Raw genomic sequence first — 144179 nt, forward strand, 5'->3', positions numbered from 1 at the left:
ACACTTGAAGTGGCTTACAGCAGACCACGCTTCCTGCAGGCAGCTCGCCACGGAAGGCGAGCTGAGCGACGGAGACGGCAAGATCGTTTCCTTAGTTGAACGAGGAGGTGCAGGCTTCTGCTACTCTACTGCGAACTTCGGACGACGTTGAAGAGCTCCGCCGCCCCGGCGGCCACGGTCTCCAGGGCGTCTCCACCACCACATAGTACAGTGGTGTTTCGCAGCCACGACAGGCATCACGCCCGCGCATCCGACGCGAGCCCCGCTGTAGCGAAAATGGCCTCTCATGCCATATTTCAATATAATGTTTTGGCGATTGATGACACACACAACACTTGGACTAATATATGTGTTAAGATGATCATTATCAGGCTTATAGGTCCAAGGGATGAAAAGATACAAAACCCCGAAGAAATCAGGTCGAAAGGACCAAGACAGAGGTAATTTGCACTCACCGGTTAAACCGGCGTGAGGCAAATTACACTCACCGGTGCAATGGGCTCAGAGAAGACTCAGTTAGCAGAATGCACCGGATGAATCGACAATGAAGATATTGAATACGTCGGTGCAATGGCAGAAGAAGACCAAGGAAAATGCATACATCGGTTGAACCGATGATGCACCAGTCAATTACGTCGGTGTAGTTGTCCAGAGAGTTGGTTTTCCAGTTGATCAGAGGACAACTACGTTCACCGGTTGAACCGACGCTACATCGGTTAATTGCCCGTACAAGTAACGGCTAGTATTTCAGTCGGGCAGATTACATTCACCGGTTGAACCGACGATGACGATTGGGGGAGTGTCGGATTAACCGGCGTTAGGTACTTTTCAGGCAGCTTTTCTCCAACGGCTATATTTGCTTGTACTGCCTATATATACCCCCATGGCTGGTTGTCACACATGGTTGGAAGCCTCAAGAGTAGAAGAAAGTGCTGCCCAAGTAAAGATCCATCACCAACCATCCTAGAAGTGCTTAGTGCTATATCTAGCTTGTGAGAAGCTTTGAGAGAGTCCTTTGTGCAGTTGTATAGGTTTAGTTCTGGAGAGAGCAAGCCTAAGAGAAGTCTTAGCCAAGGCTAAGCAAGTGTACTCGTCGTGTGACCCTCCGACTTGGTGTGGAGAGGCAACGACACTTTGTGCGGGGAAGGAGACCCCTCTTGGTGAGAAGCTACGATAGTGAAGACGGTGCCGTTGGTGACGCTTCGAGAGAGACGGTGGCGGTGGCCTTGTTTTAGTGACTTGGCGTCACTTAGCCTTTGCTTGCCGGAAGCCTTGGTGGTGAACGCAAGACGGTGATCAAGCAAAGAGACTCGGCATCATACTTGTTCTTGTTGGACAAGTGACCGTGGACGTAGGGAGGGACTTGGTGTCATAACCAAACCACGTTAAATCGTGTGTCTTGGTGTCTTCACGGAAGTTTGCATATTTTCTCCCTTACCTCTTTACTTACCGTATTACGTTTCCGCATTTACTCTATCTTGCGTGCCTTCTCTTTCCTATTTAGTTTGATTAGGATTGGCTATATGTTGCAAGTCTTTTGGGGGTAAGTAGAGAGTAGAATAGATAAATCTTAGTCATAACTAGCATGTGTAGTACATGTTAGGTTTATATTATGCAAGTAGTTTGAGCCCTAGGTTAGAAAGCGAATTAGCGACCCTATTCATCCCTCCCCCTCTAGGGTCGGACACCCCGGTGATCCTTACAATTGGTATCAGAGCGAGGTCTCACACCGCTTACGAGGATTAGCCAATTCCATTGGTAAATTTGTGAGAAAGCTCGTAGGAGACCCGTCGACTTCACCGTCGAGTGAGTATCATGTCCGGGGAAGAGATGAGTACCGATAGGGCTCCATTTTTCGATGGCACGGGTTTTCCTCGATGAAAAGTGCTTATGCAAGCACATCTCCAAACCCGTGGGCTTAATGTTTGATGTGTCACCGAATTAGGCAAGAAAAATGAGACTAAAGCCGAGAGACAATATGATGCCATTGCTAAATCAATTATATTGTCCTCGTTATGTGATAGTGTTTTTAATCATGTTTTTGCTAATGAAAATGCTCATAAGCTATGGAAGCAAATTGTCGAGAATCATGAGGGCACAAAGGATGTTGCCAATCAAAAATATCATATTCTCGGCGAGGAGTTTAGTAGCTTTAAGTAACTTCCCAATAAAAATGCTCATGATATGTATTCACGATTAAATACTCTTGTCAATGAAATCAATGCCTTAGGTCTCAATCAACTTAAAGATGAAGAAATCAACCGCAAGATTCTCCGAAGCCTTCGCAAGCCCGACTACGATATCATCAACACACTCTTGCAAAAGGAAGATTTGGTAAAACTTACACCAAACCAAGTCATCAATCAAATCATTACTCATGAGTATAGTATGTAAATGACAAAGAAGGAGCAAGAGTCCACCTATTCTTCAAGCCACAAGAGTCTCGCCGCTAAGCACTCATGCAAGCACCAACCAAGGCGACAAGACTCATCAAACTCAAGTGAACAAGAAGAAGAGGATGAGGAAGATAGTGATGATGAATCAAGTTCAAGTGATGAAGAATATCCAAGGGTCGTGCTATACCACCACCGTAAGATTGCCGAGCATGTACATGAGCTCTATGAGCTTGGGTACAAAACTCTCATTAGAGGGAGTGCGGTTGGGATGGAGAAGATGGCAAAGAAAAAAAAACAAATCAAGATCACAAGCTCTCTCCGCCATCTACAAGCCCAAGAAAAGTGGTGAAAACTCAAGTCACAAGAAAAATTTCAAGAGCTCCACCACCCATCGCCCTCAGAGATCATCACCACCTCCCATGTGTCTCATGGTACAAGGTAATAACGATGTAAGTGATGACTCCTCCTCCGATAATGAGTCCGACATTGAAAGTGATGAAATTAGTGAGATGATGACACTTCATAATCAACAAGAACATCTCACTAAACAAAATAAAGAAATCAAAGCTCTCAAGGCTAAAGAAAAACTTCATGTTTCATTTGTCTCAAGATATGAGAACTTGCTAAACAAATTCAATTTGTTGGACAATGAGCATGAAGAGCTTAAAATAAAATATGAGAGTCTTGAATCTAAAAGTGAATCATCATCAGATAAATCATTTCCTTGCAATATTTCTTATACAACACCTATCATCAAGGTAGATGCATCTACCTCTTGTGATCTAACCCTTTCAATGAGGACGTGATTGTAGAAACATGTGATGATCTCATTGCTAAGGAAAATGATGAGCTCAAACAAGAGGTAGAAAGGCTAATGACGGACTTGAAGCGCCTCAAAGGAAAGTACACTCAAGAGCAAGCCCAACCTTCTCAAGATAACCCCCTCACGGGCGTGAAGAAGCTTGAGAAGGGAGAAACCGTGACTTGCTTCAAGTGTTGCAAAGAAGGCCACAAGTCCTACCAATGCAAGGAGAAAGAGGGCAAAGCAAAGGGCAAAGAAAATGGCAAGCCCAAGAACTTGAACAAGAGCAAGAAGAGACACAAGAAGGCTAAGGAGATCAAGAAAAATACATCTCCAAACTTGAAGGCGTCATACATGTACACCAAGCCCACCCACAAGAACAAGCAAAAGAGCAACCACTACATACTTGAAAAGAAGAAGAATGACAAGGTGGTAGCTCATGTCATGTGGTGGAGAACATATGGATGGAACCGGTCTATTTGGGTGCCCAAGGATATTATTCATACCACGGATGGCTCTCAAAAGGTTTGGATTCCTAAAACTTAGGCGCCAAACAAGCATTTCGGGGAATTTGGAGGCTTGGCAAGGTTTGGGATGCATGAGTAGGGATGCATCATGCAAAGTTGAATTAAAGCCAAGTTGTGGATTAAAGATTAGTGACCCAAATTCCCCTCCCCTACATATGAGATAATGAGCAAGGTAAAAGGATGATCTCAATTTCATTTGATATCCTTCATGCATCATTGTAGCTCAATGCCTCTCTAGGAATGCATGATCTTATCTTTACTATTGGTATCTTTCATTTGATATGTTTTCCTAGAAATTTCATATGGTAGGTTGTCTATGCTTTATCATATTTTGTTGCAACCTACATAAGTTTAATTGTTTGTCTCACATGGCATATGTCTTTCATAGCATATCTTGCAATTTGATATCTCTCATATTATATTTGTGGTAAAAATGTTTTTGATATCAATTGGTTGCTTATGGTGCCATGATTAGCAAGTTATAAAGTTAAGTCCCCACTATGTGTAATACAAGTGCATACATTTGTGAGTGATTCAAACACTAATGCACACATTTAGGGGGAGCTAACTCTATAGCTTGTATTTGTGTGACTAATATGCTTTACAAGTACTATTTGTTGTAGTCACGTAGAGCTATCTCCATGAGTTCAAATTTCTTTTGAACACTACCCCTACAAATCACAAATTGGCATCACAATTGGTGTTAAGATGAGAAGTGCCACAAGTTTTGGAAAAGGGGGAGCTTGTTCAAACAAAGGGAGATATGCCAAATTTAGTGGGTATAACACTCTATCACTAGTCAATTTCTTTTGCTACTAATGCTCCTTGTTGCTAGTGGTTATGAAGCTTTTAGGTGTTTGATGACAAAGGGGGATAAATATACCCTAAAAGCAAGCAAATAGTTTGAAGTAAATAATGCCATTAGCAAGGGGGAGGAATGGAAAATGCAATGTAAAAGGATGCATGGTGATAGGGGGAGGTACTTAGTCAATCTGGGGGAGAAGTGCAATTTGATGATCCATGGACTAAGGTACAAAAATTTTCATTGCTCATCTGATTCAAATCACACAATTGTCTTACATTGGCCACAAACCATTGTTTCACAATTGCTATCAAGACGGAAGCATTTCGTCCTATGGACTAATCAAATGCCGGTGGCTTTTAAAATGAGCATTAAAATGTCATCCGAGCAAGCTAAGTAGTTTTTAACTTTTCAATTTGGTACCAAATGTCTTATTCTTGCAATTCATCTTGCTTGCTTTGGTTCTGTTGCCATCAATCACCAAAAAGGAGGAGATTGTAGCGAAAATGGGCTCTCATGCCATATTTCAATATAATATTTTTGGCGATTGATGACACACACAACACTTGAACTAATATATGTGTTAAGATGATCATTATCAGGCTTATAGGTCCAAGGGATGAAAAGATACAAAACCCCGAAGAAATCAGGTCGAAAGGACCAAGACAGAGGTAATTTGCACTCACCGGTTAAACCGGTGTGAGGCAAATTACACTCACCGGTGCAATGGGCTCAGAGAAGACTCAGTTAGCAGAATGCACCGGATGAACCGACGATGAAGATATTGAATACGTCGGTGCAATGGCAGAAGAAGACCAAGGAAAATGCATACATCGGTTGAACCGATGATGCACCGGTCAATTACGTCAGTGTAGTTGTCCAGATAGTTGGTTTTTCAGTTGATCAGAGGACAACTACATTCACCGGTTGAACCGACTCTACATCGGTTAATTGCCCGTACAAGTAACGGCTAGTATTTCAGTCGGGCAGATTACATTCACCGGTTGAACCGATAATGGTTATTGGGGGAGCGTCGGATTAACCTGCGTTGGGTACTTTTCAGGCAGCTTTTCTCCAACGGCTATATTTGCTTGTGCTGCCTATATATACCCCCATGGCCGGTTGTCACACATGGTTGGAAGCCTCAAGAGCTGAAGAAAGTGCTGCCCAAGCAAAGATCCATCACCAACCATCCTAGAAGTGATTAGTGCTATATCTGGCTTGTGAGAAGCTTTGAGAGGGTGTTTTGTGCACTTGTATAGGTTTAGTTCTTGAGAGAGCAAGCCTAAGAGAAGTCTTAGCCGAGGCTAAGCAAGTGTACTCGTCGTGTGACCCTCCGACTTGGTGTGGAGAGGCAACCACACTTTGTGCGGAGAAGGAGACCCCTCTTGGTGAGAAGCTCCGATAGTGAAGACAGTGCCATTGGTGACGTTTTGAGAGAGACGGTGGCGGTGGCCTTATCTTGGTGACTTGGCGTCACTTAGCCTTTGCTTGCCGGAAGCCTTGGTGGCGAACGCAAGACGGTGATCAAGCGAAGAGACTCGGCATCACACTTGTTCTTGTTGGACAAGTGACCGTGAACGTAGGGACTTGGTGTCCTAACCGAACCACATTAAATCGTGTGTTTTGGTGTCATCACGGGAGTTTGCATATTCTCTCCCTTACCTCTTTACTTACCGTATTACGTTTCCGCATTTACTCTATCTTGTGTGCCTTTTCTTTCCTAGTTAGTTTGATTAGAATTGGTTATAGATTTAAGTTTTTTGGGGTAAGTAGAGAGTAGAATAGATAAACCTTAGTCATAACGAGCATGTGTAAGACGTGTTAGGTTTATCTTATGTAAGTAGTTCGAGCCCTAAGTTAAAAAGCAAATTAACGACCCAATTCACCCTCTCCCACTATAGGATCAGACACCCCGGTGATCCTTACAGGCGCGATGGTCAGTGCACCGCATCTGCCCCTGCAATCGCATCGGCCTCCCGTTGATGAGCCCGATGAAGTAGGCGGCGTCCGCGTACGTGGTCACCTGCGCCACGGGGTGGACCAGGCCATTGCCGATGGTCACGCCCTACAGGTTGATCCTCCGCTGCTCCGGCACCTCGGGGGTGATGGCCTGTATGAGCGAGCCGTCCGCGGGGATGGTCTTGCCGGCGCAAGCTCTCGCCGGTGAGGAAGAGGGACGGGCGCTGAACTCCACCGGCTGAGCGGCGATGGACTGGGGCGCAGCGAAGATGTGCTCGGCGACGGCGGACTGGTTCGTGGGAATGGCTGAGGGGCACGATGTGAGGATTCATTGCCAGGCCTGTTCATTGCACGGACGGCGGGGGAGATGAATGGCCGCACCGCCGGCCGCTCGTGGCACGAGAAATCGCAAGAGGGTAGCGCCGTGGGAAGGATCGAGAAGGCAGATGGCTGAGGACGAGGGACGGCTTACGCTTCCGCCCAGATTTTCGTCGTTGATGTATGATCAGACGGCAGGTAATTTGAGGCGACGTGGCCCAATCCCCGATCGATTTTCCGGCCAGGATTCGTCCTGAAGAGATGCCGAGGGCAGGACGAGCTAGGAAAAAAAAAGAAAAGAAATCCTTTTGGTTTCTTCCATCTTCGTTGTCGTATTAGCGCGGGCGCCCCCACCACCTCTCCCCTCCCCCTCCTCGCGAGACCCCCCCGCCCCACCTCCCGCTCCCTCCTCTTCACCTCTACATAGGCCATTTCGCCCGCATGAAACCCCAAACCCTCGCCGGCATCGCCGACGCCGCACCAGCGCACGCGTAGCCCCGGCCCCCCCTCGCCTCGCCTCGCCACCCGCCCCCGCACCCGCCCGCCCCGCAGCCGATCCCGCAGGGAGCTCGACCGACGACGATGAACGGCGCCGCGGCACCGGAGCGCTCGCCCTCGGCCTCGCCCCCGCCCCCGTCCCCGGCCCAGGCGCCGCCGCCGGCCTCGCCCACGCAGCCGCTCGAGTGGAGGTTCTCCCAGGTGTTCGGCGAGCGCAGCGCCGGGGAGGAGGTCCAGGATGGTACCGATCGATCCCTTCTCCTCCTCTCCTGCCGTGCGCTTCGGGTCGCTCGCTGCTGCTAGCTGCTGGACCTTAGTGGTTCTGCGCTCCGCAGCTCGGTGGGAGGCCAGGGGCCGTGAATGGGTGCTGTTCGTGTGTGGGTTAGCGGTGCCCTGCTCAGATCGACCCGGTAATTAGGGGTGGCTGCGGATGGGATGCGCTAAAGCTTGGTGCTTTAGTGCTGAGATGTGGAATTTACTGCTTTCCTCTTCCAGATCAGTGCGATGATAGTCTTGATTGGTAGATGCATACCTCTATGCCATTCGGTGGTGCAGCTGAGGTCCTTCGTATCTGACACAAGGGTAGAATGCACACTCTTAGGAGTCTCGCTTAATGCTGTAGATGTGAATTTTTTTGTCATGCTATTGCAATTACACAGTAGGCTGGCTAGCCATACAACATGTGCTGTAATTGAATAAGGACATGCTAGGATCTGTGTTCTTCTAGTTCTGACTTGGTTATACGAGGCAACGCTAGGCGCACTAGTGCTTGCATAACATGTAGGGTTGTCGAATGCTGTATGGGACGTGGCCACTAGCCGACAAATTCTTGTCAACATGAACTGACCAGTTAATCATGCTGAAAAAGGGGATTCTGCGATGCACACGCTTGTAATTGTGTACATCAACCGGTAATATGATTCTGGATGCATATTGCTACTTCATTAATGACGCGTCGAGAACACACCTGGTGTGCATTTGTCTTAGCTTATGGAATGTTCAGATGACAATGGACATATATTTGGGAAAAATATCCTTTTACTATATTTCAGGAGCTGGATATTATTCTGCTACCCTATTTACTGGGCTACTGGGCTTACTGCACTCAAATTACAAGCTGTGCACCCAAGAAGCCAAACTGCCGATAACTCTCTTTCCACTACTTCATTTATTCCTGTGCTTGTTAGGGTGTTACTGCTATTGGCACGTGGGACACATCTATCGGTTACTCTGTATTCTTGCATGTCGTTTTGCTTGAGTCGGTTCCCTAGCTATACAAGCTATTAGTGCACTAAAGAAGCCAAACTGTGGATAATAACTTAACTTACACCTCTATAAGGGTCTAATCCTGTGCTCGATAACATGTAATTAGTACTTCTGTCGGCATGAGTCACATCTAATGGATACTGCTTGCTTCAGTTGGTTGGTAGCTATACTAGCTATTAGTGCATCCTGCGCATGGTCACCTGCATGGATGTTAACTCACCATTAGCCATTATTGTTAATGATGCCAATATTACCTATAACATGGTTGGTGGCATTCCTACCAAAGTCCTTATCTAAAATCTCCTTTTGATAGAACCTGAAGAATATCCCCCTCAATTCTATGTAGATCCAATTCTTATATTTGGTGCTTGTCCTTTGTTGTCCATTGTCTGCATTTACTACCCATAATTTTGAACTATGCGATAATCTAATTCTTGCTCTGCATAGTTTTGAAACTCCCATTTTAAATTATCGCGGTAATCAGAAACACATCTAAATCATTAGTTTAATACCTTCACTTAATATTGGTTATGTTGAACATCATCTTCATTATAGTTTCCTGCTTTTCTATGTGTAAAGCTGGTCATGAATTGTGAACTATCAGATTAAAACAGTACTTGTTGTGCTAGCATTTTTCTCCATTTATGTTCTGGGATTCTAGTGCTGGTTTGTTTTTGTGCATATCAGTACAACATTATTATGGATTTTTGCCTGGTATACACGTTTTTTCCACTGTTTCTTGTATTTTCAATCATAGATTGTTGCCATTTATTATGGTTATGTACTAACCTGAACACATCTTCCTCTCGTGCTCTGCAGTTGACATCATCTCAGCAATAGAGTTCAATAAATCAGGACATCATCTTGCCACTGGGGATAGAGGTGGACGAGTTGTTTTGTTTGAAAAGACAGATGTCAAAGATGTATGCATATTGAACTGTACACAGAAGGATACAAACTTAAGGACTTCTTATTTGTACTCTGATGGCTAAACATATTTTGTTTTGTTTTTCTTTAGCATGCTTGTAGAAAAGATGCTGAGAAAGCTGATTATTCTATCAGCAGGCATCCTGAATTTCGCTACAAAACTGAGTTTCAAAGCCATGAACCAGAGGTATATTCTTGCAAGCATTGTTAAGTGGTATTGTTTATCTTCTGAATTACTTATATTTGACCAAGTGATGTTGTTATGGAATTAGTTTGATTACCTTAAGAGCTTGGAAATTGAAGAGAAAATCAACCAAATAAAGTGGTGCCAAGCAGCAAATAGCGCATTGTTTCTGCTGTCGACAAATGACAAAACAATAAAGTTTTGGAAGGTAAGCGTCAACACTATAGTTACAGAAGTTCCATATATCATGATATTATGAAATCACTCCTTCAATTTTTTTATTGTACTCATCGTGCTAAACTTAAGGACTGTATTGAATGTTTTGGTATACTTCAGAAACTGCTCAGTCCACTTGCAACTCATTGATATTTCTTGAAATATCTTATGTTCAAATCATGGTTCTAAATAGCAGGCTAAGGCGTTTAGCATCTAGACTCTAAAAACAGCTATAGCAGGCTAAATGAGCCTATAGTAGCGGCTAAATTACACATGAGTTCAAATAGCGGTACCATGCCTCAAATAGCTATAGCGGGAGATTTAAAACCTTGGTTCAAATTTACCCATCCCTTCCCAAGGAATACTAAGTTATGTTCTATATGTTCCTCATTGTGCACATAAGAATGTAAGATGCACCAGCAAATGCGATATTGTTGTACTTAAATCAATCTTTTGTTGTCTTGAATATTATTCCTTGATCTGTAGGTCCAAGAAAAGAAGGTAAAAAAGGTATCTGAGATGAATTTGGACCGTACAACTGCTGCTGCAAATGGTAGTCCTAGTGGTGTGGGCTATCTGAGCCCATCTCTCGCTAATGGCAATGCTTTAAAGCCTGGTGGATATGCTTTGCTTCGCATGCCTGTGGTAGTTGTACCTATCTCAGTTTCATCTATGCACCCCTTTTCTGAACTATCGAGCTAATTCCTAGAATTTCTGTGTACTCTTCGCTATTTTGTATTAATCACCTTTTCCTTTTCATGGTTTGTTACATTTGCCCAATCTATTACTGTAAAACAGGTTACAAGCCAGGAAACGAGTCTTGCCGCAAGTTGCCGAAGAGTATATGCTCATGCACATGACTACCATATAAACTCCATATCAAATAACAGGTTCTGTACATCAGTCACTTTATGCACTTGAATGTGTTGGTGTGTATGTGATCCCATGTATAGAGGCCCATCTAGAGGATTTATATATCCCACCCTTCTAGGGTTTTGGAGGAATACATCTCATTATTCTTTCCTACATGGTATCAGCTAGCTCTCTCTTCCTCCAGCAGCCGCCGCCGCCGCCGCCATGGCTGGCCGGCCACCGGCGCCTCCTTCCCTTTCCCCATTTCCTCCCCTTCCCTCCTCTGCTCCTGCGGCTGCCGCCTGTGCGTGGCCGCGCGCATGGAGCCAGCCCACGGACGCCTGTGCTGCTGCTGCACGCCGGCAGGGCCTGGGCGCCGCCGCCCCCCTCCCCGCCGTCTGTGCTGCCCCTGGCTGCGGCGCCGTCGGCGTGGCAGCACCCACACGTGCTGCTGCAGGCGCCGGACGCGCTGGCCCCGGGCGGCCCCTGTTCCGGGCGGCTTCTTCCCCCTTCTTTCTTCTACTCTAGGCGCCTGGATCCAGGGCGCCGCCGGCCCTGCTCGGCCTCCCTACGCCGCCGCCGCCGCCACCGCCGCCGCCCACGCCGCGGGCGCGGCTAGCGTGGCCACAGCCGCCGCCCCTGCAGCCCCCGCGACCCCTGTTGCCGCGGCCGGCGTGGGCCCTACTGCTGCGACCGGTGCGGGCACGGCTGCGCCTGCTGCACCCTACACCACGGCCGCCGCCCCTGCTGCCCCCGCGGCCCTTGCTACCGCGGCCGGCGCGGGCCCTGCTGCTGCACCCTACGCCGCCGCGACCCACGCCGCGGGCGCGGCTGGCGCGAGCACGGCCGGCGCCTCTGCAGCCCCCGCGGCTCCCGCCCCTGCTGGCCCTGCTGCTGCAGCCGGCGCGGGCCCGGCTGCCTCCCCTGCGCATCTCGCGGCCGCCCCCGTGGCCCCTGCGGCCGCTGCCGCTGCTGCCCATACGCGCGCAGTTGGCGCAGGTGGCCCTCTTACCTGGCACGGACTGGGTATGCCTCCCGCGGACGTGCCATTCGCCACCGCCGTCCTCTGCGGGAAGGAGCCCCTCGTCGCCGGAGCTGCTACGGCAGACGCCGCTCTCGCCGCGGCCCTCCTCGCTGCCAAGTCCGAGGCTGCGGCGGCTCAGGAGCGGGTCCGCGCGGCTGCCCTCGCTTAGGAGCGCGAGCGCTCTGCTGCTGGCGCTCACTCGTCGGGTCGCCGAGGCGGTTGTCCTACCCGTCGTCCCCTCCTCCAAGCACGGCACTTCGTCCTCCCACCAGGCTCCGCCCTCTGGATCTGGACCACGGATCGACCCCCTCCTTGGTGCTCCTCTCACCGGCCAGACCGGGGGTGGCGGAGGACGCGGGCGTCGTCGGCGGAGCGGACGTGGTGGTGGTGGTGCTGGAGGCACCGCCCATGGTGGTACTGCTGGAGGCTGTCGGGACACTCTGACTCCGACTCCTGGCCCTGGAGGTACGCCCTGGCCATCCTTCAGCACCCCGTGGCCAGGGCGCCTCCCGATGTGGCCGTTTCAGGGTCGGGGGGGGGCACCTCGTTCTCAGCCCAGCCAGCAGCCGACCTGGCCTGGGGGGTGGGACCAGGCCGCACTGGCGCAGTCCTTCAGCGCCATGGGGCTGACGCCGCCGGTCAGCACCGAGTGGATCGCCGACTCGGGTGCCTCTTTCCACACCACCCCAGATGCCGGTATCCTCTCTTCTGTCCGACCCCCACACCCCTCTTGTCTTTTTTCCATCATGGATGGTGATGGATCTTTGACTTCCTGTCACCGCCGTGGGTTCCGCTCCTGGTTCTTTTCTTCTTTCCGTTCTTGTTGCTCTTCGGATGGTTCACAACCTTTTTTCCATTCGTCAGTTTACAACAGACAACTCCTGTTTCATCGAATTTGACTCTTCTGGCCTTACTGTATAGGATTCGGCCTCCCGGCGTCCGCTCCTCCGGTGTGACAGCACAGGGTCCTTTTACACCCTTCGCCTTCTGTCTTCCGCTGCACCACTTTCGCCTTCTTCTTTGTCTGCCGCTTTTGCCGCGACGCCGTCTTCCACCACCTGGCACCGCCGTCTTGGTCACCCTGGCCGCGACGTTCTGGCTCAGCTAAGTCGTAGTACCGATGTTCCGTGTACTAGGGCTCCTGCTGAGCACCTCTGCCATGCGTGCCAGCTTGGTCGTCATGTACGACTTCCTTTTTCTTCTTCTTCGCATGCGACGCATGCCTTTGATCTTGTTCACTGTGACCTGTGGACTTCTTCTGTTCTTAGCCTTTCTAGCTATAGATACTATCTGGTGGTGGTCGATGATTTCTCACACTACTCTTGGACTTTTTCTTTACGCGCCAAGTCTGAGACCTTCCCCACCCTCCTCCACTTCTTTGCCTGGGTGTCCACTCAGTTCGGCTTCACCATTAAGGCCGTCCAGTGTGACAACGGGCGTGAGTTTGATAACTTCACCTCCCGTTCCTTCTTCCTCTCTCGGGGTGTTCAGCTGCATATGTCTTGTCCGTACACCTCTCCTCAGAACGGCAAGGCTGAGGGGATGATTCGCACGACGAACGACGTCGTGCGCATCCTTCTGATCCAGGCCTCTCTGCCCCCGCGCTTCTGGGCAGAGAGCCTCCACACCGCCACCTACTTGCTTAATTGCCTTCCGTTCACTGCTTCTCCTGCTCCCACTCCACACCACACTCTTTTCGGTACCCCTCCTCGCTACGACCACCTTCGGGTCTTCGGGTGTGCGTGTTACCCTAACACCTTCGCCACTGCTCCTCACAAGCTGGCGCTCCGCTCGACTCATTGTGTGTTTTTTAGTTACTCCCCTGACCACAAGGGGTACCGATGCTTTGACCTCACCTTTCGCCGCGTCCTGATCTCCCGACATGTCGTGTTTGACTAGTCGGCTTTCCCCTACTCCACCTCCTCCACACCTTCTCTTGACCCCGAGTTGGAGTCCCTGTTTCCGACTGACCCGGTGGTTCCGCCACCGCTACCTGTCTATCATTTTTCTACAGGTTTTCCTGGTACACCAGCACCACTTCCGGTGATCTTTGTCGCGCCACGCGCGGCCCCTGGACCTCCGGTCGTGCCGCGCGCGGACCCGTTGTCTCCTGCTGCGCCAAGCGCGGCCCCGGCGCCTTACCCTGCACCTGCGCGGTACGCTCAGCCGGTGCAGGTGTACCAGCGTCGTTCGGCGCCGATGCCGGCGCTGCCGCGGTACGCTCAGACGGGGCAGGTGTACCGATGCCGTTCGGTGCCGACACCGGCGCCGTCTCCGGCTTCGGAGGCTCCTGCGGCGCCTACACCGGAGTCGTCGCCGCCGCCATCTACACCGCCGCCGCCTCCGTCGACTCGCTCTTGTTTCGAGCCGGCAGTGCACCACCCGCCAGTCATCCATCGGGATCCTCGGCATGTCCATTTCATGATGACTCGGCGGATGGCGTCTCAGGCCGCGACTCTCCGCCACCGAGGGAGAGCCGCGGGTCTCTTTAGTACCCTCCTCTGTCCGTGATGCCCTGGCGGATCCTCACTGGCGTCGCGCGATGGAAGAGGAGTACGCGGCTCTTCTTGCCAACCAGACGTGGGACCTCGTGCCGCGTCCGTCTGGTTGCAATGTGGTCACCAGCAAGTGGATTTGGACGCATAAGCGTCGGGCTGATGGCACACTGGAGCGCTACAAGGCTCGCTGGGTTCTCCGGGGTTTCACCCAGCGGCCTGGAGTGGATTATGATGAGATCTTCAGTCCAGTGGTGAAGCCTGCTACTGTGTGCATGGTCCTCTCGCTTGCGCCCTCTCGCTCTTGGCCTGTGCACCAGCTGGATGTGAAGAATGCGTTTCTTCATGGCACTCTGTCAGAGACAGTCTACTGCTCAGCCAGCGGGATTTGTGGACTCCAGTCGTCCGGACATGGTCTGTCGGCTCAACAAGTCGTTCTATGGTCTGAAGCAGGCTCCCTGAGCTTGGTATTCTCGGTTTGCCACGTTCTTGCTGACATTGGGGTTCACCGAGACCAAGTCTGACACGTCTCTCTTCATCTACCACCGTGGGGATGAGACTGCCTACCTGCTGCTTTATGTTGATGACATTGTGCGTACAGCCTCCAGTCAACAGTTGCTTCAGCGCGTCATCTCCTCCCTGCAGCAGGAGTTTGCTATGAAGGATTTTTGTCAGCTCCACCACTTCTTGGGTGTTACTGTTGAGCATCGCCCGTCTGGCCTTCTCCTTCACCAGCGGCAGTATGCTCTCGACATTCTGGAGCGGGCTGGGATGACTGATTGCAAGCCCTGCTCCACTCCTGTCGACACTCAGGCGAAGCTGTCTGCTGATCTGGGTGATCCCGTGGCTGATCCGACTGCCTACCGAAGCCTTGCCGGTGCCTTGCAGTACCTCATCTTCACCAGGCCGGATCTCACATATGCCGTGCAGCAGGTCTGTCTTCACATGCATGATCCCCGAGAGTCACACCTTGCTGCGCTGAAACGTCTCCTCCGCTACGTCCGTGGCACTGTTGGCTTCGGCTTGGTTCTTCACCGCTCGCCCTCTGCTGAGATGGTTGTCTACACCGACGCTGACTGGGCTGGCTGCCCGGACACTCGACGCCCCACTTCCGGCTATGCCGTCTTCCTGGGCAGCAACCTTGTCTCCTGGTCATCCAAGCGGCAGCCCGTTGTCTCCCGCTCCAATGCCGAGGTGGAGTACCGGGCTGTCGCTAACGGCGTGGCGGAGGCGTCCTGGCTCCGACAGCTCTTGGCGGAGCTCTACAGCCCGCTCGCCAAGAGCACGCTCGTCTACTGCGACAACGTCAGCGCAGTGTATCTCTCCACCAACCCCGTCCAGCATCAGCGGACGAAGCATGTGGAGATCGACTTGTACTTCGTGCGCGACAGGGTCGCAATCGGCGATGTTCGGGTTTTCCATGTCCCGACCACCTTCCAGTTTGCTGACATCTTCACCAAGGGTCTTCCCTCCTCGACTTTCGCGGAGTTTCGCTCCAGTCTCAACGTAGCCGGTGGTTAGTTGTGGCTGCGGGGGGTATTTGCCCTGTGTGTACTTTTCTCTTTGTCCAGTCTTGAACACCGCTGCGCCGGTTGTTAAGACTGCGGGGGGGGGGGGGGGGGTGGGTGTTAGCTTTCTTGTTGTCCAGTCTTGAACACCGTTGCGCCGGTAGTTCAGACTGCGGGGGGGGGGGGGGGTGGGTGTTGGTGTATATGTGAGCCCATGTATAGAGGCCCATGTATAGGATCTATATATGCCACCCTTCTAGGGTTTTGGAGGAATACATCTCATTATTCTTTCCTAAAGAATGTATCATATGTTATGTTTGAGCTTTTCAGCTATTGAATTTGCCTTGTCAATTTTAGTTCTAAAAATCATTGCTTCCTGGAGATGAAGCCTATTTGCTCTCTCTTTAGATATGCCAATGGTGCATTCACTAGTTTTGTAAATCAAGTCACTTCAACTTTTAGCTATTTCATATAATGACATAATGCTGAGTCTCCACCCCACAACATCCGTAGTTTTTTTGTGTCAACAGTGCATTTTTTTTAGCATCCCTTAGGGACTCTTTGGTTTAGGGTGATCATTTTAGCAAAGTGGCATGTTCCTTAATGTTCTTAAATCCCACAACTGCTATTCATAGATCATAGTCGAAATTGGGTAGTGAAAAACCTAAATTACTGCCTAATATGGTATGGTAACATAATGTATAGTTGCCTAAAATTCATTTTAGGCAAAGAAAGGCAAGTCTCTGTCCACATGATGTTTCAATAAGGTGTACCATATTGTTGTGACCTGAAATTTCTATATCTACATTTTTTAACTGCATGTAAGCGGATATATTTTGATACATTAGATATCTGATCATATTATCTCCCACATTATCATATTAAGCTAGTTTCATGTTGCTGATTTGCACCTCATATATGTGTAGCTTAACTGTATCCGGTCATTTTTTTGCATTTGGTACTGATATATTGCTTTGGAATCTTTATTTCTACAGTGACGGTGAAACATTTATATCAGCTGATGATTTGCGGATAAATCTTTGGAATTTTGAAATCAGCAGTCAGAGTTTCAATATTATTGATGTTAAGCCCACAAACATGGAGGATCTAACTGGTATGACTTTCAAACCTACAAACTTTTCCAACTTGTGCTGATTATATGTGTGATGCAGTGGGGAAATGGTATCCTTGACCATTAAGTAAGAAAATTAAGTTGCTGTATTCAATCTTATATTCTTATGAGCAATGAGACTTTTGCTTCACCAATAGTCTAGCCCACATTTTACAAGCACATGCATATACAGTCCTTTCATATGATGGCAACATTATTTTTTTTTATGAAAAGAGATATTTAAGTTCAGGGGGAGAGGTGTTCACATGGTTCCATCCTAGAGAAGGCTAGGAAATGAACCCAAGCTGACATGGTGCAACCTACCTCCCCTAGAGATTTCCCCATTTCCTTGCACACAAATAATGTAATGCTGAACAAAATTAGCTACTTGTTTGTTGAAATGTTTGTATTATGAGTCAACTTAGTTTGAATAGGGGGTTTCAACCTTTCAGGTCTATTCTTTATTCTTCTGTATCATATATTCTTTGGGTTTCTACTGGTGGTATTTTTGTTTTTAGCTGCTGATAGTTTATTGGTTCTATGATATCCAGAGGTGATAACATCTGCTGAGTTCCACCCAACTCATTGCAATACATTAGCTTATAGTAGCTCAAAGGGTTCCATTCGGCTTGTTGATCTGCGGCAGTCAGCACTTTGTGACACTCATTCACAAATGTGAGCTTTCATTTGATACTTTCTACTTCCTATATCAATATACCATATTTGAAGAACATCAGATGGATACTTATGTGTATCATTTATCCTAGGTATCTCTTTTTAATATTTTTATGACTGTTCCTGTATTCTTTTAGCTTTGAGCAGCATGAGGCCCCAGGTTCAAGGTCATTTTTCACTGAGATTATAGCCTCAATTTCGGACATAAAGTTCTCCAAGGATGGGAGGCATATTCTTAGTCGTGATTACATGACTCTGAAGGTCTGTACCTGTAACTTCTCATGCTTTAAATATATGTGATTGGCAGCTGACCTGGTGAAACACTCAAATATGTACCACTAGACCGCGGACAACATAACCAGATTAGCATATTTAGCTTGGAGACATTTTCACTCCTTCAAGCCACACTTTATGCCTCGGAAGACTTAGCTTCTAATTCTACTTGAGATGAACTATTATACATATTTGCACTGCATAAACTACTTAACCTGACATACCGAAATGCGTACCTCAGAATCATACACATGATCACCAATGCATCACTATTTTTCTTCATGACTATCATTCTGCTTGCTGCTTGAATTCTTGCTCGTGCTTGATATGGTTCTTGAATTCTTGCTCGTGCTTGATATGGTTTTCATAAGCTATTATTATATTTCTCCAGAAATATAAACAAATTATCACTGTAAAAATTGATTTGGTATGCCTTTTCCAATATTATATACTTGTCTGTCATTACAGCTTTGGGATGTTAAGATGAATTCTGGCCCAGTTGCAACATTCCAGGTTCATGAGTATCTAAGGCCTAAGGTAATTTCTTGCATGTTAAATAATCGATGATTCTTTGAGAACAATGAATGACAAACATATTTTCGCTGGAGCAAACCTGATCCATGTGGTCCTTCGTGAAACTGCAGTTATGTGATTTATATGAAAATGACTCAATTTTCGACAAATTTGAATGTTGTCAAAGTGGTGATGGATTACGTGTAGCAACTGGTTCCTACAGGTAGTTTCACATGCTTGTCTCAGTTGTAATACAGCTTGGCCTCATTAATACGAACTAATTATTAGCTAACTTGTTATCTGTCAGCAACATTTTCCGTGTGTTTGGTGTTGGTACTGGTAGCAATGAGGCAACAACACTTGAAGCAACTCGAAACCCTACAAGGTAATGCTACTTCTTAAAGAAAGATATTGGAAGCAAAACTTTTTTTAGACTCTTAAGCATGTTTTGTTTCTGTAAGTAAAATGATTGCCATACTCCAAAATCATTTTAGTAATATAGATGGGCTTTTCACTCAAATGTTAATCATATCTCTGTTATTATTTTCCTTTTCTTGTGAACAGGAGGCAGCTCCAGAATCCCACAAGGGCTGCCAGATCCCTGAATACTCTGACAAGGGCTGTTAGACGAGGTCTGCTTCATGCTTTAGCATTTTAGGTTGTAGAAGAGTTTTCATTGCAGCAGCTAATATTGTAAACCTTATGCAGGTGGAGAAAGCACTGGAATAGATGCCAATGGAAATTCCTATGACCTCAGCACAAAGTTGCTCCATTTGGCTTGGCACCCATCTGAAAATCTAATTGCGTGTGCTGCAGCCAACAGCTTGTACATGTACTATGCATAAACAAGCAAAGTCGAACAGAGCGACAGTTTTTTTGGTGGTTGCTCCCGTTGACAAAGATGGGTTTAGTCCTTGGTGGATTAAAGCTGGGAGTTGCTGGGGATTGTGTATTTTGTGCCAGTCAGATGCAGTTCTTTTCAGTGCCATATAGAGCTGTCCAGAGTCCAGGAGGAAGTGACTCGATCATTCCCGGGAAGCAGCTTTGATTCTGATTAATTTTTTTTGTGGGGAAAGGCTTGTCTTTCCCCCATAGGTTCATTTAGATTTAAAGATAAATTCTAGTTCGACAACATTTGGGCATCTGTAGTAGACGCTGATAAGGGGATGGTCAACTGTTGTATTCATGTTGGAGCATGGGTCTGTAACTTCAGGGTGGGGGATGAGGCTTTCGATAATTTTATTTTATTACAGATTGACCGTTTTTTTCCTTGTCTGGGGCTCCTTATTTTCCTCTAGAATGCCAGGGCCATCGTCGTGCTTTAGCGGAACTCTAGAATAGATCCCATACTGTCATTTTGTTGTATGTACATTTTAAAATCGGTGGAAATGGCTCTGCTTTTATTTAGTTATTATGTTCTTATTGCAAATGGAGGATGTCTCCTCCCGTTAGCGGATAATACTGCAGTGCATTGTCACATTTGTATGGTATTTCATCTCAGGTTCGTCTTGGAATGCAGCCTATCTCGGTGAGCTGCTAATTTTCGTAGCATTAAACCACCTATATTTTTCGAGTTTACCTTCATTTTTATTCAATACAGGTGTAAAGATGCTATCTGTGCAAGTCGTTTGTAAGGATCGATAGACCAAGAGGGGGGTGAATTGGGTCTTTTTCAAATTTATAAAACAAATTAAAATAACCTTAACTTATGCAATGCTAGTAAGGCTCAATTCACCAATCGGCTAACTAAGTAAACTACACAAGCTATAAAAAATACAACAAGATATGAAACTAAGCAAGGTAGAGTTAAGTTATGATCTCTAAGGACAAGCACATGAATAATTGCATGAAAGTAAGTGCTTGAAAGAAAAGAGTGGGCAAGAGACAACCGGATTTTTTTCGTGGTGTCGATGTGTTGGCACACACCCCTAATCCACGTTGTGACACTCACTAAGAGTCTTGTCACCTCCCATGTCACCGAGACGAGGGCGCTCACTAAGAGTCTCCATTCACCATCCCGGCGTGGTGGAGCTCAAGCCACGTACAAACTTCTTCGAGCTCCCACAATCCTTGGCAAGCTCCGGAAGAAACACCTCAATCACCAAGATCGCCTAGGTGCTGCCAATCACCAAGAGTAACAAGTTAGGGCCTTCATTTGAGCAAGAACCGATCACTAAAAACGGATGCACACAAGCTTCTCTCTGCTCAAGTCCTTAGTCTTACTTCTTGAATGATTGAATGAACAAATATATGGAAGATGAAGCTCAAGGTGGCTCTCAACTATAGTATGAGTGTATGAATGTTGCCTGGTGTCAAGAGATAGCAAAATGACCCATTGGAGGGGTATATATAGGCAGCTCACACGAATAGAGCCGTTGGAGGAAAACTGACAGAAAAGTACGCAATGCCGGTTAATCCGACGGTCCTCCAATTGTCATCGCCGATTTAACCGATGAATGTAAACTGCCCATTTGGAAAACTAGCCGTTACAACTTGGGCAGATTAACCGATGTATCATCGGTTTAACCGGTGAGTGTAGTTGTCCACTGATCAACTGAAAAACCAACTCTCTGGACAACTGCACCGAAGTTAACTCAAATCCATCGTCGGTTCAACCGGTGAGTATAACTTCTGAAATCCCTGGAAAAACTAACTCACTGGACAAATGCACCGACGTTAATTTCAAATATCGTCGGTTTAACCGGTGTATATAACCTTGAAACACCATGGAAAACCAACCTTCTGGACAACTGCACCGACGTTAATTTCAAATATCGTCGGTTTAACCGATGTAAGTACTTGTCCAGACTCTGCTAACTGCGTTTAACCGACGTATAGAAAAATGGAGTCGTCGGTTAAACCGGTGTATAGACTTTTTCTAATTTTGTCTTTTCTGATTTGAATCTTGAATGAAATCCAAATATTCTTGAGATATAAGTTGAAAACCACTTATTTGAACTTCTTTAGAACCTGAGTGACCATAGTGTACATCCATTTTTGATTGACCATGTCCATGCTCAAGTTACTTAGCCTTAACCCCTCTTAATAGTGCGACCTCTACAAAACTATAAAACTTATACTAACCTAAGTGTCCTTCTCAACTTTACGACACTTAGGACTAGAAAAATCCTTAGTCTTGATATATATTTGAGTTGAATACCGAGATCGTCTTTTTGAATAATGAAATTGAGGGGCCTCTTTAACATATGACCAAATGAGCAATAATATTTCATTAAGCTGCACAAACTCATTAGTCACAATAATGATTGTCATTAATCACCGAAACATACCTAGAGGAACTAGATGCTTATAATCTCTCCCTTTTTGGTGATTGATGACAACACAAACATAAATATAACGAGAGAGCGAGAAAGGTAAACAAGAGAAACTCAAGCAAACTCGAAAAAGAACCAAAGAGCTCAACGGCTCAAACGGAATCCATAGATATGTCTCAAAACACAGCATACTCAAGAGTCAAATGTACATATCCATGAACTAACATCAAATGAGATATAAAACATCAAAGTCCTGTAACTACGAGATCTCTCTAGCTCTACCCTCCCCCTGACTCCAACTCCCCCAAACTCTCTCCCCCTTTGGCATCAAAGCACCAAAAAGGCGAGCTACGGGTCCGGCTGTCGCAGCACGGCGAGGAAGCGGTCCGGGTCGTCGTCGTCGGACGGAGAGCCCTCGGTGACGGACGGGAGCTGAGGGTCTGAGCTGACTGGAGGTGTAGCTGTCGTGGAGGCTCTCGTGCTGGCACTGCCTAGAAGAGGGTCCGTAGAAGTGGTAACCGGGTCAGCAAAAGAAGTGTCAACATCTGAAGTCGTGACTGCTGAAGCTACCGGCTGCGTCGACTGCGGAACTATAGACTCCTCTCCTCCTCCCCCTGAAAGTGGTGCCTGTGGTATGACGGGGAGGGCGACTGACTAAACCGCTGACGGTGAGTCCTGAAAGAGCGTAGTCGCTGGCAGTGGCGAGAAGAGCGGACGACTGGCAGACCCAAGGAGTGCAGACATCGAGAACGTGGTCTCCGGTGTCGCCGAAGTAGCTGGGGCTGCAGTAGGGGCTGGAGCTGGAGTGACTGCAAGCTGAGGTGCTCCAACACCCTGAAGTCCTGGCTGCTGCGGGGCGAGTCCGGTGTGAGTGTAAAGCTGTGTGATCATCCCGAACATCGCCATCATGCCCTGCTGCATCTGCTGGAACTGAGCGTCTGTCCTCTGTGAAACTCGGTTAATGAGCCCGACAAAATGCTCCTCGGCGGCAGCACACTCTCGGACAGCCTCCCTCTGAATGGCTGCAAGCTGAGCCTCATGGGCTCTCCTGGCCTCCTCCTGTGCTATCCGATCCTCTCTCTGCTGAGTGATAAGCTGCTGAAGGAGAGAGGTGAGCTCGGACGGCTGAGTCACCTGGGACTCTGAGACAGTAGCAGCTGCTGGTGACGAAGGAGCTGGCTCTCTGGACCCTCCTGCCTCGTGGTCGTGACTGGCTGGTGCTGCAGGAAAGTACTCGTCATCCTCGGAGGAGTCTGACTCAAGCTCAGACCAGTGTATCTCATCATCTCCTCCGGGAAGCTGTGCCTCTGCTGCTAGAAGTTCCTCGTCCTCCTGTGGTACTCGGGACTGCGCCTCAGGTGACAATCGTGCCATAGCAGCTCTGTCTGCCTGTCTGCCCCTCCTTCTGTCCGATGGTGCTGTGGGACGGTAGACCGGAAACCTGGGGGCCTCATCCTGATGGTAAACTGCACTGATGGGTGACTCAGCTGGCACGATCATAGAGCAGATATAACTGATCCAGTGAGCATAAGAAAACTGGCGAACTACACCCATCCCGTCAGTAATCACATACTCTATCTCAGCCAGAATAAAATCCACTATATCAAAAGGCTCGTGAGTGAGGATGTGTAGGAGCAGTAGCTGCTGCAGGCCAGTGAACCCCTCTGGGTAGCCACTCCTCGGTAACAGAGTCCTCCGGAGGGCCATGTGAACTGCGTATGCTTCTGGGGTCAGCAAGCTGGGGACTTTGGCATATGAGGCTGGAAACGGCTGGCGGAAGCACTGAGAGATCGCCTCGTGAGAAGGTGCAATCCCGCCAATCATCGCTCTGCGCGGTGGATCTGCATCTCCGTATACCCTCTCGTGCAGGGAGACATTGACCAAGTCGACTCCAAGGATCCCTGCAATGGTCGCCCTCGACAAACCAAAGACCTGGCCTCCAAACACGAAGTGCACGGCTTTGTGCTCGGGAGCTATCCAGGCTGTGGCATAGAACACTCTGACCCAGTCCTCAATATATCTGTTCTGCTCCATCTGAAGTAGCCTGGGCAGACCTCTGAAGTGTGCAAAGTGCTCTCTGACGTCTGCTCCCCCTGCAGCTGTCCTCAGAGAGACAAAATCTAGCACTCTGTGTGGGAAGATCGTGTGCCCTCGCCTCTGGTAGGTCTCGTAGAAGCTGGCCTGAAGAAGTGTCCAGAACCTACGGTCGACCCTACTGTCACGGGTTCACGGCGAACCAGTCCTCCTCTGCTACACTCCACCTGAGCCTCTTGACCTTCGCCGCATTGGCCTTGGTCAAGTTCTGGAGCAGCACACCTGGCTCCAGATGCACAACAGTGTCCATACGGAACACTGCGCGCTCGGCCTCTAGGGCCTCGGCTCTGCGAGCTGCTGCTGCTGCTGCTATGGACCTGCAAGGCTCCTATGGCTGGTGACCTCCTCGCGTCCTCGGTCCAGTGCGACGCTCGGTCGCTGGCGAAGAACCTGCTCCTGGGGACGTCTGCCGAGTGCGGCCAGAACGTCGTAGAGTCGGTGACCCCTGAGCACTCTCTCCCTGGGACTGCTCTGACTGTGCTGCCTCTGAATCTGAGCGATCTGACTCTGCAGCTGTCAGCTCCCCCTTAGATGAATCTCCCTCTGTCTGCTGTGTAGTGGCCCTGGTGGCCCTGGCACCACGGACCCTGCCCATACCTCTGCCTCTAGCCCTGCCCCTGGCTGGCTGCTCCCGAATCGCGAACGGACGAGCACGGCCTGACGCCTGCTCCTCGGCGGCCTTGGACACCATCTCGGCCCTCTCGGCCTCCCTCTCTGCACGAGTCCGCTTTCGGATTGGCTTCTCGACCACGACCTCCTTCCCCTTCCTTTTCTCGCGGCCCATCTCGGTCAGGCAAATCGTCGAACACCCTACGAGCGCTGAGCGAGTGTGTGTGTGGGCTGCGGCACGAAGTGAATGGCGTGCAAGTGCTGCTGCGTGGGCGGCGTGAGGTGTATGCGGTGGCGTCTCTGAGCGCTTGGCGGCATGGCGGCAGCGCGGAGGCGCACGGCGGCGCGTGGCGGCGGCGGTCGGACAGAGCGCAGGCGGTGGTGCGGGCCGGCGGTGATGCGAGGCGCGGCGGCTTCGGCTCGATGGCGTGCAAGCGGACGGCGTGTAACAAGCGGCGGCGACTGCGTGGGCGAGCGGCGGCGACTCGAGTCGGGAGGAAACGGGTGAAACAGAGAACGCGGGGTGCGCGAGCAAGAGATATATGACAAGTGGGCCCCGTGATTTTTCTTAACGCCGGTTAAACCGATGCTTAGGTTTAGAACGCTGGTTGATTGCTTCGTGTCAGTTCACCCGAGACTCCAGCAAAAATTCATCTGAACGCCGGTTGAACCGATGATGTGCATTTTGAACTCGCCGGTTGAACGCTGTTATCACCGGTTGATTGTTAGGTCAGATCTGAGTTACGTTCACCAGTTGATCCGATGCTCTGACAATTGCATACGCTGGTTGAACGACTGGTTTTGACTGAGCTGAGACAAAACTTAGTAACGCCGGTTAAACCGATGATGTTGTTCCATTAAGCGTCGGTTTAACCGGTGAACCCGAAAAACCCTCTCTCAGCTCACTCTTCTATGCTAAGTCCAATAAACTTATAAAATTCAACTAAACTCAATTCAACTAAACTCAAGTTAATGGACTTGCATAGGCGACTTTACCCCTCAAAATACTTAGGATAGCACACTAGCTTAATAGTTTTTCTTTTCGAATACAAGGAAATGTATGAGCCTTGTCATAGGAATATTGAAGATAGAGAGCTTCAAACTCATCATGACATGACTCACTAGGCAATAACGCACCTTACACTTTGCTCTTTTCACTTTTCATGAATTAAGATCTTGCATATGAAACAAGTCTCATTTTCATCAAGTGATCTCCTTTGTGTCCCTTACGCATGCAATGATGGTGCAAGCTAAAACCACATGTGAAAGAAGAGTAAATATGAAGTGCACATCTATATGACAAGAAAATGCATAACAAGAATTTAAGTTCTACTTGTCAAGTTTGAACCCACGGGAAGCTTCTTCATGATGAGCCTTTCTACAAGCCTAGAGGAAAACAAGTGGACCACCACCTCTAGCTAAACTCATGCTCATCACTATCTTACCATGGTTAGACAAGTGTCCTATATGTATGCATTTTTCTATATGACATGGCAATTTATATGACGTTTGCCTCAACTAATACATTAAGCTCATTCCTTAGCCTAACAAAAGTACTCTCGTCTAATGGTTTTGTGAATATATCCGCCAATTGCTCCTCGGATCTCACACCTTGAAGAGATATGTCTCCTTTAGCTTCGTGATCATGCAAGAAGTGATGACGAATATCAATGTGCTTTGTGTGAGAGTGTTGAACCGGATTTTTGGCAATTTTTACTTCACTTTCATTGTCACAAAGGAGTGGTATCCTATCTAGTTTCACACCAAAGTCCAAAAGGGTTTGCTTCATATATAGGATTTGGGCTCAACATGCACCGGCCGCTATATATTCCGCTTCCGCGGTGGACAAAATCACGGAATTTTGCTTCTTACTCGACCAAGAAACTAGAGAACGCCCAAGCAAGTGGCAACCCCCGGAGGTACTCTTGCGATCCACACGGCTTCCGGCAAAATCCGAATCCAAGTATCCCAAGAGATCTAAGCTAGCGCCTTTGGGGTACCATAAGCCTATGCTAGGGGTGTGCTTGAGATACCGAAGGATCCTATTCACAGTCGAGAGGTGTGATTCCTTTGGGTTTCTTGAAAGCTGGCACACAAGCACACACTAAACATTATATCGGGCCTAGATGCGGTAAGGTAAAGCAAAGACCCTATCATAGAACGATAGAGGGATTGATCAACCGGTTTACCGTTCACATCCAAGTCGAGATGCCCATTGGTTGCCATGGGTGTCTTGATCGGCTTGCATTCATCCATCTTGAACTTCTTCAAGATATCTCTAGCATACTTTTCTTGATGGATGAATGTCCATTCCTTTAATTGTTTGACTTGAAAACCAAGGAAGAAGGTCAATTCGACGATCATGGACATCTCGAATTCCCTAAACATCATGGTAGCAAACTCATGGCTTAGTAAATCATTGGTTGAGCCAAAGATAATATCGTCAACATAAATTTGACAAATGAAAAGATCCCCGTTGACGTCTTTTGTGAACAATGTGGTGTCCACCCTCCCGATCTTGAAGCCTTGCATGATTAGGAAGTCACAAAGCCTCTCATACCAAGCCCTTGGAGCTTGTTTGAGCCCATAGAGTGCCTTGTGCAACCTATAAACATGGTTTGGATTCCTCGGATTTTCAAACCCGGGAGATTGCTCAACATAAACAAGTTCGTTAATAACGCCATTTAAGAATGCACTTTTCACATCCATTTGATATAACTTAATATTATGATGTGAAGAGTAAGCAAAAAGGATGCGGATAGCTTCAAGTCTTGCGACCGGAGCAAAAGTTTCACCAAAATATAAACCTTCGACTTGAGAAAACACTTTTGCCACAAGTATTGCTTTATTGCGTATCACCGCCCCATGTTCATCTTGCTTGTTTCGGAAGACCCACTTGGTGCCGATGATGTTCTTGTTTTTCGGAGGAGCTTCGAGGACCCAAACTTCATTGCGGGTGAAGTTGTTCAATTCTTCTTGTATGGCCATCACCCAATCCGAGTCCTCAAGCGCTTCCTCTATGCTAGTGGGTTCAATACAAGAAACAAACGAGTAATGTTCGCAAAATGAAGTATGCTTAGAGCGAGTTCTTACTCCATTGGAAGGACCACCAATGATTTGACCAATTGGATGATTCTTGGAGATGCGACCATGCTTCACTAGCGGTTCATGCGTGGATGTTTGTTGAGGTGGATCATGGGTGACTTGTGCTTGTGGTGGAACATTTTGCTCTTCTTGTTCTTGGACTTGGGGTGTTGGCGTTGACACAATTTCTTGAGATTGTGGATCATCTTTTTCTCGATCTTCATCCACTTGGGGTGCCATGGAGGTGCTTGGTGTAGACAAGGAAGGTCCTCCCCCTTGATCATTTCCTTCATGCACCTCTTCCGGCTTGATATCCCCAATGGACATCTTCTTCAAAGCTTCGTCAATCTCCTCATCACCTACATTGTCATAGCCAACAACCTCCCCTTGGGAGCCATTAGATTCATCAAACTCCACATCACATGTTTCTTCAACTAACCCGGAGATTTGATTGAATACTCTATATGCTTTGGAGTTTGATGCATAACCAAGAAAGAATCCTTCATCACATATACTCTCAACCTTTCCGAGCCTTTTCTTCTTATAAATGAAGCATTTGCAACCAAAGACTCGAAAGTAGGATATATTTGGTTTCTTCCCGGTGATGAGCTCATATGGCGTTTTCTTGAGGAGTCGGTGGGGATACACTCGGTTGGATGCATGGCAAGCCGTATTGATTGCTTCCGCCCAAAACTTTTCGGACGTGCCATAATCATCCAACATTGCTCTTGCTAGAGTGATTAGTGTCTTGTTCTTTCTTTCCACCACTCCATTTTATTGAGGCGTGTAGGTGGCGGAGAACTCATGCTTGATGCCCTCTTCATCGCACCATTCTTCAATGTTCATATTTTTGAACTCGGTGCCGTTGTCACTCCGGATCTTCACAATTGGGGAGTTGTACTCCCTTTGAGCTCTTCTTGCAAATGTCTTGAAGACTTCCGGAGTGTGACACCTCTGGTGTCAGTTTAACCAAAGCCAGGAAATTAACATAACTTCACACACAAATGAGCTAAGAAAACTTAAATAAGAACCCTATGTCTAGTTCTTGCAAAGTTGTGTGTAAATGTATGTGTGCATGTGTTTGAGTGCAATGTGTTTGAAAAACAATAATTGGTATCTTTTTAAACTTGACTTGACATGTGTGGATATAAAACTTGTTCCTTTAATATTCTTAAACTTTCATGCTCAACTTGTCATAAAAATGTAGAATAAAGACACACTCATATTTTTGTGACACATAGTTTAATTTAAAAGACTTTTGTCAAATTCAAGTTTTAAACAAATCAAATAAACAAGAGTTCAATTTCTAGTTGTTAGGAAATTGAAATAACTTGGAAAACAATGCAAACATGCATATGAAAATAAATAGACATATTCACCATGTCATGTTAAACAAAAACCTAGTTGAAGCCCAGGAGTAAAAGTGCCAAAATTCACATGAAATGATAAGTACTTTAAATGGCAGTTTTTGAAATAATTAAATAACTCTCAAACCATTGCTCTAATGAAAAAGTGCATAACACGAAAGTTGTAGATCTCGAAAAATTGAACAAGAATGGTATTCAACACTTTTTCATTTGCAGCCAAGAAGAAGGAGAAAAATTGAATTTACAGAACTGGTTTTTAGATTTCGAGAAAATTACAAAACTACCCCTGACGGCTTCTCCTACCTCTGCTCCTTCCTGCACCACGCCTACGGCGGCGCCGTACGCCGCCGACGCCACCTGGCTGGCCACTTGGCCGCTCCTAGGCCGAAACCACCTCGTGCGCCCCTGGTTTTCCCAAACCCGCTACCTTCTGGCGCTACCTGAGCTCGACACGCGCCCCGCCGCGTCCTCTGCTCGCCACGCCGACGCCCTCGCCGGTCACTGCGCGCCCCTGCCCGAGCTGCACCAGGCAGCCCTCCCCCAGCTAGCGTGTGCCCAGCTTCTCCCTCCCTCGCTGCAACTATAAAAGGGCAGCGCCCCACCTCGCGCGCGAGTACCAGCCGGCGACCTCCAGTAACACACCTCGCCGCCCGCCATTGACGCCAGCGACACCCCTGCACGCCGAGCTCCTCCCTCCGCCTCCCCATTCTACAATCCAAGCAGCCCACGACATTCTCCACCTTCCGTTGACCCTCTACAACCCAACCCCCATTGCTCAGGACCATCAGAGAGGCCACATTGGCCGCCACCATTGCCGGACGCCGCCGGACCTCCGCAGAGCCACCGTTCCGCCCCTCCTCGGCTCCAATAGAGCCCCTGAACGGGTTCCTCTCACCGCCCTGCACCTCACCGGCCAAGCCCCGCCGCCTTTCCCTCGCCGGAGTGGCGCCACTGCCGCCACCAACCACCGTCGGCTGCCTGCTCTCGCCAGCGAGCCACCGCGGACCGCCTCCGCCCCCAACCCGGACCTCTATAGGTTCGCCTCGGCCTCCTTGTTCTCCTCCCCCACTTTCCCCTCGCCACCGGGGCCGGACCTCGCCGGAAATCGGCGCGCCGTTCCCTCCCCTGCTCTGAACCCCAGCCAGGGACCTCGTTTGAGAAGAACCAAAACCTCCAGGGGTCAAACTGCAAAATGTGCTTAAACTTCAAAACAGCAAACTTCAAAAATGCCTAGAAAATCGTATAAAAATCAGAAAAATGCAAACTAAAATGTTATGGAATCCTTAGAACAAGAACTACAACTTTTGTTACAGTCACATGTTCATATTTTGCTTTTATTTTAATCTAAGAAAAAGAATAGTTTAAATGGCACATAAATGTTCTAGGAGTTTGGTTCAGTAACTATGCTTCATTTTTGGATATGTTGAACTTAGTACTGTTATAAGAGCCTAATAAAAATTTGAATGCCTTGTGACACCATTAACTAGGTCAAAGTTCCAAGATTCCTAAATCTACTAGTATTGCTCATGTATTAATGATGGTAGAAATAATGAGGTTCTGTGTATGAAACGTTTTTTGTGTATGAATGTTACTAAATACTTACTGTTGCACAAGTTTGAGAAATTATTGAACTAAATAACTATATATTTGAGTTAATGCTTGATAAGTAGGCTTTATTTGGGATATATAGTTTCTGTGCTTATAAAAATCTAGGTTTATTTCTGAAACATTGTTTTAGTCATATGAACATTCCTGTAAAGTTTGAGCACCATTTACTGAATATTATTACAGTTATAATCCATGCTTGAGATATCATGCTTAGTTTGCTATTTTTGTTATTAAACAAATATGTCATATCTGGTCTTCATATTTGGATATCTTACTAGTTAGAATGATAACTAGTTATGGTAAAAGTTTCACATGCAGTACTGGTCATATTAAAGTTCAAATGAATATGCATGTTCATATCTAGTTTAATGCATGAGTAATTCATATTCTATAAATAATGCCTGAAAATTTTACTTAAGCATGTTTAGTCTTTGACTAGGATCTGGTAAAAATTTGAGAACCATATCCCTAGTATAACTCTCTGTAGAATTAATCTTAGTTAATAGTTTGCTAAATTTGTTCATTTTGTCACCTCTACTGTATAAGCGAATAAAATCTGGAAAATTTTCAGTACTGATTAGATGCCTTGTGGATGGTCCCATAAAATTTGTAGTACCAGAACCTATGTCAAACGTTTTATGCAAAAAGGTGAAGCAACTAGAGTAATCTACTTACATGAATTGTTATGGTTAAGTGCTTTATGATTAGATGCTGAAATTTATGCCATAGATGCTAGAGTATATGATCTGTGTTACATTAATTTTTCATCACTATCTCATGAGTAAATTAGTTGTTACGAAATAGTGAAAGCATGCTATGTTTTAATGATAAAAATGAAAACCAAACCACACAGCTCTTTTATGAAGTAAAGTGAATTTAAGAACTACTCTATAAACGATTGCCCAGAAAATAAAGTTAACTAAGACCACCACAACAAACACATGCTATATTGGACAACAACTTTATAGTGAAGGAAAGAAATATATTTATATCATGTTGTAACAATATCATTTCTGCATGCATATAGAAACAGTAAATCTACTCGACAGTGATTACGAATTGGTGCCCGCGAATACTACCACTCCGGAGAGTGTCTCTCTTAATTACTGACTTGAATCAAGACCTGAACCAATGTTCGGAAGAGCCCAAGGCTATTTTTGAACAGTGCCCAAGAAGACAAGCTCCGGTGCATAATCCCATTATTTTACGCATTATATTCATCTTACTATTTTGTATATGTTGTAATAATTTTATTGCGCATTTACGTTTTCTAGGAGTTGATCGAAAACCTTAGGTGCATGATCCCTAGGTACCTATGTTTCTATCCTGATCTTTTTCTCGACTAGTTGCCCCGCTAACTAGGTACGGTAAAAGTCGAGAGGTTTCCTGCCTTTCGCGAGATTATAGGAGTTGACTGACTTTAATTCCTGCTGAAATATAAGGACAACGGGCGGGGTTGTGTAGTTGTGATATCCCGCTGGTGTAGTCAAAAATGGCTAAGGTCGCGGTGTATGGCTCATTTTGTTAAGCGTTTGAAAGTACTAGCCACATGCCGAGAAATATGGTAATCGGTAAGCTTAAGTACCTGATTGGACCAGCGAGTGGAGCGATCTCGCACCCTCCTGGTAGAAGTAGGTTTTTTTTTGTCCGGACGTACGGGTGCAGAGACGTCGGGCTCTGTAGTCGGGGAGGGTGTGCCGGATCCACGGACTAGAAAGAAAGGGGGAAAATTGTGTGGGTGACTTGGTTCCCATACGTGTGCTCTAGGTTCCCCTGGCCAGGTTGAAATCCGATTCAGAATCGTCCGTCTCTCACGGCATGAGACTGCTTAATGTTTTCGGTCACATAGAGTAACAAGTGGAACATGATGATGATAATACTGCTGGTTGATTAAATGATTGCTCTACCATGTTTGTGTAGAGTTATATGCAAACTTAGAATGGTTAATCCAACTGGAAGATGGCTAAATAAAATCTGAAAATAAGGATCAACATGTAGTGGCTTTTTTGGCAAAACAAACCCCACCAACCAAAAAGCCTTGCATGTCTAGTTATCGGACTATGTTATATCCGGTGACGGGTCAGTCTTGCTGAGTATTAATATACTCAGCCTTGCTTGTGGCACTGTTTTTCAGGTACTAACTTTGAAGATCTGTTTGCAAGTCTTACTTGGCCGTGTACCTTGCCTCCGGGCTGGTCTGTTGAGTGGGATGACCCTTCAGCTGGTGCTAACCACCCTCCCGCTGAGTGACGTGTTTCGTATGGGCTTTATCGATACGTCACTTCTTTTCGCTAGTTATCTTTTAATGCTTCCGCTGAACAATGGGACTTGAATAATTTGAGTAGATGGAACTCTGTAGTACTTTACTATTCTGAACCTGGTTTGTAATAAATTTCTCTTCCGCTGCAATCACTCTGAGATGTATGAAATATTCTGTCTTGTAATCTCTGGGCTCACCTTCGTGTGAGTGTTGTCTGCTGATCCTGGAATAGCGTGGCTTTTATCGAGGCTTCACTCAAGGAACTACCGGTGAGTGCCAATTTGGGTCAGAGTTGCTTAGCAAAAAAGATCAGTGCACCCGGGCCCAGTTAGTTTGGGTGGTTCCGCCACACGGAGTTTCACTCTTATCGCCTAGAAACATGACCCAAGTATAACGTGAAAAATCATCAACGATTACTAGGCAATAGAGGTTACCACCAATGCTCTTGTATGTAGTTGGACCAAAGAGATCCATTTCTAGTAGCTCGAGCAGCTTGGAGGTAGACAACATCGTCTTCTTCAAGGGTTACTACAATACCATTCTTGTCAAAGGTACACGTTAGTCCAAGATCACATAATTGAGCAATTGAAATAAGATTAAAACTAAGTGCTTCTACAAACAAGACATTAGAAATAGATAAATCTTTAGAAATTGCTATTCTACCCAAACCTAAGACTTTCCCCCTTGAGTTATCACCATAGGTGACATGTTCATGATCGTCGGGGTCTTCAAGAGAGGTGAACATACTATCATTGCCGGTCATGTGTTGAGAGCAACCGCTATCAAGTACCCAATGTTTTCCACCGGCTTTGTAGTTCACCTACACACATGAGAATTTCACTTTTGAATTTTTGGAACCCAAACAAGCTTTGGTCCTTGCACATGTGTGACAAGAGCTTTTGGGACCCAAAGTTGCTTGGGGAGCTTCTTCTTTGACTCCTTAGTGATTTTGCCAATGAATTTTGCCTTCTCCTTGCCCTTTGTAAGGATCACCGGGGCGTCCGACCCTAGAGGGGGAGGGGGTGAATAGGGTCGCTAATCGCTTTTTAACCTAGGGCTCAAACTACTTGCATAAGATAAACCTAACACGTCCTATATATGCTAGTTATGACTAAGGTTTATCTATGCTACTCTCTACTTACCCCTAAAAGACTTGCAACCTAGCCAATCCTAATCAAACTAACTAGGAAAGTAAAGGTACGCAAGATAGAGTAAATGCGGAAACGTAATGTGGTAAGTAAAGAGGTAAGTGCAAGAGGGATGCAAACTCCCGAGTAGACACGGTCATGTAACGTGGTTCAGCACAAACGCCTACGTCCACGGGACACCGAGGCTCTTCTGATCACCGTCTTGCACTTCGCCACCAAGGCGATGCCGGCAAGCAAAGGCAAGTGCCCCTAAGACACCGAGTCTCATGCACCGCCACCGTCTCTCTCGGTCACCCGGCCGTAATCCACTACGGAGCTTCTCCACCAAGGAGGGGGCCTCCTCTTCCCCCGCACAAAGTGTCGTTGCCACTCCACACCAAGACGGAGGGTCACACGACGGATCACAAGTTGCTTGCCGCAGCAAGACTTTTCTCAAGGGAGCTCTCGCAAGAACTAATCCCTATTACAAGCACTAAGCACTCTCACAAGTGTGCTTAAGCCTATATGATGTACAATGAAGCTCTATGGTGGTTGGAGATGTTCTTTAGCTCTTGTATACTTTCTTGAACTCCAGCACTCACAAATGACCCGGTCTTGGGGGTATATATAGGCAGCATAAGCAAATATAGCCGTTGGAGAAAAGCTGCCAGAAAACTGTGTAACGCCGGTTAATCCGACGTACCCCAAAAGCCATCATCGGTTTAACCGGTGTATGTAAACTGCTAATTGAAAAACTAGCCGTTAGCAATCAACCGGTGTATCGCCGGTTTAACCGATGTAATCAACCGGTGTATGTAATTTTAGCATCGGTTTAACCGGTGAGTGTAACTTCTTCACGTTCCTCCAAAAACCACCTCTCTGGACAACTGAACCGATGCAATTGACCGATGCATCATCGGTTCAACCGGTGTATGTATTTTCCTCGGTCTTCATCTGCCAATGCACCGACGTATATAACTTCCGTAGCGTCGGTTAATCCGGTGTAAAACCCTAGCCCGCAGACCTTCTCTGTGATTGCACCGTAGCGGAACCCCCGTAGGGGCGGCCCTTCGGGCCTTGCTACGCCTCTCCTCTCTTTGTCATCACTTGAACCTAAAAGCCTGAGAATAGTCATCTTAACCATCACATTAGTCCAAGTGTTGTGTGTGTCATCAATCGCCAAAACATTATATTGAAATATGGCATGAGAGGCCATTTTCGCTACACCCTTCACTTTACTCAAAAGAAAATGATTATTTTGAAACATTGATGAGTAATTCTTTGGTAAAGTGGGAAGAGGGCATGATGGTAAGATGCACTCCCTAGTGTGGTGCTCGGTGACTTGGCAATGTTGGCAATATGAACCAACTTCCTTGATGAAGATAGTCTTGATCTCCGGAGAAGGAGTAGTACCTTGATTTGGCTCCGGAAATGAACCAAGACCTCTCTTGCCATAGTCACGAGCATTGTTGAAGAGAATTTCCTTGTGGATGTATTCTCCTCTTGAGAGTTTCTCCACACTACTCTTGAGGCTTGCCACTTGATCCATCAATTCCTTTTCCCTAGAAGGAGCAAGCTCGGGCACAACATTAGTAGCACTTGCATCAATGAGTATGTCATCACATGAAGTAGAAGCATTGACCTTTTCAATATTTTCATTGAAAGAGTTCTCAAGACTCGGGTTAATTGCTTCATAGGCAAATTCAAGTTCTTGATATTTGTGAGCCAACTCCCTATGCTCTTGTTTAAGCTTTTTGTAGTTCTCTTCAACTTACTTAGCAAGTACAAGTGACTCATTGTGCTTTTTGAGCAAGTCATTGTACGTGCCAAGAAAATCGGAGTGGGCAAGCTCTAACTTGGCATGAGTGCTCTCAAGAAGCTTGACTTTGCCCTTTTCCCTCTTGATAACAGATGTATACTCATTAATGTGGTTAGTAAACTCATAAGGGTTAACCTCATCATCACTATCATCTTCACCCTCACATACCTTGGAGTTACCTTTGGCCATGAGGCACATGGGAGGTGGAGGTAGCGACGGTTCTTCATTGGTGAGAGCAATGGTGACAATGTCTTCTTCATCACTTGAATCTTCACTTGATGAGACATCGGTAACCCATTCTTGTTTTTCCACCAAGAAGCTTCTCTTGGTGTGGTCTTTCTTCTTTGGGAAGAGCTTGGTGTTCTTGTCATGGCTCTTCTTCTTCCCAAGCTTCTTGTTCTTGTTCTTCTTTTCATCTTCATCATCATCGCTTGAATCATGGCGATGCTCGCTCTTGTTGTCCTTCTTTCACTTGTCCGGCTTGGGGCAATCGGGAGAGATGTGACCTTTTTCTCCACAATTGTAGCATGTTTTGTTCTTGACATCTTCCCTTGGCCGGAACATTTTTCTTTTTGGGTCAAAGTTGTAACACTTCTTGTTTATCTTGTCGCTCAAGCGTGTGAACTTTCTCATCATGAGAGCAAGTTCTCCATCTTCTTCATCATCGGATGAGCTTTCATGATGATCTTCTTCTTCATTGCTTGAGCTTGATTCTTGCTTGATCTTTTTGAGCTTGCGGTGCTTGTTGGCCTTGGTTTCGAGAGCGATTATTTTGCTTGTAGTTGGCTCTTCGGACATACCAAGGATACCTATTTCATGAGCGCGAATTTCGCCCACAAGCTCTCCCACTTCCATCGTATCAAGATTCTCCTTTTGAAGCATAGCATTGATGATGTTGTACTTGAGCTTCGGAAGGAGCATGAGAATCTTTCGGTTGATAGAGCCACTGTCAATTTTAGATACTTCAAGAGCATTAATGTCCTTGACAATGACATTCAAGCGAGAATACATATCATTGCAATTTTCATGAGCTAGCATTTTAAAGGAATCATACTTAGCTCTAAACAGGTAATATTTTTGCTCACGAACTTTTGTGGAACCTTCATGAATTTCAATGAGCTCTTTCCAAATATCACTTGCTAAGTCCATGCCATTGACTCTAACAAACACTTCCTCACTAATAGCTTCGAAAATTGCATTTCCAGCCTTAGCATTCCACTTTAATTGTTCGGGGGTGGGATTTCTGGTGAACCCGGTCTTAGTTGCTAACCACACTTCGGGGGCAATCACATCAAGGTATGCGGCCATGCAAACTTTTCAATAAGCAAAGTTCTTGCCCTCAAAGTGAGGCGGCGAACCACCCATCTTGGCCATAGCTCTAGGCGGTGAAGCCTAATAATCCAAATGAGCAACGAGACTCTGATACCAATCGTAAGTATCGATGGACCAAGAGGGGGGGTGAATTGGGCCTTTTTCAAATTTCTAAAACAAATTAAAGCAACCTTAGCCTATGCAATGCTAGTAAGGCTCAATTCACCAACCGGCTAACTAAGCAAACTACACAATCTATAAAGAATACAAAAAGATATAAAACTAAGCAAGTTAGAGCTAAGTTATGATCTCTAAGGACAATCACATGAATAATTGCATGAAAGTAAGTGGTTGAAAGAAAAGAGTGGGCAAGAGACAACTGGATTTTTTTCCGTGGTGTCGATGTGTTGGCACACACCCCTAATCCACGTTGTGACACTCACTAAGAGTCTTGTCACCTCCCGTGTCACCGAGACAAGGGCGCTCACTAAGAGTTTCCGTTCACCATCCAGGCGTGGTGGAGCTCAAGCCACGTACAAACTTCTTCGGGCTCCCACAATCCTTGGCAAGCTCCGGAAGAAACACCTCAATCACCAAGATCGCCTAGGTGCTGCCAATCACCAAGAGTAACAAGCTAGGGCCTTCACTTGAGCAAGAACCGATCACCAAGAACGGATGCACACAAGCTTCTCTCTACTCAAGTCCTTATTCTTGCTTCTTGAATTATTGAATGAACAAATGTGTGAAAGATGAAGCTCAAGGTGGCTCTCAACTATAGTATGAGTGTATGAATATTGCCTGGTGTCAAAAGAGAGCAAAATGACCCATTGGAGGGGTATATATAGGCAGCTCACACTAATACAGCCGTTGGAGGAAAGCTGCCAGAAAAGTACGCAATGCCGGTTAATCCGACGGTCCTCCAATTGTCATCGTCGGTTTAACCGATTAATGTAAACTGCCCATTTGGAAAACTAGGTTACAACTTGGACAGATTAACCGATATATCATCAGTTTAACCGGTGAGTGTAGTTGTCCACTGATCAACTGAAAAACCAACTCTCTAGACAACTGCACCTACGTTAACTCAAATCCATCGTCGATTTAATCGGTGAGTATAACTTCTGAAATCCCTGGAAAAACCAACTCACTGGACAAATGCATCGACGTTAATTTCAAATATCGTCGGTTTAACCGGTGTATATAACCTTGAAACACCCTGGAAAACTAACCTTCTGGACAACTGCACCGACGTTAATTTCAAATATCGTCGGTTTAACCGGTGTAAGTACTTGTCCAGACTCTGCTAACTGCGTTTAACCGACGTATAGAAAAATGGAGTCGTCGGTTAAACCGGTGTATAGATTTTTTCTGATTTTGCCTTTTCTGATTTGAGTCTTGAATGAAATCCAAATATTCTTGAGATATAAGTTGAAAACCACTTATTTGAACTTCTTTAGAACCTGAGTGACCATAGTGTACATCCATTTTTGATTGACCATGTCCATGCTCAAGTTACTTAGCCTTAACCCCTCTTAATAGTGCGACCTCTACAAAACTATAAAACCTATACTAACCTAAGTTATACTAACCTAAGTGTATTTCTCAACCTTACGACATTTAGTACTAGAAAGATCCTTAGTCTTGATATATATTTGAGTTGAATACCGAGATCGCCTTTTTGAATAATGAAATTGAGGGGCCTCTTTAACATATGAGCAAATGAGCGATAATATTTCATTAAGCTGTACAAACTCATTAGTCACAATAATGGTTGTCATTAATCACCGAAACATACCTAGAGGGCCTAGATGCTTACAACGTTGTTCCTGTGTGACAAATACAGCGGCGACACCAATAAAGTTAGGAATAGATAACCTGGCTACCATGGTCTCGTGGTCGTTTATTTGTTAATCGTTTGTGTAATTGTGTGGCTCATGAATTGGCTTGTTTTGGTCGTGATAGGGACCCGGATCATCCGCTCGTGTGGATGCATCCCCACCCAGGTTTTGTATATGACCTATTGGTCCGTGATGTCACGACTTCTTGAATGAAGTAACGGGCTTTCCCATAGAAAAGAAAAAGGAACAGATGGTTAAATCTCGTGCTTAGAACTGGTGGGTTCTGTTACTTGCCGATTTGCAGGTACCTCGGTGTGACAGCGTAGCATACTAGTATCATCCATGACACGGTGCCAACATTTTTGCAGACGCGAGTGTTGCACTACACGTTCTTCCGATGTGTAAACAATAGGTGTTTTTTTTAGCATCAACAATAGGTGTTTTCCTGTATGATTTCGTAACGGGCTGCTGTATTTTTCCTGAGGTTTACTTTGAACCCAACACAGGCCCAACCCAATCAGCCTTCGCCTAATTCAGTATGGATTTTCATTTTTATATTTTTTAAAAAAATTCATAAATATACGGCCGTTTGAAGAAATTTCAAAAATGGCCCCTGTCGCCCATGAGGAGGGCGACAGACTTTTTTGTAAATTTTTTTTTACAAAGTGGTCCTCGGTCAGCGCGGCGCGGGGGCTCGGCGGGGGGTCGCCCCCCCCCCCCCCCAACGGGCGCTCATGCGACAGGCCCCCCTCTATATAAGCCCTCCACCCCCATTCCCTCCTCATTTGGGTCAAAAAATTTCACCAAAAATCTAAAAAAAGAGAAGGATGAGGACAAGGGAAGCGGCGAAGCCCTGCCGGATTGCGCACTTGTGATCTGCAGGTAATTATATTTGAATCCATTAATATTGTATAGCAATTTAATATAATTAGTGCTATAGTAGAACAATTTAAATACGAGTTCGAGGATAGAATTATTTTTTGGATAGTGAAATATAGAATTGTAAATTTATAATGACAATACCTTATTGATATTACAGCATAAGGCAATGGCTGCCTCCAATTCTGGAGGATTTTTATGGACCGAAGAAAAATCTAATATAATACTTGATATCATGACACATCTTTTAATCAGTAAGAAGTTGGATCCATTAGCGGATGGTACGATAGAGATGGTGTTGTCCAAAATAATAGAATTTAAAGATTTCACAATATTTCGAGGTATTACAACGCAAGATGTAAAGAGACACTTGCTAAAACGTCGGAATATATACATGAGAGTATGTGAACTAGCGAATCATCCTAGTGTCATTGGATTCTTACAAAGTTCTTGTAAGATATAGATGTGGCCAGAGGTGTATGAGATGCACATTAAGGTAACTCTCATTCAGTTCTAATTCCGTCCGTCATTTGGAATCTATATTTATAAAATAGTAAAATTGTTGTTTAATTATATGCTAGGATTACCCCGAGGACACGGAGTTAATTAACAAATCGATACCATATTTCCGTAAATTGGTATGTATCTTCGGTGGATTTATGCCGCAAACTAGGCGAAGGAAGTGGAGAAGATCTTCGGGTGATAGTACTTGGCCTTCACAAGAACAGATGACCGGAGGTTCGTCAAGTCATGCTGCAGCACCTCAAGCACCAAGTTGTGTTAACTGGGATGACGACATGGATGACTTCATACCCCCCAAACCATGGCCTCCAACACATGATGTTCCTCCCCCTGTACATGAACCAAGATCCAGAAAAGAGAGAAAGGGAAAGGGAAGAGGTTCGTCAAGTCATGTTGCAGCACCTCAAGCACCAACTTGTGTTAACTGGGATGACGACATGGATGACTTTATTTCCCCCAAACCATTGCCTCCAACATATGATGTTCCTCCCCATGTACATGAACCTAGATCCAGAAAATAGAGAAAGGGAAAGGCAAGAGGTTCGTTGAGTCATACTACACCACCTGCAGCTCGACCATCTGTCAACTGGGATGACGACCTAGATGATTTCATGCCATGATCTATAACATATGATGTTCATCAGTTTAAGATGTATTCGCATTTAGTATTGTTAATGTTATATTATGCTTGTATGTATGTCTCGTACCTAACTTGCATTCACCGAACATGTACATAATGTCGAGTTTGAATTGTAGTTAGTCCTAATGGAGCATCGAAGCATAAACATACCATCTATCGTATGTAATGGAAAATACGAGAGTGATCAGAGGCGAACGTTGAAGTGTACAAATAAGCGGTCCACAGCTATATCATTACAAATAAACATAAGAGATACAAACATCGGATATATCTAACCACCCCTAGGGCGTCGGACCCTCTTAGCCCTCTGCTGGGCACGGACATGGCCCGCGGAATAGGTGTGACGATCCGGAGACCTCACTTGTCGCTCAGGACGCAAAAGGGGCTGCGGTGTCTGCTGCTGAGAGATCCCAAGTGGTGCTCCTCCTAGCTGTGAATACCCCAAGACATTGGGGTCACCGTGCGCGCCAGGTGAGTCTGGAGTCAAGCTGTCGAGTTCGTCTAAGGTGACGCCCTCGTTATCTGGAACGAGCGTACTCGAAACAAACCCCGCGTAACATATAAACGTAAATCAACATATGTTGCATGGTAAAATAGTGAGTGTATTGAGAGAGTGTTTTGTACCAGGTCGAAAGGAGGAAGAAGGTCCGGCGCTCGCATCGGGGTAGAATCCTACGCATAAAATGTGGATGTTAACGTACACTCGTGTCTTTCGTCATGACATGTAGAAACCGAAATATGAAACATAAACTAACCTGTGTAGGCCGGTATCTGTGGCCCCGGTACCATCCCTGGATACGGTCCGCCAACTGGTGGTGTCTCTGTCTGCTCAAACTGGGTCATTGGGGATCGGCACGTACCCTCGTCAGGTAAGTCGAGCAGTCCGTCCCCATCATGTTGCAAAGGCGAAACTGCATCCATTGAGTAAAGGAACAGTTAGTAACACATCAATTATCTTATGAATATTAATATATATGCAAATGTGATCAAGAGACTCACCGCGCCAGCTAGTGCCTCCACGTGGTACCGGGCATAGCCATCCTGAGGCCTCGCCTGGTGTGCCTGCGGGTGAGTGTCAACATAAACCAGACGAGCCCGAGTCCGGGGTAAGTACCACGTGAGGTAAGCCCTAAAGGAGCTGTCTGTGTGTGGTCCTGTTGGCTGGACCAAGTGCTCGTCTGCCTGTTCACATTGGTCCACCCACGGCTTAATCTTGGTGAGCCAATCAGCTGAGCACGGCAAACCACTCCTTGACAACCTACAAAAGTGGACGACGAAGAATCATTAGATTCGACACGAATGTATGAGCCAAGTTCATTCATAATTACATGTGGTCCTGGCGACTGACACGCTCCAATGCGGTGGGCACCGGAAACTCCTGGCGCTGCCCAAACTATCTCATGACTCTCCAGGGGCAATATGCCTCAACCGCGATGTCGTAAACCAGAACGGCTGTAGTAAGCCACAGGCTCGCATTCGCGGAGCAGTGCGAAGACAGGCCTACTGGTGCACGGGTAGCCATAGCCTCTGGGCTGTAAGGCTCCCAGACAACGTCCTCGGGCGTCAGCATGTCGAGCTCCGAAACAAACTCAGGATATGCACGTCTAACCTGCGCATGCGCCCAGGACCTCTGCAGTCCGAATAAGTAAAATTAAAAGTGTGCTAATGCATCGTGTAATAATGAATAACAAAATTAGATTTGTTGCGAACGTACCTGACGCCAGTTCCAGAGAGTTCCCATAATGGGCCTGTCGTCCTCCTCGTCACCGTACATGGCCTCGTGGTAAGGCTCGTGGCTGACGATGGGCCGACTAACGGTCGTACGACCAAAGTTGCAGCAGTTGTGGGCACCCCGCCAGGATAGCGTTCCTATATGTCTTCGTGCAGCCGTCGCAGAGTCCACGGTAATTGACTTCAAGTACCGCCTCACCCAGCTGTAGGGCGGTACGTCCTCGTCCCCATCCGCAATCTCCCATGCATACGGAAGGAGAATCCTATCGACCGAGTTGCCATGAGTGTTGTTGAACATGATGTAACCAAACAACCAAAGCAGGTACGCCTCCAGCGATCTGGTCACATTGTACTCGTCGGCATCCGCAGGCAACAGGGTAGGCTGCATAAACAATTAAGATTAATGGTTTCAACTGACAATACAACATGTGAATTATAACAATTAAACTTAAATATGCAACGGATACGTACTGTAAACTGTAGGATCCAGGTCTTCGAAGGACCTGCTGCTCGCGGGTGTGGGTTGATCGGACCTGCTTCTTCCACGCGGTGAACCAGGGCAAAACGGGCCTCCAGGTCATCCTTCCATGAGGCCGCCACCACACGCGGACCTACAGCCTCCCCGACGATAGGGAGGCCGAGGAGTTAGGCCACGTCCTGCAGCGTAGGAGTCATCTCCCCACACGGGAGGTGGAACGTGTGTGTCTCCGGCCTCCATCTGTCAACGAGCGCCGTCAAGAGGGATCGGTCGAGCTGAACAAGCCCACCCTCGACAAGACGGCCCAGAGTCAGTAGACCGGACTCACATAACCTGCAATAAACAAAATTGTCGAAACAAAGGAATACCGACGAATACATAAGTGATAAACAATAATATTTCATTACATACCTGTCAACCCAATCGTGGTGTATAGAGATCTGCTCCCCAGGTGGACGAGGACGTAGCACTTCTAGGGCTTGGTGCTCAACTGCTGCAAAGAAAGACCTGTGGCTCGAGTCGATAACTGGGTCTAGCAAGGAGTCCATCTCCATACCTACATTCAAAAATATATGAGAACACATAGGTACATATATGTTCCATACAAACTGGACGCACGATATTTATACATTACAGATAGCTTCGATACAAACTGGACGCATGATTGATACATAGGTACATATATGTTACATACAAACTGGATGCATGATTGATACAGAGTTACATATATGTTCCATACAAATTGGACGCACGATTACTACATATTACAGATAGGTTCGATACAAACTCCACGCACGATTAGTATAGAGGTACAAACTACACACTGGTGGATCATGACACCGAGTGCCTTCCACGAGCAATTCTCGCCGATGGTCGTCTGAACGTAGGAGGTGCTCCATCTCTGGGATTTCCGGAAGGATCGGCGTCAGCAGCATCGTGAAGTGCATTCTGAGGACACTTCTTGTAGTTGTGACCCAATGCTCCATATTGGATGCAACGCTTTTGTGCCTTGCTTGCCTCGGACTCGTCCATACCATTCCGAATACGACGTGTCTGACGGCGGCCTTTGCCTTTCTTAGTGGCTGGATCAGGAATAAACATCTTATCCTCATCATCCTGAATGAAAGGTCCCACTATTCCAATCCCGTATACCTCATGTCCCCAGGTGGATACAGCTCCTTCCTTAATGAAGTAAGGTGAAACAAATACTTCTGGCTGCAACCCAGACTCTGCACATGCCGCAATGAGATACGAGCATGGCAAATGCAATAACTTAGGCTTCATGCAGGAGCAGAAGGCTTTGCCATCTACTATAATCAAACTCTCCTGTACCACCCTATCTCTACGGATACCACGACCAGTTCTATGCTTGCATAGAACCTCAAATCTATGCTCCATTGTACCTGTCGATATGACGCGGTGTAGTTTGGCTTTTTCTATCTTCTGTTGCATATATTGTGTCACTCTTGTGCAAAACTGAATTTGGGGGTTGCTGATGTTTATGCTTGCAGCCATGTAACGCTCTCTGAAATACTTCATGCACCCATACATGATGAACTCAACAATTCCCATAAGAGAAAAGGCACGACAATGCCGCATAGCCATATTGAAACACTCTGCATGGTTCGTTTTCTGAATACCATACCGCATTCCGTTAGTATCATAAAGGAATGGCCATTTCTCCATAGGTGCACCTCGAATCCAGTGTGAAAATGGCTTCTCAATTGAATTCCTAGCCTCTGCAGCTTGACTTGTGCTGGTTCCTGATGCCCTTACCTTCACTTGCTCTGCAGTCAATTGATCAAGCACCTGCCATAAAGCATTCAATTTTCTCTGTTGATTTTGGATGCACAACCTCTTAAACATGTTCTTAAGATCCTTGTTCTTGAAGTGGTCATAGAAGTTTGCACCCATATGCCTAATACACCACCTGTTGTGGACATCGGGCCATAATGGAGGCGTTATCGCAGTTCCACGTTGCAATTTCATTATTGATTATAGCAGACCTGCATGCCTATCACTAATAAGGCACACATCTAGACGTGCAGCAACAACATGAACCTTCACTCGTTCAAGGAACCAATACCAACTGTCTAAATTCTCATTCTCAACAAATGCAAATGCAAGCGGAACTATTTGGTTGTTGCAATCTACCCCGATTGCGGTGAGTATCTGACCTTTATACCTTCCAGTCAAAAATGTTCCATCAATGCAGATCACCGGAAGACAACACTGAAATGCCCTAACACAGGCACCTAGGCAAAAGAAAGCTCGTTGCAGAATGTTTTGCCCCCTAGTCACGGCTGGTACGACGTATGTGTCATAAAAGCTTCCAGGATTTCTAGCAGCAACCTGAGATAACATACGAGGTAGGTTATCATATGATGCCTCGTATGTGCCGAACCGCATCTCCAACACCTTTTGTTTAGCCCGCCATGCCTTCAAATAACTAATGGTGTACTGGTAAGTCTGCTCAATGTGTCGAACAATCATTTTTGGCTCATAATTTAGGTTGTCCATAATCAACCCATATATTTGCTTTGCAAAAAAGTCGCATGATATATTGCGATGCGAGGGCTGAACTTCCGACAGCAAACAAGTGTGCTCTGTCACAATGGAACATTTCCAGTTCGACTTCCATTTTCTCTTGAATGCATGTACTTGCCATGGACATCCATCCTTCACACACTTCACCTCATATTCTTTACTGCCAGACTTCACGACTCTAAATTCTCGCTTCAATGATATTGCCCATACTCTCACAACATCTTTTACGGCTTCAATATTTGGATATGTTGCACCTTGCACTACCTCATTCCCTCTGTACTCCCACTCCTAATTTCGTACGTCTTCTACGACATGATTGTCAAAACCATGCTCCTTCCACTCTTTTGGCAATGAGTACTGCTCGTCATCAGATGAGCCCTCATATTCTTCCATCTTCATTGCAGCTTGGTCTTCTACCTCCATCTCGTCCACGATGCTATGTATCCTCTCTCCCTCATCAGCAAGGCCCTGTGGTCCGATGTTTTGGTTCTCTATCTCTTCTGACTCATCATGCTCAACATAGTTGGTCTCTCTTCGAATACTCGGAGTTGCTTGATCTGCACCATGTTGGATTTCATTTTGTGTCTTCTCCCGAGTTTGAACAAGAATGGCCAGAGGCCACCCACGCTCTAGAGCTGCTTGCATGTACTTCTTCCAGTCATCAGTGCTGTGTATCATCACTAATTCCCATAAATCACTTTCTACTTCCCAATTAACAAGAGAATGGACGGTCATCACATGTGTCTCCGGATCAACACGGAACCCACGCTGCAGCCACTTATATATGGAACAAAAACTCCTCTCCAGAGGTTTATCTATAGCGCTAGATGTGCACTTAAAGGCAGAAATGTCTACTCCATTTGGCTCATACAAAACATTGTAGTCACCAAAAAAATACTTGAAACTGCATCTTGCTCGACATATCTGTATATCACAGAATACTTATCGAGTTATACTCTTTACTTCACTACCTTATTCAATAATCCGTAAAAACTAAGTATGGATTTCAACTACAACATTTAAGTATTCATAACTACATGATGACACTCAAATTCTATACTGCATATGTGAAATTCTATTCTAAATCGTAATTAATTTATAAACACGTCTCTAATAGTACTACAATTGTAATAATAAACGCGTAGTCTTAATTTCCTAAACTAATAATAAACGCGTATCCTTAAACTCCTACTTAAATTGGTTCTACTATAGCACTAATTAAATTTAATTAGTCTACAATATCAATGGAAAAATACATAAGTTAAATATAATTACCTGCAGATCACAAGTGCGCAATCCGGCAGGGCTTCGTCGCTTCCCTTGTCCTCACCCCTCTCTTTGTGGGCCATCGGCCCAACTAGCTAAGTTGTCATGGTGTTTCGTAAAGGATGCTTACGCTTCAACTCTGAAAAGGAAAAGAGTCCGTGTATACATGCAAAAAGACAAATATGATGATGTCATCTCACATGCAAGAAAGTTTAGAACTTAAAAAAGTTATAGATCTTAAATGGTGTGTCCAAATTAAATTTAGATTGCACCATTATTATTTTTACGATAAGATCTTTAAAACAAGACCACACTTGCCTATATTTGCATGAACTTTTTTAAAAAATATATTTTTAATACTAAATAATCAGTTTCATCTACTGGGAACAAATATTTTTACAACACAAACAAATAATTATTTTAATGAACAAATAATCAAACATAACGAACAAATAATAATGTGCAACGAACAAAATATTGAACATTGTGAACATTTGATTATACAAGATATATAATGGAAAATAAATATCACGAACAGATGAGTCAACATGGTCGAACAATTTAATCTATAAAACGAACAAATGAGTCAACATGGCCGAATAATCTATAAAGGAAACATATAGAACTAAAAAATAAGTAAGTAAATAAATAAAAATAAAAAAGAAAAATAAAATAAAACCAAAAAAATTTGTAGTATGGATACAATAGAAAATTGAAAGAATATAAATATAAGAAGAAAAAGACAATTAAAGTAAAGAGAAGAAAATGAAATAAAAAAGATGCATGCGCCTTATTTTATTTTCTTCAACCCCGTCGCATGCATGTATGTTTGAAGCAGCAACACACAGCGTGGGAGAAAATTGTAAGAAAAATAAAAATATAGCAGCACAGTCAATCTCGTCACATGCATGTACTAGAATGCATGCAACTGCTTGTGGCCAGGTACAACACAAGTATAATCATACTGCTATGCATGCAATTATTGTACAACTGCAGTAGCACCGCACAGATTTTCACGGGCCAGCTTTTCTCTCATTTGGGCTGAAATAGTTTCACCGATCCGTATCATATTCTTTAGGCGATGGATAGCAAATTTGCAGCGCGGGCGACATATAGCTTTCACGCTCCCCGCCCGCCTCTCCCGTCGTCAAAAACCACCCACGGCCGCAACTCCAACGCCCCCCACCCCCGACCATTTTGAACCCAAACCCCTTTCCCCCAGCTAGCCGCCTCAGTCCCATCTCACGCCAACCCCGTCATTCTGCCGTCAAGCAAACCCTAGAATGAAGCTCATTCCTAAATCAGAATCAGGAGGAGAAGGGGTGCAGGAGAAGGTCAGATCCTGCTACGATTCAGAGGAGAGCGACGACGACAGTTTCTGGGAGGACGACCCGATTAGGTACAATTTGTCGGTGCGGCTGGCCAAGTGAACGATGCAATCGACGATGTGCCTCAACTTCTGCCACCATTCATAGTCCATTGCCGAGGTAAGAATTCGCCCAAGATCCAACGCGGTTCTTGGTTTTTTATTTGCGGATCTGCTAAATAATGTGAACTAGGAAGACCACCGGTGTATTTGCATGGCAAGATATTACCATCTCTAATGTTATATTTTAAATTATTTAATTATTTATATTTATTATTTGTGCGGCTAGATATAAATATATTTAAGGTTACACTTTTTTAATAGGCTTTCATAAAGCAAACTTTTTTGTTGACGAAAATCAAGATCTATTAAATCTATTTTGAGGATCAATAATTTGATTTTATTTTCATACTCCTTCTAGGTTTGAATTGGATACCATTTTGAGATAGTTTTAAGTTTGTTGTAGTATATGTTGATTAAAAAATATTTAGTTTCACTAAAGTGTAAATTTTTTATTAGTACCCAACATTGTGTTTTGAGGATCGCGTCAATGGCAAGCAGATTATTATTCATTTGGTGATAGTATTATTTCTGACATAAGTAATTGTTTGAGCATTTTTTTAGGTTTATATGTTACCGTTAATGTTGTAGCGTAATGTTTTTATTTATTTAATTTGGATTCTAAGTCAATGATTCGCAGCAGCTTCTTGGCATCTTCCTGGTACTCACCTGCGAGTGCTGCTGCTTCTTGTTTACTGTTATCTTTATCGCTCAAGGGGAGAGACAAAAAGAAGAGGTTTACTCTCCCATTCCTAGCTTAATTCGTAGAATTGATAGAGCGTGTGAATCCTATTCACCCCAACCATTCATTTCTTCGTTGTTGCCCCTAATCTAATAATAGTTTCTCCACACTTCACACTCTACTCCTCCACGTTGTCCACTCTGTATCCGCGCTGGCTTATGGCCTTTCCTTTTTCTCATTTTCCTTTTCTTTTTTTCTTATTTTTTCTCATCCCCTTATCGTTTCCAATGGAATATGGATTAGTGCACCTATTTTGTTCCTCTCTTAGCCTTGGGTACTTATTTAATCAATTCAAATATGTTGCAACTGATTTGACTAAGACAGTGAGATAAACAATGGTTGACATAAGGTTGTTTCTGGTTTTTTCAGCACCATTTATTAGTTTCAACATTACTTTTGACTGAAATGTTAGTAACTAAACACATATTAAATTTGTCTGTACATATTTTGATTGTATGCTAAAAATAATATTACAATTAATCAACTAAAATGATAGTATTTCTCAGTAAACTGTGAGGCTACAACTTTTCTACTTTTTCCAGCATCGTGCTGTGGTGTGCAAATATTTTTCTGAAGCTTGTCCGAAATTTTTTATATCAATGTTTGTGCTTGTATAAAAAATGAATTAAAAATTATGATAGTAATTTTTAAGAATCTCCTAGCTTACCCAATGCTAATTGTTTGAAGTCTTATTACTATGTTACATATTGAATTAGTTTCTTTATAATGGCATGGTGGGCTATACTTAGTCAAACACAGTGGTATTTTGGGCCGATTTTTATCGTAATGGCAGAGGTGGGCAATTTCAATTTCTCTTATTTTCTCCGATTAACATGAGAATTTTTAGGCCTTGAGATCGAACGTGAAGGCTCCGTTTGTTGGCCTAATAATAAGATATCTCAGTACACTGTGTGGCTACAACTTTTCTACTTTTTCTAGCGTGGTGCAATGGTGTGCAAATATTTTTCTGAAACTTGTCCGAAATTTGTTTATCAATGTTTATGCCCGTAGAAAAAATGAATTAAAAATTATGATCGTAATTTTTAAGAATCTCCTAACTTATCCAACGCCAGTTGTTTGGAGTCTCATTACTATGTTAAATATTAAATTAATTTCTTTATAATGGTGTGGTGGGCTATATTTAGTTAGACACAGGGGTACTTTGGGTCATCGATTTTTATCATAATGACAGTGATTGGATTAATTTTTTTATAATGATGTGGTGGGTTATACTTAGTCAGACATAGGGGTATTTTGGGTCGATTTTTATCATAATGGCAGTGATGTGTAATTTTAATTTCTCTTATTTTCTTCGATTAACATGAGAATTTCTAAATCTTGAGAGCGAATTTGGAGGCTCTATTTGTTGGCCAAATAATAAGATAATAGATTCGTCCGTTCTTATTTTTCACGGGGGATCTAGGATAGTTATTTGGAGATCTCCTAAATTCACCCCTTATTTGCGGATCTGGTAAATTCGCCCGGGTATTTTGGGCCTTCCCCCAACTGGTTTTATCTTTACGCAAGATTGGGATTGTATCGGGATAGGGATAACTGCCGTTTTGTCCACGGGGATCTTGGTTTTCTCGTTTAAGGGAGGGAAGGAACAAAACTCTATTCAGGTACTCACATGAGCACCCGGGTTTTGAGCCTGGGTGGCAGCTTAGTCAACCGATGATCTGTCAACCGAAGTGTTGCTCTGTTTTCAACAATTTACATTATAAGGACACATTTGCCCTTAGCATTCTTTATATAGGGTGTATGTTTGCATGGTTTTGAAATTATACTTCCACTGTAATCTCACGTTATTGTTTATAGCCACAGAATATAGTGCGAAACGGTGAAAGCACTATGAAATTGAATCTGGCGTACAATAATTTTACAAACTAAGCATACTTACTTTGACTAAACTTTGACTAATTGTGGCTTATAACGGATCTGCTAAATTCTCAACTGATTTTATCTTAGACCGTCCTCCCATCTCCGGCTAGTTCCCCTGTTTTTGGAGAAGGATAACTGGGGCTGTGGTTCCTGTTTTGGGCTTGATAGGTTTTTTTGGGGGGATTAGGGGTTGGGGATGATATGTGCGCTTGGTTTTGTTTGGCGCTTATGCATTTCATTAGATCTGACTAGTATTTCTGTGTTGGCTCCATGTGCAGATCTCCTTGAGAAAGGATGGGGATGGCAAAGGCTTGTGCCTTACTCTGATGGTAATGTTGATTGGACAATATTTAAGGAATACCTCAGAGAATATTTTATCCAGAATGCTGGTGAAATTCCCGCTCTTTGTGCTAGTAAGAAGCCTGAGAAAGATAAGAACTATTTTTGTCGCAATGCCAGTAAGTTTGCTGCCCGTCATGCCAGAAACAAGGTTAACACAGGCCAAGGCCGCAATGCTTCTGGTTATATCCTCAATGTTGTAGCTGATATGGTAATATACTCCTGGCTCTGCAAAATCATTCTGTTGCTATTCGAATTGATTTATTGCTCCAGATGCTAATTAGTACTGTTCCACCAATGCTAAAAATTGATCCCTTGCAGTGTGTTCAAGTCGAGCACAACTTCCGCTTCATTAACCGTCGCCTTCTCGTCGATGAAGACATCACCCTGAGCCGTCAGATCGAGGAGCTGCAAATCTTCTGATACATTCAGCGGATGAATATTGTACTGCAGCTGCAGCTTTGATGGTATGCCTGTTACAAATTGGACCTAACTGTGGCTTACCTTACCAACATTTGATGTTAGTGCTTAATGCTTACTCCCCCCCCCCCCCCCCCTCCATTTTTGAAGTGTATCGTGAAGGAGACAGACTTGCTATCTGAGCTGTTTGATTCTGGGCTTGATATCACTGAAATGGTCACCTTGAGCAAAAGGATCAGGAAGTCTGCCTATAATCTCACGCTCTATGAAGGGCTTGAATCTGCTGCTGCTGCAGGCGCACTGGTGGTATGTTCCTGCCCTTGCTAAGGCAACTCCTACCTGCTTAGTTTTTGTGGTTTATTCTTATGCTGATAGATTGTCATGAATTACAAAATGATTTTTAAAGGGTTTAGCGAAGGAGGCTAAGTTTTTGTGTTACGTGCTAAGTCGAGAAGACAGATGCTGGCACCGGGATTATTCTTCCTGTCATGCTATTCGAAGAGAGACTGCTACAGCTTTGGATATGCTTCTGCAAGAATCTAGTAGCGAAACATCTTATGATGGCAGTACTAGTTGGGCTTTGGCTGTTGTCAAATCAGAGAGGCCTCAAGGGTATGGTCTTAACAATAAAGAAATATTTCTTGTTTTAAATTATTGCTGCATCAAATTAGTTTAAATGTTATCTGCAATTGGTGGATTCAGCACTGTTGGGGATCTGTACTATGCTTCTGATGATGCTGATGTGAATGCAGCTTCAGCTGGTGCCAAATCTGAGAAGCCTCAACTGTATGGTCTTAATAATAGCCATGTTTTTTTGTTCCGAATTATTGCTGCATCAATTTAGTGACATAAATGTACCAAATTATTGCTGCATCAAATTAGTTATATTCATTCAAATGTCCTCTACAGTGGGGTCAGCACTGCTGGGGCCTGTACTGCACTTCTGATGATGGTGATGTGAATGCTGCTTCAGCTGGTGCCAGATCAGAGAGTCCTCAAAGGTACTACTTCGTCCCATAAAGACTATTCGTTTAGAAGATTTCAGACATACTACTGGTAGTGGAAAATGACCATGTTACCCCTAATTAACTATAGAAATTGTGATTGACTGTGTTGCAAATGCATTGGAACCAGAAAAATAACATCCACTTAAGAATTTGATTGGCTCCACACCCTTCTCTATGCAATTATTTCTTGGTTTTTTATATTGCTTTAATTAGATGGACTCAATCTAAACGAACAATCTTTGTGGGATAAAATTTGGAGGCTAAACGAACAGTCTTTGTGGGATGGAGGGAGTATGATCATAATAACAATAAGTTTTTTCTTGTTCGGAATTATTGCTGCATCAAATTACTGACATTTAAATGTCCTCTGCTATTTGGGATTCCATGGAACCACCACTAGTTCTTATGATTTATTCTTTTTATGTTTATTGTGTGGATGTTCCCATTAACATGCATTTGATTGTTGAAGTTTGGCTTGACTGTCAACCAGGGCGATGAGCTTGAAGAACAAGCTTTGGAGGCTTCTGACCTATGCAAGGTTAGTGGAGACGCGGATGAGCTTATTTTCAAATTAGACCAGATTGCATATGCAATGCCTTATATTTTGAAATGCACAGTTGAAATTGATGAATTAAAATGTGTGATAGGGTTACAATCTGCCTCACCAATACTTAGGGGTGGTAAAGGGCCCAAAATTTTGAACTAGAAAATCTAAGGGCCGGACCCTAAAAGAGCCGGGCTCTAATCTTATACAATTTTGAACTAAATAATTTAAAGGTCTTGTTGGACTGTGAAGATGCCACTAGGGCCATGGCTCATTACCACCCCTACCAATACCCCTCTTCTGTATGCTATTAGACTTGTTCTTATGATTTATTCTTTTTATTGTCTTGTACATGCCTTTGATTATCAAATATTTGGTGTTGTCTGACAGTAGTGTAATATTTTCATTGTTTTTTCTCTACTGTGTTTGTGTGCCTGACATCTAACGTGACTATTTTGTCTAATTAGTGTTCAACTCGACAAAGTTGCAATCGGCGGGTGACATTCTAGAAGACCAAGGGTTCAACAGGGTTAACAATTTCGGCGAAATTTCGCCGAAATTTCGGAAAAATTTTCGTTTCCGCTAGTTACCGGGATCCGAAATTTCGGTATTTTTCGGTATATTTCGTTTTCAAATTCAAAATTCAACAAATTTCGACCGAAATTCAACGAAATTCGCCGAAATTTACCGAAATTTCGGAACGGAATTCCGTTTCCGCTAAACACCGGGATTTGACCGGAAAACGAAATGGTTAACCCTGGGGTTCAATGGTTGTAGCAGTTTGGGGTACTGGACTTGGCTCATTAGCTATGTGTACTTGGACTTTGTTACTTTGTCGGTTTTCTAGCTGAGCCTTCTTGTCAACAACATAAATGTTCATGTTACATGAATGTTCTGTACTCCTCCCAAAGTTTATGATATGGACTACTAGTTTGATTTTCTTTACTGGAGCCAATAATTCGAGCTCTGCTTGCGTAATTGGTACTAAAGCGGCGCCCAAGTGGAATGGACGCTGTTATTGGGTCTTCCAGCTTCCTAGTCGCCGGGCGGACCCCTTTCCCTCAAATTTATTGTGCGGTTACGCGTTTTGTTCCTTCGAATCCTTCCTAATCGCTGCGCCTTTACGCGTTTTGTTCCTTCGAATCCTTCCTAGTCGCCGGGCAGTTATCCAGTACTCCTGTTTCAAATTTGAAGTAATTTGACTTTTGTAGCTAGTTTTTGTTAAGTTTCACACAAAATTTGTTCGAGTCCTCCCAGACAGGCTGACATAGATGGAGCTCGCTAGAATATCATAGATCTTTAGAATTTAGGGTATGTACAATAGACAACCGGGGTATGAAAGTATACTATGTCATCCATAGACGGTTAAAAGTGCTCTCGCTCTCACCCCACCTCTAGAGCCTCCTAGACTTAGCGGCGCCGGCGGCTGGAAGGAGAGGAGCCATCTCGTTGCCATTAGGGCCACTTTGAGAGGGTTCCGGCTCCCTCAGGCCTCAGCAGCTCCTGGTGGAGTTTTACCGAATGCTCTGGAGGTGGAGTTATGGGAATGACTTTGCCTGCAAGAAGGTAGACCAGACGGAACTATGAAAAAACAACTCTACCTGCTCCGGCTCTGGCTCTAGCTCCGGCCTTCCTACAAGAAGAATGGAGAATACTTGCTGCTTTGTGCTCTCATTGCCCCTAAAGCACGCTGCTCTGTTCTGCAACAGCTAGGTTGTTAAGCACCACTGCACCAGGAGCATGCAAGGGTAACAAAAAAAATTCTGCGGCCGTTGCCGCTTTCTACTTTTACTCTCGTTGTTGCCCGCCGCTATTCTTTTGCGCTCTCGGCGTCATCTGTTGTTGTTTATGATGGTGTCTCCTTCCGTTCCATCATCTGGTGGCGTTAAGATTACGCGATGTTTGGTACTTTTTAATGGGATCAACTATCGCGATTGATCTCAAACCCAATCCAACGGTAGGGTCAATCCCCTAAATCTCACGCCCTGATTGGAGGCGCGCAATCAATTCGTGATTGACGGCCCCCGTCACGCAGTGCAAATAAAAGCAAATGGTGGGGGTCGGGACACGTAGACCAAAGTTCACCATGCCCACCAAACCCACCAACATTCCCACCCGATCTGGGGAAGCGCTGTGGCGAAGGGAAGCGCCACCAATCTCGTCATTCCGCCACCTCTACACCACCACATCGGCGTCCTACGTTTACGACTTCGGCCGTCCACCTCGACGCCGCCTCACCGATCTCTGCACCGACATGGCGAACAACCTCGAGGCCGGATAATTCTTATTGCAAATGGAGGATTATCTCCTCCCGTTGTTACAGGATAATACTGCAGTGCCTTGTCACATTTGTACTATTTCATCTCAGTTCATCTTGGAGAATGCAGCCTATCTCGGTGAGGTGCTAATTTTCGTAGCATTATTAAACCACCTAGATGTTTCGATTTTACCTTCATTTTTATTCAACAAAGGTGTGAAGATGTTATCTGTGTATAGCGCTGTTCCTGTGTGACAAGTACAACGGCAACACCAATAGGAAGTTTGGAGCAGATGGTTAAATCTCGTGCTCTGAACTGGTGGGCTCGGTTACTTGCTGATTTGCAGGTACATCGGTGTGACAGTGTAGCGTACTATCATCCATGACTTGGTGCCAACATTTTTGCAGACGCGAGTGTTGCACTACACGTTCTTCTGATGTGTAAACAATAGATGTTTTCTCTTTTTTTTCGAGGGGGGGGGGGGGGGGGGTTCCTTCTTTTAGCATCAACAATAGTTGTTTTCATGTTTCATTTCGTAACGGGCAGCTGTATTTTTCCTAAGTTAACTTTGAACCCAACACAGGCCCAACCCAATCAGCCTTCGCACCATTCAATATGATAGATTTAACCTATTTTCGAACTGGGCCTCAAACCCATGTCAAGCCCAACCCAACCGAGCCAGCCATCTCCAGCCGACTGCTCAAATATGGGCCTCTATTTTATATTTTTAGGCTGGCCCATAAAATTTAGGGGCTTGAAATCCTCTCTCCGGACTCCAGTCAGCCCGACGAAATGATGGCCCCTATATCAATCTGACTAGTGGGAAAGAGAAAAAAAAGAAATGAGGCCCACATTTTTTTGAGATAGTACCACCTTCAATTAAGAAATATAGTTGGTACAAACTCCATCGGGAGGAGCAAGAAGCTAGACATGCCGTCCTACAGCTTCATAAATCGAACTTCTAGCTAGTCTATGAGCATCACCATTAGAACTCCGACTTTCGTGAACGAATTGAGCGTTCACAAACCGAGCCGCCCCTGCCTTGATCTCCATAACGATATGGCCATAAAGTCCCATACCTTGCCCATATATGTTCTTCACCACATTGACACAGTCCGTGGCAATTCTGATCTTCTGCAGGTCCAGATCGCTTGCAAGAGCAAGTCTTTCCCGGCAAGCCATTGCTTCCGCAACCTCCGGCGAGGTAATTCCCTCAACAACCAGAGCTGATGTGCCAAGAAACATCCCTGTTTCATTTCTTGCCACCGCGGCCATGGCTCAATATCTGAATTCTTGGATAGGGCTGCATCAACATTCACCTTCAACACTCCCCGAGGAGGTGGGATCCAGCGCGGCACTAGAGGCCTGATCCTCTCCCCTTGTCTCTGTTTTACTTCCGTAGGAGTAGTTGTTTCCAGGTCTGATAAGAACCTCTCAATAAAATTATGAGTAGATAACGGGCTTTGGAACATCTCCTCATGAATGACTTTCCTTCGAGCGTACCAAATCGCCCACATCGTGACTGTCAAATGCACAAGGTCTTCATATCTTAAGTTTGCCACTGCCTCATGTAGCCATCCCCTAGCATTCTCATGATGTGCCTGACTTAGAAATTCCAGCACAGGTTCACCTTGCAAAACCCAGACACACTTGGCCATGTTGCACTCCAGCAAGGAGTGGCGCCAGGAATCCGGCCTTCCACATATGGAGCAGTTGCTGTGCTGCGCCATATTTCTATGATAATGGACATCACCGGTCGGGATCGATTGTTTTGCAAGTCTCCACAAAAAGACTCGAACTTTAGAAGGAACTTTGACACTCCATAAATCTGTCCAATCCTTATGTTTTGCTCTCATATCTGACTGACCTGGGTTGTGATCAATCTAATCAGTCCTTTGCTCTCGGTTAGACACCAACATTCGGTACGCAGAACGAACTGAGAAAACTCCTGATTTCTCATAGTGCCAGGCCCAAAAATCCTCCTGTCTTCGAGTGGATAGGGGTATACTCCTGATTACCTCCTAGTCCATCGGTATGAAGTGGAATTTCAGCTTATCCAGATCCCAAGACAAACTCACCAGATCGATCAGCTCACTGACCACTGCCGGTGGTGTACTGCTCAAGCAGCAGATCGGCCTCATGAGGCCATCTCTTGGTAACCAATTTGTTCTCCACACATCTGTGTCCTCACCCGTTCCAATTCTTTTGATCAGGCCCTGCTGTAGAACTCTCTTGCTGTCAATAATAGCTCTCCAAACTCTGAATGGAGATGGGCGAAGTTCTGCGTCAAGAAAGTCTGCATTAGGGAAGTAAACTGCCTTCAACACCCTCGCGCTGAGCGTGATCGGCTCCTGCAAAATGCGCCGGGCCTGTCTCGCAAGCAGTGCAAGCAATGTTTTTAAATCACCTAATCGTCTGATCGAACAATGGGTGGACCAGACGACTAATCGTGATTAGTCGTCGACTAGGGTCGATTAGTCGGGTCTGATCGACCCTAGTCATCCACTAGTCGTCCAGGACATTTAGGATCCATATATATATATATATATATTATTGTATATGAGTTGAGTACTGAAGTACTAGCAAGGTGCGGTGGCAGTTTTGCTATAGCCTTCTCAGCATATGCTGCAGAATCTGGAGCAGTTGAGGAAGAAGAACCAACAACACCAGTGGAGGCAACCACTAAAGGACGGTCGGCAGCGTCACCACTCCCACCAGCACTGGGTGCATCTGGTTTGAGCATTATAACCTCCACCATAGCGCGCCTCATCTCCCCTTCTTCTCAAGACGCAAACGAATCACAGGATGCAATGGTACTTGGCAGCAAATCGGCACACTGGAATAGAGGAGGGAAAGGAGGGAAGAAGGGATTGCTCACCACTATCAGAGGACGACGAAGCCATCTTCTCTGGAGCTCGCCGGACCCGTCACCCGTGCTCGTGCTCGCGCGTCGACAGGAGGAGGTCGCGGGTCGGGGCAGCTCGCCGGAGGGAACGGAGGAAAGAAGGGAGCTCGCCGGAGGGAAAGGAGGGAAGGAGGCCGCCGGTCGGGGCAGCTCAACTCGCTCGCGGCGCCGACGGGCCGTGGCGGCGGCGGCGGCAATGGAGGGAGCGGCGGCCGCCGACACAGGCGCGGCTCGGTCGGGACGGAATGGTGGCTGCCTGGCTGGGAGCCTCTCCAGTCTTGCTTCTTAAGTTCTAACCCTAGTGGGCTTTGGGCTTCTCATTTTCTCACCAACCCACAAGCAATCTAGCCCAGTTACACAAACCTAATCGAGAACACTCCTAGTCGGACGATTAATTACCTCTAATCGCCGATTAGTCGGTCGATCGGTCGATCAGGCTTCCTGATCGAGTCGTGGACCCTAATCGAGCACGCTGGACCGATAAGGTCGATTAATCGCGATTAGTCGCTCGATTTGAAAACATTGAGTGCAAGGTTGAAAAGTTCAATATCTCTGAATCCCAATCATCCCATATATTTTGGTTTTGTCATCTCCTCCCATGCTACCCAGCATGTCTTCCTCTTTCCCTCCTTACTTCCCCACCAGAAGCCTCGCATCAAACTATCGATATGCTGACACAGCCCTCTCGGCAATCTGAAGCAAGACATGGAGAAGGTTGGCACCGCTTGTGCCACAACCTTGATGAGCACTTCCTTTCCACTAGCTGACAGTGTTTGCCCCCATCCACCCCTGGACCTTCTTCCAAACTCTATCTTTGAGATACTTGAAAGTTCCATTCGTAGCAGTACCAACATCCGTGGGCATTCCCAAGTACTTCTCACTTAGAGCTTTATTGTGCACATCCAGGGTCTCCATGATTTCCTCTCTGATGCCGCCACTCACCCCCTTGGTGAAGTGTATAGAAGATTTATCCATGTTGATGCTCTGACCCGAGGCTTGGCAGTATGTGTTCAACACATCCGTCACCGTCTCCGCACTCTCCCTGTTTGCCTTGAAGAACAGCAAGCTGTCATCCGCGAACAATAAGTGGCTAACCATCGGGGCCGAGGCAGCCACTTTAATCCCATTGAGGCTCGATGACTGAATTTTGGACTTTAAAAGGCACGAAAGGCCCTCCGCTGCTAACAAGAACAAGTAAGGCGAGATTGGGTCTCCCTGACGGATTCCCCTTGTCAGAACAAAACTATCCAGACGATCTCCATTGAATAAGACAGAAAAAGACACTGTAGTGACCAGTCTCATAATCATCTCAACCCATATCCGGTGGAAACCCAGCTTAATCATTATAGCCTTTAAATAGCTCCATTCCACACGGTCATATGCTTTCCTCATGTCCAACTTCAGCGCACAAAATCTATTATCTCTTGCTCTCTTCTTCTTCATAAAATGCATGCACTCATAAGCTGTAATTATATTATCTGTGATAAGTCGGCCTGTAACAAAAGCCGACTGTTCCTCAGAAATAATCTCTGGTAGAACAGACTTCATCATATTTGCCATCACCTTTGAAGCTATCTTGTATATTACATTACATAGGCTAACAGGGCGAAACTGACCCAGTTCCTCCGGACTCTGCACCTTTGGTATTAACACAATGCACGTGCAATTAATCAAAGATGGATCATCCTCACCTCGCAAGACGCGAAGTAAGTACCACTTCAGTAACCTCGTCACCACAGAGCTCCCAATGACGCTGAAAGAAATGTGCCGGCAAACCGTCAGGCCCCGGCGATTTAGTAGGAAACATCTGAAACAACGCCCTCTTTATTTCATCTTTATCAAAAGGGGCCACCAAACTCTCATTCATAGCCGCTGTCACCTTGGCCGGAACCGTATCAAGGACCAGGTTCATATTTACCGCCCCCTTTGACGTGTACAGCGTCCTGTAGAAACCCGTTGCCATAACTCCCATCTCCACTTGATTATCAGTGAACTGACCATCCTGATTTTTTAGCTTGGAGATGTAATTTCTTCTGCGTTGCTGACTCGCCCTGAGATGAAAGAAGCGAGTATTCCTATCACCTTCCGTCAGCCACGTGATTCTGGAGCGTTGCTTCCACATAATTTCTTCTCTGTGATTCAACTCCATAATTCACTCCACCACTTTAATTTCCGCATGAGAAGGTCCCCCAACCCGTGTGGTGTCTGATCTCATCCTTTCCAGTTCCTCATTCAAAGCTTTAAGCTCGCGGCGAACATGGCCAAAAGAATGAGCTCCCCATTCGCTCAGACTACCCGCCAAGCGTGTCACTTTCTCGTTTAGCTCCTGCAGAGTATGTGCCTTCCCTCCTCCCTGCCATGTTTGAGCCAACATAGCAATAAAATCTTCATGAGATTCCCACATCACCTCGTACCTAAAAATCTTCTTCTTTTTCCTTCGCCGATCACTCTCATCCTGCTCCCATCGGAGCAGTATTGGGTCGTGGTCCGACGCTGCTCCAGTAAGATGTGAAACCCTTGCCTCAGAGAAGCGCGAGCACCAATCCGCCGTGGCCAGAGCTCGATCAAGTCGAACTCGGCAGTACGAGCCACCTGCAACTCTCTTTTCAAAAGTCCAGCTCCTTCCCTCATAACCGAGGTCATGAAAACCACACACGCCCACCACCTCGCGGAAGCCCGCGATCTGTGCATGGCTACGCTCTTGCACCCCTGGTGCTCCTCCCTCAGCAATACTTCATTAAAATCACCCATGCACATCCAGGGAAGATGCAATGAGGCTTTGATAAATTTCAGCATGTCCCACGTCTTATGGCGCTAGGTAGTTTGAGCATCACCATAAACACATCTCATTATCCAAGGCTGCTTCCCATATTCTGTCACAATTGCATCGATATGATATTGCGAGTACGGTAAAATTTCCACTCTAGTTTTATTATTCCAAAAGATACCAAGGCCACCACTGCGACCTGAACTATTGACAGCAAAGGAATTATCATACCCTAGAGTACCTTTTAACAACTCCACCCGTGACTTGTGAATTTGAGTTTCTAAAACACATAGCACGGTCGGGGCATACTTCTTCGCAAGATTGCGAAGCTCACCAACTGTCACGGCATTGTTCATTAGTCCCGGCGGCACTCCGACACGGAGCCCGCCGATGAAGTAGGACAAGTGTCCTCTTTGATCTCCTTCTGCCTCTTCTTATCTGCCGCCATGATCCCACCCTTATTCCTACTCCCGCAAATCAAGCCGATGCTCCGCCAAGGCCGGGAAACTGAGTCAGATCAGTCCCTTGGTCAGCCCGAGCGGAGGATAACTTAACCGGACGCGAGGAGAAGGACCGGTGTCGGTGGAAAACCTTCGTCGTCACAAATCGCCGCCGAAGTCGCCAAGCCCTAGAAACCTAGGTCATTGCCAAGTGGGGCCCACATGTCGGGTGGAAATAGAGGGCCTCCAGTTCTAGAGGCACTGGGCCAAAATTTGGTGGTCTCCAAAAAATAGTAGCCCGTTTAGGAGTCCGATTGGAGTTATTTTTCCACCTGAAAAACTAAAAGAAAAGATATAAGCTCATTTAGTCACCGAGCTAGAGATGCTCTCAGCTCCTCTTCCTTCACTGACCACCGGGGCTCCAGTAGTCAGTGTCCCCCCGCCCCGCCTCTCCCGTCTTCGAAAACCACCCACGGCCCGGCCGCACCTCCCACGCCCCCCACCCTCGACCATTTTGAACCCAAACCCCTTCCCCTCTCCCCCTCGACCTCCCCGAAACCCCACACTTCTCTCGAACCTAGGGTTAGGGTTTCGTCACCCCCGTCCCCGATTCGAGCCAATTCGCCTCGCCCCCCGCCGCGCCATGGCCGCCGGCCCCCTCGTGGTGGACTTCCCCTCCATGGGCACCGCCCTCTGCTTCAGCAGCCTCGAGTCCCTTCTCCGCGACTCCGCCTCGGGATTCCTCGCCGCCGTCTCCGCCGCCCCAGCCCCCGGCGCCGCCGACCTCACCAACTTCCACCGCGTCTTCTCCCGGGTCCTCAGCGCGTACCCGGACCCGCCGCTGGAGGCCGTCTGGTTCTTCTGCGCGCTTTCCTTCCACGACCGCCCCGACGACCTCCGCTCCCTGCTCCAGCTCCTCTCCGCCTTCACCGCCTCCACGCCCGGCGCCGCCAAGCCGCTCGCGCTGCTGGCCCCTGTCGTCTCCGAGCTCTTCCACTCCGACAAGACGCGCAGGGAGACCGAGGCCCTCGTCGAGGCCGTGCTCAGCTACATCAGCATCTGCAGCAGCCGCCCAGCCGCCTCCTCGGCTGATGGGGCCAGCGCCGGCGCCGGGAGCCTGCTTCCCGCCTTCGGGGAGCTCGTCAAGGTGTGGAGCGTGCGGCACTCGAGGGACAGATGCCCGTTCCAGGTGCTGTTCCCGCTCGCCGGGGAGGAGGCCAGGCGAGAGCTGATGAAGGAAGGCTGCAGCGTCGAGTACCTCGCCGGGGTGGTGGTGGCTGAGGCGTTTCTGCTCAGGCTCTGCCTCAAGGTGCAGAATGCAACAGGGGTATCTCGCGCTGAGCTGCAGAAGGAGCTCAGGATCTGGGCGGTCAGCTCCATCCCGGTCTTCCAGAACCAGCACTTCTTTGGTGAGTGGATGATGATCATGTTCTTATTGTCCTTTTAGAATCAGTTGTAGTGACTCAAGATTGTGTTGGTGTCATTGCCCATGGATTTAACAGGGGTCCTGCTAAACATGCTCTTGAAATCTCCTCTGCCTGTTTACTCACTACTGGTATGTTTTTCTGGACTAATGAGCAATTGTCGATGTTGTATTTGTAGCTGATGTCTTAGCAAGCTAGGATGATCATGAATTGGCTACTTATTAACAAATTTATATATTAAACATTTACAGATTACAATACATATGTGGTAGTTGTATGGACCATAAAAAATATGGCAAAAAGCTTAGTAAACTCATTTCATGAATTAAGAAACATGAGTCATGATCACACTTTTTCATTACCTGTTCTGTAAACTAGTTATTTAGCATGGATTACCCTTGTAACATAAGAACTGTGCAATTTGTTGCCTTGTACATCGATTGTGCTTGGACTCAGGGGTCTTTCTTAATTTGTGGAAACTAAAGAGGAGAGCAGAACAGTATATGGGTATTGTGTTTCGCAAAGCTGGTGTTAGTATAACATTTTGCTCTCAACACCGCATGGAGCGTGACTTGGGATGGAGTTGTATCTCATCTTTGTGATATGCAAGCAGGTTGAAGTCTGATATGCGGTTTGTCTTAGTATGCCCTTTTGTTTCAGATCATAATTATGATATATTTTGTGTGGAACTGGCAAAATAGGGATTTTATGCCCAATTTTCCTTGGTTGTAGTGTTCATTGTTGCAAGCCATGTTAGTTCTGTACTTATGAATTTCCTCACTGGGAGTTATCTTTTGCATAAAGTTGTCAGACTCGTTGAATTATTGTACTATGTCATTTGGTTTACCTGAGTAGTGGATTACGTCTTCAATTTTTATTCTTTATAATCTAGAAGTATCATTCAGAAAGCAGACTAGGAGTTCTACATATGTTGACAGTGAGTTGTGTCAGTGACATTGTCAGGTTTCTTGAGTCATCTAATTTGTGTTGCATTTGCTTTCTGGTTATAGAGTGCTGATGATGAAATTTTGGTGAGGGATGTCCTTTATGATGCTCTGATCTTGGTGGATTATTCTTTCATTAACAATGTTTCTGGAGTTGATCAAGCTGACATCTTGCCTATAAATTTGTCGAGATTGATTATCACTCTTGATGCAGTCAATGATGCCAGGTGATAAGGATTACTGTAACCAAAACTTAACAGGTGCTGGAAACATCTTCTCATTTCATTTCTTCTAATAGGAGGAAAGGCGATCAAGGGAGGGCGATGTCGTTTGTCAACGCCTTCTCGACCTCCAGCGTTCCTAATTACCTCATCAAGTGGGCTACTTGTCAAGTTGGCTTTGGCGCACTCAACAAACCAATTGCCAATACTCCCCAAGCTCTTCTCCGTATGTGCATATATGAGATGACCTCATTGATTTCAAGTATCATGTCTTGTGCAGTGTACTCAAGTAGAACTGTATATGTTTTCTTTTCGCAGAGTGGCTTGTCAATCTTGAAGATAAGGGCCTCAAAGTTTTTGGAGATAACAGTTCTTGGGTTAAGGGGAAGCTTATTTATGGTGAGGTCAAGAATGGCTATGGGAACAGGATGGTTCATTCAGACGCAGACCTTTTCTTCATTGATAAACAGAGTGGTGGGGAGGTTATGGACACCAAAGACAGTGAGGATGAAGCTGTGGAGATGGAGACCACTGGTAATGCTTTTATGGCTGCTACTCAGTCGATGAAGGTGGAGACTAACGGCATACGTAAGAGGAAGGGCTGTAGAAATGAAGATGCTGCTGCTTTGAAGTTTGTGAAGTACAAGGTAGAAGACAGCTCAGTCAAGGACTACTTCTCGTCAGCTAACAATGGCATGAGCAGCGGTAGTGAGGTAGAGAACCCGCAGTCCGATGATGAGATGGAAGAATCGGATTGATGATAGAATGAGATCACTTGCTAATGCTTACTTCGGAGAGTTGCTTTAGAGAGTTTCTTGGACAAGTGCCTCTTCAGAGCCTGGACCATGTTGTTTCGGATGCCGCTTCTTAATGATGTCGTGCAGTTACCCTGTTCAGTTCATGTTCTAGGATAATAATCAGCAACAGAGGGTCCTGTCTCCGGCTAGGCTTTCGGATATAGTAGTAACTTGTTAGCTGACCTGAGTACTTGACATGGTGCATGATGTGTGCTTTATGCTATATCGTGCTCTCTGTCATGTGCTAGACTTCAAAAGGTAGATTTGCTTCAAGTCTGTATTAGATGTGTACTTTAATGTACTCACGGAACCACTTGGAACCAGTGAAATCTTCAACCAGAATATCATGGCTTTTTGTTGCCTTATGTGAAATTCGAATGATCTCATTTGAAGTTTATTTTCCATTTTTGTGGCAATGTTATACGGTAGCTGCATCAATTTGCGTACTATCATGTTTCGTGTGCAATTGGAAGCAACCAAAGTCTCGTAGGCTTCATGCAGGTGGAAGCGGTTTTTCCATTTACGTCTCCTAGCTCAAGAGGCATCGTTGTTTCGGACTGAGATTCAGGCCTGTTTGGTATAATAGACTATTAATTATGGGTATTAAATAAAGACATTTTAGAAAACTAACTCTACAATTTCTGCACTACTTCGCGAGACGAATCTAATGAAACATTTGATTGCACAATTAGAGAACGATTACTGTAGTCAATCATGAATTAATTAGGCTCCATTTAGTTTAAAAAAAATTTCTACAGTACCCGCCACATCGAATTTTTAATCGCATGCATGAAGCATTAAATTTAATTGAAAAAATAATTAATTATACAGTCCAACTGATTAGCACGAGATAAATCTTTTAAGGCTAATTAATCTATAATTAAATATTAATTGCCATATAACAACGAAAATGCTACAGTGTTAAAACTCAAAAAATTTGGCAAACTAAACAAAGCCTTAGGCTCATTAGATTCGTTGCGTAAAGTTGTATCCTTCTGAAAAAAATTTTGCAAATAAATTTCGTTTAGTACTTAATATATATAATTTTTTTAGCGCAAGTTGCGTCAGTGACCAAACGCCGCGTCAATGACATGGCTCCAGCGACATTCCCCGTTAGACGAAGTCACTGATGTGTGGGACCGTTGTTTCGGTGTAGGGTAGACCAAATGACCGAATCCATGGGCCATGGCTTCTCGGTTCCTTCCCCCTCCTCTCGCAGTCTCGCTCGTTGTCCACGATCCACGTCCCGCCACCGCCGGCCTCCCTCACCGTCGGCTACTTCCTCTCCCCTCCCGCTCGCCTCACAGTGCATTCCTCTCCACCGACCCTCGCCGACGAGGGCCGGAGCGCCGTTTCCCCCGCCCACGCGGAGGAGCTCCGGTCCGGGCCGCGGTGCTGCAGGTCTGCGCCACCCGCCGCGCGCTCCGCCACTTCCACGCGGGCTGCAGCCCGACACGTCCTTCACGACTTGCTGCTCCTGCGCATCACCAACACCAACTGTTACCGCGGCAGGCTGGCCGACGCCTCACGCCTGGAGGGCGTTTGATGGAATGCCGCACGGGGGCGTGGTCGGCGTCGCCCACTCGGCTGAGCCTGTTTGCGCGGATGGTCGCAGGAAGGAGGGGCACCCAACGGGTTTGCGCTTGTGGCGGTGCTAAGGCCTGGACGGCGGTGCTTGGCCAAGTAGAGTTTACGAGGCAGGTGCGTGGTGATGTGCTAAATCTGCTGCAGGATTTTGCATGACCCATGCCTTGGCGGTTCCAACTGTGACGGGTCATGGAATGCCCTGGTCAGCGGGGCTGGAAAGTGATGCTGTTGGGAGTTCACTGCTTGATTGAAACAGCATGGTCATGGTCACTCTGTTGGGAGTTCAATGCTTGATTGAAACATAGCATGGTCGATGGAAGGGGACGGCACGCATGGTCATGCTCATTTTCAAGAAGCATTCATGGTAATTCTAGAAAGGGACAGTGACTATGATCGCACTCATTTTCAAGAAGCATGTGGAGCCCCGCAATGCGATAAGCAAGCATTGATTTACCTACTATTCTGAAGACCAAATGGTTGCATGAAACTAAGGTTGTTCATGCTTTGGTGATCAAGAGAAGTGCTAGAGTTATGCTCTTGTGTATAGTAGCTTTGATGTGAAAGTTGGTGCTGTTCTAGGTGCAGTACTCTTGATCTTATGCAGACTGACATTTTTCTTGGAGCACACTTATCTCTGGATTGTATATGTTGGAACTTGGAAGGAACTGTGAGCAAGGTTTGAAGACTTTCAAGCAGACCCCTAAAAAAAGACTTCCAAGCAGGTAATTTCTGAAGCCTTTTTTCAGCTCACAGATACAATTATTTAGGCATTTTGAGTTGTTGCCCTAGTTTGATGGATTTGAGATATGGAGACAAGGTTCCTGTATGTGTTCTGAAAAGTGGATTGCAGCGAGATACTGAAGTTTTGAGAATGTTGTTGACATTTATGCACAATATGGGTGCCTCACAAGTCAACTATTGGTATACAATCGACTGAAAGAAATATGTGTTCTCATGGGTATGCTAGAGTTGTAAACATAAAAGACGATAGAATGCCTCCATTCAATGTTGCAAGCAAACAAAAGGCCTACTGGTATCGCACTAGCAATCTCCATAAGTGTCTGCACTGATTTGGCATCCTTAGCCTGCAGGCTCCTACTGCATTAAAAGGGCAGTCAAATTCGTTCGGGACAATTCAAATATTCGACTCGAATTGACATGTATGTGGTGTGAGAGCGTAACAGATGCTATGATGATCGACGAAGTTGCATGGAATGCGGCCATCTGTGGTTGTTCTAAATTCTAGCAGTGGTCATGGATGCAAGGCACTGGAGGCTTTCCAAAGTTAATAGATGAGGGGAAGAGACCCCAAATGATCTCAATTCTCATTTGTTTTCTGTCAGCTTGTACTTGTGCAGGGAAATTTGACAAATCGAGGAACTACTTTATACAGTTGAGTAGTAGTGTTTGTAGAGTTATCCCTACAATGGAAGTCTGCTTGTACGGTTGATATTCTGGTGAAGGCTGGAAAACTTCCTGAGGCTGAATCGCTTACTGATCAGACACCATTTATCGCAGATGCAACCATATTGAGGAAAATTACAGGAGCTTGCAGTATACATGGAAAACTGCCAGGTCATGGGAGTAAACAAGGAACCAGGGTTTAGCTGGATTGGAAAATGGATGTGCATGTGTTCTTGATGCAAAACGGATGCTCAAAATATAAAATTTTCTTCATGTGTTTCCACCTGTTCAGCTGTGCATTTTATTCCTGCAATCCAAAATGCTACTAGTGGGCTCTTATGGTGTCCACACACACAAGTCAGACCAGAAGCAATTCAACATATGGGTGGTTCTGTGTGCAGATGAACAGAAACTTAAATGTAAAACCCTGAATTATTACCACTGAAAATACTACCTGTTTGTAGCATAAATCTCTTGACCTTTTTATCTGATGTATTTAAGAAGCTTAACATACTGAATTTCGGCTCTGGAAACTTGGATATGTATTTACTTGCGTCACTAGCAATTCAGTCTCGATTAATATTTTTCGATGTCATGCTACAGTTTATTGAGTGATAGTGCCCAGAGTATCCATCTGCTAAATCGCTACATTTTGAATGCAGACTGAGGACTTCTATCAATAATGCAGACTGAGGACTTCTATCAGTGGAGGCATACGGAAATCAGGCACTCATGCCTGTACTTGTAAACTAAGAATTGATCACTGGTCAGTGTGGCACACGGAGAGCCTGATGGTGGCCTACTTCAGTGGATGCTGGTTTGCTCATCTCGCATTTGCTGCAATCAAATTGGGACACCTGTGCAGGTGGGGTGATTATCTTGTCGACCAACTTAAGTAGAGTCTTTTCCAGTTCCTCGCCACTATTCCATGGATGAACTTCAGCCTTGAGAAGCTGCTTGTTGCTGCAGATGAGTTTCCACAGGGAGTAGTTCTCCTTTGGCATGACATAGTCCCCTTCACCCAGCTTAAGGGATGGGCAGTAATCTCCCTTCCCGTCACCTATGTAGATGAAATGCTGGTTCTTGGTGCCAGCTGTTGCCTGGATCCTCTCAATTATCTTGCCCTGCATATGGTAAGCAACCTTTCAGTTTACACTGAACTATCAATGATACATACACGACTTAATATGAACAATATACAGAGGTTTTAGCCTTTTAGGAGAAAGAAAGCTATAAAATTGCTTTAGAATACTATACTGTTACTATGCCTTAAATTCAGAGATTCAGATTGCAGAGCACATCATTATCCTACTACAGTACTAATATCTGTAGTGATTCTTTTTTGGATTGATCTTGCTGTTTCCTTCGTCTGCACTCTACACTTTCACGTGTGGTGATTGAAGGATTGCAAAGTTGACATTGAACATCTGAACTGATCCGCTGTCCTACTGTCCATACCTTGCACATGTTCTCAGGGCAGAGGCTGCACCCGTGGGGCGCGGCCGCAGTATCGTGGAACGGCGAGATCCTGAGCCTGCCATCAGCGTCGACGCGCGCTGGGTTGGTGCTGATCTCGGAGAAACAGCCGAGCACGCCGTGGTGCGCCAGGACGGTCTCGATGAAGAAGGTGTTGGCGTCGCTGACCACCCTCAGGTCGCACCTGCAAACAGGAGCAGCGTCGCCAGAGATCAATCCCAAACGGCAAATGCTACAGCGCGAGTCAAGAACTCATGAGCATGGCGGACGGGGCGGGGAGCGCGGCGCACCTTAACGCCGCCGCCGTCTTGATTGCGGAGATGACGTGCGCGTCGAGCGGCGCGCTCCTGAGGCAGTCGCGGATGTCCTCCGCCGTCTTCCCCCGCGCGTGCAGCTCCGCCATCATCCTGTCCTGGAGAAAGTGGAGGAGGAGCAGCAGCGAAGGCGGCGGGGCATCATTCATTCGTCTGCTCGATCGATGCGGGGGGATTACCGGACGGGGAGACGCGTCGCGCGCATTACCATGAGCGGGTTCCAGCGCATAGTGGGGCGCAGGCGTAGGAAGGCGTCGGCGGCGCCGAGCTTGGTGATGACCCAGTCGTCGCTGTCCCAGTCTATGATGGTGCGGTCGAAGTCGAACACCACCGCCGCGCCGGTGGCGGGGGCGGGGGCGGGGGCGGACGCCATCGGCGGCGGATGGCAAGGGGAGGAGGGGGCAGCTCTCTTCCGGTTCTCAGGTGGGACGCGTCTTCTATTCTGCGCCGTGGGCGGCGGGTTGGGTGGCGCTGTCTCCTCTGGTTTATATAGCCAGCCAGGCACCCACCTGGCGGGCCGCTGACTACTTGGGTTTGCGCGTCGCGTCCTCGCCCACACGTGACACGTGACACTTTCTGGGTTTGCGTTTTGCTTTGAGCGGCTCTTTTATTTTTATCTTTTTTTTCTCCCAAGTCTTGCAATGGATTTAGAATTAGACTGTTAAAGTTAAGTGCTAAACTTTAGCATCTATTAGCAGTTTAGCACTCATATCTTTATTAAAAAAATTAATTATGGCTAAATTTAAGTCTATCGTATTAGCACTTCTGTTTGAAATTTTGGGTAGGTTAGTACTAAAGTTTAGCACTTTTAGACATTATTATTGTTAGTGCTTGGATCCGAATACCAGGCGTTAGGTGCGACGCGTCTTCTATTCTGCGCCGTGGGCGGCGGGTTGGGTGGCGCTGTCTCCTCTGGTTTATATAGCCAGCCAGGCACCCACCTGGCGGGCCGCTGACTTGTTGGGTTTGCGCGTCGCGTCCTCGCCCACACGTGACACGTGACACTTTCTGGGTTTGCGTTTTGCTTTGAGCGGCTCTTTTATTTTTATCTTTTTTCCCCAAGTCTTGCAATGGATTTAGAATTAGACTGTTAAAGTTAAGTGCTAAACTTTAGCATCTATTAGCAATTTAGCACTCATATCTTTATTAAAAAATTTAATTATGGCTAAATTTAAGTCTATCGTATTAGCACTTCTGTTTGAAATTTTGGATAGGCTAGTACTAAAGTTTAGCACTTTTAGACATTATTATTGTTAGTGCTTGGATCCGAATACCAGGCGTAGCTGAATTGCATTCCAAATGAAACAACCTGTACGAAAGATGTTTAATTGGAGGCGCTGTGGATGAAGCCTCAACTGAGCTGGAAGCAATCTTCAGACCTTAGCTTGGATGTTTTCTTGATCCAGTTGGTTCACCATGACACCATCCAATCCAAATAATTTCTCCCCTTCCTATGTCAACTCCGGATAGAGACCTCTGAACTTTTGGCCATCCTGGTGCCGTTTCATGTGTATCCTTTCATCGACCAGTGTATGTGTATCCCCCGTTACGCAAGCGACCGTTGCTGCCCTTCGTAACAGCTACTCAACGTGCCCGCGCCGCCATCGATTCTTTTAGTTCCTTTCGGTTGTTATTCATATCAGCACACAATCCTGTTCCAAGTGCACACTGGCTACCTTACAGTCAGCTGAATTTCTCAGCCTTTCCTCCTGAAAATTCCTACTAGCTGAAGAAGAAGAAGAGAAAAAAAAATCTTGTGTTTTCCACACAGGCCATGCCTCCATGATGTCGCACGTCGTGCCGTGTGGTGTCACAACGTTCAGGTACGCTGCATCAGGGCTTCACACCAAGCAAGAATCGTATCGAAGTATCAATTGGTAACCATGATGACCGACAGGAACAAACAAATCGCTGCGCCATTTCGTGGGAAGCGCTCTGTTTGCTGGGAGTAGTGGCGTCTTGTCCTTCATCACAGAGACCCAGTTACAAGCCTGCTAGTTGCATCACGCGTCACCAGCACCATACTGGTGCGCGTTGCCGGCAGACACCTTGATTTTGCTAGCCGTTCACTACTTCCGTGCACCTTTCAGCCACGCCTAACCAAGCTAAATCATTGTAACACCTCATGTGTTAATCATTTGTAATTAAGGCTAAGCACAGTCATTAATTACAAAACTATACGGCAAAACTTCACAAAACCAAAGTTTGGGTCTCAGCTCAGCCGGACCGGTCTGACTGGTCGAGACAACCGGTCTGACCGGCTGAACTGGGTTTCAACTATTTTTGGGCCCCACATCATTTAAATCACTCTCTCTTTCTCCCAACAACTCACTCATCATCACCACCCCGTGCTCAGCTCGCCCCTTCCGAGCTCTCCCTCCCTCCAAGCCCCAAATCCGCCAATCCACCCTTTCCACTTGATTCCAAGTCCAAGGAAGGATCAAATCGGCATGGTGGGTCACTCTCTCCACGATTTCCTCCTTGGGGTGGCCGGGATTCAAGTTCTTGTGCACAAATGAGCTCACTCAAGGTATATACACTTGTGTCGGCCGATCTCTTTTCCTAGGGGGTTCTAGGTGATTTCCTCTGGTCAAAAGCATTCACATGTACCCCTGAACTAGTTCCTAGAAAGGGTTTGGAGTTGGTGGGCGATTTTCGCCGCGCTAAGGAATCCTAGGTTTTGGTCTGGGTAGGACCGGTCTGGCCGGTCGGAGGGACCGGTCTGACCGGTAGGGGTCCGAACAATCCGGCCATGTGTTCGGATACTCCGGGTTTGTGGTAGTCTGGACATTCCGAGTTTAGGTCCGGATTCTCCGGATTTGGGAGTCCGGATACTCTGGATTTTTGGTCTCGAGTCGCACACAGGCCAGACCGGTCTGACCGGTTTGGTATACCGGTCTGACCGGTGCTAGCAGGGCTGAGAGGGTTCAATTAGGGTTAGTTGGCACAATTGGTTAGAAATTAATTTGGTTGTTGATTACTTGTAATTTTTGCAAGTCATGCATGCTTTCTCTCATATCATATGCATATGCACACGTGTTGCAGCCGCGGCGAAGGAGGTTGTGTACGAGGTGGTTGCGAAGCCACAGGGGCAAGCCCTGTAGCAGGAGGATCGTGGGGAGTCGGCCCAAGGCCCATCTCACCCTAGCACTGAGCCGCAGACTCAAGGCAAGCCCCGGTGCACATCCTGTTATTTGAAATTATGACATATATATGTATTTATTACTTGTGCATTACGTTTCATGAGTTGATTGGAACCCTAGTTGCATGATCCCTAGGTTTCCCTAAATTCTACTAGCATGTATAGGACGATAGAAATGCTATGCTTAATACTTCTCGATAGAAGTCGAGTGACTTCTTGCACTCGCGAGATATAGGATATTTAGAAGTCGAGTAATTTTCGGTTACTCGCGAGATATAGGTTATATACTTATATACAGTACCTGAGTTGTTGAAATTGACATGGAAATATGAGACCGTGCGGGGAATGATGATGATGTATAGGTATGGCAGCAGGACAGGGTTCCTGGGTGTCTTAGCCCCGTCCTAGTCGATTGAGGACCGTACCGTTGTTGGCCCTGCTGATCATGTTTGAATTGTACTAACCGCATGCCGGGAGTAGGAGGTAGTCGAAACCGGTAAGCCGAGTATTGCCTTGTTTCGAAAGTACAGAACTTCAACCCACCCCTTAGGGCGAGTCGAGTGACCGCGGAGAATTGGGATGCATATATTTACTTTTGGTGGTCTCTCGTAGGGCTCGGCTGACTATATGCAGGTGTGACGGTTCTGTAGTTCGAGACAGGGAGGGGAAATGTTGGTGTTTGGGGTCTGACGGGGCTTTTGCGTGCCGTGTTGGTTAGGTTCACCTTGCAAGGTTAAATCGGATTGATTCGCCGTCAGTCGCTCTCGGATATGAGCACCTTGATCACCGAGTCACATCGTTGTCCATGATATAATGATAATTATACATATATGATGTTGAACACATTGAATTATTATTCATTGCACCACCATATTTGCTATAGTTTGTTCATGCAAATATTAGATTAGAGATAATTTACATAGAATCTGGGGCTAAAATAATGAAAGTAAGGAATTACTTTAGTCGTTTTTCTACAAAATAACCACCAGCCAAAAGCCTTGCATGTCTAGATATGTGGGCTAAGTTATACCCACTGGTCGGGTAAGTCTTGCTGAGTATTAGTTGCTCATGGGTTTTTGCTACCCAAATTATTTTAGGACCCCAGGACGTCGACTTCTGCCCCTATTGTGTCAAGTTCATCCGCCGGGATGCAGAGGGGTGGCAGGTCGTGGAGCGAGACCCTTAGGTTAGGGAGTCGGCGGGGTGCACACTTGAGGGCTAAGTGTGCAGCCCTCTGTTTTTGCTACCCTCATGTCCCTTAGATTAGAGACCCTTAGGTTTTTTGCTACCCAAATTATTAAGCTAATGCACCTAATGTGTTCAAATGACGGCTATTACGGTTAATTTAGAATTTTAATTAGGCGGTTCCGTCACAACCATCCACAAGTTGATACGTGATCTAGCCATGTATCATGCCCCTCTCTCTCATGGGACATGTGTCATGATTATTGAATAAGTGCAGGATGACAAATAGCAATTGTGTATGGCTGCCATGCAGTGTCTTCCACTTTTGGCTCAATAGAATAATGAGGACTGACGGATGGATGGGTGGACAACGCAGGCTGTGCTCGTGAAGGAACTGTATGCTCGTAAGAGTGACCGGTAAGATAGCATATGGCACAGCACCGGAGACTAATCTTTTTTTTTTCTAAAAAAACATTTCTCGACTTCCTTTTCTTATGTGAGTCTCTCGTTGACAAGAAATAAAGTTGGACACATGTAAAACAAGGGTCATCCAAGCTTATCTTTTTTAGTATGAAATACTTTTGTTAAGCTGTCAAGAGTACAATGATTTGGGATATTAAGATTTTTTTTAAACAAAAGACGTGCATGGGTGTACGTCCTCCTACAATTTTTTTTAGCGGAATAGTTTCATTCCATTAAAACCATCGGCACGGCAGGGCAGGCAATGATCATGTATGGACGATTGTCGTTGCATTTGAATGCCTCCGTGCCTCCGTGGTTCATGTTTTGTGTTGAGCATCTCCAAAGTTCTGGCCAGTGTGGTAGGTATTGACAGCCTAAATTGGTAAATACCGTGGCCTCGTGCGCGGCAGCTAGAGAAAAAGGTGACGGCAACTTGGCCGGAAGCGTTCCCTTGAGCCAGCTGGTCAGCCCCCAAGCCGGCGATCCAGTTTCAGTCCCGGGTGGCATCGGGAGGCTCCCCCGCAGCCTTCCCTCTGAAAAAAAAAAATCATCTTGCTTCGAGAAAAAAAACCCTTCATCGGAAGCAGAAAACAGCAAAGGTGAGGAAAGTTGCACTGAAATGCGCACACTAGTTACTTTTGATATATTAGTAGGATAATGAATTAGGACAGCATGATTCGGAAACATACGTTTGTCGCGTTACCACGTAAGTAGAAATTCACTCTGTTTCGCTGGGCTGGAGCTGGTGGCTGGTGCTGAAGTGGTGTGAGAGAAAAACACTATTGGCTGGCTGGTGGCTGGAGGCTGGTGCTGTAGCGGTGTGAGAGGAAAACACTATTGAGCTGGAGGCTGGTGGAGTTGCCGAACACAGTGATTATCTGCTTACAATTTTATTCAGGACTTTGTTCTTTATTTGTTACATGTGCTCACGTATATAAACCTGCAACGATGAATTTGGCAAGCGACGGAAGCAGTATAAAAATTACGGGAATTAGTTGAGGAAATTAGTATGTGAGATTGTTTTTAGTCCCAATTCGTTTGTTTGGCATGAAGATTTAAGATAGGTGGCCGAACATAACTCGGTTAGGTTTTAACTTTTTATGGTGGAATCTATGCAACTAAGTTCAAATCCTAGACTCAATACTGGTGCTCTAGTATATTTTTGGGTTTGTTCCAAAAACTAATATCACTATTCGTCAATGACAGGCGACAGGTGCTCATGTTTTTTTTTTTTGAATTTACTCAAGAAATTGATGACGCATTATTCCTTCAGTACTAGGTGATGTGCCCAGCTACATTAATACATTTGTGGTGATTTTGTCAATACAGAAATCGTCATGCTTAGTCTTTTTGGAGGTGTGGAACGATCTAATCTAGCGTAATCTTTATAAAAAAAGATCTAAGCTAGCGCAACGAACAATAAAATTATTTCTCGGGCTTTTTGAATCGACGGGTTTAACCTGGGCCGGACAGCTTGCACAGGGAAGGGGTGTTAGCCCATTAGCTCTCGTGACAATGTCATTGGGCCCAGCTCCATTCCGTATCTGTCGCTGTAGCAATGGGCTGTTGTTGTTTTTTTATGGTAATGCTCGCGACTTTATTCAAGGAGCCGTGCGATCACGGACCAGCAAATCGTTTACAAAATCAGAGAGGGGATACATCCAGATGACAGGATGATCCGGGTCCCGACCACGACCATAACGAGCTAAGTTGTGAGCAACAGTATTACAAGACCGAGTAACATGGACAACCGAGCAAGAATTAAACATGGTCGCCAGCAAGAATTTAGCTTCTCGGAACAGCACACCACCTTGAGCTAGATCGTACTCATTAGATTGCAGGGCGTTCACCAGAGTTGTTGAGTCAGTCTCCAAAATAATGTTTTGCATGCCCTCGGATGCAGCCATCTGTAATGCTTCAATGCAAGCATGCGCCTCCGCGCACAACGCATCTCTGACCACCGTCAAAAGACCTGCGCCCGCCAACACTGCAGTTGCTTGATTGTCACGAACAACAAAGCCCCAAGATCCCATCCGATCCTTCTCCCAAAAGGCTGCATCCACATTTATCTTCCAGACATCTGGCGGCGGTGGACACCAACGCGGAACCTGAGATTCTGCAACTGATGAATCGCGAGATACAACATTCTCCTTTCTTGGGCCTAAAGCTGACCGAGCTCTGAAAACCACCTCTTCTGTTGTTCTTCGTTGCTCTCCTGCATTTGCTTTGTTTCTTGCATCCCACCATGCCCATAGTAGACCAATTATCAGTAGCTTCTTCTCCTCAGTCATAGCTAGAATATGTGCTGTCACCTCCCTTGATGAAGCCAAATTATTCAGCAGTATTCTGTCAACCTCCAGATTCACAGTCCTCCAGCACATCTTGACATATTTGCATTTGAAAAAGCAGTGCCCCCCATCCTCATCTAGCCTCAAGCAAACTGGGCAGCGAGTGTCAACCTCCAAACCACGTCTGCAGATATTGCGTCGAAGAGGCAAACTATTATGAGCAAATCTCCAGAAAAAATGTTTCACCTTTGGAGGACAGTTCAGCTTCCAAATTCTCTTCCACTCTAACTCAGAAACGCCCTGGTCCCCTGCACGCGACACATCTGTACTTGAACTACAGCCACCATGCTGTCGACGAGCCTCCCTTTCTTTCCCAGCATTCAGAGTGTGGTATGCCGACTTAACTGAAAAGACCCCCTTCTTATCATAATGCCAGGCGATTAAGTCGTCCATGTCATGCTTAATTGGTATGCTGAGGATGCGCATCCAATCCTCCTCCCAAAATACAGTTTTGATTAGCTCACAGTCCCATGTACCAGTGGTTGGATTTATCAGCTCAGAGACTTTTGTCATCAGTGTGTGACCTCTGGGTGTAATCGGACGCCTGGTAACTCCATCTGGGATCCAAGGATCCAACCAAATATTAATCTGCGTTCCGTCACCAACTCTCCAGATCAACCCCTCCTTTAAAGCCTGAATACCACGAACAATACTCCGCCATGAGTATGAAATACCAGGCTTTTCCTGTACTTTTAACAGTTCACCATCCGGGAAGTACTTGGCCCTGAGAACACGGGCACACAATGATTCAGCATTAGACAATAGCCTCCACCCCTGTCTAGCGAGCATGGCTACATTGAACAGATGCAAGTCTCGGAAGCCCAAGCCACCATTCTCTTTTTGTGTGCACAATGTATCTCTAGATAACCAATGCATCTTATGCTCATTTTCTTGCTGCGCCCACCAGAAACGGCAAATCATTGTACTAATAGCATCACATAACTTTTTGGTGAGGTCAAAGCAAGACATAGCATAGCTAGGAATTGCTTGTGCCACTGCTTTAATCAAGACTTCTTTGCCAGCTTTAGATAGAAGTTTCTCCTTCCACCCTTGTATTCTTTTCCAGACTCTATCCTTAAGATAAGTAAAGGTTTTCTCCTTCGATTTCCCCATATATACCGGCAGCCCCAAATATTTCTCATTGCGGGCTTCAACATCAATATCAAGAGCAGCCATTACTTGTTGCTTGTCTGAACTCTTGGCATTTTTACTGAACATAACTGAAGATTTCTCCTTGTTTATAGTCTGCCCCGAGCAATCCTCATACAGTGAGAGAATATGTTGCAAATGATTTGCACTCCGTAAATCAGATTTCAGGAGAAGCAAAGAATCATCAGCAAACAAAAAATGATTGATGCTCGGTGCACCCTGGCACACCCTGACACCTTCCAAATCACCCCTCTCCTCAGCTGAAAGGAGCAAACATGAGAAAGCCTCAGCACATAATAAGAACAAATAGGGAGATAGAGGGTCCCCCTGTCGCAGACCACGCTCAGGTACTATCACATTACTTAGCTCACCATTCACTTTTATTTGGTAAGACACAGTAGTCACACAGTTCATGATGACCTTTACCCAACGCTCATGAAAGCCCAACTTCTGCATCATTTTCTCCAAAAAGCACCATTCAACCCGATCATAGGCTTTACTCATGTCGAGTTTCACTGCCGCAAAGCTCTGATGTCCACTCTTCTTGGTCTGCATATAGTGCGTTAGTTCATAAGCCAATAGAACATTATCGGTGATCATCCGTTCAGGCACAAAAGCGCTGAGGAATGTTGAGTACTCTATCCTGCTTGTGATGAGTGAATTGTCAACCGTGCGGTGTGATCGTACGCTTGGTCTTTGGATTGCAGGTACACGGGCGTCGAGTGTCGACGGAGAGTTGCCGTGGAGGAGCTCGGGCCTGGCGGCAGTTGTGGCGTCCACTCCTGGATCGAGGACGCAAGCGGCGACGGAAGGCGGGTTTTTTGGTTTGCGCCACAAAACCAAGGGGGTGGACGGCGGTTGAAGACGCCAAATCGTGGAGGCACGGGCGTCGGTCTCGGGACTGACAGAGGCGACGGGCGTCGACGGCATCTAGGACCTCGCTGCGGGCGAGGAGGTGACGGGCGTCGGGCGGCGTCTAGGGCCGTCAGAAGGCCGAGGCGGGAACGGCGTCTAGGGCCACGGTGTGGAGGCGGGAATCTTCCCGCGCGAGGAGTTTTGGCGGTTTTCTCAAAACCGGCCACCTACCCGGGTTTCGCGGACCCTCCAAAACCGCGAACCAGATCTTCATCAACATGGCAGCATCGTGGAGAAGACTTCGTTTCGAAGAAAGAACCTGAGCCGTCAGATGAGATCGTGTACAGGGGGATGCTGCAGACCAATCGGTCTGACCGGTCCCTGGCACCGGTCTGACCGGCCTAACCAACCGGTCTGACCGGTCTCGGTGGGTATATATACCCCCACCAGCCTGTGGCTGGTTGAGTCTTTTGAGTCTTTTCAAATCCTTTTCGTTTTTCCTTTCCCCCTTCCTCTGCTCTAGGTTAGGGCCAAGGACTCCAACGCAAAAGAGGGTTAGGGTTTAGCTAATCTCTCAAATTTAGTGGGTAGGATGACGGGCGGATGGCTCTAGCTTTGTATAGGTGAATTCCTCTGAAATTTATGAATGAAATCTTGTTGAGATCATCTATGTGTGCTGAGTATTCGTCATCCCCTTCCTCTCTTGCGTTTTTGGTTTGAATTCTCCTCTTTTGGTGTGTTTTGTGTTTGGAGGAGAAAACCCCATGGATTCGTGGTTTGCTGGACTCGTTGTGATGATTCCTATCCATCTAACCTAGTGCTAAACCCTCTGGAATCACGAGTTCACCCGAATTGGATTTGGTGAGTTCTTGAGAAAACCCCAATCCTCTTTGATCTTCCTCTAAATTCTCTCGATCTGTTAATCTTTTGAGAAAGATCTTTTGAGGATATGTTCACGGGGTAGATGCGAAGCTATCCTCCAAGTTTCGTTGGATTTGGACTTCGTTTGCTCTAGATTTGCCATTTGGAGCTTTGATTGCGGGCTGTCTGGGAGCGACCGGTCTGACCGGTCTGTGAAACCGGTCTGACCGGTCTGGGACATCTGCTCCAGCCCGACCGGTCTCAGTGGGCGGTCTGACCGGTCCCCTCTGCTGTGTTCTGCGATTCGCATCGAGTTGGCTCTTTTGCTTCCGCGAAGTTCTCTAGGGTGTGCTGCTGTGAGATAGCTAGTCCATAGCTATTCTCATACCTTAGGTTGAGGGTTTGTGGTGATTTTCGGGAAATAGGCCGACGGATCAATTTCGAGAGAAATTTTGATCGGCTCCCATTCACCCCCTCCCCCTCTGGTCGCCGGTTTTGGTCCCTCAAGCGCTCTGATTCAGAGCAATGATCTCAGGCAAAATAACCTTCAAACGATTTGATAATTCCTTGGAAGCAATCTTGTAGACCACATTGCACAAACTGATTGGCCGAAGATCTTTCAGGTGTTCAGGATTTGGAACTTTTGGTATTAAGACCACCACTGTTTCATTCCATCCCACTGGCATGGCTCCCCCTTCAAGCAAATTCCTCACTTCACGTACAACATCATTGCCTACAATATCCCAAAACTGCTTATAGAAAAGAGCAGGCATACCATCCTTTCCTGGTGCTTTCAATTCCCCCATACTATCAAGCGCAGATTTTATTTCATCGGCAGAGAACTCCCGAAGCAGGAAATCATTCATCTGGGGCGTGACCTTCGCATGGACTTGATCTAGCAGCTCATCAAAGCGGGTACCTGCAGAGCTACGGAACAAATTTGTATAAAAGTTAGTTATAAGGTCCTGAATCTCCCCTCCTCCTCCACAACTCCTCCATCCTCCCTCACGAGCTTCTTAATTCTGTTCCTCCTTTTCCTCTCAGAGGCAAAGGCAAGGTAAAATTTTGTGTTTCGGTCTCCATTTTTCAGCCAGTGGGCCTGCGCTCTTTGGCGCCAGTACAAGTCTTGCTGCTCCTCCAGCTTTTCTAACTTGTATTTAAAAATCTCCTCCCTGGCAACATTTCTCCCATTAATCGCCCTCTTCCTACACTCCTCTAAACATCTCTTTGCGTGTTTTATGCGTTTCTCAAGATCTCCCAAGACGTTTCTGCTCCAATCCCATAACTCAGCACCAACTTCACGCACTGCATCAGCCACACTACCATCCCGGGCATTCACAGTGAGCTTCCATGCATTGTTCACAATTGTATTGCAGTGCTCCTCCTGTACCCAGCCCGCCTCAAAGCGAAACGTATGCCCCCCCCCCCCCGACCTCCTACCACCACCATTCTCTTCATTCATCACCACAATAGTCGGTCTATGATCCGAATGACATGGCTCGCCATTTATAACCCGGAAATCTGGGAAGCAGCTACACCACGCCGCATCCGCCACTGCTCTATCCAAGCGCTCCCTGATGTATGCATCACTTGTGTGACTCTGGTTTCGCCACGTGAAAGGATCACCAACAAAACCCAGATCAGTCAGAGCACAATCATCCAACGCCTCCCTAAATCGGTCCATGCAACTCTGCAACTTCGGTTGTCCCCCCTCTGCAATGGGCTGTTGTTTAGAAGTGTCGAGCTTTGCCTTTTACTATTTCACAAAAGGTAAGTGCTATTCTATTCTGCTGGCGCGCGTCCCCTCTCAACCTGGCCTTCCTCCGCGTCGCAGCCCAACGTCCCACATCGGACCAGCCCATAATTTTGGCCCCTGTGCCTGCCTGCGTAGCTGCTCACGCCATCACCTAGTTAACTACTAGGTTGAGGAAATGAACTTTGTTTTGATACGAAGCTTCTATAAAAAATATTTTATCTCATTTACATTATCTTCGTTTTGAGAACCGATTATACCATTATGTTCTACACTACAAGACGAATAAAACTAGACCCCACTTGCATATGTTTCGACAGGATTTTGTACTAGTATTAACTTATGTATAAATTTAAGTTTGATATTATTGAATAAGTTGCCACGAAACGGAAAGTTTTCATACGAATAAGATATAAATTGTCACATATATAAATTGTCACAAACATAAGATGTCAATAGATTTACCACACAGTTTATATGTGTGGCAACTCATGGTATAATAGGTTTTATTTTTTGGCAACTTTTGTTTTATATGTGTAACAACTTTTTATTTTGTGATAATTTGTATATAAACTTATAACAACTTATATGTACCGTTATGTTTTTGTGGCAACCTATATGTATAACAAATAACAACTTATATATGCATAATGTAGCAACTTTTTCAATAATATAAAACTGAAATGTAAATATTAGTTGCTACTAGTGCATCTTATGTATATGACAGATTTTATTTGTGACAACTTATATTTTATAACAAATTATGCTTTTGTGACAACTTATAAATACTTTTTATGACAAATTTTATCTTATATGTTTGGAAACATACATCTTATATGTGTAACAACTTTTGTTTTACAGATACAATAACTTTTATTTTATGGCAACTTGTATTTAAACTTATGACTATGATAATTTACTTTTTTTTCCATTACTTACATGTGTGCCATCTTTTGTGTTTTGTGATAACTTATGTATATTATGAATTTTATTTGTGACAACTTATGTATATTATAAATTTTATTTGTGACAATTTATGTTTATCATAATTTTTGCTTTTTTTTGGCAACTTTGTTATTATATGAACTTATAAATATTTTTTGTGACAACTTTTATCTTATATGTGTGACAACTTATATCTTATATGTGTGGCAACTCCTTTAATAGTATCATACTTAAATTTTCACATAAGTTACTACTAGTTGAAAACGTTTACAAAATATATGCAACTGAGATCTAGTTTTGTCCGTCTTGTCACGAAGAACACAACGGTGCTATCAGTATTCAAAATGGAGATCATATGAACGAGATAAAATATTTTCTATAAACAAGTTGCATGTTAAAAAGCTCTTACTACGTGCTATATATGGGTGGGTAAGATAGTGAGACAAGTATAGCTGGAAGAGACATGTGAAGGCAGACCATGGCCGTGTAAGATTCCAAAATCGGAAAAAAAAAGAAGGGTCACGCGATCGCCATTTGCGCAATGCGTCGCGCGATATCCCGGTCCTTCACAAAAATGACAATATTCTGCAGAAACACTACCACTCCGTAGACTCCCTTTTTTTCCTTTAGAAATAATTTGGTTTTATCCACGGTAGAGTGCCCCATGGTGATGCATGCACACGCATACAAATTCAGCACATCTTACTCGTATCACCACCTCGCGCATGCAGGGGCACAAGTAGGCCCCGACTAGTCATGAATCAAGTGAGCCAACGAACGAGTCATGAGCATTTTGTTCAAGGTTTAAGCACAAGGCACAACCATGTTTATTTTTTTTTGAAACGAACCTAGGAGAGCTGCCCGCTATATTAAAAAGAAGGATGCCCAATGGGCAGGAACAAAAGAGTTAGCACTGTACAAAGCTCGAGCACAGGTCTTCACAAAAATGAGAAAAATTTGCTGGCCAAAAAAGAGAAAAACAAAACAAAAGTAACAAACACCCCAACTAAGCCAAGAGCGCAGCCAAGTACTTGGCGCCTGCCGCCATCCAATTGCTCGCTTGGTCCTTAATCCTAGAGATCAGCCTCAGGCATGATGATTCCTTATGCTTGAAAATTCTTGCATTGCGTTCTAGCCAGATCTCCCAAATCACCAGCATGACGAGGCTGCGTAAGCCTTTTGCATCATTTGAGGGCAGCCGTGCAATCATGGTCCACCATTCCTCCATCGATTGAAAAGTTTGCCATGCTGCCGGATGTAGACCATCCACTTTAGCCCAAGTGCTGATGTCGTCCCAAATTTGCTTAACAAAGCGACAATCTGCAAATAAGTGGATCCCACTTTCTGGTGTTGCGCGGCATAGCACACACCTGTCGTTGTGCGGCCACCCCCTTGCACTTAGGCGATCAGCCGTCCATAATCTGTTTTGGATGGCTAGCCAGCTAAACACTTTGCACTTTGACGGCGCCCAAGCCTTCCAAAAGAGGTTTTCGAAGTTGGTGGAGGTCGAACCTAAGAATTGTGCGTCATAGGCCGACTTTGTTGTAAACGTACCATCCGCTGTGAGTTTCCAATCGATGTTGTCTGGGATATCAGGTTGAAGTGTTTCTTGGCTCACTTGGCACCAGGGGTCGCAATACTCATAAAAGTGGACAGCTGAGAAGCGCACATTGTGTAAGTCAAGATCACGCACCCAGTTGTTATTTACAAGCGCCTCACGTAGACTTCTATTTTTCTTTTTTGAGATGTTGTATACCGCTGGTGCTATGTCTCTTGGCCTGCGGCCATGAAGCCATGCATTCTCCCAGAATGAAATTCTCTCACCATTGCCCACTGTGATGTTTGTTGCCGCCGCAAAGAGTAGTTTGTCTTTGGTCGTGCATGGCGTTTCAGTATCCAACTATTGGCCTTGTTCCTTTTTGCATTGCTTCCACAGCCAGCGCAATCTCGAGGCTCGCGAGAATTTACCTAAGTGAAGAATTCCAAGTCCTCCTCCTTTTTTTTATCTTGCCGCTCTAACCCAATTAACTTTGCATTTTCCTCCCGTCAGCTCCTCATTGCCTGCCCACAGGAATTTCTTTCGCTTGTCGTCTAACAGCTTGAGGATCTCTTTTGGCACGCGCAGGGCAGAGAGGAGATGTATTGTTTGTGAGGTCAAAACTGACTTCACAAGGGTGAGTCTCCCAGCCATAGTCATGTTCCGGCCGTCCCATGCATTAAGCTTGCTTGCCATTTTATCCACCACTGGTTGGAAGTCCACATTTTTCAGTCTTGTTGTTGCCAGTGGGAGGCCAAGGTATTTAATTGGGAAGCTTGCTCTTCTTGCCGCGAAGCCGTTGAGTACAGTAGTAAGGTGAACCCCTTGGCATCGAATGGGGATGACAGTGGACATGAGGAAGTTAGTTTTCAGCCCTATTACTTCCCCAAAGTGATTGAGAATTGCGGCCAGAGTCTGGACCTCATCCTGTGCCGGGGCAAGAAAGAGTGCGGCATCATCAGCATACATAGAGATGTGGAGAAGCGGAGGTCGTCCTCTCAATTTACTAAGAGCACCCATATCAGTTGCCAAGTCTAAGATTCTCTGCAGTGGGTCAATTGCGATGACAAACAAGAGTGGCGATAGAGGGTCGCCTTGCCGTAGGCCTCTGCCATGATGTATCGGTGGGTTGGGCACGCCATTGAGGAATACCCTCGAAGTGGAAGTGGAAAGGAGTGCTGCGATCCAATTCCTCCAGCACAGTGGGAAGCCCATGTGCTGTAGGAGATTAAGGAGGTATTCCCATCGAACCGAGTCGAATGCTTTGGTGATGTCCAGTTTCAGAAAAAAGAGCCGGGGTCTTGTTTCTGTGAAAGCGTCGTGCCATCGTCCTCACTGCCATAAAGTTGTCGTGTATGCTCCTTGTTTTGATGAATGCACTCTGACACGATGATACAATGGAGGGCATGAATCTTTGTAATCTCAGTGCTAGAGCTTTGGTTATGATTTTCACAAAAGAGTGGATTAGACTTATTGGCCTGAAGTCTCCCACCGTGTCCGCGCCGTCTTTTTTTGGGATTAGAATTATATTGGCCGAGTTGATTAGCTGCAGATTAGAAGATCTGAGCGAGTGAAAAGCATTAGCTGCTTCCATAATATCATGTTTTATTATGTCCCAGCAGGCTTTGAGGAAGGTGCCGGTGAAACCATCTGGCCCGGTGCTCTGTCCCCTGGCATGTGGTCGATTGTGTTCTTGATTTCTTGGTCAGTGAAAGGCTCCTCGAGTGCCGTCATGTCATGCTATCGGATGCCCAGGAGCTCCCAGTTGAAGTCTGCATGTCGAGCTGGTGGGCGTCGCATGGCTTCGAGGAAATGAGCCTGTATCTCGGCCGCTTTGCCATCATGCGTAGTTACCCACTCAGCATCCCTTTTTTGAAGTCGCTGTATGAAATTATTTCTCCTGCGTGTGTTGGTTCGACGGTGAAAGAATTTGGTGTTGGCGTCGCCTAATTTTAATTCTCTCAGCCGGGCTGCTTGGCTGTGGCGGGCACGCTCGATGACAGCCAGCCCCTGTACCCTCAGCTTGAGCCTTTTACGCAAAGTTTGCTCCTCTGGGGAGAGTTGTCTGAACTCCTGTGCCTCATCAAGTCTCAATATCACTTCAAGTGCCATGTGAAGTTGCAGTTTGGCGTCCGGTATGAGCTGCTTGCTCCACTCACGAAGTGCTGTGGCCGTGACTGAGAGCTTGTGATAAAGTTTATGGAACGGCTCGTGGTGCAAGCAAGTTGCATTCCAGGCTTCTGTAACCACCTCTCGAAAACCCGGCAATAAACAACCATGTTTATTGAAATCAAAAAATACTCATCATAGTTTTCTAGTTTGTCCTTTTGTGCTATGTTAATTTTACTTTCAGGCTTGTTCAGATAATCCTTTCCAAAGGAGATTTCATCCTCTTCAATTTCCACCAAACCGTATTATGCAAGAAAAAATTACAGAAGACAGGTTACTTGTTCGTACGGACCAGAAAGCATGCACATGTGAGCAGAGCCACCTGTTGGGATCAATCAAACACCAACACTTCATTGATTACTTTTGACAATTAGCAAGAAGCACGTGACGACAAAACCAAGCCTATCTCATCCACTCTTTTTCTCCACAACGCCAAGTGGCAGTTCCTGATTAGCTCTGCCCATTCCTACGTGGCACACCCCGGGATTCTTGTGTGATAGGCCACTGGGCCCTGCCGTGCGCCACGTCAGCCGCCTAGCCATCCCGGCAAGGGCCAACCGGCCAATCCCAGCCCAGCGAAAGATGGCCTCCTATCCAATCCCCACGTATAAAAGCAGCTCCCGTGTTCCGACAGAGTCATCACACCCAACCACATTCTAACAGAGTCACAGAGCAGAGCGTCGCAGCAGCAAGAGCAGTGATCCGATCGACATGGCCGCCGCCGCCACCATGGCCCTGACCTCCTGCGCGCTCTCCGGCAAGCCGGCGGCCAGCGCCAGGGACGTCTTCGGCGAGGGCCGCATCACGATGCGCAAGACCGCGGCGAAGCCCAAGCCGGCGGCGGCGTCCGGCAGCCCCTGGTACGGGCCCGACCGCGTGCTGTACCTGGGCCCGCTCTCCGGCGAGCCCCCGAGTTATCTGACCGGCGAGTTCCCCGGCGACTACGGGTGGGACACCGCGGGTCTGTCCGCCGACCCGGAGACCTTCGCCAAGAACCGCGAGCTGGAGGTGATCCACTGCCGGTGGGCGATGCTGGGCGCGCTGGGGTGCGTGTTCCCGGAGCTCCTCGCCCGCAACGGCGTCAAGTTCGGCGAGGCGGTGTGGTTCAAGGCGGGGTCGCAGATCTTCAGCGAGGGCGGGCTGGACTACCTGGGCAACCCTAGCCTGGTGCACGCGCAGAGCATCCTGGCCATCTGGGCGTGCCAGGTGGTGCTCATGGGCGCCGTCGAGGGGTACCGCGTCGCCGGCGGCCCGCTCGGGGAGGTGGTGGACCCGCTGTACCCGGGCGGGAGCTTCGACCCGCTGGGGCTTGCCGACGACCCGGAGGCGTTCGCGGAGCTCAAGGTGAAGGAGATCAAGAACGGCCGCCTCGCCATGTTCTCCATGTTCGGCTTCTTCGTGCAGGCCATCGTCACCGGCAAGGGCCCGCTCGAGAACCTCGCCGACCACCTCGCCGACCCCGTCAACAACAACGCCTGGGCCTACGCCACCAACTTCGTCCCCGGCAAGTGAGCGAGCGAGCTCGATCGCTGTGTGAATTGAAGTTAGCGACCCGGCCGGGGGGTTCGCGCGTGTACCGTAGACGTACGTATTCGTATGTACTGCTACGTACTGCAGGGTGCACGAGTATCTGCGATGAAGAGAACCTGGGATCGCACAGGTTTGTTGTACAAGTAGCAGTGTATTTGTACGCATGCATGCGCTGGACGGATCAATGAAATACGCGCGCCGCGTTGTAAATTTGTAGCAAAATAATTTGTAATAAAATATTTTTATCTTTACCTATTTTTATAAAGAGCGGACCGTTTCTGCGGTATTTGACTTTTGGTCCGTTGCTAGACACCGACAGGTGGGTCCCGTGCAGTCGCCCTCCCTAGCTACCACCGCCTTCCATCTGGACTCGGCCACGCACAGCTCCTCTGCCCATGTCTTGTTCAACCGGGACTTGCGTCCGTCCGTCGCCTCCTCCGTGTGCAAATCGCTTCGTGTCCAAGTCAGGCAGAGGGTACAATACGGACGTGACGCCGGGACGCCCGCGGCGTAGACGACGACCACCCTCCCGAGCACAGCGGCCGAGAGGAGGGTCTCCCCGAACACTGCGCCCCCAGCAGCCGCGGCGGAGCCTCTGCCTCCCGCCCTCATCCTGGCGGTCCCAGTGCCTCTTTGAAGCTTCCGCCGCCGCTCGTTTCCTCCGTGGCCACCGAGCCGCCCCACGAGCAGTAGTGCGAGGACGAGATCAGGGTGTACGCACGCCAGCGATGGGTGCGGAGGGGCCTGCTGAGGTCGCGGCCACCGGCGTGGGTGAGATGGAGCATCAGCGCATCTCAGGAGAGCTCCGCTGCATGCTACCTTGAGGCTTGAGCATCGGTGGCTGCGTGAGCTGCAGCTCTATGGTTGCCGGCAGGGCGAGAGTTATCCTTCTTGGCCAGCGACATGCAGGAGGACGTACACAAAGTGCTCGACCGAATGCCCGAGCGGAATATTTGTAAATGTGAGGCTGACGGCCATTCATCCTCTCCCGGTCTCCCCTATCTCATGCCTTGCACCAAACCAAAAATCGAATCATCCCTCCTACTAAACAAGAATTAGGATTGCCCTATCCTGAAAAAAGGGACAAGAGCATCCTATCCTGCTAACTTATCTCGAAATCAAACACATGCCAAGTATGCTGGTGCCAGTAGCATGCGGAGCTAGATATTCTACTTATTAGCTACCTGTAGATATTCTACTTAGCTACCTGCACCTATCAGGCCATTAGCTACCACAAGGTGGGCGACAATGCAGAGTTATACTGAATTTTTGTTAATAAATTTCAGTGTATTTTCAAATAAAAATAAATTTCAGTTCTCGTGTTTTGAAAACAAAAAAAATACAAAATAAAATGTAAACTGATAATTAAGGTTATTATTATCCAAAAATCTTTAGAAAAAAATGATAATGGATTTTTCTAAATACTAAATATTAGAAATTGGAAGGTTGCCCAAGACTAGAAAACTTGAACGGCAGCTGGATATTCATAAGGTTGCCCAAGACTAGAGGACTTGAACGGCAGCTGGATATTAAAAAAAGGATACCATAGATAAAAAGATATAGATTGAATGATGGACTTGTATCGAAACTGTCGAATGGTTCCGAAGTTAATAAATAGTCTTGGTCTCGACACCGTGAGTGAACTCGATGTAAGAGATGTTTGACTAGCACTAATATACAACGGAAAGTTGCAAGGCAATACTTTGTGTCTTAAGAGAAACTCCAACAGACCATCTATCAAGTCCCATATCCCAAATTTGAATGGTGGAATCAAAAAGAACAATTTCAGCAGACTCTCTATTTGAGTTCCTAAACTAGGGAGGTCTCCAAATCTCCCCTCCCACCCCCTAAAGTATGCATAGGGAGCTCTCCATCTGTGGGCCCACTCAACAGCCTCTTGCTTCTAACTCCTAGGCACGTGCTCTGCTCCCCTCCTGTTGCACCGACCCCCTCGTTGTCCTGCCTCGAATGGAGAATCATAAGTATAAAATTTTCAAAAATATATTATTTCTCGTAGCAACGCATGGACATTTTTGCTAGTAATACATAAATTTGTATCTAAATTAACAATTGTTCCGACGATTTAGTAGGCGTTCTAATTAATGAAGTGTAGAGTTCAACATGAGCACGTCCTAGCTTAATGAAAACACAGGGAGACGTTTTCCCTTCCATGGTTTCGTTTGGCTGTCGCGGCAGGCGGATAATTGTAATTCACGTCATCACCGTGGCGGGTTGGCAGTCCAGTAATGACAATTTGGTACCAACCCAGTATTTTCATCCTTGTGATCACTAACTGCCTTTTCCCAAAAAAAAAAACAAAAAGCTTTCTACGATCAATAAGAGGTATTCCTACCAGAGGAAAAAAAAACTTTCTCAAATGTTAGGAGACAGGTGCAGCTGTTAAGGGAAAAAAAGTTGGGGTTGCAAGAATTGGTGAGTGCTGAGTGGTGACGACGACAAATGGAGCCAAAATCATGTGATGACCTGTGAAAAAGATCTATATAAGACTCAAAACCCATGCATCCGGAATACCAAAACTGAATTGTCTCACACAGAATGAGTCTTGAGTCTGAGACTGAAGCTGTCTCTGCCTGAAGAGACTGCATCTGAATGTTCAGAGACGAGGAGCATGTATATCCACTTCCACAGATACGTCCACTATAGAAGCCTATCAGTCACACCGGTCTGACTTATTGCCTCTAATTACATGGATCTCACTTGCTGTCACTTGAACGACAAGAGAAACCTACAATTACATCGACCTCTCTGCCCATGTGAATGGCACCTGGTCATGAGAATGATAGCTCAAAGGAAAACGCAATGCTTACGGCCATTCCCAAGGTGAGGAAATATCTTATCACAGGCCTTTTAGAAAAAGATTGTTCTTTAGAAAGGAAAGTTTTAGACACATCACTAATTTTAAGAAATTCCTTATTGCCTCTAATTACTTATAGCAATTGTAATTGAAAATTATTTATTACTAGGTTGTCTATATTCTTAACAAATGCATAAGCATTGAAACTAGAAAATTAGTATCACTAAACTTTTGATTGGTTTCATGCAGTGGCGGATCTAGAAATTTTACAAAGCTCGGGCCAATATCGCAACTGACCCGGACCAACAGCAAGTCTAATACTACCCCGCAAGCCTACCCAACAACAATGTTTGTCGAAAGTTATACAACAGTGCAAGGTAAGCTGATAGTCTGCACTCCACAAAATAATTTGTGCCTTTATCCTTAACTCTGCTCATGCTATATTTTTTGCCAGGCTTAACGGAGCTTGCACATGCATGTGGACTACGGCCGTGTTTGGTTGCCTCCCGTAAATTTTTTGAAAATGCATTTTTTTACATTTGAAGTACTAATCATAGACTAATCACAAAAATAATTACAGAACTCGTCTGTAAATCGCGAGACGAATCTAATGAGCCTAATTAATCTGTCATTAGAGGTTATTTACCGTAGCATTACTGTAGCAATTTAGCATCTAATTACAGCCTAATTAGGTTCATTAGATTCGTCTCGCCATTTACAGACAGCAGTCGCAATGCGTTTTTTATTTCGTCTAGATTCAAGTCTCCATGCAGGTGCCGGATTTTTTTTTTGGAATTTTGGTTTTTGCAACCAAACACGGCCTACTTCCGCTGGCGGAGCCCACACCATCGCCGGCCCCGGGTCCGCCATGTTTTCATCATGTGTTTGCCCATATATTTTTTCTTAGTATCTTGGATTGCTTTAATTATATAGATATAATAATATCTCATTAATAAAAATATTTATAAAAATATTTTTTTTGAGGAACATTAAAAATATTTATTTTAGGATGGAGGGGGTGTTACATGGTGGGTTACGCCACCGCTTGCTCCCTCACATGCTCGGCTTCGCCTGCACCCGAACGGCCTTCTCGCTTCTGGAGACATCTGCATCTAGCGATATTCCTGTCGATCCCTGCGATTCGTTTCAGGATGGGGGCGTCGAGCGTTTGAGCCTCGCTGAGCGGCCAGCTAGAGGCCAACTTAATTAGAAGGGGAAGTCTCCAATCTGATCGCATGGCGAGCGTCCCTCTGATCGTCTCCAGGTACGCCCGCTGCTCGCGTTTTCTCACCGAAATTTTAATGTATACTACCGCTGTAAAAACGGGAAAATAGGGTAGGAGTAATAAGCACAGAGCCCCTATCTATGTCGATTAAATCACGACCTGAATTTGCCAAAGATCACTTGTATTCATGAGTAGTACAAGTACTGCAAAATATTGATACATGCTAAAATTCCCACATTATTACAAAAAGAAGAACTTTCAGGAGCAACTGGTTCTGATTCAGTTCCGACTTACTAGTATCCATTTTTCTTGTCAGCGACGACAGCCAAGCCACACATAAACCCGGTCATATGAAGCATCGTAGAATGCGAAGCAAGCATTTCTCCATTTTGTCTTGAACAAGAAGATGCAGAAGACTGACCAGAGGCCCATCGCAAATCCGCAACTCATGCCGAGGAAAAGGAAAATGTTATCTCTTCCATCCTTGTGATCTTCTGGAGCAGCAGGGGTCAAGTTCATTTCAGGACATTTCTTTGTGGGAGGAGGACCGCAAAGGCCCGGGTTGCCAACATAGATTGATGCCTGATCATCGAGTACTTGCAGTTGATTTCCAGATGGTATCTTTCCTGATAGATTGTTATATGACAGGTTCAAGTGGCTCAAATATGTGAGAGCTGATAAGCTTGTGGGGATTTCACTGGATAACTTGTGTGATAGATCAAGGGATTCTACTTGTACCAAGTCACCGATTTTTTCTGGAATTTTTCCACTGAAGGCATTCCATGACAAGTTCAAGTTGTTCAGTGCAACAAGAGTACAGATCTCTGAAGGTATCTCTCCAGTAAGATTGTTACAAGATAAATCCAGATTTACCATATAAACTATTTCTCCGGTATATAGCTGTTCTTGACCCTTTGTGACTACAGTGAAATTGTCCTTATAGTCCATCATTTCATTTATATTAATTGCCATCCCAGATCTCATTGGGTTATCGTACTCGTCATCTTTTTCGTCTCTTAGAGCCATCCCCTTCCAATTACCAATAGATTTTGGTATGATGCCTGATAAGTTATTGTAGGCAAGGTCCAAATATTGAAGATTAATCAGGTTTGTGAGACGGAATGTGACCACAAAACTTATTGTGTCTCAACCGCATGAATGCCAATGATGGTAGCTTATTGCCAATCCATGAGTCTAAAGTCCCAAAAAATTGATTGTATGATAGATCGAGGAATATGAGTTGCCGGCAGTATTGGAGGAATAAAGGGAATTCACCAGAGAGGTTGTTGTTTCTTAAACTTAGATTACGAATATTCAAACCTGTCATATTTGTTGTGGATTCATGATCTTGGCAATCAGGAAGTGTTCCAGTGAGCTTATTACCCGAGAGATCTAAGAATCTTAGCAGTTGCAATTTACACAATGAAGATGGAATAGTGCCAGAGATCAAGTTATCATATAGAAAAAGTGTTCCAAGCCTGGGCGCTCCAAAATCTAGTGGTAGTGGCCCATATAAATTGTTTCTACTAAGATCGAAGTCTTTTAGATTTATAGGAAGCTTAGGTATAGGACCACTAAACTGGTTAGAACTTAAGTCCATTGCAGATGCTCTCATAAGTTCTATTTTAGGGGATAGGAAACCACTAATTTGATTAGTTCTCATGTTCAGAAAGTCCACCGAGGAAACCATAGTCTAAAACCAATCTGGGACCATGTCTGATATGCTTGTGTTTGAGATATCGAGATTGTATATATTTATTTGCCATCTAAGCCACGTTGGAAATTTAGGCCCCAGAAGGCATGATCGAAGTTCAAGCTCTGTCAGATTAAAGAGAGGAACCCAAGTCGAGTTCACCCTGATGGCTATGGAATTGTCAGACAGAGACAATTTCTCCAAGTTTACTAGGCCTGACAAATGTCCTTTATGTAAGGCGCCGTCTAGGTTGTTAGAGCTGAGTTCCAATTCAGCTAGATTTGTGAGCTGCCCTACCCACAGTGGCACTGGACCAGTGAGCATGTTACTGCTGAGGTAGAGCCTTGTCAAATTTCTGAAGGGTTCTAATTTGGCTGGTAGGCTTCCGGTCAGATTGCTATTGGGTAAAAACAATGTTTTTAATTTATTCCATGAACAACTTGGTAAACGATTGAAGAATTCCGTTATACTCCCATTGATGTTGTTGCCAGACAAATTTAAGTCTTCCAAATTACAAAGGTTTTTCAGGTTTGATGGTATCATACCCACTAGGTTATTTACTGATAAATCAAGGTGCACCAAGGAGGTCATATTCCCTAACTCATATGGAAATGGGCCGTGCAATTGGTTGTATGAGACATCAAGTTGCTTAAGGCTACGCAAATCCCAAAACCAGGGTGCGATACGCTTGTGGAAATTGTTATCCGAAATGCTGAGAGATTCAAGAGATGTTAGATTTGAATGCAAAAGAGAATCAGGGCTGGTGCTAAGCTCACACAAAGAAAGATCAAGGCTTACAAGAGAAGGAAGCTTGTTAACCACGGAAACCCAGTTGGTGATGGTACTGAGGTTGACCCAGCTCATGTCGAGGTGCTGAAGGGAAGATAACCGTGACAGCCAGGTGATATCCGTGGAGTGCGTGTTACCCCAAATGGAATCAAGGTTCAAGTACCGCAGGTTGGAGAGGTTACCCAGCTGTGGTGGTATCCTTCCAACAAAACTCAACTGTGATAGGTCAAGATATCTCAAACCATGGAGAGAGCCCAAGAACTCCGGTATTTGCTCCTTGTTAAACCTGTTGCAGCTAAGATCGAGATACTGTAAGTGCTGCAAACCAATCAGTGAGGAGCTTATCTTACCTCTAAGCGCTTGCACATCACAGTTGAGATCAGGGCCTTGCAGATCGAGCTTAACAACATGACCAGTTGTGTTGCTGCACTGGACACCCTTCCATTGGCAGCAGTTGCTACCTTCCCATGATGAAAGACGGTCTGTAGGGTCTGATAGGCCAACTCTAAACGTAAGGAGAGCTGACCGCTCATGGGCTATACACTTCTTGACGGTACCATTTGTCTGGGTAGATGCCTGTGTGAAGCTCTTGGTGTGGGTAAAAACGAGCATGGCTATGGCTACTGGCGCGCTAACGCCGCGCCTGCAGAGAAGACGTGTGTATGGACTATATTATCATTTATCAGCATTAGTGTAGTATAATTAATTAATTGTGCCTTTACGGCTGCAGTACAACAGTTGAAACAATAAAAATACTAACCCCGTATAAGACATGCAGAGTTGCCGACTTAGGGTCTATTTGAATTAGCTAAAGTTAGGTGCTAAACTTTATCATCTACTCTCTCCATTCTGAAATTTAAGGTATTAAAGAGTTTAAAATTTGTAACCATGCAAGACATTCTAAGTTTCTTTTTTATCTCTCTCCCCCATTAATTCCAGTGGGCTAGGAAATAATAAAAGGAATGAAGATCTCTTAGATTTTAGTTCGACAATCAATAGCTAGCTGACCCATCTAAAAAACTAATACCTGGCTGATAATCCTGCAATTAATCAATGAAATATCGAACTAATGAGGGGTACATGCATTTTTTCCCCATCTTTTTATTTTGTTGGCAAAAAGTTACAACGCCCTACATTTCAGGATAGAGAGAGTACTTCGTATTAACAATCATACCCCATACTAAAGTTTTTGAATTTTTGCAAAAGGTTAGCCCACCCTAGCACTGTAGTTTGAAGAAGTTAGTGCTAAAGTTTAGCACTTTTAGATATTAGCACCTAGATCCAAACAACCACTTATAAATAGGATGTAGGTCAGACTAAAGAAAAAAGCGTGGACCAAGGATCTATTTGGAGGAGTTAAAAATGAGTGGTAACTTTAGCACATATTAGCACTCATAGACATGCTAAAGTTGAGTGTTGGCTAAAGATTAGCTCACCCAATTAGCACTTCCATTTGGAGTGCTAAAATTTAGCACCTGCACCTATTAACATTTGGATTCAAACAGAGCTAACTTGGGAGTTATACGATTTGCGAAGCACGTGCATAGAAAAAGATGTAGTTCCGAAATTGAGAAAAAAAAATGTAGTTCCGAAATTGAAACAAACAATAGCAGCTCTCTTGTAGGCGGCAAGAGGTTGAACACGGTGGAGGCAGATATGTGCTCTGAGCGCCTGTATCACCTTCATATTGGTCAGCGCCCGTTCACTGCAGGTCTGCAAAGAGCACGGGATGGCAAAGGGTCCATGTTGAGCGAGGCGAGAGGGAAATTTTAGCGAGGCAAGGAGGGTGCTTGATGCCTCGGCGGGTGATGCGCACATGACCGGGCAGGTTGGGCCCACAAGTGCGTGCGCGATACCCATCTACCGCACCCTGGAAGGCTGCCACGCCCAGCGGACACGCAGCGCCATAGCACAGGCGAAATAGCTGAGGCTCTTGTTGGCCTCCGTCTGGTTCAGCGTGGGGTGGGGGCCAGCGGTGCCGCGCCGCTGCAGCGCGGCACGTGGGCACTGCAAAAGCATGGGCCGTGTCGCACGCCTCTCTCCACAGGCGGTCTCACCTTTTCAACGCAGCAGGGTTACGTGGCGGGTCATGGGCGTCCGGTTCCTCACAAGCTTCCCTCTCCGGGGTGTATAGTATCTAGAGTATTTGGATGAAGATGTGAAGCATACCCGTTGTTGCTTTGCTTTGGGCCCTGTTTGATTTCCCTATCACACCTATCGCACACGATTCCCGAAAAAAGAATCTCACATGCATGGAGTATTAAACGAAATTTATTTGCAAAACTTTTTCACGGATGGGTGTAACTTTTTACGACGAATCTAATGACAGTAATTAATTGATGATTGACTACAGTGATGCTACAGTAATCATCCTCTAATCGCGCGGTCAAAAGTCTCATTGGGTTCGTCTCGCGAAGTAGCGCAGAGTTGTAGAGTTAGTTTTATAAATTACTTTTATTTAGTATTCCAAATTATTGATCAAAATTTTTGTGATACTTGTGCTACTTGAAACCAAACAGAGCCTTGAAACTCTCTGTTCTTTTTGCGGAGGAGCGATTTGGTCTGGGGACTCTGGATTACAGCACGTTATGGTGCTATTTAGGAACTCTGGTATTTCCGGCCTTTCAATTGGTCTGCAGGTAGGCACTGTTCTTCGAGAAATTTCTCCCGGAATGCTTCTGGTTGTCATCTGATGTGCATGCAGTTTCCTAGTTGCTACCGGTGACGTGTATCTGCAGAGACTGAAAGGACGCCGGTGGGCCTCTGCCTTTTATTGCTGGGACTTGAAATTAAGCGAGCACATTGATTGATGGAGAAATGTAGCACACCAGCGACGACTTCAAAGACCAGGGCTGTGTGTTTAGTTTCAAAATTTCTCACTCCAAATTTTATTATTCATCTATCACATCAAATTTTTAGTACTATGTATGGAACATTAAATATAAGTAAATAAAAAACTAATTGCATAGTTTTGATGTACACGATGAGACGAATTTTTTGAGCCTAGTTAGGTTATGGTAGGACAACAATTATCACAAACAAACGATGAAATATACTACAGTATTCGTTTTGACTCATTTTACCACTATTTTGCGGATCTAAACACAGCCCAACTAGAGTTCCAATCCGTGGATGAAGACCAGCTGGAGTTCCAATCCGTGGTGACATCCATTGACAAATAGGTAAGGATGAAAACAGATCAGATTCGTATAGATACTGATTCAGTCGGATAATCCATCTTCATATTTAGTTCTCGTTTCCATCTTGGAAGCGGATCGATTCGTACGGATTCAGATATCCATTTTATATTTCCTTCCCGTCCCATTCCTACGAATATGCATGGCGAGCTTTAGTTTCGTAGTATTTTGAGCAGAATCGAGCTAACAAAGCGTTAAAGTCGCTAACAATATAATATATATTCAGTATCACAGTCCAGAATAAGAAGATATGATGAAGTACTGTGTGGGTGTCCTCTAGCAAGTTAATCTTGCTGGCTGTTCATGTTCGTGGCTAACAAAGTAACAAGTCATTTTTTTCTTACTTCTTACTTGAAGTCTAAGATCGCCCCATAAACAAAAAAAAAGTCTAAGATCTTAGAACACGCCAACGACGAATTGACGAATTTGGTCTGAGGACATGGAATTCCAACTGATCACTGGTGTTAGAATACCCTTGTTTGGTTTCTTCTAATCTAATCTCTTCTAGAAAAGAATCTCATATGTATAGGCTACTAAATAAAATCTATTTGTAAAATCTCTTTAGGGATGAGTCTAATTTTTCACGAGAAATTTAATGACGGTAATTAATTAATAATTAGCTACAATGATGCTACAATACTATTCTCTAATCATGTGTTCAAAGGTCTTGTTAGATTTTTCAGAGTTCCTAGTGCAGGGTTTTGAAGTAGATTTTATAAACTGATTTTATTTGACACCGTAATTAACAATTAAAGTGTTACTGTTCCTAGAATTCTAGGAAACCAAACAAGCCCTACCCTATAATAAGCACGCGGAAGCAAGATTGACCTACCGAGATGACATATGCGAGAGACAAAGATTGACCTACCGAGATGACATATGCGAGAGACAAGACGATATTTATTGGCTAGGTTCAGTTGAAACAATGACTATCCCCGAGGCAATGACTACGAGTGCTCTTCTCATATTTATGAGGAGCTCGGACAACATAGTTTAATATGAACTCTACACCATGCATACCGCTAATACAACTCCAAGATCAAACGTAACCGATCACAATTCCAACTAGAATAAATGAAAACTCACAAAAGTATCGGAATGGCGAAGAAATTAAGCTTGGCCAACAATCGCCTTGCACCTCGGACCGTGCCACTATTGCGCCCATCGCCGTGGCTAGGCGCATCCTCCGGCGAGGGCCAGGGCAAGGCCATGTAAAACGATCCCCCACTCCCAGCAGTGTTGATGGGCCGTTTAGTTCCAAACAAAATTTTTTTTGGATGTCACGTCAATAGTTTGACCAGATGTCGGGAGGGCTTTTCGGACACTAATTAAAAAACTAATTTCAGAACTCACTTGGAAACCACGAGACGAATCTTTTGAGGCCTTTGACCGCATCATTAGCACATGTGGGTTACTGTAGCACTTATGGCTAATCATGCACTAATTAGGCTTAAAAGATTCGTCTCGTCGTGTACATCCAAACTGTGTAATTAATTTTGTTATTTAATTATATTTTGTGCTTCATACATATGTTTAAAGAGGAGGTGAAAATTTTTGGATGAAAATTTTTGATAACTAAACGGCCCCTGATTTGCATTAGCCGATTGACATCTTCTCCCATCCACTACGTAACAAAAGACTAATAGTGACGGGCGTCATCTCCTTAAGGTAACGGGTATCGTGCCCGTCACTTGTAAATCGTTATTGATTAGAACAGAAAAGTGACGGGCAAAAGCCCATCATCTATGTACGTAAAAGGTGACGGGCATCAGTATGAGCCATCACCTATGGTATTCTTAGCCCTTTACCTATGTCAACACATAGGTGACGGGCATCATTTTTGCGCCTGCTAAAATAAATATTTACAGCGTGAATAAAAGTCAAAAAAATATTTTCTTTTTCCCATCGCAAGTCACACGATTTTTTGCGCGAATATGACGTGCTTGACTGTTGTCCGTCACCTATATCAAACTTATAGGTGACCGGCCATAAATGTGGCCCATCACCTATAACAAAGGTGACGTGCTTTGATGTTACACGTCATCTATATCATAACAAAGGTGACGGGCAATGTTTTAGATAGACCACCAAGAAGTAAAAGGTAACGTGCATCATCTTTGCGCGTCATCCAAATAATAAAAGTGACATACAACAATAACATGTTACCTTTGTGTACATTACTATAGGTAAGTGCTGGATATCGAACTAGTTCGGCTTGGCTCAACTCGATCTGGCTCATTAAAATAGCATGCTGGCTCGGCTCGTCTGCCAGCTCGAGCTGTCTCGTTTACCTCCTGACCTGAGCCAACTCGGAAACATGCTCGCGGAGAAGAGGGCTCGAGGCGGCGAGGCCGTTTGTGACCAGCAGCAGCACAATTCGACGCAACCAAACAGCTCTGCCGCACTGGCTTAAAGGGATCAATAAACCAAACACACGCACGGTGAACGGAGACCAGGCTCCGGCTGGCCTGTCTTATATGTTCTACCAGGCCCGCGGAAGGCTATATATCACCTAGGCTACAGATGTAGGATCCATCGCCTAAAGTCTGAAGCACGATTGGACCGCTTTTAATTCTATTTGGCCCAACAACATTGTATGCAGTCATTTAATCTTTATTCTTAGGCCAGTTTTATTGGGAGTGTCATCGACATAATTATCAAGATTGAAAACTTGAAAACTGTGCCAGTGGAGTGTTATGGTAATAACACTCCTCTCACATTTCATGATACTTATCTCTTCTCTCTTCTCATACTACTGGTATATATTACCAAATTTAATATCTATGACACTCCTATCATACTCCCATTGAGAGTGGCCTTACTGCGAGTAAACTTTGCTTTCTCTTTCCTATGCGAGCTTCGGCATGCAAATCAGTTGGCCAACTGCACGCAGCATGCATGCATAGCCGTACCTTATCTTCCATTTAGTTTATTATTTGTACTACTGTTTTGATTGTTTCCTTTTCTTTATTCTTTCTATTTATTTCCTTTATTTTTTATTCTAAACCTGCATACACAAATTTATTTTAATATATAAATAAGCTCTCATATTCTTCTGTTCACATTTAAGACCAATTCATACTCAATGTATACTAATTTATCTATATTGTAGATTCATAAATTAGTGTGTCAAAATGATTTGTTCACTTTTATATGCTAATTTGTCTTCATGTAAAATTATTTAACTACATGTAACTAATTTGTTCATTTTTTAGATTAAATTGTTCCGTAACGTTGACTTATTTGTTCGTGATATTCATTTTTTATTATTTATTCTATACAATCAAATATTCCCAATGCATAATATTTTGTTTGTTCTACATTATTATTTGTTTGTTATATTTAATTTTTTGTTCATAAAAATAATTATTTGTTCGTGTTCTTAAAATATTTGTCCTAGAATCCAAAACTAATTATTCAATATTAAAAAATACTTTAAAAAAATATCGTGCAAACATAGACAAGTGTGATTTTGTTTTGAAAATTTTGTCATGAGAAAGATAATGGTGCATTTCAAATTTAATTTGAATGATCGGTTTAGTAGTTATAGCTTTTTTTTTAGTTTTAGATTTGTATGCATGTGAGTGAGGTTATGATCATTATCCTCTCCTGCATGCATGCATTCAATCTCTTTCCTCTTTAGCTGCTAACCTATGTAAACAATCCGTTCTAATTAATTTGTTCAGATGATGAATGGTGCAGTTGTCGCTTGCGGTGACATATAGCCCTCCCCCCCCCCCCCCCCCCCCCCCCCCCCCCCAGCCAAGCTACCAATCTCACCCTTAGCAGCTTAGGGCTTCCAAGGTCTCGCATCAGACCATTATTAGCTTACTGTTATTACACAAGGCACAACAAAATGCGACATAACCATACACAAATGTTAATGTTTGAGCAGCGAATGGAAACCTTCATTTTATTTAGATTAAGGAAACATCACAGCCTTGAATGTAAATATCTACGGCCAAACTACAGGAGCTCTTAGGCTCTAAACATCAAACTACGGGAGCTCTTAGGCTCTAAAACAAACAAGAAAGAAAGCTCTGATAAAAAAAATATTAGAAGACTATGCTTCAATCTTCTTTTTCGTTCACATTTCAATTTTGCAAAAGCTTGGCGTGGCACCAATCCAACACATCTCTTGTCTGCTTAGAAACTTGATGTCTGAATCTTTGGTTGCTTGCAAAATTCTTCCATGTAGAAACCACATAAAAAACTCCGCTTAGGCAATAAGCTAGTTTAGGTATACAGAATTTCAGGACGACCCATCCAAAGAGAACATGACATTGAAAATGCCGCTAGAATTTCAGGATGACACCTCCAAAGAGAACATGACATTGAAAATGCCGCTGTTGTCCATCCGACAAGTCATAGTAAGGTTTTCACCCAGAGAACTGTTGATCTTTGCAGAAATCATCCCAACAACGCTCTAAAGGAAGAAAAATGACGCTTAGATAGAGCCGCCAGTGTTGGCCGTCGGGAAGAGCTTCCGAACTTTCTGCGTGAAAACATCATTATTACCACGAGTCCAAGAGCAATACGGCTACCAATATCCCACGGCCCGATCTGAGTCCGGGATGGACCTGGACGATGTGGCCATTTTGCACCTGCAAGCCGGACGGACTGTGCCTTGAGGAACGACGACTAGTCCCCGCACACCACAACTTGATGGCAGCCCTGCGCCCGGGCAAGAACAGCGCGGCGGTGCCCGTCTGCGGCGCTCGCACCTTGCGCTGCCACCACCTCATCGCTAGCCGTCGAGCTCCCGCACCAAGTACGCAGGGTAGACACCGGCCAGGCGTACAGTCGCGGCCCACTCAGCCACCAGCTTCTTAATCTCGGCAGTCCGCCGCCACCCCATCCCATGGAAGCACCACCCGTGGCTAGAAATGGCTGTGGGGACGCCGCAAACACCGGAACCCCCACCGCCCACTCACTATCGGAATCTAGCTTTTTGTAATGTATCCGGTAGTTTACCGAGTGCTTTCTATCGGGCACATCGAAAACTATCTTTTTTATCATGTACGCACACGACAAAGATATAACACACGGCAAAGTTATTCTTTGCCGTGTGTTTTTTTACACACGGCTAAGTAATAAAATTTTCTTCTCTTCTCACCTTGAAACTTTTCTCTACATTTTTGTATTTATTTGCTATATTTAACTAATTAAGTACTACATGGTAAAATTTGGTACATTTTTGTATTTATTTGCTATATTTAACTAATTAATTGCATTTCAACCAACTTTTTGAATCAAGTCAAAAACTGCAAGTGATTCAAATAATAGAATAAAACGAGTAGAAAAATGATATTCATGTTATTTAACCTAGTCATACCTATTAAATAAAAAGAAAATTTGAACATTTTGTCCAAGAAATATGATTGTATGGCCGTATCATTTTAAAATTTTATAAAAAGTAAACAAAGTCTGAAAATCATAAAATTTGTCATGATATCATGATTTCATACGTGGAGGCTGCGGTAAAAAAATTGATAAGGTTTTGCACAAATTGTCTCGTACGCTACGCTCCTTATAAATCGAAGCATCTCCAAAGAAGATCCATAGAGTTGAGAAGTAGCCGTTTATATTTCGAGTCAAAGTGACGGGTGAATTGGGGTTTCACTTCAAAACTTTTTGTATATCTAATAGATAACTTAAATTGTGTCATGCCAAATTTTGGTAAATTTTTGGATATGTTAGATAATTTTTTTTGCAATTAAACAATATCATGTGATATACGTCAACCCGGATACTCTGGGTATATGTTCGGATACTCCGGACATGTGTTCGGACATCCGAATGACAACCCTACTACTCCAGACATGATTTTTTTTTAAAAAAAATAGATGTTTGTCGTGTGCCAGATCAAGGACACACGGCAAAGGAAGGCAGTGTCCTTGATCTGGCACACGGCAAAGTGAATTTCAAATTTTGTAAATAATTTCGGATGGAGAAATAGCCAAAATGAAAGTTGTAGATCTAGAAAAGTTTAGAAACTTTGTAGTTGATAACTTTTTAATTTGAATTCATTTACGGCCTCAAACAAGCAATTTACACTCGGTTTAGTATAATATATGGAGAAAGAAAATGGAATATAGGCACAAATGAGAGTGTAGTGCAGTAGTAGTGGAGCTTACGCGCAAGCGGGAGGTCGCTGGTTCAAATCCCGCCAGCCGCGTAGCGTGCGAATATTGCGCAAAAAATGTCGCGACTTGCGACGTAGTGTGTGGGTGGCTGGGCAGTGGGGTCTTCCCGGCATTGAAATATTTTTCTGCTACTTTTAAAATCAGTTTCTTCTTTTTTCGAAGAATTATTTATCAAATATTTTTTGACACACAGCAAAGGCTTTGCCTTGTGCCTGAAAGAAGACCCACGACAAATCAGTTATCTTATTTTTCTGAAAAACGTGTCTTTGCCGGCTATTGATTTCTATGTGCCATTTGTTGTGTGCAACACACGACAAACCCTCAGCCGTGGGCATTTGGGTTGCCGTGTGCCTCTGGCACACACGGCAAACAAGGGAGTTCCCATAGTGACTGTGAGGATGCAAACCTTCATAATTCCGTGTTCCATTATTTCCTCATAAAGGCAACCTCGTTGATGATCACATAATTAAGCCCTGTCGAAAAACTGGTCAGAAAGCTCAAAGTAAGCGGTCCTCCATGTTTTATTGAACAAAATGGCACAGAACACAATCCATAGACCCATCAGATCATTCCCAATGGAGGTTTCATGAGAGTTCATTCACCTTAAATATGGTAAAATATTACCATTTTAGATAATGTGACACTGGATTAATGAGAAGAGAGATGAAATGGGTTTCATCTAGATGAAACCACGTATGCACTACTACCAACTCTTGATGAGTCTTAGAGCCAGTTCGGATACATTTTAGTCACCTGACTAGTCACTCTTAGCAAGCCCTCCATGACTAATGGATTAGAGAAATTTTAGTCCCTTTTAATTACCTTTATTTGGAAACTAGGTGACTAAAAGTGACTAAAAGACCGGCGACTAATTTTAGTCACCCCATCCAAACACCCCCTTAGAATAAAATGTGATGAGAGCCTATGAAATAGCAAACGTAAAACAATGCATTGTGAAGTGAGTTTTATCTATGGTTCCATTTGTATTTTATTGATGTGACACTCTTAGAAAAAAAACAAAATGAAACTACCCATTGGGATTGGCCTCACAAATCCAGTGTTCATGCTAAGGCAGAAATCTGATTGGCTATGAGATGTAGCTTCTTGGCCTTGATGTGGATTCATTTCATTCGTGAAACAATTGTTTGGAAGAGGCCCACAAAGTCCAGGATTGCCGATGTACATATATTGATTATTGAGTGTTTGCGGTTGTTGTCCTGATGGGATTCTTCCTGATAAATTATTATTGTAGGACAAGTTGAGATAACTCAAGAATGTTAGATCTGACTGACTTGAGGGAATTTTGCCAGTGAGATAATTGTTAGACAGGTCAAGGGATTCTAGTTCCCTTAAAGCACTAATATCATATCAGTCCAGTAGACAGTAGTCCACTGATGTGATTGGTGTGGAATGGAAAGATTGGCGAAGAAATTTCTCCCGGAATGCTTCTGGTTGCCCTCTGATGTGCATGCTACCGGTGATGTGTGCCTGCAAAGACTGAAACGACGAGTTCCTCAAAAAAAAAAAAAGACTGAAAGGACGCCGGTGGACCTCTCCCTTTTATTGCGGGGATTTGAAATTAAGCGAGAATAGTGACTGATGTATTGGAGAACCTCTCCCTTTTATTGCGGGGATTTGAAATTAAGCGAGAATAGTGACTGATGTATTGGAGAAATGTAGCTCACCAGCGACGACTTCGGCTGTGTTTAGATCCGTAAAATAGTGGTAAAAAAATCACATTGGACACTGTGGCACACTTTAACACTTTTCGTTTGTTTGTGGTAATTGTTGTCCTAACATGACCTAATTAGGCTCAAAAAAATCGTCTCGTCGTGTACATCAAAACTATGCAATTAGTTTTTTTATTTATCTACATTTAATACTCCATGTATGAGGTAAAAAATTTGATGTGATAGATGAATAGTGAAGTTTGGAGAGAGAAATTTTGGGAGTGAACACAGCCTTCAAAGACCTGCATCGAGTTCCAATTGATGGCGACATCCATTGAGAAATATGGCAAGCTTTAATTCTTTTTAGCATTTCGGCGCGGAGCTAACAAAGCATTAAAGTCACTAACAATAGCTTGCGATACAGCCATGAGCCCATGGGTGACCCATGGCGGCCCTTGCGTGAACAAACGACGAGAACAGTGTCACGGGAAGGATCAGAACAAATATTATAGCAGCTCCTTGGAGACGGAGCAGGCGACCAGTCATTTTGCCATAGCCTGCCTCTTCTCTTTTTTTTTTGTCTCTATGGTTATTTGTGCATGAAATCAATGCAATACTAGGTTGGGGTAGCACATAAGCTTGGTGTCTATATTAACTATGCTCGAACTGATCGACCTGCATGAACTAGTTGCAGTAAAAGTCTTGTTGACTTGCGCCCTTGCTTGACCTGCAAGTCAACATAACTAGTCCGAGTGGGGAGGCGACCGGGGCTGTACGTTTTGCCTTTTGATAGCCTCCTTGGCTCCTTTCCGCTCTTTTGACAGCCTCCTTGGCTCCTTAGTGGGTTGGCGGTCGGTGTCACAGGATACACTGGATGTAGACTTGCACATCAGTTCGATCTCGACCGCCCTGTAGGATCCTGTAGGATCCTGTTGCTCGGCCTGTAGGATATACTAGTGCATAACTTTTCCATGGCCTGTAGGATCCTGTTGCTCGGCCGCCCTGCACGGTTATTTGAAATACAATACGCGGTAATTAAGGCGTGGTGCTGCATCCTAGATACTTGAGGAGTTCAGTTATTTATCTCCTCTCTAGCTACCATGCAGTGATCATTCACTTTGATGACCTAGCAATTAAATACAATGCGTATTGTTAGAAAAAGTTACTCCCTCTGTATTTGTTTATTTGTCATTTCCGACAGAATATTTTCACAAAAACAACTAAATCCTTTTGTCTTAACGACAAATAAATAGAATCGGAGGGAGTAAATACATTGCGCATGAAGTGTCAAAATGAAACTTGGACTCCCAACCCACGCTCACACCACTCGTGCCTACGCCCTCGATCTGTTCTCAAAAAGATTGTTTTTAGAAAGTTTCGGACATGTTACTAATTGTAAGAAATGATAAAATTACCTCTAATTACTTATAGCAATTGTGATTGAAAACCATATATTGAATCCTCAGTATTCTCAACAAATGCATATGCATTGGAACTAGAAAATTAAGCTTTTGATTGGTTCCATGCGTTTGTCCATATATTTATTCTTGGTATCTTGGATTGCTTTAATTATATAGATAGATAGGTCTCATTAACAAAAATATTTATAAATATACTTATTTTAGCATGGAGGGGTACTACTACACAAATCTTTACACCTGCACATCATGAGCCAAGAGATACATCAAATCTACACGATGTTGTCAATCACTCATCATCCAAGGGTGATCACCATTGGTCCTCAGTGTGGAGTAGTCTCAATGACTTTGTGTGTGGGAAGTGGAGACCCCGTTCCTTCATGGAAAAGCTCCTTAGTGAAACTGGCATCAAGCTGATCTCGAAACTTGGTGTGAGCCTTTTTGTTCTTGTGAGTGACATCCTTCCAAACAGATGTTAGAGGGATTCAAACTCCTTTGGGATATCTCACAGTAGAGTCCGCCAGCTGCACACACATAGTGGTTGGGGAAAGTGATGGATAGCTTAGTTTCTCGAATGTTACCTTGGGCATAATGTTGACACTGGCACTAAGGCCACATAGAGCATGATCGAAGTTGCAATCAAAGATTGAGCAACTGATCACTAGGGTTACAGGATCCTCTCGTATTGTAGCTGCTAATTCGCCCCACACGCTCCTTCTGGGGCGTGTGAGCTTCTCTGCATAGCTGGTGAAGGGTGCTTTGCTAGGAGGCTTCTCCCACATAGCATTTACGATGTTGACACTTTCTAGAGTCGATTCGGGTTGACCCGGGATCTTCCCTAATTCAGCAGCAGGAATAGTAGCAGCCAGCTGAGCTAACTCATTTTCAAGCATCTTGTTGAAACTCATTTTCAAGCATCTTGTTGAAACTCAGTTGGTTCTTGATGGCAGTGGATAATCCGTCCATCTTGGCATGGATGGTCTCTATAGATTTCTCTGTAGCGACCAACTTCTTCTGAAGGGACTCATTGATCTTCGCTTGGCCATAGACAAGATCTCTCAAGGTAGGTTGGTTAGGATTGAAATAATTTGAATTGCCATTACCTCCTTGATAGTATGGGCGTGGTTGGTTCCACCCTTGACCTCCTTGTGGACAAAACCCATTGTTATTACCATTGAGATATAGTACTTCTTCTTGGGTTTTCGGGCAGTTGTCACCCGAGTGTCCAACATTCCCGCAGATCTCACACGTCATGCGAGTTTCGAAGGCTTGAAGTGTTTGCATTTGAGCCTTATCTTGGGAATAATCTTCGAATTTCTTGAGGGGGAGATCAATCTTCATAGCGAGCATGTCGGTCCCCTTGACGGAGTGCATGCCTCGCTGGCGTGGTTGGAGACGATCATCGCTCCAACCTTGGTTGGACACCATCTTCTCGATTAATGCTGTAGCTCTTTTAATGGTCAGCGAGAAGAAAGCTCCACCCGCAGCGGTATCCACATGATCACAGGAAGATTGAGTCAGCCCGTTGTAGAAGTTCTGGAGAATGAGCCAATTGTCCATTCCGTAGTGCGGAGACGCAAGAATGTACTCCTGAAGTCTCTCCCAAGTTTCGGGAATTGACTCATTTGATGCCTGCTAGAAGTTCAAAATCCTTCCACGAAGAGCGTTGGTTTTGCCCGTCGAGAAGAACTTCGCGAGGAATGCCTTGGCACATTTGTCCCAATTGTCCACAACAGCCTTGCTAGCATAGAACCATTGCTTCGCTTTCCCCAGAAGGGAGAACGGGAACAACGGGAGCCGGATCGCATCCTGAGATACTCCCTTGATAACAAAAGTGCTGCAGAGCTCCAAGAACTGTTAGAGATGAGCGTTGGCATTCTCATTGGCCTTGCCACAGAAAGGGCTAGCCTGCACCATCGTAATGAGACCCATCTTGATCTCGAAATTTTCTCCTCCGGTGTTAACCTCGGGCCCGGTGGGGACCAGGTTAGCAGATGTTGCAGAGTAATCACGGAGTGTCTTCTGGGCCATAGCTTGATAAGCGGACGACGATGCGATGACTGGTTCGGCTGCCGAGAGTGGTCTCCGAGGTGATATGAGACGAGCTCGCGTCCTCCTCAAAAGTGACTCCGGATTGGAATGAAAGTTTTACGGCAAGTCGAATCCGGTCATACACTACCCTGTTTTCACATCAACGAAGACAGAAAACAAAGCTAAGTTAGCCTATTTAGCAAGTGAATACCAATTTCAATTTTGTTCATAACTTTGTCTATATACTTCAATCTGTGCCTTCCCCGGCAACGATGCCAAAAATGCTTATTGGCGCCTACCAACATCACCACCGGGAAACAGCGATGACGCTCGCAGACACCAGTTGGGGTGGCAGGTATTTCATGAACCACGAATAAATCCGCAAGCGCACGGAATACCGTTGTAGCATTTTACCCAGGAGTATACCGTGGTATCATTTATATTTCCACAGGGAAGGCGGTGAATGAAGAGATATAGACTAGTTGCTGAACTTTATCTCTACTGGATACTCAATTGCATAAACAGGGGTAAGATATATAAACATGGTAGGAGGTAGTGTGACACACACACAACTACCCTCAAGATAAATAAAACAAAAAAAGATGCTATAGGCCGGATGGACATACATCATACTAGAGCAAACGTACGAATACTGGAGCAGTTGATAGAGTTCTAAGGCTGATATGTTAACCATCGCAAACACAGGGCGATCATGCAATGCAAGCATCGTATGATAACGCAACCAGATTAAGAAGCATATATCCGAGAACTCAGAACATACTTCAAGCAGATATCGGTAATCATAGTCCAATTCTATTACAAACGACTGAATATTACAAGAAAAGGCTAGAGATGAACCCATACCAGAACTCCCGAGCAACTCCGGCGACTCGATGACTACTAAACTCCTCCTAAACTCCACTAACCCTATAGAGTACACAAGTTGAACATGAGAAGAGAGGTGAGTGGTGAGTGTGTGTTCTAATCTCTACCCCCCATGTATTTATAGGAGGGAGCCACGACCTCTACCTCCTGTAACCACCATAGGGAGCCAATCAGCTGCTGCCACGTTGAAGGAGTAAGGCGGTGGGGCCCACGGGCCGGTCGGCCGACCAGGGTGGTCGGCCGGCCTGCCAGTGGTGCCAACCGCCCCCACTCTTCTTCTGCTGGGCTTGTCTGGGCCTCCCCTTGTCTGAACAACGAGGTAGAGCTTGTCTTGAGTGGTCTTGCTTCGGTTCTTGGGCTGCACTTGGTCCATTTGAGCCTGAATCGGTGCTCTGATAATTTTTGTGATTTTATGTCGGGCCAAAGTGTGCTTGCAACCTGCATTTTAGCTCAAAAACATGTCTTGCATTTTCTAATAAAGGGTAAAGTGTGGTTTAGGGACTTATTTGGATAAAGATGTGTGTAAGAAATGCAAACTCTCATGATTTTCTGATCAAGATGACGCCTGAAAATGGTCGTTAGTGAGCATCAACAATGGTTTCTCAAAATACTTGATGGAATTTAGCTGGGAACCCATCCGGACCAGGCACTTTGTTGTGTTCCATTTGAAAGACAGCCTCGCGAACTTCCTCAAAAGAGAAGGATGCAATTAGCCCCTGTTTTTCAGCCACCGATACTTGAGGAATGTCATCTCTTCTACTCTCATCCAAGCTCAGAAGGCTAGCATCAGAAGGGCCAAACAAACCACGATAGTATTCAGTGATATATTTTTTAAGTTCATCGTCCCCTCTTATAATTTTTTCTCCATTTGCAATGAGATGAAAATATTTAGTGTTCATGTCTCCCTGGAGGATTTTAGTGGTTTTCCCTCGCTGGTACCACTTAATCTCTTCCTCTCTTAGTAGCTGGACCAGCCTTGTTTTCAAAGTTTGTTTGAGGTATATTTCCTAGCCTTCGAGCCTTTCATTTTCAGATTTTTTGTCTAGCTGATCCAGCATGGAGATTAGCTCTTTTTTCTCTTTCTTATAATGACCGCTCTTATTTTTTGCCCAACCCCGAAGGAATTGAGCGTAAATACCTTATTTTATTTTGCCATCGCTCGAGCGAGGTATTTCCCCTGCATTTCTGTTGCCATGTTTGAATCACAACATTACGAAAGTCATCCCTCGTCAACCATCCCAATTCAACTTTGAACATGGGTGGCATTGAACCCAACGATGAGCCAAACGTAAGTAGAAGCGGTGTGTGGTCAGAAGAAATATATCTCGTAAGAGCTTGGACAGTGGCCTGTAGAAAATTTAATTCCCATTCTGTGGACACAAGTACTCTATCCAACCTTTCAAAAGTAGGTTTCGGGGGAGAGTTATTAGCCCATATGAAATTGAGGCCCGAAAGCTCAATCTCTTTATTAAGATCTAGGCTATTGATTACCGTGTTGAACAGGAACAGCCACCTGTAGTCATAACGGTCATTATTTTTATCTTGGGGTCCTCTTACTATATTGAAGTCCCCTCCTATGGCAACCAGAAGAGATTCACTTTGGCAGCATTGTACCAGCTTAGACAAGAAACTTTACTTGTGCTATGGTTGTGCTGCGCCATATACAGCAATTAAGTTCCATTGGAACCCGTCAGCTTTGTTTCTCATCCGAAATTTAATATGATAATCTCCTTGGGAAATGTAGCCAATGTCGAAAATACTTGGATTTATTCCCAAAAGGATACCACCAGACTGCCCCTTGGGCTCAATCCACTCCACAAGAATTGTTTTCCCCCACAAATATTGTTTAGCTCCGCGTCCGTAAAATTTTTCTAGCACGTTTCAAGTAGAGCGATAAAATCCAGGTTTTATTCCTTTGTTAAATCTGACAAGAATCTAAATTTAGTCAAGTCCCGAAGACCTCTGCTATTCCAAAAGGTTCCTTTCATTTTCCACCTTTAGATTTTATTTTTGTGACTCGAGCCCCTTTCTTTAACTTTGGGACTATTATTTTTTATTTATTGGGCACTGCTGATTTTTTTCTTAATTATGGAAAACAAATATCATCTAAGTGACTATTGTTTCCAGTCAAGCAATCATCCAGCACCTCACTATTAATTTGTTTTAGCAATAGCTGATCAAAACCATCATCAGCCTGCATGTCAATTTCCTCAAGCTCCTTCAGGAGATCTCTTTTAACATTTGTTTTAATTGGAGATAACCTGGCTAACCTACCATGTTCCAAAGATTTGAATTGCTTAATAGCTTTATGTACGGAACGATCAGAGCGACCCAAAGATACATCAAGATTGGAAATATTTGTAACAAGTTGTGCATCAGGCAATGACAAAAAGGAAAAGGAGTTGATACCTTTTGGAGCCTCCAAGTCTCGGATGGCAGTGAGCCTTCGGGTCCTGTCCACTGAATGTTCATCCATGGACAGTAGTAGTAGCCCCAGCCGCAGCCACCACCGACCCGACCTGAGTGCCCATTGGCGGTGCTGACTGACTCCGGAGCAGTACTTGAGTAGCATCCCCAGTCGCAGCCACCACCGACCCAGCTTGAGTGTCTATCGGTGGTGGAGTGGGGGACACCACTTCGGCCCCAACAGGCAGCGAAAGGGTCGGCTCTACAACCCCATCAGACGAGGAAGTATCCTGTTCCAACAACACCTTGGTAGCAATCTCTTCAAATAGACTCCCAGTTGCCATATCCACAATTTTATTGGCCATTGCTTCAAAATATAGATCATTTTACTTGTGGGTGTTGACATCCTAACTGCTTAAGGTATCGTGCTATCGTGATGTGTCGTGTCACCTGATCCTAGGCATGACAATGGTTCTCGCCTTCATGCCGTGATAGCACGTTCCAAAATTTATCGTACAATGTTGTACCTTGGCATGTGCTGATGTACCGTACATCGGGTGATCTAAATTAGTACGGCTCAAATCCCAGCTCTAGCAGACATGGGTGGTTTGCTCGTTTCATGAGATTGATTGAGTGTTGCCACTTCTCAACGTGTTCTTTTCACGAGATGACAACATCCTTCCAAACAGCTGTATCTACCCCCATTATTCATCCTATGATAAATATAAAAACCTGAAATGGTAGTGGGTACACTAGTACCAAGCTGTGCAGTTTCACCTTCGGCCACGTCGGCAGCACACGCCACCGGACTTGCCGGAAGAAGACGAATACTATGGCGGTTGAGTTGGCAATGGCAGCCTGGCAGGGTGGTTCCAGCATAACGCGCGATGGGGTGGGTTAGTCTTTAGGATATGATGATGCGCGGCTGGTTATTGGTCACTGGTCAAGTCCAGAGGAAGACCGCTCTGCTGTTGCAGGACAAAATAGCAGCAAGTAGCCTAAACAAGTTTACAGGCTTCCTAGGAAGAAAAACAAGAAATTTAATACAAAACATTCGGAGAGCATAGTTCAAGATCATGGCATATCATGTGACTGTAGATTACTGGCGCCCATCTATCTATCTATTATTTTATTATTTGGCCAACAAACGGAGTCTCCACGTTCGCTCTCAAAGTCTAGAAATTCCCACATTAATCGGAGACAAATAAAAATTACCCACCACTGTCATTACGATAAAAATTAGCCTAAAATACCCATGTGCCTAATTAAAATCACCCACCAATACCATTATGAAAAATTAAATATAAAATACAATTTAGCTATGTATCAGTTATATATATATACTATTAATAAAAACTAAAGCTAACAGCAATCAATCAAAATAAAATAAAAATAAGAATAATTATCTGCATAATATTATTAAAGCTCAACAAATCAAATTGTTATTATAGGTAGATCATAGTTGAATTGTTTTAATCAACAATAAGACATAATTTACGATAATGAACATGATGATATATGTAAAAAAGTAGTATAACCTTTAAGCAAGGATACAATGTTATGCAAATTTTTGAATTTTCAATACTAGCCGCGCAAATGCGCGGGCTATATGCCTAGTTATCTTATTATTTGGCCAACAAACGAAGCCTCCACGTTCGCTCTCAAGGCCTAGAAATTCTCACGTTAATCGGAGAAAAATAGAAAAATAAAAATTACCCACCACTGCCATTACGATAAAAATTAGCCTAAAATACCCTTGTGTCTAATTAAAAATCACCCACCAATACCATTATGAAAAATTAAATATAAAATACCATTTAGCTATGTATCAGTTACAAATATATTAATAAAAACTAAAGCTAACAGCAATCAATCAAAATAAAATGAAAATAAGAGTAATTATCTACATAATATTATTAAAGCTCAACAAATCAAATTTTTATTATAGGTAGATCATAGTTGAATTGTTTTAATCAACAATAAGACATAATTTCCGATAATGAACATGATGATGTAGGGTAAAAAAGTAGTATAAACTTTAAATAAGGATACAATGACATGCAAATTTTTGAATTTTCAATACTAGCCGCGGCAAATGCGCGGGCTATATGCCTAGTTTAACATAATTACAGAGCAGCCGCATGCATGCTGCTTTACAAGGCTGGCATAATTCAGCTTATTGTTGTTACACGGCAACTACATTAAAAAGGAAGCAGAAACAGAAACAATAAAAAAGGGTTCAATAATAGTTGTGCAAGACGGAAGGAAAACCTCATGCCTCTTCTTCTCCACGTTTCCTCAAAAAGGCAGCCTTGCTGATCGCCACTTGCACATAAATCTTGTCGTAAAGCTGGTCCAAAAGCTGAAAATAAGCAATCCTCCATGTTTTCATGAACAACATGGCGCAAAATACAGTCCAGAGACCCATCACGAATCCCGTGCTTATGCTGAGGTACAAAGATGATCGACCACCTTCATGCTCCTGACTGACATTTGGATTTGTCCAATTCATTGAGCAATTGTTGAGAAGTGGAGGCCCACAAAGTCCAGGATTTGCCAATGTACATGTACAGATTATTGAGTGTTTGCAGCTGTTGTCCTGAGGGGATTATTCCTGATAAATCATTGTAGGACGAGTTCAGGCAGCTCAAGAACGATAGATCTGATAAACTTGAGGGGATTTTACCACTCAAATAATTGTAAGACAGATCAAGAGATTCCAACTCCCTTAAAACAGCAATACCATCTGGAATTGGTCCACTTATTTGGTGGTTAGAGAGATTCATACTCCGAAGTCCCTTGAGTAAAGATAGTTTCTTTGGAATGTACCCAGTGAAACTATTACTTGACATGTCAATCAACACAATATGTTTTGTAGACTCATGGGTATAATTAAGCTCTCTATCTTTTATGAACGTTGTTATGCTGTCACTACTGTAATTATATCCACCATTGTCATCTGAAGCTTTTGTCATGGCTCTCAACCTTGCTAGAGACGAAGGTATATTTCCTGATATGTTGTTGTGTGCAACATCCAAATAATGAAGTTCGGCAAGCTTTGCCAACTGCTTAGGAAGGTGACCATGAAACATATTTGATCTTAGTATCAATACCTCTAGGTTTGGCATTTTATCTGCTATCCATGTTGGCACAACTCCAAAGAATTTGTTATGCGAGAGGTCAAGAAAGCTTAAATATGCGGCATTTTGAGCGAATCGAGGGAATTCACCAGAAAGATTGTTACTTTTCAAGTCTACCATTTGCAATAAAGAAAAGTTTCCTTCACATTGTGGAGAATCCCCTGTTAGCTGATTGTTTGACAGGTTTATTTCAAAGAAATTATGGCATACATATGTTGGGATGGCACCTGTGAAATTGTTGCTATAAAGAAGCAAACTCATTAGGTAGGGAGCCGTAAAATTTGCTGGTAACTTCCCCGTAACAGAGTTTCTGGAGAGATCCATTTCTATTATGAATGGCAGATCCAACTTTGCCGGCAAACCACCACTGAGTTGATTTCTTGATAAGTCCAAGCTGGAAGCATTAGAAACCACAACCCAAAACCAATGTGGCAACACATCATTTATCCTTGTGTTTGAAATATCAAGGTTGCGTATGCCGGTTTGCCATCTCAGCCGCGCTGGAAATCGAGGCCCCATGTCACATGACCCAAAATGTCCTTCCGTTAATCTGAATGGAGGCACCCAATCTTCACTAAAGTCCAATTTCAGTGAGTTGAGTGAAAGGTTTAGATATTCAAGGTTCACCAAACCTGCAAAAAGGTCTTTTGAAAGCACGTCGCTGAAGTTATTCAGGCCAAGGCTGAAGTAAGTCAAATTACTAAGTGCTCCAAGCCCACGTGGCACATCATCAGTCAGCATATTCTGAGAGAGGTCAAGATAACTTAGATTCCTCATGCTTCCTATCCCAGAAGGTAAGGAACCAACCAACCTGTTTTGTGAGAGATCAAGATAACTTAGACTCCTCATGTTACCCATCCCAAAAGGTACACGACCCACTAGCATATTCTGAGAGATGTCAAGGTAGCTGAGACTGGTTAGATTTCCTATCCAAACTGGCAGCTGCCCAGTCAAATTTGCAACTTGCTCCATGAGCACTCTGGTAATCTCTCCAGCATATCCCCTTTGATGTCGTTGAAACTTAATGTCAGTTCCTGCAAATTACATAAATTTTTCAAGGCCATCGGCATGATACCTGACAGTTGATTCAAATCCAAGTGTAAGACCTCAAGGGAGTACATGTTTCCCAGTTCATTAGGGAGAGGCCCCGACCATTCACAGCCACTGAGACGAAGCTCCTTGAGGGTAGTAACCTTCTAAAACCAGTTGTGTTTGAGCGAAGAGTAAAATTGATTATTGGATAAATCAAGGACCTCAAGATGTGTCAGGTTCGAATGGGATAGGGTAGAGATTGTGCTGCTTAGGCCACAGTTAGAGAGGAAGAGGGTTTTCAGATTAGGTAGCATGTTGACCTTGTGAACCCAATCACTTACAGAAACGAGGTCCATGTAGCTCATATCGAGACTTCTTAAGGAAGACAGACGCGGAAGCCATGAAAGATCTAATGCATTCAATCTAGATCCATATCTGAGATCAAGGTGCTGCAACTGAGAAAGATTACCCAGCTGCAGAGGTATGTCACCCGCGAAATGTGCACTTGAGAGGTTGCGATACCGTAGGTTGTCGAGGGTACCCAGAAATGAAGGTATCCTCGTGTGGTTGAAGTAGATGAAGCTGAGATCCAAGTACCTCAGGTGGTGCAAGGCGGTGATGGATGAGCTCATCGTCTCACCTCGCAGCATCTGCATCCTTGCTTCATCGTAATAATAATTATACTCCTCGCGACCGTGCAGGTCCAGGTTGATGACGACTTGGCAGTCCTCGCGACCGTGCAGGTCCAGCTCGATGACATGGCCGGTCCGGTTGTCGCACCGGACTCCCTTCCAACGGCAGCAGTCCCCGCCTCGCCACGACGAGAGACGGCCAGCAGGGCCGGTGAAGCTCCCCTTGAAGGAAATGAGCGCCGCCCGCTCGCTGGGGACGCAGCCCCTGCCCCTGCCCCTGCCTGATGAGATCGCCGCCCTTGCCGGAACGAGGGATGAGGACAGTGTCACGAGAAGGAAGGAGACGATCGCAGCAGCTCCTTGGAGACGGAGGAGCAAGCGAGCTGTCATTTTGGTAGCCTGCTCTTACTCTTCTTCTATTTTCTGTTTGTGCTTGTGAGTGACATGCATGGAAATTAAAAGAGGCTGGAGTAGTAGCATATGATTAAGCTTTCGGCTCTAGTGTGCACAAGTTTACGTAGACATCCTTCTTGACCCATTCATCGGTGGTGTGCTGAATGGTGATGATGACGAGTTGACGACGACTAGGGAGACCTGTAGGTCTGCTTGGAGCTTTCACCCGATCGGTCCAGCCCAAGACTCCAACGCGGTTTGTTCGTTCGGCACATCCAATTAGTGTTGTAGCTAGAACTTTTGGTTGGAATGATCGTGTACTACGACTGCCCAGTGAGAGCATCCGCAATCCATACTTTGATGTTTGGTGAGCTAGCAGCGGCGTCTTTAATTTGCTCCGATCCCTAGTCTGGCCACCATCGCACAACCTCGACAAGGACGATACACTACCGTACCTGTACGTAGCGTATGAGAATTTTTACAGATACACTACCTAGTACTTTTTTTTTGCGACTCAAAAGGCAAAAGTACTAGGCTATGACTAGCGCACACAAAGCTTGGACTGATCGGCAAGCAGGAGAGATTACACAACTCTCTGTAGACGTCAGGCGGACTTTGAGGTCACTGCCTCACTGCAACAAGGCATTTTGACCTATTGTTGACAGGCAACAGTCAAACGAAAGGTCGAGCGGCCGCCGTATTTTTTTGGCCTTTGGCAGCTCGGTGGTCAACACACAAGCACATTAGAATGCGCGGATCGCAAACGATGACAGCACTAGCGAAGAACATTGGCGACCGATCAGACCGGTCACGCCAACTGATCAGACCGGTTGGACGCAAAAAACTTCGTAAAACCTGAAACCTCAAGCTCGGGAGTGACCCGTCGGAATTCAAAGTGTGTTGGAGCCGGCAGGCTGTTTGGCCTCCAACATGGACTTTTCAAAACTTTCAGCTGCTGTTTGGAGTTGCTTGGCAATGGCAACGGACCTTACTGGTCTGAATCATGAGTTGGGCCGTGAACCTTGCCGCATTGCTGCGCTTACTGTAGTACCAATCATGTGATGGGCCCTGGGTATACATGCTATATTAACTGCTGCAGCCGGAGTTCCTCGGCCCAATAAATAAACGACAATACATCTTCAGAAGACTTCGCTGGTGGTTTTTTATTTTTTTATTTTCGTTTTTTACAAAAATATATTTTCGATTTGGAAATTTACAGGAATATACCCCGGCCGGGGCCGGGACCTGGCCGCCCGGCAGCGGGGCGGCAGGGGTATTTTTGAAAAAAAATATTCGAGGAGAAAATTGCGCGCATGTCCTTGGGGCCCGGTCGCCCGGCAGCGGGGCGGCCGGCCCTGGCCACCCGGCTGCGGGGCGGACCGGCCGTAATTTTTGCAATTTAACCCTTTTCGCGAAATAATTTCACATATGTGCCATTTTTGTGACTTTTTGCAGAAATAGACCCTGGGGTCGGCGCCGAGATAACACGTCTTGGCGCCACAGATCACGGCGTCGAGGTGCCACGCACGCACAAGCAATCTAGTGAATCTTCGAACTTGCCTTTAATATTGTCGGACCTTTTCAGGAGACTAGAATACTGTGAACCACACATCAAATATAACGGTAAGAATTAAGAACTAAAAACTGCATTACACAATGTAAACCATAGGAATTACATCATAATACAACGTTAATGAAACACACATCAGATATGCAGTGGCATGGCAGAACCCGTTGCAACTACGGTAAACAGATTCTGAACTAAGCTAACATGCCTTAGGTAATTTAAAAAAAAACACAACAAACACAACGATGCAGCATGTCACTAGCACTAGGTAGTCCTAGTAGCCGTACCCCCACATAGCAAACTACGTTGAGCCTTCTCCGCAGCATCCACCCATTGCAGTTGGTGCAGGCGGTGGTGCCGGAGGGGCAGGGCCCTTCTTCTTGTGACAAGGGCAGTTGCAGTAAGGAATAGTGCATGGTTCATCCTGTGAAGCGGCAGCATTGCTGGTATCATCATCTTCGTCGTCTTTGTTACCCTCGCTCACTTTCTCGTAATGGTTCACCTTGCATTCTAGATCAAAGATCTTTATCTGGAGGTACTCGATGAACTCCTGAACTGAATCAATTGGTGCAAGATCGACTCACCTGGTAAAACCACAGTTTTCTGGAGCATCTGAAGACTGCAAAATAAATTTCATGTAAGGTGTCTCAATGAAGATAAAGAAATAAAACAACCGAGTATTACCCATGCGTGTGGGCATTTGAGGAAACGCCGACCGTCATCCATCCTGTCGGTGCACATCTGCACTAAGCAGTCCTCACCATGTCTGCATTTTGGCCACGGTTCTCTACGGTTATCGTATTGTCGAAGAGGAGTTTCATTGGTAAATTCACTCTTGTGCTGTGGCGGAAACTCAAACACTGGTTCCGGAAAGGAATCGGGTCCAAGAGGCCCCTCCCATATTATGGGGTCTCCCTTTCTTCCCCCTTTTCCTTTCCCAAAACCGTAGTAATTCTTCCCGCTAGACCCACCTCCAGACATTGGGTATACAATGAGCTTTAGTGTTTGAGTGCTGCTGGGAGTTCACAAACTTCGGAGTATTTATACGCACACAAAGTTCTGATACCCGGAGTGTGGAGTGTAAATGCACCTGAAAAGCCTACATGACAACACAGTGAAGAGGCTAGCTGACCGAACACTGAAAAGGCTAGATTCAATTCTCGAACTGACTACGCGATGCATCTCTGTGCATGCAGAGCCTCTAAGTGCATGCAGACTCACAGCACTGCATCGCTGCCGCTCGGTCGATCGTGCCTAAATGCCGCCTTCCCCACTACACGCCACAGACCTTCACTGTAGAATGACAGTTCCGTCGTCCTCGCCCGAGAGACTGCTTTGAAGGTGAGCTGGTGTGGTTGCCGTGTTGTCACATCTTTTTGAAATGGTGAAAGGGCACTGCTATTGGGCTGTCGTCTTTTGTCACGTCTAGGCAAACAATGCGACATATGGGAAACCCGTGATCGCCGTGCTGAGCAGTGGCAACCTGTGATCTCGTACTCGCAGCTAGATACACTATGGTCCCTATTTTGAGCTATACGAGCGTGTCACGAAGTTTACTCTGTATGCGGTAGTCGTCATCATCGTCGGCGGGATCTCGGTCGCTAACTCCTCCCGCACCTAACTTGTCCTTCATTAAATCACGGAAAAAATTCGCAAGAACTTCCCTTATTTCACGAGCATTATGGAACCCACAAACATAACAAGTTTACATCAATAATATCTATAGAAACAAATGACAAGTAAACTACCACAATCATAAACAACCATAATCCGAACAGTCGAAATAGTCCATAATAACAATAAAGAAACAAGTGCCAACAACTAACCACCCCTACCATTCCGACCTCTCTTACGTTGTGTGTGTACGTAATCTGTAGGGTAGCTATGACGTTCTGGTGGCCTCACGTCTCTGGCAGGATGGCGTAACAGAGCCACAGGTGTATGCAAGCTGGGATCATCGTCCTGGGCAGGCGTAGCAAACAACTGTGTAAAGTCATCCAAGGAGGCCGCATCGTTGTCTTCAGACCACCCTACAGATCACAAAAAAAAATTAAGCAACATTCAATAAGTGAATGCAATTCCGTATAAATTATTGTACGTACCCTGTGTTTGAGGTGGTGGTGGTGGTGGATAGGAAGAAGCTCCTTCATATCCTCCTAGTGGCGGCATAGGGTGATACGAAGACGGCCCCGCTCCGGTGAACTGTTGTGATCCTGAGTATAAATAATAACGTATGAGCCTTCGACCATAAAACATAAGCAAATAAAATTATGCACCACATATTTACCTAAAGTCCCTCCAGCATGTGGCATAGAGGTAAACTGGGTTCCTTGAAATGGAGCCCCTTGCGAGGCACCTGGCCCTCCATAGGGCTGAGAACCGGGGTACCCGTACCCTGTGTGGAGTCGTATTTAAATACTGCATATAAACATATGGATCGGTAAATATCACACCATACCTTCGTACTGTCGGTGGTATAAGGGAGGCTGCTGCCATGCGGGACCACAAGGAACCGAAGTCGACGCTTGCGACGATCCGTAGGAATCCTCGTACTTCATCTGTGTACCAAAGGCCTGAAGGATGCCTCGGGCTCTATCACGTTGAGTGGTCCAGGCCTCGAGTTGTGCCGGCATGCTCATTGTAGACCCACCATGAATCCTCATTACATTCAGTGAGCAATCTAATTCAAGCAACATACAGGCCTCGAACTGCAACCAAAAAAACTTAGTATAGAAATCTTAAAAGATCGAAAATGCCGTCAACATTTACTCACCGCCCCAGCTAATGCCTCATTCCTGTATCGTGCATAGCGATCCTGCGAAGTCGCAACATGCGGCTATGGATGCATGTCAACATACGTCAAACGGCAACGAGTCTTCGGTTCGTACCAGGTCAGGTACGCCCGAAACGAAGGCTCAGTGTGTGGACCGGTATCCTCAGCCAATTGCTCGCCTGCATCATCCCACGCAGCTACTCATGGTTGTAATCTAGTGACCCACATTGTCGAGAAAGGATGTCCAGCCCTTGATAAACTGCACATTAAATAGAAATTAGTTTCACGTTATTAGTACATGGGTGCTCATACATTTTTGTTACCTATGATCGTGGCGCTGAACACGATCCAACGCTGAAGACACGGGGAAAGGCTGGCGTCGACCGAACTGCCGCATGACTCTATCCGGGCAGTGGGCCTCAACTGCAACGTCGTACACCAAAGTTGCAGTAGTCATCCATAGGCCCTGGTCCTATGTGCACACCGAAGATATCCCAAGCGGTGCACGTGCAGCTATAGCCGAAGGACTGTATGACTCCCACACAATGTCTTCTGGGGTCAATCGATCAAATTCGGCAACAAACTTAGTATAAGACCGCCGGGTCTGTACATGTGCCCATGTTTTCTGCAAAAATAAAAATTATGTGTTAATAAGAAAGGTATTGAGGGAACAATGTATGACCATAGTATGCATAGAATATAAATTTTTATCGGGTCCATACCTGTCGAGAGTACCAGAGAGTCCCCATGGTGGGTCTGTCGTCCTCCGTGTCACCATACATATCCGGCGTGTACGGTGACTGGTCAATCATGGGACGACCGATAGCAATCCTCTCGTAAGACCAAAGCTGTAGCAGAATTGGGCACCCCGTTAGGACAACATTCCTATCATTCTGCCGTGATGCCTTGCAGAGTCCATGATATGTGCATGCAAGAACCGCTGAACCCCAACTATATAAGGGTATGGCATCCTCATCTGCATCGGCGATCTCCTGTGCGTAGGTCAGAAACACCATATCCACACAGTGGCCGTGTGAGTTGTTGAACATGATGTACCCAAACAACCACAGCAGATATGCCTCGAGTGATCTAGTCACGCTGTACTCATCAGCAACGGCTACCAACAGATCCGGCTGCAATGAAGCACGAACATTGAGAATAAGAAACACATGAGTTATTTCAAAGCCATAAAATACATCAACACATCGTTTTGTACGAAATTGTACCTGAAACTGTAGGAGCCATGACTTGGAAGAGCCTTACGACTGTGGGTGCTCATTGAAATCTTCAGGATCAATTGTGGTGGCAACACCTGCAAAACGTTCCTCGAGATCCTCTAGCCACGTAGAAGGTACCACACGGGGCCCGACTGCGTCTCCGGTGATAGAAAGACCAAGCAGCATCGCAATGTCCTGCAGGGTCGGTGCCATCTCCCCACAAGGGAGGTGGAACATGTGTGTCTCAGGTCTCCATCTGTCAACGAGAGTTGAAAGTAGAGACCTGTCTAGCTTCACCAAAGCACTCTCAGCAAGACGAGCCACTGTGAGAAGACCTGCCTCGCTCAGCCTGCGTCACACAGTGCACAAATGTTAATACATTATATAGCAAAATGTATAACGGATAAAAACAGAAAATAGACGACATATCACCTGGGCACCCATCGTGGGTCTACAGCAACCAACTCTGCAGGTGGACGTGGACGCAATACGTTTAGTTCTTGGTGCTGAACCTTCGCAAGGAAGGACTAGTGACCCGAGTCTATTGTTGGGTCCAGCAACACAGGAGTAACCCCGGCCATACCTACCACGTAAGATCAAAACAATACAATACAATCACACACATCTAAATATTTCTAATAGTTCCTAATATTTCCAAAATAATTTCTAAGATTTTCTAACGATTTATAATAATTTCTAATATTTTGTAACATTTTATAAATTTTCTAATATTATCTTGCAATTTTTAAGACTTTCTAATAGTTCTCTAACAATTTTCTATTACTTTCTAATATTTAATCTAGCAATAATCACTACTAACATTAATTAATTAGATTGCTAATGTACTATATCAACGCTAATCACTACAAGTAACTACACCTAAATGTACCACTAACCAGTCCTAATAATAATTAAACTGATTGCTAATCTACTGTTTCAACAAAATATTTTCTATAATTTTCTACAATTTTCTAACATTTTCTACAATTTTCTAACATTCTCTACAATTTTCTAACATTTTCTATAATTTTCTACAATTTTCTAACATTTTCTACAATTTTCTAATATTATCTTGCAATTTTTTTGATTTTCTAATACTTCTCTAACAATTTTCTAGTATTTTCTAATACTAAATATAACACTAAATGTACTATATCAACGCTAATCACTATAAGTAACTGCATCTAAATGTACCACTAATCACTCCTAACAATAATTAAAATGATTGCTAATCTACTATTTCAAAAAAATAATTACAACATAATCTATTTATAAATTATAGAAAATTTTAGTTACCTACAGTCGCCGGCTTGAAAATCCGGTAAGGCTTCGCCGCTTTGCCTTTCCCTCCCTCTCTCTCTCTTTTCTTTTTTTCTAGATTTTTAGTGAGGCAAATGAGGGGGTGAGGAGCAGCCAACACCTTATATAAGGTAGGGGGGCCGGTCGCCCCACAGGCGGGCTGCCAGGTTCCACCGCCCCTCTACTGGGCGGCCTGGAGGGCTGGCCGCCCCGCTGCCGGGCGGCCGGTCCTCCAGGGATCTCGGCGCAATTTTTTATCGATTTTTTTTGCAGATAAGCCCCTGCCGCCCGGCTGCCGGGCGGCCGGAGTATATTCCTGTAAATTTTCAAATCGAAAATATTTTTTAAAAAAATAACGAAAATAAAAAAATAAAAAAAAACCGCGACTTCGCTGATAATAACGACCGGGCCGCCAGAGAATCCGCAATCCATACTTGGGTGCCTCGGCTGCTACTTTTCCTTTATCCATCATCATCATCACAAGAGGAGGATCTTACTATAATTGAGATCCCGGCCGGCCTGAGATGTGAAGAAGCCACAAGGCAGGCCGAAGAAGGCAACCGCGTACTAGCTTTCATGGTTCGTGGGCTCCATCCATCCATCATCCATGATGTAATCATGTGTTTGTTGATTGGATTGATTGACGTGCGTGCGTGGGCATGAGCCTTGGATCTGTACCTAGCGCAGCTTCATCGGATCTCGACACCATCTTGTCCATCCATCTATCGTGCTGGTGGCAGGCGACGACGTGGTGGTTTTGACTTCAATGGCAGCGTAGCCCCCAGACCCAGTGGCAGTTGGGTGCCATGCCAAGCCCACCGGGACCGGGCAGCTCGGCTGGGCGGGCTCGTACGGCGGCGAACTGGCCGGTGGTGGCCCTTGGACGCCGGAGTCCGGTCTGCCGCCGCCGGCATCTTCGCACGTGCCGCCCTCATGCGCCTGCAGGTGTGTGCGGGTACAGAATTGTGCGCAGAGAAACGAAACGAAACGATCGACGACCCGGCTCGTTCAACAACCGGCCGGTACTGGATTACCGATCCAGCCGGAGGGAAGACTGAAGGCAGGAGACCAAGGGCGTGCTCTGCGCTAGTGACAGGTTCGCCTCGTGCCGGGCCAGAGAGAACTGTGCCCCCCGATTAAAATCGATGACCAGGAGCTGCGGATCAAGCACTGTAGCTACGCTGGCTAGCCCCCCAGCTGCGTTGTAAAGATGGCTGCCGGATCCCAACGGCCAAGTGCCGGTAGTTGGGGTAGTTGGGCCGTGCATCCAGTTCAGTTCAGGATGGATTCCGATGTTTATTCGAATGTCAGATTTTTAGTTATTTTTCTTTAATTATGGACAAATAAGATATAGAATTTACTATGTAAATTTATAGTCTTATATTTAATATTGATCATGTAAAGATTCATAAAAACTAAACCTCAAATTTATCATATATATTCTCAAATAATAGATATAAAAATTCGAATACGGATCGGATACGGATTCGAATCTTTTTTCACCTTTTTAATTGTAAGGAGCAAATAATACATAAAAAATCTATACAAAATTTTATTCTTATATGTAATAATATGCTTGATAATATAAAAAAATAACATAAAATTTTAAATATATCTATTTTAAAATATCAAATTTGTTCTAAGAATTCGGATGTCTAGATCCATCCTTACATCCAGTGCAGGCAGGGAGCGCATCCCACGCATCTCCCATCCACCCATGCCATGCCTGTGTTGCCGCTGCCTCGCATCATCAGATTCGCCCATGCGCGACGCCACTGGCCCTTGCCACGGCGCGCCTCGCACGCAGGACCGGGGACGGGGGCGAGGCGGAGCCACGATCGATCCCCGGTCGGAGGGCTGCCGATGATAGAGCTGAGCGCGCGCGATTATGCTGCCCCGGAGGACACGGCCGCCGGCCGGGGATGTTGCCGGCGGCGGCGTGGCATGCTCGGATTTGGCGGTACAGCGAGCAGCAGTTTTGTTTTTGTCTCTTATTAATCTTTCTTTTCACCCTCTCGTTCCATCTTTTCTCCTGATGAGACTGATCGACTTCGGCAGTTCTCAACTGCTCATGCATGATGCTTTTGATCAATGATTGGGACGCTGATCCAAAGCTTTGATTCGTTCCGGAAGCGGTCGGTCAACTGATACAGAACTCGCCACTGTGCTTCTAATTTGTCGGCATGCATGCCAAGTTGCCGTCTGATGACAATCATACACGGATTGGTAGTGATAATTTTCTACTGCTCCAGTTCTACTAATATCGCGCATCGCGCACATATATAGAGTTGGTGGCACACAGCAGAGAAACATGTGCGCTGTCTGCATTGTGTATCACGGTGTATTCTTTACAGATGAGCTACATGAAACTCGTGTTTGCGTCAGGACGCCACGTTTCCCTTGATTGGTGCTGGAACTGCTACTCTCACTATTATTGTAGTACGGGGTACTATCTAATAAGAGAGACCGTGTGGCAAACTTCTCGGTGATCTGCATTGAACCTCTTGTTGATGATGTGACCAATCAATCAAAGACTCCGAAGTGGCCGTGTAGTAGTCCTCTGCATTTTGCACCCCACAAGGGCAGCTTCTCCAAGCAGCAAATGTTGGTGCTGTGCTAAAACGAAAGGGAAACCCCCAAAAGTTTTGTTTTTGAAATAATTCAAAAAGGTTACACGAGCCAAAGTTTTTTTTGTTGAAAGAATCCAAAAAGGTTACACGAGCCCCCCTTCTCGCATCCTTGCATCCCCAGAGTAGAAAAGGACCAGTACGGATTTGTCACCACTCGGCACTGGTAGTGCAACGAGACAAAGGGCGCCAGGCAAAAGAATCCATGGCACGACGCTGCGAGCGAGCAGACAGATTCAGACAACCAAATCGCACCGAAAACAGGCCAGGCAGGGCCGCGCGGCGCGGCCTCCATCCGCACGTCCACACGCGCGAGCCAGATCGACAGACAGACGGACACGGGCACGCACGCTATCCACATCCCGAGCCCGTGCGATCCGCGCCCGGAAGCGCACAAAACAAAAAGGCGCGCCACCGAGGCACGTGCCGCGGGACGCCTTGCTAGCCTCTCGCGGCCTCGCCCGCCGACCCCGGCACGGCCAAACCGGCCGGCTCCGGCACCCTCGATAAAATTGAAATTTGAAAAAGAACACGGGCGTGCGGGCGCTCGCCGCAGCTGCTGCCCTGCCTTGGCTGGTGGTTCCATGCTCGTGTGGCCGGCCCGGGAAAGCCGCCGGTCGCGGGCCAGGACAACAAGCTTACAAGCCTGGGCGCGGCACGCGGCGCGTTCCGTTCGGCGACAGTGGCCGCCGGGCCGGCAGCGCGCCCGTCGCCAGTCGGGAGCGGCCGGGGCGCGCCCCGGCCGCGCCGCGAACTGCCGTGGACGACGTTGGACGAGACGAGACCAAGCGTCTTGTAGGAGGCGACGGCGAGACACGAGGCTCGAAAGCGGCCTGCTCTGCTCTTGCCGCCCTGGAAATGCTCAATTATTGTCAGCTTCCACGGGCTGCGGCTGAAGAGCGGTGGCGGGTCGCATTCGGTTTTTGTCCTCTCCGCGCAGAACATCAGGTCATCAACGACTCCGGTGCTCAAGCCGCGACGCGTGCGGTTTGGGTTTCGGGGGAGGGTTCGGCATTCGCGGCTGCTTGGTACGGCGCCCCGGTCTTCCTCTTTGACTAGACTAGATGCTGTTTTAGTTTCCGAGCGATCAGTGCGTGCCTGATTGGATGAATCAATGACTTGTTTTATATTTTCAAACTAGTAGTGTTTAAATCAATGACTCCAGTATGTGGATTACTGTAAGTCTGTGTAACTTAGCTGACTTCACACGATATGCCGGGATTCATTTGAACTGTTGGATTTTGCCCATTTTGGGTTTCACCCTTAACGACTTCGGGGTAGATCAAATTACAATCTTCTTTGTCTTTCGAAACAAAAAGAAATTGCAAAATCTCAACCAAAACACTTTGTATTATGTGTATTAAATGAGTGCTTAAGCTTTTTCTTATTAACATGGCACAGAGCTAGGAGAGACAAGCTAAGGTAGAGCCCGTCCGGCCGCCTTTCTGCTGCAGCCGTAGCTACAACGAAGCCAAAAAAAGGGTCTATTTGTTTGAGATACAAATTTTGGAGTTTTTTTTTTAAAGCTATTGGTGGTTTTTTTGCTTCTGAAAAGCTAATTATATCTTTTAAATTATGCTTTTTAAACTTTCTGAACTCAAAAAATTACAAAAGGCTGAGAAAATTGAGTTTTTCAATTTTACATACTCAACTTTTCTAGCTTCTGGCTTTCCGAAAGCTGCGCGAGAAGTTCGCTATTTGTTTGAGCTTCTGGCTTTTTATGCTTAAAAAGTTGCCCAGAAGCTCAAACAAATGGGGCCTAGAGAACCATGCTTAGATTTTTGGGTTCACTCCTATCAATAGAAATTTAAAAAATGATGGATTGTCATGACTAGCTTATAAGACAACAATACGATGCTTGTGAAGATTTATTTAATGGTATCTACTTAGTGATATGATATTCTTATAGGTACTCACTTGTCATCTACAAAATACAAATGTACCACTTTTGGATCTCAAATTTGTCCATTAAAGAGCCATCATCCACTTACTATGACACAAGACACTCAGATATCCTAATGGCATGTTTGAATCCATCTGATCCTCCAACTAGCCCCACCCCTAAGGCCTTCTCCAGCGGTGGGTGTGGTGCATGCAGAGAAAAGAGGAAAGATTATGCTTTTTTTTTTTGAAAACCGGCTCCTCCTCTAATGTTGTCAGGCCCAAATCGCATATTGCTTCTCCCTTTTCTCTCACATGGTGATTCCTTTTTGTCTCACAGAAGTGCAACAAGTGGACTTATTCGATTTTTTAAGTCGCGAGGAATCAAACCCAAAATAGGTTTCGATGTTTCTCTCTCTCCTCAAAGGTGAGCTTGCTTCAGTTGTTGGTTCAGTTCCTCCTGTTGCCACCTGTCACGTGGGTGCAGCCACTAGAGAAGGCCTAACAGATCCAAGCCTAACCTCATTTTTTTTTACCATAAACCCACCCTTGTAGGAGTACTACTAGCAAAGAATTCTGAAGGCCCCAAAAGACAAGTGGGAAGTAGTACTAGCGCCCACCGGCTGCCGACAGGGCCCTAATTAGAATTCGGTGACCTAGCTATTCTTGGTTTGGGAGAAAAGTAGAATCCGGAGCTTGTTTTTGCCACACGAGACAAGATGGAGGAGCACACCGGCTGCCGACGTCGGACGTACCCAGTCCCAACCTCCGAGGTACAAAAGCAGCAATAATTAAGCAAAGCCCTCATAATCCAACCCGGGGCCCCGCCTTAATCGCCGTGCCGCGGAAGCGAAACCCCCTCGAATTCAGCGGGGCTCCCCCCCTCCCCGATCCCGCGTCCATCCGGAACACGATTCGCGGCGCCTGGCTGGCTGGCCGGGCCTGGCGCCGCCGTGACGCCGTCTCGGACGGACGACGACCCCGACGGGGCCGACGGCGACGGCAGTTATGGCGGAGCGGGACGGGACGGGACGTCGTTGGCGCGACAGGGACGGCGAGGCGAAACGGCGTGCGGTGACGGCGGTCGTTGGGGCCGGGCCATGTCATCCCTGTCCATGTGGGCCTCCTTGCTCGTTCAAAGTTCAAACTGCGGTGAAAGCCCACGGGGTAAAGAGCCCAGGCGGTGCTGGGTTATTTACGGGGGGTGCCACTTTGCCGTTGCGCTGCCGCCTGGCCACCTGCGCGGGAAGGTGTGGTGTGGCGCAGGATTTATTAGGGCAGGGAGCCTCGTGGGCGCGCAGTTTACGCACGCTTCTGCGATTGGTTTCCGCTCAAATTTTAAGCATTTTTTGTTTGTATTTTATTTAAATGGGGGTTTTAAATTGCTGGTGGGTGCTGCTCGGAGCCTGGGAGGGCGGCACCGCCCGTGGATCCTATATATCTTCCGGTAGATTTTTTCTTACCCACCTTTCAGTGTTTGAGATTCGTGTAAATAACTGTAGCCCTTGGATCCAACCAAACCCTAGTTTTCTCTCCCTCTCCCCTCCTCCTTCCTCTCTCCCCAGCTCCTCCCGCGCTCCGCTGGCACCCGCAACCTGCCGCCACGCGGGCCCTGCGCACCGCTCGCCCTTGAGCCGCCGCTGCGTGCCCTGCGCCGCTCGCGCGCCCCAGAGCTGTCGGCGGCGCTGGGGAAGAAGGTGAGAAAAAATATTGATGTTTAACATTTTCAAACTATTGGTTCAACATTAGAAAATGCTAGTTCAATATTTTAAAACCTTTGTGCGGGCTGGAGGCTACTGTTAATGGGCCTTATTGGGCTTTATAGATGGTTGGCTTATATACCTTCCAGAAGACATATAGGACCCCGGCACCGCCGGCATCAGCATGGTACGGGGCAAAATCGTACGCGGAGCTGTCGTCATCCCTGGCTGTGTTTAGATCCGTAAAATGGTGGTAAAAAGGACCGCATCGGACACTGTAACATTTTTTGTTTTTTTGGTAATTGTTGTTATACCATGACCTAACTAGTCTCAAAAGATTCGTCTCGTCGTGTACATCAAAACTATACAATTAGTTTTTTTATTTACCTACATTTAATGCTCCATGCATGAGGTAAAAAAATTGATGTGATAGGTGAATAGTGAAGTTTGGAGAATGAAATTTTGGAACTAAACACAGCCCCTGACCAAAATGCATCTCCACAAACCTCCTTCAAGTCAGTTTACTATTAAAAATAAGTGCTACCATTTTCCGAATCCGAAGAAGAAAAATGAAGGAATGCTACAGTGCTACTGCTGGTAACCGATTTTATTTGAAGCAATTCAAAAAGGCTAGTAGTAATCCGCTGCGGGACTGAACCTGAATGCTGCCAAAAGTCCAAAGATACGGTGGCGCGCCATCCATTACGGGCGGAGCAGGTCCTGCGCCTCCATTTTGGATCCATGTCGCTCACGAGCGGGGCAGCGCCGCCGCCATGCACGCCGGCCGCCCGAGGATCGGCCAGCGACGGCGATGATGGCGCCCGGCCGCCTGGGACAGCAGCAGCAGCGGCCGGACGACGGGCGCGCCCACACCTCCGTGCCCGACTGCCCGTGCACCCTGCACAGTCCCGGCCAAAAAAGGAGGCGTAAAAGCTGATGTGATGACTGTGACCGACTGGCTACCCGGCAAAGGTCAGGCCGGTACTTCTCGGACAGGTTTTGGTTGACGCTCTTGTCTGTCTCTTGTTCTTCGTCTTCCTCCTCCTCGTCGATCGCTTTTCCTTCGCACTCGTACGGTGCTCGATCTCGTGCAGCAGCAGCAGCACGGAGTTTGGCTAGTACTGGAGCACGTAGTTACTGGTACTTTTTTTTTTGAAAATATAGTTACTGGTACTCCGTGCATTGGTTTTCACTTTTCAATACCCTTCGACGCGTACGGCCGGTGATGCAGTGAGAGCAATGTGGTGGTGCCTCAGCAATCACATTTATTTGCTTGGATCCGCCGTGAAATAGATTAATGAACGCTACTAGGACTGTTTGTTAATCTCGGCCGTGTTTGGATGATACTTTGAAATTTTTTTCACAAAAAGACAAATGCATGTATGGAGTACTAAACAAAATTTATTTGCTATATTTTTTCACGGATGTATGTAACTTTTCGAGATGAATCTAATGAGTCTAGATTTATCATGATTGGCTAAATTGATGCTACAGTAATTGAGCTTAATCATCTTCTAATCATGCGATCAAAGGCCTCATTAGCTACAGTAACTGTTGCAGTATCATAGTTGTGGAGGTGGTTTCGTAATTAGATTTTATTTAATACTTCTAATTAGTGGTGCAAGCACCAAAAAATTTTCATAAAAATTTTTTCGGGCGCCATCCAAACACGGCCCTCGATCGACGCATGCATGACGCCCGTACTGCAACTAGTGCGGTCTCTTGCTGCATACGAGATTGGGCAAGGCTCCTGCTGTTTTATAAAGCGTTCGAGCCAATGACAAGGCTGTTAGCACTGTAGCAGTGATGCATTTCCAGCACAGTGCATTTTATTTTTACCTACCATGCATCGTACTTTTCTTTCCAAAAGAAACACGCATCGTATTTTTCTTGGTAATTTATTTCAAAAAAAATTTATTGGTACTATTTACTTGCATGCCACATCGTTGCTGTTCTTTCTTTTCTTTTTTATTACCGTGGAGAGGGACATGGAGCGCTTTTTAACCTCAGCGTGTGCGACGAGCTATATACACGTACAATGCTCAGAGGACATATATACTTCCTACAATACTATAGTACGTATTTACCCTGCATTTTTTTTGCGCGTACCGGGCACCTTCTTCAGCGATTATATATTATATCGATCCGATCCTTCTGTCATGGCAGATGCAATCGGACAACTGCCGATGACCACGTACGATGATTCACAAAAAAAAACTGACGGTTTATTTGCAGGTACACACGACGATGGCCGGTCGGTATACGACATTTAATTTACTGGTTTGTTGGCAACGAACCACTTGCCCAGGGGCCAGGGGGTCATCATGGAGAATTATCATGCATGTTTTACTCTTTTTTTCGGGTATGTTTTGCTGTACAAGGTACAAAGAGGTAGGTGGTTAGGGGCCTCGGAAAGGGAAGAAAGGCTGGGAAGTCGCGTCGCTCCCGATGCGGACGGCGTGGGTCGCTCCAAACCCTAGCCGCCACCCCTTCGCGGCCTTCCTCCCCTCCGCCGCGCCGCGCTTGAACAGGCTACCTGGGAGCTCGGGCGGCCCGTGGTGAAGTTGGCAGCGTGGCTCCTTCCCCGTCTCCTCCGATGGGTCGGCGTGGGCGCGGCCGTTTCGTCCTTCGGAGGGGGTTCGCCGGCGCGGCACTACGCAGCGACGGCGATGGGAGGCCACGGATCCGGCCCGGTGGCCGTGCGGCGGGGGCGCGCGCCTGTGTGTCAGTGTGTGGGTGGGGGGGCGCAAGGTGTTGACGGCGGCAGCAGCGGTGGCTGGCGCGGACTGGGGCGCGAGGATCCCCGTTCGGGCGGCGGCGCGGCAGGTGGCAGCGAGGGTTGGCTGCTGGCGGGCCTGCCTACCCGCGGCTGGCAGGTGGCCAGCCGGGGCTGGCTGCTGGGCATGGCCATGCTGCGTGCCCGATGAGGGCGGTCAGCCAGGGCTGGCTGCTGTTTTGGTGGCCGCATCCGGGTGCCGTCGCTCTTCCGAATCTGGGCCATGGCGGCCCGATGGTGGTGGAGTTAGGGACGTGCTGCGCGCGGGCAACGGGTGCTGCGGTGTGGAGGTGGTGCTCCTCCTCTCCCCTCTGGTGGCGATATTGGTCCGGCGTCGCCTTGGTGGTGGGGCTAGGTGCCGGCTGGTGCTTGCTGGTGGCGCCGTGGTGGTGCTTCGGGCTGTGTCGGGCCTCTTCCAGTAGAGGCATTGCGGAGGTGAGGAGGGGTGAGCTACTGCCTAGTCCAAGTATGTGCGACAGGCACGATGCAGAGTCGGGCGAAAGCCTTCACTGACGGTTTTGTCGGTGGCAATGGTGGCGGCGCCCTTGTGGTGTCGTTCTCCCTGCTGGGGCACCACTGTGATGCATCGTGTCCTACTGCACGGGGTCCTCTAGGATGAAAATCCTGTCCTTTTATGGACGTGCGATGGCGGCGCCTTTGGCGTCGTGCCCTCCGTGGAGGTGCCGCATCTAGAGACCCGCTTTGGCTAGGCAGTGGTGGTGGTTGGTTGGCGGTGTTGCTTGTGCACAACGGCAGATGAGGCGCGACTGGTCCGTGTTGGCAGGGAGGTGTAGAGGGCTCATGGGTGCTGGAGGCCTTGAGTTGGCGTGCATGGTGCGGTGGTGATTCCGGACGTCTGGACAGAGGTGTCACTCTCTTAGCGGTTTCAGATATCTGAGTCTTTGGCGGAGGAGTGCGAGGCGGTGGGAGAGGCGAGGCCCCCACGGAGAGTGGCCAGGATCAGTGGTTTTCATCGGCGCTGCATTGAGAGTGTCCTTCTGTGGCAGACAGGGGGATCGACGATCGTGTGTGTGCGGATTGAGGGGGATGGTCTCATGGTGGAGGAGTTGAGTTGCCACTCAGGCTTGTAGCGGGCCGCGACATTTGGCGTGGCACAGTGTTAGCGACGACGACGCAGTTCGCGGGTGGCTTCTTTTGGCTCATCTCCCAGTTTCTGGCGGTGTAGTGCGTTGTTTGTGTGGTGGTGGTGTTCGCTTCGGCGTGTTATGTAGCATGCTTTTTCTTCTTATATAATGCGGCAGTACTCCTGTCTTTTATTTCCAAAAAAAAAAAGTAGATGGTTAGGAGTAGATACAGGTTGGTGGCACGTACTCAACGACCCTGCCCGTGCGTACTAATTATCAAAGTTTCCTTACTGGACATGCATGCCCCCCTTAATGCCCTTGCATAATAGAATGCAAATAAAAAGTCTAGGCCTGGAGGCAGGGCCACCTCCGCGCTATCCTCACGCGAAATATGTGAGCGTCCAGTATTTAATTTTCGAACTCATGAACCCCTCTCAAGCAATCCACTATTTGGAAATTTGGAAATTGCTTTAATTAATAAATCAACCACAAAAGTTATAGATCTAGTAGAAATGTACAATATTCATATAAAGATTGTCTCCATCTAATAAGTTCATATGCAGAAGTTATGAATTTTCAAAAATAGTTTGAAATTCAAATTGCAAAGGTCAAAAATTACTTGAGATGGTTTTATCGGATAATGCTGAGACTATTATTTGTGCCTGAAACCAACATGGGTGTGGTCATTGTTGAGAGCCACCGGATCCTGGGTATTTGTTTAGCTAACAGATGACTTATTATCCGTGCGGCCGGCACATATGAGGTTGTCATCCTCTCTCATTCTCTGGTACGAGTACCAGACAATACATGTTGTTGTGTACCATGATGTATGATGGGCAATGTACTCCATCTGAAGGACTAAAATCAATGTCAGGACGTACTAATAAGATATAGACGCTTAATAATACACTCGGTGGTACTGTGGCATAGTAGGGATTCACTACTAGCTGACTATACGCGGTGTAATCAGAGCTAGCTCCACCGAATTGTAAGATCGCATCAAACATACAGGACAACTTTAGGATATATGTAAGGTCCAAATGCTTTGAACAATGGTCTTGTTGGAGGAGGGCCCAATGCATGTTGCTTAAGTTTCACGGTAAACAATTCATGAATGATAAATATACAGCTACTTAATTCATGCACTCTTAGTCAGATACACCACAAATTAAAGGGAAAAGTCCACCTTTACACTCTCGAACAGAAGTCCGATTTCAACCACCTTCAACAACAAAACTGGATAACATAGGCCATCTAACTATCGAAACCGGCCAAATTTGGCCCTTGGGGTGTTTTCCAAGGCGGTTTTGTATTTTTAGAAAGAGTTAAAGAAATTTTAATTAGATCTAAAAATTTAAAACTAATTAGTTTTAAATTGAAAATTTTGAAACTAGTACCAAAATTTTTCTGAAAATATAACCTATCTATTATTGCTCTATTTGAATCTTGGTTAGTATAAAATAATAGACATAACTACAAGTAACCAAAAATATTATGAAAATAAAAAAATTATATCCGCATAACTAAAAAGTATCATGCCAATAGATAGGTTACATTTTCAAAAAAAATTATACCCATTTTGTATTTTTTATTTAGAATGAATTATTTATGTTTTTAGTTTAAAATTAAATATTTTTAATTCTCACAAAATAGAAAACCACCTTCTGTTGACACCGTTTTCTGACACGTGTCAAGGAAGTTGATTTCGGTGAAGGAAAGGTGGCCGATTCAAAAGAAACCAAAAGATGCACAGGGTTGCGATTGGCCGATGGGAGTCCGTCCGATGGATCAGAGAAATATTCTGCGAAGATGCTGATATGTCAGCTCTGGTATCCGGCCGATGGAGAGTTGCCGATGAAATCAAGGGAGGAGGAGAGGATCCGGACTCTATGAGAATCTTGATGATTCGGTTGTAGTATTTAAAGTAGTTTATCTTTAGATAGTTTTTTCTTTTAAGTCAAGTAACGTTTGCCGTAATCGGCTAGAACTTGATAGCGCTAGGCTATAAATATGAGTTGTAAGGGACCGGAAAAATTTGATACACATCTAATACAACAAACTTTACAATTCATTTGCACTTTTTCGGCGACTTCTCCTTTTCTCTTCTTTTTTTCGACGAGTTCTTTCAAGTTGATCAAGGACGCCTCACATTCGAGCGACTTGATTTGCTGGTGAGTTTTCGTTTTACCGAGTATATTTGAGCTTTAGCTACCGGGCGCATCGCTGTTGCTTCGTTCAAATCTATTCAAAAGTTATCGAGTTTATCTAGGCTTTGACTTCCGGGCGCATCGTTGTCGTCTCGTCTAGATTTATTCACCAATTATCGATATCGGCTAGATTTGTAGGTTTTCCCTATGCTTTTTGGCCATTATCACATCTAAAAACATACTAGATCGGCTTTAGGTTTTGGAGTGACACTTTTGTTATCTCAAGAGCCGGTTTAGATCTGTTTTTAGCTTCGCATCATCTAAGTTACACATTCGTAGCTTAGATCTTGCCATACATACGCGATCGGCTGCCTAAAAAGCCGGTTTTGTCACCTAGTGTATCGGCTGATCCTGCCGATACGCTCGTCCACTACGCGCTTGCATTTAATATCTTTTTGTCGTCTATAGTATCAGCAAAGCTTGCCGATGCACCAACCTGAGAGATATTCGGAATCCCAGCCGATACGCTCTCGAATTTGATTTTGTTTTCTCCCTTGTCAATTACAGGTCAAATTGACTAGCACGCTTGGTTGACTTTTCCGTGTCTCGGCGAACACTTGACCTCGGATTCCAGTGTGTTGATTTTTGCGTCAACACCTTCAAAACTATCTAAGGGGCTAAATTTGACCAGTTTTAATAGTTGGATGGTCTTTGTTATCTAGTTTTGTAGTTAAAGGTTGAAAATCGGATTTTTGTGATAGTTGAAGGTGGATCGTTGCATGGATTATGAGATGAGCGTGTGTTGCTAGAATCCAAATCAACATGCATGACATGTGGCAACTATAGGGTTTCTGTTATGCACGTTGTGTTCATATGTGACAACTATAGGATTTAAAAGTTTCCAGATTTTATTCAGAGTGTTAAGCACTTATGGTTAGCAGTAGTGCTTCTAGAACACATGCCAACCTGTTCCCACAATAACCAACCCATAAAAACACAAAAGCCAACAAACAAACGATGTTTTGTCTCGTGACTTAATGGTAGAGTTATCGGGCGAGGTAGCATATTTCAAGTAGGTTTGGCCTATATATAAGCATGAGGTCTTAGAGCTTAGAATGACTTGTGAGTGGATAAGGAAGAAAACGAAATATGTTCCAATTTCAACTTTGTAGGAATCTAAAAATAATATTTTCTACATCACAGTGGAATAAAAAAAATCATACATATACAATTTCTTCCTAGATGTTTATGGTCGAGGGAATAGCAGCATCAAGTTACCATTTCAAGGAAAGAGGCCGACATCTCCCTACAAGAAAACGGGGCCACTATATGGAGAGGGTGGAGACTGATGAAGCCTCTCGTACTGCTTACTCTATACTTCCTCCACCCAAAACAAATTATTCGTTAAGCATTCAAATAAGTGTCCTTATGTTACAAGGACGACACACTTGGATATAATTGAAACAAATTTGTTCCTTAGGACGAAAGGAGCTGTCTGTATCGTGAAAAAAACCAACTACTCACACTAAAATTGTTCAGAGGGCCAATAAGGCGAGAACCAGACATGATGGGAAGCACACCATTTTTAAACCCTCTTGACCTTGGCAGCCTGCTCATTTTGAACTACCTACACCATCCCACTTGCTATGCTCCAAGACAAAACGCCTAGCTAGGCTCATCTTCTCCCAGGTCACGTCGCCACACAAAAGTACACGTGACCACAAAACGGATAAGCGCCCGCATAAACCCTAGAGGCCACATGCCCACGGGTGTGTTTAGACTTTAGATGCCCAAACAACCCCCTAATCCAAACTTTCCATCACATCTCCATCACATCGAAACATTAAATATAGCAAATGACTCATGCATGAAGTCCTAAATGTAGGTAAATAAAAAAAACTAATTGCATAGTTTTGATGTACGTTGCGAGACGAATCTTTTGAGCCTAGTTAGGTTATGATAGGACAATATTTACCACAAATAAATGAAAAATATTACAGTTCGCTACAGTGTCCGATATGACTTTTTCTCCCATTTATCCAGATATCTAAACACAGCCCACATCCCCCCGCATCGAGCCAAGAAGCCTGTAAAAAGGTTGGCGAGCAGCAACAGAGACCAGATCGACCCTGGGGATCCAGCGGTGGCAGCAGCGGCTGCAACCAGCAACTGCAACATGCAGCGCTGGGCCACGTCCACGAGGACCATGTCACCGAGGGGGACCTGAGCCCACCACGAGCCCACGAGCCCTCTCTGAACCTGAGCCTGCTCGTGCTCGCCCCACGAGGGCACCCTGGGCGGCATTTATACTCTCTACTCCGGGGGCGCTCCGCCGGCCGTCCGATCGGGAACCGACGGGCGGGCCGCGCTGGGCCCGGGCCTCGGGTCCCCAGCGATCGGTTTTTAAATGCGTTTCCTCATTCGGGCCGTAGGGGCAGAGCTGGTAATAAGGCAGAGGTTGGAGGGCGGAACGGGAAATCCAGCGGTCGACGGCGATCGGGCGCGCGCGGTGGAGGTGGTGGAAGCGGAGGAGAGGTCGTGGTAGTAGTAGTAGTAGCTGAGGAGGTGAGCGCGGAGCAATGGAGGTTTAATTGCTTCGGCGCCCTGGCTCTTTAATGGCCACGCCTTCCAACGCCTCCGCTCCGGCTCCCAAGGGCTCGCACTGAGGGCTAGGGTTTGCGAGCGGCGCTCGGGCGAGGCGGCGGCGGTTGCGGGGCCGGAGGTCGTTCGTCGACGTCGCGTTCTCCGGTGCGTATCCTACCGCCCCCCTTCGGCGCCGCCGGTTTCCGGTTCGCCTTCTTCGTTCTCGGGTGCTTCGATTTCGTTCGCTCGGATGGGTGGCGCTGCAGAGATGCAATTGGACGGTTTTGTTTCCCCAATTTTTTGTTTCCAGCCATTCGTTTATGGAAGGAAATGCTGAGCCGAATCTCTCGTCGCGTGTCTTGCTCGCGTCGCATTTGTGGGGGTGGGGATTTTCCCTTCGGGGAGGAATTTTCGATCCGGTTTGGCTTCCTCCCACATCCACATGGAGAGAGCCCCGTTTTGAGGTGCGAAGCGCGGCGAGATCTGCGAGGACTGGAATAGTTTGCGACGGGGGATTCCTGCGGCGTGCCGGGAATCGTGCTGGCAGGCTAGGTGGGCGGAGGACGAGGCGGCACTGTGCACCCAGCAGTCGTCGAAGCCGAGGGGGAGCGAGCGGGTCGCCCTTCCCGGCTACAGTGGCGGCGAGGACGCTCGCAGCGCGGGCGCGGCGCAGCGGTGGTGCCCCGCCCCCGTCTGCGGCCGCCCATAAAGGCTTGCGATCTTTCTCTCAATCCGCGGCCTCTCGGGCGTGTTCGGGACCCAGCGCCACCCAGCCAGAACAGGGGAAAAAGGCCGCCTCCTTTTACAGCAATCATCTTTACTGGTCTCCGGTCGTGTTGCTCGACTTTTTTGGTTCTGCCTGCCAAGCCCAGCAGGTGCAGCGTCGAACTCCGGTCGCAACTGCCAGCGGCTCGGTACTCGCTCCTATCGCCGTTGCCATTAAAGTTCCCCGGCGCGGTTGTTGTGTTGTTTGTACTAGGCGGGCATCACTTCCAGTTCGCTTTTAAGCTGCTGCTGCTTTGGCTGCTTCTTCTTGGGTTGTTGAGTGTTCTTGCTTCGGCACTTGGGCTGCTGGCTGAGCACTTCTGGATTTGTAGGCATTGCTGGTTCTCGAGGGGAAGGAGATGATGGTGGGCTCTTCCCAGCAGCAGCTGCTGCAGAGGAAGGGGAAGGCCGTGGATGAGAAGGGTGCCGCCGTGCCGGCTGCGGCGATGGAGAAGGTGGTGGTGGCCGTGAGGGCCGCCACGAGGGAGATCTCCACGACGGCCATCGTTTGGGCGCTAACGCACGTCGTGCAGCCCGGTGGAAGCATCATACTGCTCGTCGTCATCCCGGCGCATACCTCTGGTACACTGTTTCCTTTCCTCGCGTCCCTACGACTCCTATGCAATCAACTGTTATCCGCTGCTGCTTTTTGTTTCCGTATTTAGCTTTCGTGTTTGCTACATCAGGACACCAATAGGTGCTTTTGTGCACGCTTGCTAATCATAACCATTTTAGTTTCATTCACCTAATTTTGTGGACTTTGTTCAGTAGGGTCGTCAACTTTTGCCAAGATTGCGCACTAGTTGCCTGAATTATCTGCAACTCTCCATTTCAGGCAGGAAGTTCTGGGGCTTTCCGCTGTTTGCGGGTGATTGTGCGAGTGGCCATAAGTCGTCTATGCTGGATCAGAAATATGATATCTCAGAGCAGTGCAATCAAATGATGAAAAAACTTAATGTGTATGATATAGACAAGGTTTGAAGCTGGATCTACTGCTTATTTTATATGTTTAAACATCTTGTTCTATTTAATTTACTTCCGTTTCTGTAGATAAATGTGAAGACTAAGCTTGTCTCTGGCTCTCCTTCTGGTGCTGTGGCTGCTGAGTGCAAGCGTGCACAAGCAAGCTGGGTTGTGCTAGACAAGTAATGGTCAACTCCTACACCAATACTTTCTTGTACACATACTTCCATTGGTTTATGTTTGCTTAATTCTATATTGCTGCTGCTCAGGGAGTTGAAGCATGAAGAGAAGCGTTGTGTAGAGGAGCTTCAGTGCAATATCGTTGTCATGAAGCGTTCTCAGCCTAAAGTCCTCCGCTTGAATCTTGTGGGATCTCCTGATAATGAGTCTAAATCAACCTGTACAATTCCACCTGTGTTGGATGGTTCGACTGGTAAAACCGCTACTGATGTTAAGGAGGCACGGAGTTCAACTCGAGGACCAGCTGTAACCCCAAATAGCAGCCCAGACTTGGAGACGCCTTTTGGAAGTACTGAAGTGGGAACATCATCTGTCTCAAGTTCAGATCCTGGTACATCTCCGTTTTCTGCTTCTGAAACAAATGGTTCTCTGAAGAAAGAAGTGCAAACAACAAAGGATCAAATTCAGCATTCAGATGTCAATATTTCTGATTCTGACAGTGAATCACTGAGCCCTCCTGCAACTTTCTCGCTTCAGCCATGGATGGCCGACATTCTACAGGGATCTGCATCCTCAAGATCACTTGGAAAAGGTCCAAGGAAAACTCGTACTGCAACTGCGGATGCTTTACTGGAAAAGATCTCCAAGCTAGATCTCCTGAATGAAATTAGTGCTATGAGATGCAGGTCAGACTTAAACTTCCGTGGAGATGTTAGGGATGCTGTCTCATTGGCAAGGAATGCGCCTCCTGGGCCACCTCCTCTGTGTTCAATATGTCAGCACAAGGCACCTGTTTTTGGAAAGCCTCCTCGGTGGTTTACTTATGCTGAACTGGAACTTGCAACTGGTGGTTTCTCCCAAGCAAATTTCTTAGCTGAAGGTGGATTTGGGTCTGTTCATCGAGGTGTCCTTCCTGATGGTCAGGCAATTGCTGTTAAGCAACACAAGCTTGCAAGTTCCCAGGGTGATGTTGAGTTTTGCTCAGAGGTGGAAGTTCTTAGTTGTGCACAACATCGAAATGTTGTAATGCTGATTGGTTTTTGCGTTGAGGACAAAAGGCGTTTATTAGTTTACGAGTACATCTGCAATGGATCATTGGATTCACATCTTTATGGTAAGAACATTTTCTGTTGCATTTATGTATATAGAACTGTTAGTTTTGGTTATGGTACTGCAAGTTCATTATGCACGTTCCTGATTTTTTTATTTCTCCCTGACTCTTTCTGTTTCACTTGTTTGCACCAAAAGTCACACATAGTTAGTGATGTTGACATAAATCTGTCCATTAAGCTATTCTTGAAATATCATTCAGGACGTAATAGAGAAACATTGGAGTGGGCATCGAGACAAAAGATTGCAGTTGGTGCTGCCCGTGGGCTGCGGTACCTTCATGAGGAATGTAGGGTTGGCTGCATAATCCATCGTGACATGAGACCAAACAACATCCTTGTCACACATGATTATGAACCACTGGTATGGTCTATTTCACTGATTGGAGTGTGGAGTTAAGCATTGTTCTTGTATCTTTGGCATTGGGCTTCTTTCCATATATAGGTTAAAGTTTCTGTATCCAATACAATGATTTGGCAATATTTATATTGACTGATGGTGGAGTATAGTTGCCATTAAAATTTTGTGATGATAGTTTGGGTATTGTTATTTATGGAGACCAATCATTTTTCTTTGTTATTATACTTCTTTGCATGATAGGACAGTCTTATCTTGTGTGGATCTTCTTTAGATTGATCATATATTGTCTGCTGAACTCTGCCATCATCCAATCTTTTTTTGTGGTTCCTGTTGATCTCTTAATTTCATGGTATTATTGTAAGCTCTGCAATAATTGCCCGACAGGTTGGAGATTTCGGCCTGGCACGATGGCAACCCGATGGTGACATGGGTGTTGAAACAAGAGTCATTGGCACATTTGGGTAAATGTTGAGACTCATTCTATGAATATATCATCATAGCCAGTTTCAAGTTTCAAGTGCAGCTAACAAGAGAACTTATGATTGCCTGCAGTTATCTCGCACCCGAATATGCGCAGAGTGGGCAAATAACAGAGAAAGCTGATGTGTACTCTTTTGGGGTTGTGTTAGTGGAGCTTGTCACTGGGCGGAAGGCAGTTGACATTAACCGACCAAAGGGGCAGCAGTTTCTAACTGAATGGGTGAGTTAACTTACTTGATCCTAATTCTCCAGAGTAAGGTTTTTTTGGATGGATAAGATACTCAATGCTTTTTGAGGGTTTTATATGTTCTGATGACCTCCACCCTGTGTACAGATAAACTTGTTTTTATGCAATCTGTAATTTTGTGTTCAACTCATAATATTTTGATTGCACCAGGCACGCCCTTTCCTGGAGTCTTATGCAATTGAAGAACTCATAGACCCACGTCTGGGGGACCGATACTGTGAAAATGAAGTGTATTGCATGCTGCACGCTGCAAATTTGTGCATAAGACGAGACCCGCATTCAAGGCCTCGCATGTCCCATGTTAGTGACACCATCCGCAACTCTTTCTTGTTCTTTTAGCTACTGATAAAACTAGATTGTGTATGCTTACCTCTTAAAATGTCTTGTGAAAAGGTTCTTCGTATACTTGAGGGTGACATGGTCGTCGATTCTGTTTCTGTTACGGCCAGTATTGATTCTGGGAGCAGGAGCTGGAGAATGCTGAACGAACAGCAGCATTTCCAGGAGTACAGCAGCCCGGGTCAACAAGATTCGCAAAGAGGGGTCGAAGGGAAACGCTCCTACAATGCTTTGAGGGCCTCTTGGGACCGAGACAAGCAGAGCATCTCCAACAGATATTAGTGGTGCTCCCATAATGCAGTGAAGTTCAGATGCTCAGTTCTGTATTATTCCCTGCACGTACCCCCCTGTCTTTTTTTTTGTTCTTTTGCCTTCACTTCCTAGCAATTGTAGGCTGAAAGCTTTTGCGGATACATTGTGCTGGTGTATAGTGGAAATGGTAATAGGTTACAAGTATATTGAGCTCCGAGGCAGCTCTTGTTTTGTGTATGATGATTCGAGGAAATGCGATGGCAAATTGGCCTTAGTTGTAATGTGGTTAGTAGTCTCAGTGACTTGATCATATCCTCAACGCAGTGGTTCTGTAACGATTTCATGGTCTTTGCCATGATTATATTAGACTGGCACACTAGATTTTGGTTGAGACAGGGAGCAATTATTCGGGATTTGTATCTCGACGTGATTGCTATACTGTTGCACACACTTTTCTTGAAAGGCTGTGTTTAGTTCCGCGAAAAGTTTTCAAAATTTTTCACTGACGCACATCACATCGAATTTTACGATACATGCATGGAGTATTAAATGTATTTAAAAAATATAACTATTTGCACAGTTTGGTTGTAATTGGTTGTAAATGACGAGATGAATCTTTTAAGACTAATTATTTCATAGTTGGATAATAGTTGCCAAATAAAATCGAAATGTGCTACGGCCACTTTTTCGCGAACTAATCACACCCAAAGTGTCGCTGTT

The 144179-nt window shown here is 45.6% G+C and overlaps 7 protein-coding genes and 1 long non-coding RNA gene across 9 annotated transcripts; 4 read left to right on the plus strand and 4 right to left on the minus strand.

Annotated features, from left to right (window-relative positions):
* Positions 1-7224: 7224 nt before the first annotated feature.
* LOC120707300 (serine/threonine protein phosphatase 2A 55 kDa regulatory subunit B beta isoform-like) lies at positions 7225-19763 on the plus strand. Of its 2 annotated transcripts, none has more exons than XM_039992179.1 (14): positions 7225-7546; positions 9391-9494; positions 9590-9685; positions 9771-9890; positions 10385-10543; positions 10697-10788; positions 16773-16891; positions 17440-17563; positions 17701-17824; positions 18305-18373; positions 18481-18572; positions 18657-18734; positions 18914-18981; positions 19058-19763. In XM_039992179.1, exons 1-14 carry the CDS (start codon positions 7390-7392, stop codon positions 19192-19194), a joined length of 1539 nt encoding a protein of 512 aa, XP_039848113.1. In that variant the 5' UTR covers positions 7225-7389; the 3' UTR covers positions 19195-19763. The 2 variants fall into 2 exon arrangements, with proteins under 2 accessions (XP_039848113.1, XP_039848112.1); XM_039992178.1 differs by having other exon boundaries at positions 7226-7546; positions 10385-10546.
* A 42267-nt stretch (positions 19764-62030) lies between these two features.
* Positions 62031-65291, plus strand: LOC120707301. The gene is made up of 5 exons (XM_039992180.1): positions 62031-62942; positions 63036-63088; positions 63968-64128; positions 64200-64348; positions 64441-65291. The coding sequence occupies exons 1-5, from the start codon at positions 62177-62179 to the stop codon at positions 64878-64880; spliced, it is 1569 nt and encodes a 522-aa protein (XP_039848114.1). The 5' UTR covers positions 62031-62176; the 3' UTR covers positions 64881-65291.
* A 3137-nt stretch (positions 65292-68428) lies between these two features.
* On the minus strand, positions 68429-70152 carry LOC120707302 (thiamine phosphate phosphatase-like protein). Its single transcript, XM_039992181.1, has 4 exons — positions 69909-70152; positions 69677-69798; positions 69369-69570; positions 68429-69034 (listed from the first exon to the last, which is right to left on the minus strand). The coding sequence occupies exons 1-4, from the start codon at positions 70071-70073 to the stop codon at positions 68678-68680; spliced, it is 846 nt and encodes a 281-aa protein (XP_039848115.1). The 5' UTR covers positions 70074-70152; the 3' UTR covers positions 68429-68677.
* A 16592-nt stretch (positions 70153-86744) lies between these two features.
* On the plus strand, positions 86745-87922 carry LOC120707303 (chlorophyll a-b binding protein of LHCII type 1-like). Its single transcript, XM_039992182.1, has one exon. The coding sequence runs from the start codon at positions 86818-86820 to the stop codon at positions 87616-87618; it is 801 nt and encodes a 266-aa protein (XP_039848116.1). The 5' UTR covers positions 86745-86817; the 3' UTR covers positions 87619-87922.
* Positions 87923-91840: 3918 nt separating this feature from the next.
* On the minus strand, positions 91841-94779 carry LOC120707304 (receptor-like protein EIX1). Its single transcript, XM_039992183.1, has one exon. It carries the CDS (start codon positions 94768-94770, stop codon positions 93370-93372), a length of 1401 nt encoding a protein of 466 aa, XP_039848117.1. The 5' UTR covers positions 94771-94779; the 3' UTR covers positions 91841-93369.
* Positions 94780-116097: 21318 nt separating this feature from the next.
* On the minus strand, positions 116098-117194 carry LOC120707305 (receptor-like protein EIX2). Its single transcript, XM_039992184.1, has one exon. It carries the CDS (start codon positions 117103-117105, stop codon positions 116248-116250), a length of 858 nt encoding a protein of 285 aa, XP_039848118.1. The 5' UTR covers positions 117106-117194; the 3' UTR covers positions 116098-116247.
* A 3633-nt stretch (positions 117195-120827) lies between these two features.
* On the minus strand, positions 120828-121225 carry LOC120710662. The gene is made up of 3 exons (XR_005689974.1): positions 121134-121225; positions 120963-121070; positions 120828-120888 (listed from the first exon to the last, which is right to left on the minus strand). It is a non-coding gene; the product is annotated as an uncharacterized LOC120710662 (long non-coding RNA).
* Positions 121226-138683: 17458 nt separating this feature from the next.
* LOC120707307 (inactive protein kinase SELMODRAFT_444075-like) lies at positions 138684-143809 on the plus strand. The gene is made up of 10 exons (XM_039992185.1): positions 138684-138928; positions 139861-140110; positions 140364-140503; positions 140579-140673; positions 140761-141785; positions 141984-142144; positions 142526-142602; positions 142694-142841; positions 143019-143168; positions 143262-143809. Exons 2-10 carry the CDS (start codon positions 139888-139890, stop codon positions 143487-143489), a joined length of 2247 nt encoding a protein of 748 aa, XP_039848119.1. The 5' UTR covers positions 138684-138928; positions 139861-139887; the 3' UTR covers positions 143490-143809.
* Positions 143810-144179: the final 370 nt, after the last annotated feature.

The sequence above is a fragment of the Panicum virgatum genome, chromosome 5K (assembly GCF_016808335.1).
Source record: "Panicum virgatum strain AP13 chromosome 5K, P.virgatum_v5, whole genome shotgun sequence".
NCBI lineage: Eukaryota > Viridiplantae > Streptophyta > Magnoliopsida > Poales > Poaceae > Panicum > Panicum virgatum.

Coding starts and splice junctions, on each gene's coding strand:
- LOC120707305 (XM_039992184.1), bottom strand. CDS start 117,105: ATGACAGCTCGCTTGCTCCTCCGTCTCCAAGGAGCTGCTGCGATCGTC.
- LOC120707301 (XM_039992180.1), top strand. CDS start 62,177: ATGGCCGCCGGCCCCCTCGTGGTGGACTTCCCCTCCATGGGCACCGCC. Junction 64,129..64,199: donor GATGCAGTCAATGATGCCAG/GTGATAAGGATT, acceptor TTCTTCTAATAG/GAGGAAAGGCGATCAAGGGA. Junction 64,349..64,440: donor TACTCCCCAAGCTCTTCTCC/GTATGTGCATAT, acceptor TTCTTTTCGCAG/AGTGGCTTGTCAATCTTGAA.
- LOC120707302 (XM_039992181.1), bottom strand. CDS start 70,073: ATGGCGTCCGCCCCCGCCCCCGCCCCCGCCACCGGCGCGGCGGTGGTG. Junction 69,571..69,676: donor AAGACGGCGGCGGCGTTAAG/GTGCGCCGCGCT, acceptor TCCTGTTTGCAG/GTGCGACCTGAGGGTGGTCA. Junction 69,035..69,368: donor GCCCTGAGAACATGTGCAAG/GTATGGACAGTA, acceptor TACCATATGCAG/GGCAAGATAATTGAGAGGAT.
- LOC120707304 (XM_039992183.1), bottom strand. CDS start 94,770: ATGCTCGTTTTTACCCACACCAAGAGCTTCACACAGGCATCTACCCAG.
- LOC120707303 (XM_039992182.1), top strand. CDS start 86,818: ATGGCCGCCGCCGCCACCATGGCCCTGACCTCCTGCGCGCTCTCCGGC.
- LOC120707307 (XM_039992185.1), top strand. CDS start 139,888: ATGATGGTGGGCTCTTCCCAGCAGCAGCTGCTGCAGAGGAAGGGGAAG. Junction 140,674..140,760: donor AGCTGGGTTGTGCTAGACAA/GTAATGGTCAAC, acceptor GCTGCTGCTCAG/GGAGTTGAAGCATGAAGAGA. Junction 143,169..143,261: donor CAAGGCCTCGCATGTCCCAT/GTTAGTGACACC, acceptor TCTTGTGAAAAG/GTTCTTCGTATACTTGAGGG.
- LOC120707300 (XM_039992178.1), top strand. CDS start 7,390: ATGAACGGCGCCGCGGCACCGGAGCGCTCGCCCTCGGCCTCGCCCCCG. Junction 10,547..10,696: donor TGCTTCGCATGCCTGTGGTA/GTTGTACCTATC, acceptor ACTGTAAAACAG/GTTACAAGCCAGGAAACGAG. Junction 17,825..18,304: donor GTGATTACATGACTCTGAAG/GTCTGTACCTGT, acceptor CTGTCATTACAG/CTTTGGGATGTTAAGATGAA.